The sequence below is a fragment of the Patella vulgata genome, chromosome 5, assembly GCF_932274485.2.
Source record: "Patella vulgata chromosome 5, xgPatVulg1.2, whole genome shotgun sequence".
NCBI lineage: Eukaryota > Metazoa > Mollusca > Gastropoda > Patellidae > Patella > Patella vulgata.
In genome coordinates, this window is record NC_065883.2 from 76,076,841 (window position 1) to 76,211,820 (window position 134,980).

A 134,980-nucleotide genomic window follows, 5' to 3' on the forward strand; every position below is an offset into this window, starting at 1 on the left:
TTTGCCTGGGCAGGGGCACTATATTACGTGCTCTCCAATGTATACACGGGACCTTGGTTTTTCGTCTCACCAGAATGACTAGACAGCTGTCCTTGTCAGGCCCTCCGTCCTGCACCACGGAAAAGGAGAAACCATGTCGGAAAATCCAGATGAACTTTCTCGACCAATAACAATATAAGTCCATTTATATAGCGCCAAATCCACAAATCGTGCTCATAGCACATACAACTATACAAAAGTCTTTTGGCTCTAAGTTTTGTTGGGTTTTTTTTTTCAATTTCTGTAGTGAATTTTGAAAAGATGAGTTTTTAATCGAGATTTGAAGCGTTCAACTGGGAGTGCATTCCATCTTTCAGCGGCAGCAACAGCAAATGCAGATCATATAGAAGGGATGGATGGGCCGTGTGGTGTAACACATGTGTTTCAGATCATGAAGTATACGTGTTACACCACTTGCCCCATCAAGGGGATTCCATGGCCGAATGGTTAGCATGTGCGTGTTGTATCACAAGGCCTGTCATTGAGTCAACTAGCGTGGTTTCGAATCCCCGGTTGAACGTGACAAGGAATAGGGTCGCCTGTCCAACCGCGTGGGTCATCCGGTTTTCTCCCTCTGCTAAAGATCCCTACGCACAAGCGAATTATTGAAATAAAATTGAAACATGTGTTAGTCCCGAAATGACCTAGTTTGTGTTGAGTGGACGTTACACTCTATCTCCCCCGCCCCCATCCATCCATTCTATATGTAATAAGTAAAACTTACTTCTAATGGTATATCAACAAACTGTGGTTCAACTCCCTGATAAATTCGTGAATTCTCTAAATTATGATAAACATGGACTTGATCTTCCTCTAAAACCAACCTACAATTAATTTAAATCATGATGTGTGTATAAATCTGTCTTTAATAAATCGGGAGTAATTTCATGTCAAAGAAAACAATAAAATGAAATGGGATTTAACGTCCGACTGTTCTGTTCTGCTCCAACCAGGTTATTGAAGAAGGGCATACGCCATCAGTGTGCTATGAGGGAAATTTTGCCCAAGCAGTGGCACTATGGCCTACTCTTTTAAATTGAATTCTTACTGCCAAGGGATCTTTTACATGCTCGCCAATGTATACACGGGACTTCAGTTTTTGTCCCATCCGAACGACTAGACAGCTGTCCTTGTCATTCCTCCGTACTGCACCACTGACAAGGTGAGACAAGGTCCAAATATCCTGATGAACTTTCTTGGCCAATGCAGTGATCGAACACCCGACCTCCAGGCTAGCGAGCCAGCTTCTTGCTCACTTAGCCATCGTAGATAAAGTACAATAAATAAATAAAAAATATATGTATGTACGAACCTAAGAGCACCTTGTCGTATTATTTTGACCATCGAATCTGGTTCAATCTCCACCATACTGGTAACTTGATTACGTTTGCTATCCCATCTCTCACCGGTGCCATGGATACTACATGATTTCTCAGCTGTTACACAAATAATATGTTTTAGCTATTTACATTCAGATAAAATTGTTTTAACTATCTATATTAAGATAAAATTGTTTTAACTAACTACATTTAGACAGAACTGTTTTAACTAATTACAATCAGGTAGAACTGCTTTAACTAATTACATTCAGGTAGAAATGAAATGAAATGGGGTTTAACGTCCTACTGTTCTGCTCTGAAGTGGGCTTACGAAGACGGGTTTACGCCATACAGTGTGCTATGAAGGAAATTTTGCCCGGACAGTGGAATTATGGCCTACTCTTATATCGAATTCCAACTGCCAAGGGATCTTTAACTTGCACGCTAATGTGTACATGGGACCTTGGTTTTCCGTTCCATCCGAACAACTAGACAGCTGTCCTTGTCAGGCCCTCCGTCCTGCATCACTGGCAAGGGAGAACCACGCCGGAAAATTTGGATGAACTTTCTCAGCCAATGCAGGGATCGAACACCCGACCTCCAGACTAGCGAGCCAGCATCTTACCCACTTAGCCACCGTGATTCCCACATTCAGGTAGAACTGTTTTAGCTATTTACATTCAGATAGAACTGTTTTAACTAATTGTTCTAAATACTTATATTCATACTGACATTCAGATAAAAAAAATTTGATGCATGCATTCAGATAACTAATTGAACTACTTATATTCAGATAAAACTGTTTTAGCTACTAACATTCAGATAAAACTGCTTTAACTACCAACATTCAGATAAAACTGCTTTAACTACTAACATTCAGATAAAACTGCTTTAACTACTAACATTCAGATAAAACCGCTTTAACTACTAACATTCAGATAAAACTGCTTTAACCACTTGTACTTACATTCAGCTAAAACTGTTCTAACTACATGTACTTACATTCAGCTAAAACTGCTTTAACTACTTACATTCACCTAAAACTGTTTTAACTACATGTACTTACACTCAGCTAAAACTGTTTTAACTACTTACATTCAGCTAAAACTGTTTTAGCTACTTACATTCAGATAAAACTGTTTTAACAACTTACATTCAGATAAAACTGGAGGTAAACTATCATGTATAAAACCTCGTCCCATCTGATCAAATGCTGCATCTATTGGTGCATTTTTAAATATACTAGTCATCAATTTCTCTACTTTACCCAATATCATCTTTCTTTCTGGAGTTTCCTGAAACGCCAAATATATTATATTAAGCAAAAACAAATTCAAATACATGTATTATAAATAAAACAAATTCAAATAATTAATTTTCAGAGAGAGAGAGAGAAATGGGGTTTAACGTCCACTCAACACAAACTAGGTCATTTCGGGACTAACATATGGTTTAATTTTATTTCAATAATTCGCTTGCACATAGGGGTGGAAACCGGAGGACCCGGAGAAAACCCACGAGGTTGGACAGGCGCCCCTACTCCTTGTTACGTACAACCAGGGAATCGAAACCACGCCAGTTGACTCAATGACAGGCCTTATGATACAGCGCGCACGTGCTAACCATTCAGTCATCCACCCCCCCCAATTTATTTTCATGTTCATATGTTAATTTCTTGACCATGTACAGACCAAAGAAACTGGCCACAAGTGTATTCCAAAAATTAGAACAGGAGCACCTGGTACCATCTGGTAAAAAAATCAGTTCCAGTCAGTTGTAAGAGCGCATAGACATATTTCATGCAACTACTTGTTGGTACCAGTCGCTGACCAATTACTTACAGCTAGCTTGGATTAGGTTTTGGTGAGAGAGAGAGAGAGAGAGAGAGAGAGAGAGAGAGAGAGAGAGAGTTGGGGTTTTACCTCCGCTTGACACACACTAGGTTATTTCGTGACCACCACATGGTTCAATTTTATTACAATAATACACTCGCACAGTGGGAGTTAACTGGAGGACCCGGCGAACACCCACAATTTTTGTCACATACAACCAACAGTTGAGTCAGTGACAGACCTAATGATACAACCTGTAAGCACTAATCATTCGGTTACCACCCCCCCCCCCCCCTTGTTTTGGTGAACCACCAGACTTTTATAATGCAGTGATGATCAGACTCTGGCACAGTTTTCACTAAGACAACATTAGAGTATGTGAGTTATTCAGATTTTATCCAACAGAAACCACTGAAGAGAGAATTAAGAGTTATTAACTGTTAGATATAGATTACCTTATCTGAATTGACCACTCCCATATTTTGTAAATAATTTAGTGGAACTCCCTTACGTAATTCTACATCTTCTTCATAAGCGATCTGTAGAGCTCTTGGTAATAACTAAAACAAAAGGTTCATTCTGTAGGGCATTTGGTAATAACTAAAACAATATAATATAAAATAAAGGTTCATTCTGTAGGGCTCTTGGTAATAACTAAAACAATATAATATAATTTTAAGGTTCATTCTGTAGGGCTCTCTGTAATAACTAAAACAATATAATATAAAATAAAGGTTCATTCTGTAGGGCTCTTGGTAATAACTAAAACAATATAATATAATTTTAAGGTTCATTCTGTAGGGCTCTCTGTAATAACTAAAACAATATATACTATTCAAAAAAAGTAGGGGATATTTGATTTTGGGGGCATAATACTAAAATATGCAAATGACTACGAAAAAAGTCACTATAGAACCTAACAGAAGAAACATTTCCAGTTACATGTGACGCCCAAACGCACCAATAGCTACCGCATAGAATGCAGGTGATGCTTGGGATCATCATGGGGGTCCAACCCAAGATTTGCACGACTCTGACTTTGAATGTTACAGTCATTGTGGCATTGAATTCCAGGGTGGAAACATCAGTTTAATTGTTTTAGTGACCAGAAAACAAATTTTGATATGCGTCGGCTTACCCAAAATGAAAGGTTACGTGCCCTTGGCATGCTACAGATCGGCACAACACAGGCGGTTGTGGCGCGGACGATGAATGTTTCTCAGTTTGTCATAAGCAGGCTATGGTCCAGATACCGTGATACACAATCTGTACAGGACAGACCACGCTCAGGTCGACCAAGGGCGACAACTCAAGCCCAGGATCGATTTATCCGTACCTTGGCCTTGAGAAATCGTGTCATCACAGCAAATCAGATCAGCGCTCGTCTTCAAACAGACACTGGTGTGAGAGTGAGTGGCCAGACGATTCGGAATCGACTGCATAGGAGTCACCTTCGCGCCCGACGTCCTCGCGTGATCCCTTGTTTGAGAGATCATCACATTCAGGCAAGACGTCGTTGGTGTAGGGATCGTCAACACTGGGATAATCGACGCTGGAGCAATGTGATGTTTTCAGATGAGTCAAGGTTCACTGTTGATTTTTTGGACAGACGTAGGAGGGTGTGGCGTCGTCGAAACGAGCGCTTCCAAGACGTTAACGTCATCAGACATGATCGATTTGGGGGTGGTTCTGTTATGGTGTGGGGAGGCATCACTGTTGCTGGAAGAACGGCTTTACATGTTGTTGCAGGGCGTGTTACAGGCCAGTACTACCGGGACAACATCTTGGCAGTCCATGTTGTGCCGTTCGCACGACGTCATGGCCGCCGTTTCATTTTCCAGGATGACAACGCAAGATGTCACAGGGCCAGGATCGTTACAGGTTACCTCCAACAACAGAACATCACCACATTACCTTGGCCAGCACTGAGTCCCGACCTCTCCCCCATCGAGCATGTCTGGGACATGCTTGGACAGAGGTTACGTCAACGTCAACAACGTCCTGCCAATGTCCAAGAACTTGCTGCTGCGTTGCAACAGGAATGGGACAATCTGGACCAAAATGACCTTAGACGTCTCATTAGGAATATGCCACGTCGGAACAATGCTTGTTTGGCAAACAGAGGAGGATTTACCCGTTACTGACTTGGTTGTGGTGCTGTGGTAACTTTGCTGTTTGACCCCGGGTATCATTTTACCCTTATAATGGTCAGTCTGTGCCTTACTTAGTCTAACGATCATTTGGAATAAATCGATGAATGTGAACTTCATTTCATTTTGTCATTTGTTTCTTCGTCAGTTTCATTAGGTGACTTTAATAACACTTAAAAATCAAATATCCCCTACTTTTTTTGAATAGTATAATATAATTTTATTTTTCATTCTGTAGGGCTCTCTGTAATAACTAAAACAATATAATATAATATAAAGGTTCATTCTGTAGGGCTCTTGGTAATAACTAAAACAATATAATATAATTTTAAGGTTCATTCTGTAGGGCTCTAAAATAAAACTGAAATAAAGCCTCATCCTATCTTTTATATGAATAAAAAATAATAACATTCCTTTTGATTATTATTGAAATTAGTTAATCATATCATTTTTTGTTTTGTTACATTTTACTGATGTAAGATATACATATAATTTCATGGACTATTGAAAGATTAAAGAGAGAGAGAATGAATGAATGAATGAATGAATGAAATGGTGTTTAACGTCCTACTGTTCTGCTCCTATGCTGGGCTAATGAAGACGGGCATACGCCATACAGTGTGCTATGAGGGAAATTTTGCCTGGGCAGCGGCACTATCGCCTACTCTTATATCGAATTCCAACTGCCAAGGGATCTTTTACGTGCATTCCAATGTATACACGGGACCTCGGTTTTTCGTATCATCTGAAGGACTAGATAGCTGTCCTTGTCAGGCCCTTCATCCTGCATCACTGACAAGGGGCAACCACGCCGGAAAATCTGGATGAACTTTCTCGGCCAATGCAGGGATCAAAGAGAGAGAGAGATAAGACATACGCTCGTATTTGTATAATCTTTGAATGGCATTTAGAATTGAACATAATTCAACACCTTGATAGTTCAATGGGAAACAATCAATATAATACGACGATTCAACTCACCTTTTCAAAGAAGTCAAACCAGCTGTTTTTCTGGTAGCATGAAACAGTTATATGTAGGGAATGTGAATCTTCGAGTGCCGAAGCTTGATGGATCGTCCCTCTTGGAAAATACAACAAATCCCCCGCTTCTAAAACTCTGTTCAATATCGGCTCTCCAAGATCGGCTTCGTTAAGATTTTCTACACAACAAACAGAAATAAAATGAAATGGGGTTTAACATCCTACTGTTCTGCTCCAAACTGGGCTAATGAAGACGGGCATACGCCATACAGTGTGCTATAAGGAAAATTTTGCCCACAGCGCAACACTACGGCCTACTCTTATATCAAATTCCAACTGCCTGGGCATCTTTTACTTGCACGCCAACGTGTACATGAGACCTTGTTTTTTTTCATCCCATCCGAACAACTAGACAGCTGACCTTATCAGGTCTTCCATCCTGCATCACTGACAAGGGGGAACCATGCTGGGAAATCTTGATGGCCTCTTTCGGCCCATGCTGGGATCGAACACCCAACTGCCAGGCTAGCGACCCAGCGTCTTACCTACTTAGCCACTGTCATCCCCCAAACCAGGTTCGAACTCTCTCGACCAGCATCATGTTGGAACCTGGTTTGTGAGCCAGTAGAATACTCACTGAGTCACCATGGCTACAGCCTATCAAGTCAGTATTTTTTTTTTACGTAACACAGTCTTTCAAATTTACAATCTAATTAAAATATAGATCTATATTTCGTTTCGTTTTTTTATACTTCCGATGGCCTACACTACATGTAGATCTAACAAGTTATAGTGGGAGTTCACATTCTATGACGTCAGGTACCAAGCAAGCGACATTTGACCCGATTACATCAGTCATTCGATTAACCAATTGGCGACCGCCATGTATTTTTCATCTACTTTTGCTTTGTTTTGATTTCTATTGCCGCTAATGTCTACCGACAGTTCCGCGCAAAAAAAGGTCAAACGCTCGATTCGACAGGCTGACCCCTCATTTCAAGCAGAACACGAGTTAAATAACAACGCTTCCAGATCCAAGTCTAGTAAAGACAAGTAAAATCGAAATTTTGAACTATAAAAACGAAACGAAATTGGATCTGTGTTTTAATCAGATTGTCAAATTCATAAAAAACAAATAGTCACAAATTTGTATAACCAGCATTTACTTTTTTCAGTCAGATTTTCTATAAGATGCGTTAGAACTATGGGCATGTGCCATCAACTTCCTTTCACATTAATTTTTCATCAACCCTAAACGGAATGTCTTAATATAAACATCAATACATAGCAAGATGATTGCCAATTTTTATTAGTGTCCAAATACCCACAATTTAATACTGAATTATATTTGGCTATCCTCTTTTCACGGACTAGCCTTTTCCATGTGGATCCCCCCCTAAATTGGGAAACACTGTAGGAGAAACACTGATCATTTTGTATTATATAAAATAAATAATAATAATAATTATCTTACCACTAGAAAATCTTGGTAACTTTTCAGATCCAGTTCTGTAAAATAAAAAAAATACTAAAACAGGATGAAAATTTTGTAAATTAATGCCGACCATAGTTGTGGTCGTCTTTTATTTTCTTATAAAATATCTACGTTACTTCATAATGCTGAAATTTTTAGTTTGTCTATAGAGAGAGAGAAATGGGGTTTAATCTCCACTCGTCACAAACTAGGGTATTTCGGGACTAACACATGGTTCAATTTCAATAATTTGCTTGCACGTAGGGGTCTTTAACAGTGGGAGGAAACTGGAGAACCAAGAGAAACCCTACAAGGTTTGTCTAAAGGAGCAACTCATTCCCCATAAACCAACATAAATTTGAAAAAGAGAGACTTACATATAGTTCAATGAGACAAAACTAAAGTATATAAATACAATTTGGCTCTCTTGGAATATAATTAAGAAGATTTGGGGAATTAGATTTTTGAATTTTATCCAACAACATGGTCAGTTTGTGGTCCATACTACGACTGTACTTGTTAAATCACACAAATCTTACCTTGTGGCGTACAATTTCCAGTTTTTTCTTCCTTCTAGTTGTAGAATAAAGGCTTCTATATCATCGTAATGTGGTGCGAAACCTTGTGTACCGGGTGGCGTTAAATATCTACAATATAATAATGTATCTATATTATACATATACTCTACAATATAATAATATATCTATATTATACTCATACTCTACAATATAATAACAAATCTATATTATTCGTGGGTATGAGAACTTTACACACAACTAGCTTCAAACTGTTCTCTCACAAATCCTACTCTAGAACCTTGCAACAAATCGCTCCCTATAACTTGACGCACAACCGATATCTATAACTGTAAGAAACTTACATGTTGGCACCAACACAACAACCAAAATATTCTTGTAATACTGATAATAATTTCCATACTCTTCTACTGTACGTCTGTGGATTAAGTAATCGCAGAGAACAGCCACTCTGTAAATATAGCATCAGTCATAGCATCAGTCATAACAGCAGTCATAGCATCAGTCAAGGCATCAGTCATAACATCAGTCATGGCATTAGTCATAACATCAGATATAGCATCAGTCTTAAATAGTGATGGAATTTCGAAGGTATATTCCGGAAATGTGCGACATTATTTTCTAAACATCCTAAATTGTCGAACCAGACAAGACATGGTGAATAATATTCAAAATTCCACAACATCAGTCATAACATCAGTCATAGCATCAATCATAACAGCAGTCATAGCATCAGTCATGACATCAATCATAACATCAGTATCAGTCATAATAGTGGTCATGGCATCAGTCATAGCAGAACAATGCCTTCAAGCTGTTGCCATGCAAGATACATCTACATTTTGCAAGAGATGGACAGAGAACAAGCTAAAAAACACAAATCGATTTTCGTATAATGGGTGGGGGGAGACATAATCCAGGATGTTAAAGGTCCGACATGCGTCAATATCAAAACGAAACAAGATTTGTGGAGCATCGACAAATAAAATGTGGACGGACTGGTTATTTCATCAACCACAAAATGTATTTAAATCCACTAAATATCACAGACATCTGATGGCATTGAGAGTTAATTATGGTCTTGGTAAGTTCATTAATGTCTAATTAATAATTTATATAACATTTAAGGTCTAAAGAAAGACCTGCAATAGAAAGATTTAGCTCTTGCATAATGTATGTTTAATGTAGTTTTTGAAAGATTTTCCCTGTTACAGACTATCAACAGAGCTGGATCTCAGATAAATGCTCTTTAAAGAAATGTCTTTAATTCAACTAACATTTACAAGCCTGTTGGTCGACACAGGTGCTTAAAAGTACTAAATATATTGTAAAAAGAAAGTTACCTGATAGTAGTCCCAAACAACAGGTGCGTAGGCTCGACCTATAGGGTTATGTGTTTCACGTTTACCGTTCTCGTATGATGTAACATCTAGATTGACACTGTACTGTATATTCTCCTGTATAGTAAAACAAATAATTCATATCAAAGTCAAACATGTATTAAAAGAGAGAGAGAGAGAGTTTAACCTCCACTTGACACAAACTAGGTTAATTCGAGACTAACATATGGTTTAATCTTATTTCATTAATTCGCTTGCGCGTAGGGGTCTTTAGCAGTGGGCGGAAACCGGAGGACCCGGAGAAAACCCACGAGGTTGGACAGACGACCCTACTCCTTGTCACACACAACTGGGGAATCGAAACCATGACAGTTGAGTCAATGACAGACCTTATGATGCAATGCAAACGCGCTAACCATTCGACCATCCAACCCCCCAAAAGATGTATTCAAGTGAAATCACATTACCTCTACGTTATTTCAACAATAATATTAATTAAATTTCATCTTTTTTCATTTGTTTTATTTTCAGGTAAAGTGGTCTATTTCATATTGGATGTTATTATTAGCATTACCCTTATCAACCTTGATCACTTTCATAATTACATTACCTTAATTAATTAACTATAACACATATAAATAAGTAGCTGTTTTTCCATAAGTATGTGTTATAGTTAATATGTCTAAAGTCTATGTCTAAATAGTTACTAAATGCCTCTAAAAGATTACTATAAACTATAACACATACTTATGGAAGAACAATTACTGATTTATTTGGGCGACGTTTCGAAGAGTATTCTCTCAAAGATTACCTTAATTAAGTTAGGTTTCAAGGTAATTAGGAGGGTATCTCTGGTTGGTCAGCATTAATCAAGTATTGTTGAGTACATGTATATATTGTCTTGTTATATTTACATATTACGGATCATAGATTTATGGCAAAGCGGGCCAGACTGTGCATGCTCGCTATTTTTATTTCTAACACCCAGAGCTTTCTTCTTTGAAATTCACCTTGGGTGCTTCCCTGCAAAGACACTGTGTCTTACCCAAAAAAGCTGCACCAAACCTATTTTTGTGGCTTCTTCTGACAAGTGTCTTAAGAAACACTGGTCTACGATATCGCCCTTGGTGGAAGTAGATGTAAAACTCCAGAAACAAACGAACTTTCATAGAGAGAGAGAAATGGGGTTTAAAGTCCACTTGACACAAACTAGGTCATTTCGGGACTAACATATGGTTTAATTTTATTTCAATAATTCGCTTGCGCGTAGGGGCCTTTAGCAGTGGGAGGAAACCGGAGGACCCGGAGAAAACCCACAAGGTTGGACTGGCGACCCTACTCCTTGTCACATACAACCGGGGATTCGAAACCACACCAGTTGACTCAATGACAGGCCTTATGATACAGAGCGCACATGCTAACCATTCGGCCATCCAACCTCCCACAAACTTTCATATTACATTATTCTTGATAAAGACTTAGAGAATAATCAGTAATTGTGACCTGTATATTCATGAGTTAATACCAACCTGTCGGAGGATATGATCGAGTTCCGCTGTACTAAACCAACCATCATTATAATATGGCGTCAGCTTATATCGTTGTATAAGTAGAGGTTTCCTTTCCCAAAATTCTCTAAAATAAGAAATGAAATAGGGTTTAACATCCTACTTTTCTGCTCAGACAAGGGATAATGGAGACGGGAAATTTTGCCAGGGCAGCGACCCTATGGCCTACTCTCATATCGGATTCCAACTGCCAAGGGATCTTTTACGTGCACGCCAATATGTACACGGGACCTCGTTTTTTTGTCTCATCCGAACGACTAGACAGCTGTCCTTGTCAGGCCCTCCGACCGTCCTGCACCACTGACAAGGGGAAACCACGCCGGAATATCCAAACCAGGTTCGAACTCCCTTGACCAGAATCAGGATGGAACCTTGCTTAGTGAGCCAGTAGAATACTCACTGACTCACTATGGCTACAGTCCACTACATCAGTTCTTCCTTCCCTGGCAAGTGGAAATCAAGCTAGAAAAATCTGCTTAGGTCTCCACACCAAATTATGTAATCGGACAGTTCAATTAATACAAAAAACGCTGGAAAAAGCAAATCTAAATCAACTCACGAGAAAAATCTGTCCAGTTTAACAGGATTTATAATACATTCAAATAATTTCTTGGCTTCTTTAGAACTGTCAAACATATAGGGTAATCGAGAAGCTAATTCGGGTTTTGTTGATGGACCTTCTGCTGGTTCCTTTTGAACAAACAAAAAAATATAATACAAAATTATTGGGCATTCATGTTTGATGTGACTCCCATTTTTGTGTTATAGGTTTTAATCTTAAATACCTGACCCTAACCCTAACATAGAAAGTAGGAAGTTCCATGTGGACACAGTATGGACGGCTAACTGCTAGTTTTTCGGAGTAAAAGTTATGGAAATAGAAAAGGGAGTCGGATCAAACATGATCGCCAATTATTGCATGATATGATATAAATCGAAAGAAGTAAGAGATAAATAGGGTTTAACTTCCACTCAATATAAACTAGGTGATTTCGGGACTAACATATGGTTTAATTTTATTTCAATAATTTGCTTGCGCATATGGGTCTTTAGCAGTGGAAGGAAACCGGTGAACCTTGAGAAAACCCACGAGGTTGGACAGGCGACCCTACTCCTTGTCAAGTACAACCAGGGAATCGAAACCACGCCAGTTGACTCAATAACAGACCTTATGATACAGCGTGCACATGCTAACCATTTGGCTATCCCCCCGCCCCCCCAAGAAGTCTGAATAAACTACATGTGAAATATTACCTCGATTTGTTCTTCAGGTACGTCTTTTTTCTTTTTCTTTGATGGTACATCTGGTGATTCAAGGTGACGTTTAGTTGGTGATGTACGAGTAACTCGTGGAGTTACCTGTGTTTTACCTTTCTGATTACGTGGAGATGCTGGACTTTTACCTTTTATTTTATCATCATCTTTTGATCTGTCTATAAAATAAAATAGAAATCACTTACACACTTGGATATCATTATTAAAGTAGCAATCTAGAAAAAACAACCATGTCCAGTCTTTGCATGTGGGGGAGGAGGGGGGTGCAGGTGAAAGATAGAGAGAGAGAACGAGTTCAATAGTTGCTTGCGCGTAGGGTTTTTTAGCAGTGGTAGGAAACTGGAGAACCCAGAGAAACCCATGAAATTGGACAGGCCACCCTACTCCTTGTCACGTACAAGTGGGGAATCAAAAACACGTCATTTGAATCAATGACAGACCTTTTGATTTTATGCGTTAATCAACAAGACCACCCAACCCCTCTGTCTTTGCATGGAATTAAAACATACTGTATTATGATCAACTACTAACTTACTGAAACTAACATAACTTTAACATTTCTCAAATACAATTCGTGAAAACTCTCATATTTAAATTGACTGGAGAGAGAGAGAGAGAGAGAGAGAAATGGGGTTTAACGGGACTAACATATGGTTTAATTTTATTTCAATAATTAGCTTGTGCATAGGGGTGTTTAGCAGTGGGAGGAAACCGGAGGACCCGGAGAAAACCCACGAGGTTGGACAGGCGACCCTACTCCTTGTCACGTACAACCAGGGATTCGAAACCACGCCAGTTGACTCAATGACAGACCTCATGATACAGCGTGCTCGTGCTAACCATTCGGCCATCCAACCCCCCTTAAATTGACTGACTATCAACATAAAGTTTATTTATAATTAGCGATGTTATAGACATTAAACTGATAGGACTTTTAAATTTTAATTGATGAATAGTCAACTATGATTTTAGTGTTGATTAATGATGGCAAATTATTCGACTTGCATCTAGATTTATTGCTGCTTTAACACTGTTTGTGGGACCCTTATAAGTCGACATAAAAAAAAGCGACACCTCTCTACATACAAGTGCTTCAGTGTAATTACAAAACTCCTCTGCAATGTAAAGGGAATGTGGGTGTAATTTCAGATCATAAGGGTTGACTATGCCATTGAGTTACAGGACAATATTGGTGCCAGTCATTATCACATATGTGATAGAACTGGTTAAACACGTGCCAAATATTATTCTATCACAGATCATTTCTACAATAGATGCGCAATCAATGTTTCAACAATCGGAAGTGACGAACGCAAAAGGAAAACATGAGTTATCCCTCTACATGTATATAACTGACTGAAGTGACGGGTGATAACAGATACATGGGCGAATTTCTGCTCACTAATAATTCCTTCGAAGACCGAAAGTTGTTGTGTGAGACTGTGAGAGGATATCTGACAATTCATCAAAAAAATTGACTGTCACTAGATAAGAGAACATGAAAGAAAAATAGAAAAAGTCGGTGCATTAATATGTTTTTATAAGTATAGAATGAATAAACACATGTGAATGTACGGACTGTTTCTATTTATCTTGTGTTCTCTTTTGTCAGATATACTCTTACAGTCCCATATAACAACTTTGGGATAATCAGATTGAATGACCAACAAACAACCATGTGTTGCTGAGCCACTCTCGTGCATCCACTGGTGTCTTGTCTACACCTATCTACAATCCAGATTAACCAGACACTAGAGTCACATGATGTGTAAACTTAATCAATATGAACAAAGTAGTCTTGATCATCTGGACACTATATTACAATAAACAACAGCAGTTTTAAGGATAAAAAAAATAAATATCTTACTTGGTGAATTTTTAGTCTTTTTATCAACTGATATCATACTGGTTATACTTCCAAAGTCGCCATTTTTCTTTAGTGCTGTCAACTCAATACCGTTACTTACTGCATCATTCGCGATATACGGACTCGGAACATGGCCTTCTGGTAAAATAGATGGACGACCTTTCCCTCGGAATGTACTACGTAAACTTCCTCCTTTTAACACTTTCTATAAAAATAAAGTTATCATTTCACAGCACAACATACACTGTAACCTGGGTATCATTTAATCTTCACATTCTTTCAATATGAAATCTTTGTTTAAAACTTTGTAAAAAATCACCCAAATCATCTCATTTGTACTTGTGTCCGGTTTAAAGCTGACCATTCAATTTTGATAATGAATGTGAAAGAAACTAGTGCTAAATACACAAGATTAAATGATACTCGGTTTACAGTGATACTAGACTAGTTTATGAGTTTAAGCCTTTATTTCTTCCAGGATTCGTAGTGGCTCAGTGAACAAGAAGTTTTCTCGCTAACCTGGAGGTCCCGTGTTTGGTCCTGGTGTGGTCGAGAAAGTTCATCACGATTTTCAGAATGGTTACCCCTTGTCAGTGATGCAGGATGTAACGCCTGCCAAGGGACAACCAGGGCTTGCCACGAGCAAATTGGAGGCGAGTAGATGACTACTCACGCAAATATAGACTTGCGCGAGTGAGGCGAGTACATGTATTTACTCACACAGAATGATGTGCGTGAGTAGCCATTTAAATTTCATGTGCCTAATGGCAATGTTATTGTCACTTCGGTGGAAGCAGACGTTGAATAAAGCTATTTCACACACAATGACAATGCATACTCTTTTATTTCCTTGGCAGTAATATTATCTGTAAATCGTCTTCCCATGACAAGAACGTTGCAAGAGAAACTGGGCTTCCCTTTGCCATCGTTGGCGTGCTGAGGGGATTCGGGTAAAGCTTAGAAAGGTAAAAGAACAGGCAAAACAATTTCAATCCCATCAATTTGCAGAAAAGATGCGGGATCGAAAGAATTGCTATTAATAGAATCGACAACATCCGCTCAATGTTTGATTATCCAGACACGGCAAAGGACATCCGCTTAAAAACCGCCTGGCAGTACGCGTCTCAAAGTATTTTTAGTAACAACAGTTGGCACTGGAAAGACACGCCGCGTGCGCAATAGTGCATCGATATGAAGGCATACAAATTGTTTACGGCTTTTTATATTACGATATTCAATTATTTCTGATTAAATTATTTTTTATATTTGCGCGAGTACTTAATCACTCACGTAAATTTGGTTTTACGCGAGCGTAGCATGCGCGCGAGTAATTACTCGCGTCTCGTGGCAAGCCCTAGACAACGCAGTCCTACGGATGGATACGACCAAAACTGAGGTTCTGTTTTTTCATTGGCGTGCACTTAAAAGAATCCTTGACCATTAGAATTCAATATAAGAATAGACCGTAGCACTGCCGACCAGACACAGCAGGACGTTAAACCCCATTTCATTTCATTCCTTCCAAAGCTCATCCTTTCAAACTAAGAAAGTATCGTAAATAAATATCATGAAAACTATGATTAAAAAAATGACAAACAACAGAGGGATTGTGGCTGAATTAGTACGGTACCTGACAATGTCTGATATATGCTTTATTTCCAGGCTCGGTCAACAAGTGAATGAATATAGTTGCTGAATATAGCTTTGATTGTCCAGACTCAGTCAACAGGTGGAAGGAATATAGTTGCTGAGTATAGCCTTGATTATCTCGGCAATATTTATTATTAAACATGAACGGCATAATTTATTCAAACTACATGTACCTTATACATCTGTTAATAATCTTTGCAACAATTTAGAAATGAAATGTTCTATTGTTCTGCTCCGACTGGGATAATGAAGACGGGCATACACCATACAGAGTGCTTTGAGGAAAATTTTGCCCGGACAGCGGCACTATGGCCAACTCTTATACCGAATTCCAACTGCCAAGTGATCTTTTACGTGCACGTCAATGTATACAAGGGATCTTGGTTTTTTGTCCCATCTGAACAACTAGACAGCTGCCCTTGTAATGTCCTCCGTCTTGCACCACTGACAAGGGGACAACAATTTAGAATGTGGTAATAAGGAATATTTACGTGTTATTTCAGTTTTACTATACTGTCTAAAATCATTAAATATCCCTTTTACTGCCACATTAAGATATTTTAAAATAGAAACTTAAGTACCAAAATCTTTTTTCCTTTTGTTCCAGATTCTTTTTTTAAATCCCCAGGAACTGTTGGTGTACTGTCTGCTCTACGTAAATTAGATTTCCCACGACTTTTGTTCTCGTCAATATCCGGTGTTTCTTTACCTTGGTCCAGTTCTGTCATAGCTTTGGTCTGAAACAGTCAAATCAATTATAAAAATAAACGAGAAGTAGGTAGGGACTAACATATGGTTCAAGTTTATTTCAATAATTCGCTTGCACATAGGGTTTTTTTAGTAGGGGAAAAAACCAGAGGATCCGGAGAAAACCCACGAGGTTGGACATGCGACCCTACTTCTTGTCACGTACAACCGGGGAATCGAAACCACAACAATTGAGTCAATGACAGATAAGGCTGGGAATCGATATGAAATTTCACTATCGATTATCGGCAAGAATTTGTCAGCGATTATCGATAATAATCCATTATCATTCTTCCGGAAAAAACGAACTTTACCGACCTGTTATTTGTGTTGATCGAGTTACAGTAGTGTTATTATCCTAGTCTAATACTGTGCCGATGTACGAAAAAAAATCAATTAATGTAAAATAATTAGTTGCTAAATGTAGGATTAACTTGAGTATTATTCTAAGTTTTGTTCTTGATTCATTTGAACCTTTTTTTTATTCCAATATCTCCGATAAATACAAAGACAATACATGGTTTCTCTTTGCAAGTTACTGGCGATCACACAGTGTTACTAATAATATAATAAAATATAATAGAAGGCGTCTATTGATTGGACAATAAAAAAATAATTACCGGCTTTCAAAGTAGAATTTTTATGATTGGTTAATTTTGACGAAAACCAAAGTAGAATTCTTCCAAGAAATTACGAGAGATATAGATATTTTCCCGGGAAGTCAAAAACGTGTTTTGTATGGGCTGTATCTGACATGATTTAGTAATAAAAGCTGAGTTGATCATTAATAATACAATTAGTTTTATCGTGAAAGCAGACAATTTCTCTACAAATCAATCAAGAGCAAAGAAGGGAGATAATTCTAATTTTACTATATCACGTGCGATCGTCATTGTTCACAAAGTGCGTGACCTATTTTAGTTTCAACTAGTAATAACAACAAAAACAACGAAAATATTAAAATAATGTATTTAATCTTAAAGTTTAGTTTTTTTACAATAATATATATTTAAAATGTGCCAGTTTGTAAGCAGAGGGGGAAGATAGTTGTTGTGTTGACGTTTTGTATTCGTTCATTCGTCTGCATGCCAGACTACGGCAAGTTCAGTCATGTGAAAGTGACCGTAACTTGCCGTCAGAAGGTAAATATACCGATAATCGATATTTGAATTTCAATATCGATTATCATATCGCTAAATAACTTCTACCGATTATCGATTATATCGATATTTTTGCACAGCCTTAATGACAGACATTATGATACAATGCGCACATGCTAACCATTCGGCAATTCAACCCCCGCTGACTGAACTGGGTTATTGTACCAATCAAGACAGGTATACGCTAAGGTTGCAGTGATACCCCGGGGGTGCCGCATAATCGTGATTATTTTTTAAATTATAATATAGTATCGGTCCAAAATCAGATAATCGCCATCCCTGGTATATCGGGAGATTTGTTCAGTTATCGCGATAAATCTAATAATCGCCAGACCACTGATTAACGAGAGAATAGACGTTATTTTAAATCAATAACATTCATCGATAGTAACTCTGACAAGTTCATTTCCAGTGTGGCAGAAGATGCTAGGCAACTGTTATAACTGATCATCCAGTCTCTTTTCTCATAATATATTATAACGAATCGTACTCGGGTTCAGCAACTGGAATAATAAAATATTTTGATATCGTTGCAACCTTAGTATACGCCATGCAGTGAGCTATCAAAGACATTTTGACCAAACAGCAGCTGTATAGTTTTATCTTATTCACAAATTCTGACTGTCAACAGGTTCGTTTATGTACACGCCAACATGTGTAAAGAACCTCAGTTTTATACCATCAAGCCAACTAGACAATTTCTTCCTGCAACACTGACAATTCTGAGGAGCTTTCTCTGCCTCAAACTTCAGTCAAAAATTAAGAAAGATGTATTTGACTTCTCATATGGTTGGGTGGTCGAATGGTTTAATATATGCACTTTGGATCATATTGTCTGTCACTGAGTCAAGTGGCATGGTTTTTATTCCTCACTTTTAAACAACAAAATTCCCAATTTAATTTTCTTGTTTTTGGGACAGGATCAACATGAAAATTGACATACTTATTCTTTTGAAATTAGATGGGGGTTGTCTTACTGTTCTTTGGACAATTGTGCATCGGTTGACAGACTCTCACGATTTTTGGTGTGTCACAATTCCAAGAGAGTTTGTTTCTATAGTGCAGTCGTACACATTGAGTAAGGCATTTCTTAAGATTATATAGGCTCTTTTATAGGTGTAAATACATGTAGTGTTGACAACATCACTACACACATGTCACATTGGCTAGAAGATATGAAAACAAATGGACTGAAGCAGTAAAGACCGCAGATTCTTTCATATCATAAGATATGACTTTTCTCAATAATATAAAAAAGTCAACCATACTACATCTGTAAATAAAATAGAAAAGATTAATTTAGTACCCTTTTCGACTTTCCGGAAAAAACTGAAAAGGCTGACATTTTCTTCATTCTGATATAATTATATTAAAAAAAATTTAAAAACAAAACTCGTTTCCGTTCCGTTTGTTTTTGCTATGAAATCTGCAGCAACTTCGAACTTGCCAATGCAAATTAAACGTATTATAAACCTGGATCGACAATCAAATGTATTCAAATGTTGTCGATACGTATTTTCCACTTCAGAATTTCCTTTTAAACAATTACTCTACACAGGCCAAAGAAATATTTTAGGTCATGATTGGAAATTTGAACAAACAGTCGCCGGGTTGTTCAAATCAAATTCTGACCACATGGATGCTTACGACCTACGACCCGGAAGTGAACTTACCGGAAGTTTACATTGGAATTCTAAAATGGCCACCAAGTAAACGACTTTACGGAAAAGTACTTTTATATTTAATTATTTTCTTGACAAATTATATCAAAATATGAAAAAGGAAAGACCTCTTTATGTAAGTAAACTATGTAGGATTTTTTGTATATCCTCAACCCCGCATGTGGTCGAGTAAAAAGTGTAAAATTTAATTTCAAGTCTTGATTGCCATGGAAATTATGTAAACAAATCGCTCATCATCCATCCAGTTACAGTTGTACAATCAGTTATACTAGACCCGGCTACTTTGGAAATGTTTAAATTTGTTTCAACTTTCAAATCATGCATGTAACTGTAAGCGACTTCAGACGAAATTAACAAAATTCAGAAATTTAATAGTAGATTAGCCTTATTAGTATTATTATTATTATTAATTAATTTCATTATTGAAAACTGCTCATACAACTCACATGGAATCCTAAAATGGCTATGAATCTGCCTCAAATTTTGCATACAATTAATCTAATAACAATGATCCAATCTTCAATCTTGTGGGTTTTCTCCAGGTCCTCCTGCATCCTCCCAATAAAGACCCATATTTGTGATAATTTAAGAATAAACAGTCCATGCTGTGTTGTAACATCCCGGGGGGTTGGATGGTCGATTGGTTAGCACGTGCACGCTGTATCATAAGGTCTGTCATTGAGTCAACTGGCGGGGTTTCGATTCCAAAGCTGTACGTGACAAGGAGTAGGGTCACCTGTCCAGCCTCGTGGGTTTTCTCCAGGTCTTCTGGTTTACTCCCATAGCTAAAGACCACACAAGCAAATTACTGAAATAAAACTGAACCATATGTTAGTCCCGAAATGACTATTTTGTGTTGAGTGGACGTTAAGGTAAACCACATTTCTCTCATTTTCCTAATCTAATGGAATGCATCTGGAGATATCGTGTTTATAAATCTCCCAAATCGATTTATCAATAATTTTAATAAATCAATTTTATATTTTAATCAAATCATTGATAATTTTAGCTTTAACTGAAGAGAATTAAGTGAAGGTCATTTGTGTAAAATAAAAGAGGTTGAAGAGATTACCGGTACACAGACAGCAAATTATGACAAAAAATATAAACAAACCTAACAAACCTACATCAGTACAGGAGAATATATCATCCACCACAGACAACCAGGATATACCAGAACTTGATACTTATATCATGGAGGATAATAATAATATACCTACTACATTTCAGGTTAGTAAAATCTGATTATAGAGCTGCAGTACTGGTACATGTATATATTATGGGAATTTTATTACCCATTCGCATATCAGTAAGAATTAATCTTAATATATACAACTGTAACTGGCAAAAGACATGTGAGATAGAAAATCAGTGAGATTAAGAAGGTATCGGTACTGTTCAAATCTGAAAAATAAATGACACAAAATTACAATCTGATCTGCATCTTATTAAAAAGTTAGAAATTGAAATAAGACCATGCCGTAGTGCCACTGCCCAGACAAAATTCCCTCCTTGTTGAATGTGTGGCATATGTCCACCTTTATAAGCCTGGTTGGTACAGAATAGGAAGAGATATATGTAAATTCCCTTACATTTCATTTGTTAGAAAATCAATGACAGCCTTCAACTATATTAATAATCAATAATTAATTTTTATATCTTTAGAGTGAAGATCTTGGCCTAGATTTAGATTTTGGAAACTCAGATGATTTTTATGTGTCATCCGAAGGAGAGTATGAATGGGAGAGTGAAGATGAGGACACATCCCTCCCCGTGTCCCTCCCTGTTATTCACGGTGGATTAAAACATAAAGAAATAAAAACGCTGAATGGTGATAATAATATCAGTTTAACAGCTAGTAAAGGAGCACTTGTTCCATTAGGTAAGAAGATACATACAAAATGGTTAATGTCATTCAACTGAAATGCCATAGAATTAGAATTTCAAAGTAGTTAACCTGAAAACACAAAAAAATATTGATTAGATTTATGGTTTTTATGAGGAAAAATGTCACATGATCTTGTATTACTGTCTGGGGGTTGGATGGCTGATTGGTTAGCGCATAAGGTCTGTCATTGAGTCAACTGGCGTGGTTTCAATTCCCTGATTGTATGAGTAGGATCACCTGTCCAACCTCGTGGTTTTTCTCCGGGTCATCCGGTTTCCTTCCACTACTATAGACCCCTACGCGCAAACGAATTATTGAAATAGAATTGAATCATGTGTTAGTATATATATATCTATTGTTAAGTCACTTAAATCACTAACATGTAGCACTTGTTGAGTATATTAGTACCACTTCCTTCAGACTATCAACTTCACTGTTTCATTCTGATTGTCAGATTAGAGTTGTTTGAAATCACGAATACTATTATATTTGTTTAAAGATATAGAAGATGATGATGATATTGGTAGTGATGAAGAGAGAGATTTATTAAGAGGAATAAAAGATGAAATAGAACTAAAAGTACGAGAGGAAATGAAGAGTGAACTGGAGGTGAGTTCTCACATTCTGATGTGGTCGTATTCAACCATTTTATATATATGCACTCCCATAATAAAACAATTATCCATTATTCATTAAAAAAAATTAATTCCACTATTGACAAATACATCAAAAATCATGTCCCAGGTATGAATTAACATAGTCTTCCACTTGTAACGTCACCAGAAGTCAACCTTACAATGTAATGTGGCAAGGCGACGTTTTTTCGCGCCAGTGCAGACGTCTCACGGGATTATTGCCCTGCCACATTACATTGCGAGGTTGACTTCTGGTGACAAGTGAAAGACTATTTTAATTAATACCTGGGATGTGATTTAACGATTTCCAATTGCATAATTCCCTGGGACGTGATTTTTGATGTATTTGTCAATGGTGGAAATACTATTTTTAATGGATAATGGATAATAATACTTAAGAGCATGGTAAGGGGAGCATCTACATGTATATGGGTGTGCATTTTTTATATATTCACCTTTTTTATTCGTACTTCATATGTAAATAATCGTAATCAAAATGAACCAATCAAATAAATGGCTCGCGAGAAATTAAAGGGTTTATCTAGTAGTTAAACACAGTAGATTAATTAACTGGGTGTTGATTTATACACTCATTTCTGGAAATTGAACTGCTTGTCTAAGAAGTAAACACTGTAGATAAGTGAACGGATCGTCCATTTCTAAACCCCTCTCAGAGGAATTAGGCAGTTTACCATTAAATTAAACCATATTACTAACTAAACCATTTTTGTAATTTTCAAATGATTTTTATCCATTATTTTCAAACGATGAAAGTAAACTATATGCATACTTTCTAGCGGTAAAAAACCTGTTTTAAACGATACCAGTCTTAAAGTGATTTCTTTTAAACATACATTATGCAAGAGCTAAATCTGCCTATTGCAGGTCTTTCTTTAGTCCTGAAATGTTATCTAAACTATTAATTGGACTATAATTAACTCTAGATGCCATCTTATGTGTCCGATTTTCATTGGATTTAAATTCAATCTGCTGTTCAACGCCTATTAATGGATAATCAAGACTTTGTTAATTATCGTGACAGTGACAGCAGTATTAATGACAATCGAGGCTACAGTGATTTTAAAATAAGGTTTTCTCAGCTTAGATGAAGCAATTTGACTGAAATTTTCAGCTTATTCCCTTTACATTATCTAGTTTTTAACTATTTTAGTGAGAACTTCCAGCACATTATCTAATTTTCCATAATGTATCTTTAATCTTTTAAACACTTTTTTATTCTTTATTCAGATGTATAAGGAGAAATTAAAAGCAATTGAAAATGGTAGAATTGATGATGGCAATGATGAAAAGAAAATTAATGGAGACGAAGACTTAGAGAACATGGATCCAAAAATAAAAGAAGCATTGATTAAAATGAGAAAACTTGACCGAATTTTAAATAAAAAGTTGAAACGTGAGAAAGAAGTGAAGAAAGATCGAATCTTGTTGGAGCGAAGAATGAGAGAAGAGATCGCTGGATTAAAGACTGTTGGTAAAGAACATCGTGAATCTAAAACTAACACCGATAAATATCTGGCATTGGCGTTACCACCAAGTCACAATGAAGGTAAAAACAATAAATTCCATATTAATTGTCATTTCTGAAGGTGTATTTCAAGACTCTTCTTTTCAGGGGGAGGGGGGGTTGGATGGCCGAATGGTTAGCATGTGCATGCTGTATCATAAGGCCTGTGCCTGTCATTGAGTCAAATGGCTAGGTTACGAATCCCCAGGTTGTACGTGACAAGGAGTAGGGTCGCCTGTCCAACTTCCTCGGTTTTCTCCAGGTCCTCCAGTTTCCTCCCACTACTAAAGACCCCTACGCGCAAGCGATTTATTGAAATAAAATTAAAGCATATGTTAGTCTCGAAATCACCTAGTTTGTGGAATGAATGTTAAACCCACCCTTCTCTAACTGAGCGACATTTCGGCTAAGCTTCTCTAACTGAGCGACGTTTCGGCTAGGCTTCTCTAACTGAGCGACGTTTCGGCTAGGCTTCTCTAACTGTGCGAAATTTTGGCTAGGCTTTTTCTAACTGAGCGATGTTTCAGCTAGGATTCTTTTGTCATTCTCAAGGAATGATAAAATATACATGTACATTGTACACAACAGTACTTGGTTAACGCTGACCAACCAGAGATACCCTTCTAATTACCTTGAAACCTAACTTAATTAAGGTAATGTACCTGTAATTATAAAAGTTTAATCTTAATAACAACATCCAATATGGCATGTAGACCACTAATTAACACAAATTGATTAATAAAACATAATGTATCTTTAATGGCCATATTTTCCTATTGTTTTATTTCAGGTGTTTTGTTAGACTCTCCGTCGGTTACCCCAGTTTTTCAAACACAAGTGGATGAAACAGATTTTAACGGGGGAGGCGGAAAAAAAAAAAAAGGAACTAAATCAACAGATGACCAAGGAAACGTCACGACGGATGAAAATGGCCGTCCACTCAATTCAGCAACAGAAGGCAAAAAGAAGAGGAAAAATAAGAAGGATTTTATTAAGAGAAATAAAGAGGTATGGAGAAAAAGGAAGGAGAACAATTTTGATTTTACACTCATTGATAATGAATTTCTAAGTAATTTTCATTTGTCAACGTGTCTAGTCCTTCAGATGAGACCACAATCTTGGGTACAGTGTACAAGTTGTGATATTTCTCGTGGCATTAGCAGTGACCTATGTACTATATCTCTTGGCAGTGGACGGTGTACTATTTCTCTCCACAGTGAATAGTGCACAATCCCTCACGGTGGCTCAGTGAGTATATCGCTGCCGTACTAACCAAGAGGTCTAGGGGTTGATCCCGGTGGGACCTAGAAAAAGGTACAGGACCAAGGGCAAGGAAAATCATCTAGTTGTTCAGATGGGACAAAAAAACAAAGTACTCATTGGCATACATGTAAAAGAACTCATGACAGTTGAAATTTGATAGTGGTTGGGTGGAAACGCAACTGTCCGATCAAAGTTTTCCTCATAGTACACAGCATGGCTCTTGTCTGTCTTCATTAGCCCAGTAGGTGCAGAAAACTAGGAAGTTAAACCCTGTTTCATTTATTTTGTGGGAACCACGGTAGCCCAGTGAGTAGGAGAGAGAGAGAGGGTTTAAGGTCAACTCGACACAAACTAGGTCATTTTGGGACTAACATATGGTTTAATTTTATTTCAATAATTTGCTTGCGCGTAGGGGTCTTTAGCAGTGGGAGGAAACTGGAGGACCCGGAAAAAACCCACGAGGTTGGACAGGCGCCCCTACTCCTTGTCACGTACAACCGGGGATTCGAAACCACGCCAGTTGACTCAATGACAGGCCTTATGATACAGCACACGTGCTAACCATTCGGCCATCCAACCTCCCCAGTGAGTAGGACGTTGACTCGCAAACCCTAACCTAGAAGTCCTATGTTCGATCCCTGTGTTGACCGAGAAATTTCATCAGGATTTTCTAGTGTTGCTCCCCCTTGTCAGTGTTGCAGACGGAGGGGCAACTTTATCGTTGTTCAGATGTGACGAATAAACTGAGTTCATGTGTACATATTGGCGTGCACGTAAACGAACCCATGGCAGTTGGAATTCGATATAAGAGTAGGCCGTACCGGCGCTGTCCGGGCAAAATTTCCCTCATAGCACACTGTATGGCATATGTCGTACTCATTAGCCCAGTTAGAACAGAACAATAGGATGTTAAAACCCTTTTTATTTATTTTGTAGTTGGCATCACAAGCTGAAGAGAGTATAGCTATGACAGATGAAGAAAAGAAACGTGTCAGTGGTTTATTAGATGATCTAGAATCGTTACCAGATGTTCCAGATGATATTTCTATGTTTATGGTTTGTAAACTTCTTAGTAACACAGCAGAATCTTTTTTTTTTAGTTGTCCAGTTTTGTCATTTTGGAGGATACTTTTAATTTGTCCAGTTATGTAATTTTAGAATGAAACTTAAAACGCTTTTGCCTGCATATACTGCAAACACCTTTTTTACTTTTCTAATACTTCAAAAAAAAGGTTCTAGAATTTAATTTGCAGAAAGAAAAAAGTGAATATTGCGAGCTCATTAAGCCGCATCGATGTCATACCTCTCAGTGATTGTAGCCACCTAGCGAATATTCACTGCTGATCAGTGTGACTTTAATCCCCTTTTGTTCAGTATTTAAGAATTACTATTTAATTTTGATATATGCCTATAGAAACATTGCATCTACAGCAGGGTAGAGTAGACCTATGAAAGCCAGTAATTAATGATATTCATCTGTATTTTTAGGCTGAGGAGAATCCGTTTCAGATAGCTGTTCGACCTGGTGAAGGTTTTTTACCTGATAATATAGAATTACGTTCGTTAGCTAATATTGACAGTCAATTAAAACATATCATGCCTTCTGACGACTATGAATCTTTGATGAGTTTTCCTAACAATAATTCACCACAGGTAAATAAATGAACACTAAATTCTATTTTATTTTTTGTTAATTAGAGAATCCTTAATTATTTCACGTTTAATAATAGGAACTAGAATCTATTTTCAATTACAATCGTGATAAATTAATATAATGTAGTTGGGTTTTTTTGTTTTATTTGTATTTTGGTTTTTGTTTCATGAAAGCCCCCTTGTCAGTGGTGCAGGACAGAGGGCCTGACAAGGACAGCTGTCTAGTCGTTCAGATGGGACGAAAAACCGAGGTCCCATGTATACATTGGCATGCACGTAAAAGATACATTGGCAGTTGGAATTCGATTTAAGAGTATGCCATAGTGCCGCTGCCCGAGCAATATTTTCTTCATAGCACACTGTATGGCGTATGCCCGTCTTCATTATCCATTTTATAAAAGCTTCACCATTATGCATTTTAATTTGAGATTATCGTCATTATCTCCCTTTTGAATAAGTGGCTTAACGACATTAAACCATTTACTGGGTTGGATGGAATAAAATATTTGGGCGACATTTCGAAGAGCATTCTCTCAACTTTTTTCTAACAAATACATTATATATATTATTGTTGTTGATTACAATTTTAACGTCTGATACATTGGTAATGGGGGTGGATGGCCGAATTGTTAGCATGTGTGCGCAGTATCATACAGAAATCTATATTTACTATAACTCTGCATGCTATTGAGGGAGGAGGGTTGGATGGCCGAATGGTTAACACGTGTGTGCTGTACTATACGGTCTGTCATTGAGTCAACTGACGTGGTTTCAATTCCCCGGTAGTATGTGACAAGGAGTAGGGTTGCCTGTCCAACCTCGTGGGTTTTCTCCGGGTCCTCCGGTTTCCTCCCACTGCTAAAGATGCCTACGCACTAGCGAATTATTGAAATAAAATTGAACCATGTGTTAGTCACGAAATGACCCAGTTTGTGTCAAGTGGGTGTTAAACTCTCTCTCTCTCTCTCTCTCTCTCTCTCTCTCTCTCTCTCTCTCTCTCTCACTCACTCTCATCGTTAATGATAATATGGCCATGTTGATTTTGATTATGATTATTTACATATGAAGCAGACGGTAATATATGTTTCGGGCGATAGACAAGAAATGACATCAATTCAGGAATTGTGCATGACAATATCAACAGAGTTCAAAACTTACACTATTAGGCTCACTTTCACTAAGTTGTGTATGAAACTTTTGGGGGTCACTGTGTAGATTTTTGGGGGTCACTATTTAGAATTTTTGGGGGTCACTCTGTAGATTTTTGAGGATCACTATTTAGATTTTGGGGGTCACTGTGTAGATATTTGGGGGTCACTATGTGGATATTTGTATGTCATATTTATTTGCATATTTGATAGCACATTGAATGTTTTCTACAGCACAAACTTTTCACAAGAGTGGGCGTGAAATCCGTTTTAGATTTCGAGAAATATGGTGAGCGGGCATTAGTTGAAACTAAAGAACAACGAGAAATGAAGGAAAAATTAAAGAAAATTGAAGAAGAATTGGCGTTGTTTAGTAACCCTCGAGAAATGCAGGTAAATAGTGACAGGTATAAAACAGGTGCTCTGATGGAAGGGGTATCATGGTGGGTAAGACGCTGGCTTGCTAGCCTGGAGGTCAGGTGTTCGATCCCTGCATCAGCCGAGAAGGTTCATCCAGATTTTCCGGCTCTGGTGGAAGGGGGATCACGGTGGGTAAGACACTGGCTCGCTAGCCTGGAGGTCGGGTGTTCGATCCCTGCATTGGCCGAGAAAGTTCATCCAGATTTTCTGGCGTGGTTTCCCCTTGTCATTGATGCAGGAAGGAGGGTCTGACAAGGACAGCTGTCTAGTCGTTCGGATGGGAAGAAAAACCGAGGTCCAGTGTACACATTGGCATGCACGTAAAAGATCCCTTGACACTTGGAATTCGATATAAGATTAGGCCGTAGTGCCGCTGTCAGGGCAAAATTTCCCTTATAGCACACTGTATGGCGTATGCCCGTCTTCATTAGCCCAGTTCGGAGCAGAACAGTAGGACGTTAAACCCCATTTCATTTCACGCTCTGCTGGAAACAAGTGGACGAAGTTGTGGACATACCATTACTTAGAGCCACGGTGACTCAGCACATAAGAGGCTCGCTCATTAGATGGGTTGTCTGTGGTTCGGTCCCGGTTTTAATCAAGAAGGGATTATCAAGCGTGGTTTTCCCTTGTCCGTAGCGCAGGACAGAAGGCCTGATAAGGAACAGTTTCTAGTCATGGTGGCGTGCACGTAAAAGAGCCCTCAACAATTTTTCATTATTAATGAACGTATGATTTTTCAAATGCAAATCTTCACTTAATGCAACCCGTTCCTTTCACACTATTTGCTGTTATAACTTTTGAAAGCATGGCATGGTCATCTTTGTAAGCTCACATCAAGGTCACCAAGTCGGTTTATTGCATATTAAATCTGTGTATATGATTTTTCATTGTTTACTCCCAAAATGTTGTTATCGAAAAATGGATGGTAATGGGAGCAGAACAGGTCAGGTTTTCCACTGTCCAGCTCTTTACATCGGGTCAAGTGACGTGGTTTAGATTCCCCGCTTGTACGTGACAAGAAGGAGGATCGCCTGTCCAACCTCGTGGGTTTTTTACGGGTTTCCAACCACTGCAAAAATTGAATCCTGTGTTAGTCCCGAAATGACCTAGTACGTGTCGAGTTGAGGTTAAATCCTATTTCTCTCTCTCTTTCTTTTCAAAATCAAATGACCTTGTATCCAGGCATGTTTGGTGGCCGTGAAATGTTGTTTTTTTTATCAATGTATATGCCCGGCAAGCATGGGCTTTGTCTACTACAATCGATGTAGTACCTGTCATTTCGCCCTGGCACAGATTAGTCGGTTTATGTTTTTATTGATATGAATATTTTGTTTCTTGTATATAGTTTGAAACACCGAGTTTATCTGGGGATCAGTTAAATGATTTATTAGAAGATTGTGCTAGATCAATGTCAAGGACATCATGTATGACAGAAAATGACTCGTTACCCGAGACTACTCCCAGGTTAGTACCAAAACAAATAGTCATTTCTATATCTAATAGTTCTTGCACGATATATCGTTGAATCGATGTATCACAATTCACCTTCTCACGATTCGTGTATTGCAATGCAAAATGCTAAATAGATTTTTCACGATTCTTTTTTTTTTTTTTTTTTGCTTCATTAAGTAACCTGTCACTCTTTTAGTCAAAATAAGAGAAACAATTTTGAGTAAAATCTTAACTTAAGTCTTATTTCATCGAGATCGACAAGACTAAAAATACCAATTATTCATTGTTTCTGTTGTTTGCTTGGTATATATTGACCTATCGTGACTGCAGTGGCAAAAACCAGCACATATATCCAAGTTTTCTGAATTTGTCAGGATATATTTAATCTATCTGGGTTTTTTTTCTTAAAGATACATTATGTTAAAGATACATTATGTTAAAGATACATTATGTTAAAGATACATTATGTTAAAGATACATTATGGGAGATTAGATAAAGAGCTGGCAATTCTTGCTACAATAGTTAAAAACTAGATATTGTAAAGGCAATTTGCTGAAAATTTCAGTCAAATTGATCCACTATGAACCAAGATTTTAGCGAATGAATAGTGGGGCTAGCCTCAATCATCATTACTAGGATAAAAAACATAGTCTCGATTACTCGATTTAATTATGAATGGAAGTCGAACAGTAAATCGGAACGTAATCCAATAAACATCGCAGCGATGCCATTGAGAGTTGATTATGGTCTAGATAAGTTAATTAATGTCTAATTAATAATGTAGATAACATGTCAGGCCTAAAGAAAGACCTGCAATAGGCAGATTTAGCTCTTGCATAATGTATGTTTAATGAATGATATTATTGTGTTTCCACAGATCAGTCCAATCATCATCTAGATCTAGTCTCTATGACAACCCACCTGTTCTTCCTCATGATGTCTTACAAAAATTACTAGCTGAAGCTTATTGTCCAATCAGTAGCAAGCTTTCATCTGTCGAAGAAGAAACTGATGAAGGTTAGTTCATTTATTTCTCTCTCTTTCGATATGTAGGTTCGGGGTATTTATAGAGCTGATTTTAAAAGGAAGTACTGTGTTGAGTTTCAGTCCATGAACTTAAAGAAAAGGTGTTCACAAAATTTTGAAAACATCATGCATTTATATTTTTTCGAAATTCCTGGGGGGCCGAGGTTATATAGAATCTCGCAGGTTTGAATCACGAAATGGAAAACCTTTGGGAATTTTAAAGACCAGTTTTCACGCATTATAAAAATGAAATGAAATGAAATGGGGTTTAACGTCCTACTGTTTTGCTCCAAACTGGGCTAATGAAGAAGGGCATACGCTATACAGTGTGCTATGAGGGGAATTTTGCCCGGACAGCGGCACTACAGCCTACTCTTATATCGAATTCCAACTGCCAAGGGATCTTTTATGTGCACGCCAATGTGTACACGGGACCTTGTTTTTTTCTCTCATCCAAATGACTAGACAGTTGTCCTTGTCAGGCCCTCTGTCCTGCATCACTGACAAGGGGGAACCACGCCGGAACATCTGGGTGAACGTTCTCGGTCAATGCAGGGATCAAACACCCGACCTCCAGGTTAGCGAGCCAGCGTCTTGCCCACTTAGCCACCGTGATCCCCCTCACTCATTATAGGCGGTGGCTATGGGGCTGAGACATTGACATACACATAAACAGTGTTTGGTCAATTGCAATTTAAAGATACTTTCCCAGAAAAGTATTTATTGGGTGTTTATTTTCAATAAAAGTATGGCAATTTTGGTATATATGGAAAGGAGAAACATCCATTATCAACAAATGTTATCAAACGAATCATTCTTAAAAAATGGATAATAAACATAAATTGATAATAATTGAGTTTTCATCTTTTTTATTTTCAGAAGAAGAAATGGGTCCAATATCTGCTGAAACGTGGAGAGTGGTTGCCGAGCAGAAAGTCGATGATGAAGCAATCAAAAACATAAACATCACACACAAGCATTCAACAAGCGACAGCCATCTCAGAAATTCACGATCTCGACAATCTAGTTTTGAAGAATATAATCAGAATATTTTCTCCTCTCAAAGTGAAACTTATAAACCAGAATACGAAAAGCGGCCATTTTTACCTGAAATCAGTAAAAGTCCATTTTTAATTTCACAAGGACTGAATAATGAAATTGTCCGTCCAACAAGCAGTGGTCGACATGGTTCTTCTGGTGATCCGGGCTCCATTCAAATTATACGGAACAGTTTACAAGACAATAATAATAGCAGTAGTATGACTATCGAGTCGTTCTCTGATTGTAACAGTGATGTAGGGGAGATAACTCCTGTACCACGACCACCATCTTGCGATAAGAGACCTTCATCCAATCAAAGCAGTCGTTCTGTTCGTACTTTAACTCCGAGTTCTTCAGAATCTTAAGTCGTTGAAATTCACGGTGTAATTTATATATATACCGGTATTTGGCTTTTAACGGTGATCTGTCGTCAACAGATACGAAATTATTGTATAGTAATGAGATTCCATATTTGGTGTTGACAGACTAGATCAGGCCCCAAGTTCACAAAGCATTCTCAGACTTAAATTAAGAATTTACTCAACTTTCAATCACTGTTCATGAGAAATATCTTTGATCCAGGAACATAAAACTTTGCACATATAGTTTCTTATTGATGTATTTGATACATTAAAACAATAAAAGTTTTATAAAGGGCTATATTTTAGTTAAAATAAGGCAAACAATTTTGAGTAAAATGTTAACTTAATTCTGAGAACGTTTTGTAAACTCGGGGCCAGGCCGTTTGGGGAGAAGATAAATCAGGCTCCTTGGAGGAGGTCATTTCATCTATCCGGAATTCGAGAGTTAGGGTTAACGTACTAAGCTATGTAATTGTTTTTTTTTGCAATCTGTTTAATGCCTACCATGTTTTTGCCAGTTAATTAAAATGCTATAGATACAGTAAACCTCACATAAGTCAGATTCATATAAGTTGGATCTTTGCTCAACTCGGATGAAGTCAATTGGCCCCTTAATCCTGCACGTTTTTTGTTATTAAATTTCTGTGCGTAAGTCGGATCTTCGCTCAACTCGGATCAGAATGTTTGGTCCATTTGATCTAATTCCGGCTTTTTTCCTTCGCCTAAGTCGGATCGGCAGTATGTTCAGAATGTCACTGTCAGTTTTGTCCCGATGGTATAAAACACGGTTAGGTATTCCATGCACAGAGCCCCAAAATACTTTCCTCTATCATTTTGACCCAAATCACCCTATTTGACGCGACGCAATAATATAATTTTCCTGGAAAATTCGAAACTCGCTGTCTGCTGTTCGAGACACTTTCCGGGAAAATTTTTAGGACATTTTTCAAAGATGGCGACAAAATGGAAGTTATCTACTCACACATACAAACAAAAGCTTGAAATGTGTCTTTGAATCAATTATTATCTGGCTCTTGCAGTTTATTTCTAATCGAGCTAAGATTGAATTTCGGTCTTCGGCTCACTCAGATCTTCACTTAACTCGGATAAAATTGGTCAGTCCACTTAGATCCAACTTATGCGAAGTTTACTGTATTGTCATCAATTGTTTGTGTACCCCTGTATAAACAAGATATGAAATAAATGTTTCATATTGTGCTTTAAAGTTTATTGTCGAGAAGATCTACACTTACACGTATTAATGTGAATATTCTATATGAGACCGACAGTTACAGTTTTCTAATGGTAAAGGGAAACATATTAGAGTTAACTCCATTGATGGGCATGTTTGCTTGGAATAGATGGAAGTCAATTCGTATGATTTCATGCAGTACCTAAAATAATAGATAACCAATAAAATGTTCGATTTACAAATAATCTCTATTTTACAGTCCCTAATTGTTGGGTTGCCGATTCGGGAAATCCTTACATATTTGTATGAGCTCCATTGGTGTTTCTACTTGCCACATACCAAAATTGCCATAATTTTATTGGAAATAATCACCTGATAAATACTTCTCTGGGATAGTATCTTTAAGTCTAATCACTAATTTCCAGAGATTCCACAGCATTACATATTTTTGTGTTTTCACTGAAGTAAAGTAAATGTGTATCTATAATTTATTGTAGTTTTATTGTGTAAATATCTGTGTATTTAAAGAAGAAAAAAAACCCAATGTGTTTATTTTAATCAAATTGAAATAAACAATATATAATTTAAAATTGTTTCACGTTTTAAATTTCTTGACGAAAATCATTCATGTTAAATCTGCTTCTTAGATGTAAACGATTTTTCTAACATTTTAGTGCAACTGAAAGATTTTCTGCTGATATTAGCCCCATTAGTCCCGGCAATGGTCTCTTGATCGCAATGCCCCAGTTTCAGATGTTCGTGTGGGCCGAGAAGGAACTTCTGGTCTTACTTGTCGGGGGTGTTGCCTGTGGGGACAACAAGGAAGAAGGTGTGCCTAGTTGTTTGGAAGGGATGAAAAACCCAAGATCGCCCTATGTACAGGTTTTCGTGCATGTAAAGGAATATTTAGAAGTTTGAATTCGACAAAGAGTACCCCAAACCTCTACTGTTGCAGAATGGACCTTATAAAACACTAGTAACTACCGGTATTGAAATGAAAAATACCCTGTGTTAGTCTCAAAATTATCAAAGCATTGAGTCAAGTAGACGTCTTCTATTTCTCCCTTTTTCTTTGCTTACTATGGTGATTTTCTTGCTTGGACCGTAGTTGGATTGCATTTAAAATCGAAGTTAACTTTAATGAATTGTGGTCTGAATCCTGAGTCACTAAACAGAGTTATTTCCCCTCAACTGTTTGCCTCCCAGAAGTCCAATCCAATATGTCAGCCCCCATGAACAACACGCAATAAGAGTTTTCAACTATTTCAAGAACAGCATGGCCAATATTTTGAATCAAGAAGTGGCAGTTATCAGCCACATTAAGACATTTATTAAAGAAGGTTCGTATCTATAATTTATTTTCACTCTTAATGCTAATGTTGTGGCTCACGAAAAACAAATTGTACAAATCGGTGGCACGACTCCTCCATGATAGTCCATGACTATACATTTTATTATATTAATTAAGCCCCAATCCCATTCAAAGATTCAAGTCAAGAGTTTTTTTCCAGCCCTAGTACCCATAGTGACCTGCTCAAACTGTCTATACCCACAGCCATCTAAAAGCCTCAAAGGATTTCCGCGTTGTGAATAGAGGACAAGGCAAGGCCTTCTACTTCTACGCCTACGGCAGGTAGTGTCCACAATCATGGTTGATCGTTTTGACACGGCGGGGGTTGCGCATGGCCGGCATGACGATGAAAAATTAAGAACAGGATGAAAAGTTAAAAACAGGATAAAAATGACGTGGTGTTGAAGCTCACAGAGCCCCAGACACCCTGGACTTGAAGATCTCGAGAGTGTCGGAGGATGGAATGTCTGGTGGTAAAGCATTCCAGTCTCTTATTGTTCTTAGGAAGAAGGAGAATTTCTTGGTGTCATTCCAGGCAGATGGAATTTGAAAAGTTTGAGGGTGCATATGTGTCTAGTTGTCCTATTTAGTGGGATTAGCTTGTCTGTTGTGATGTTAATGAGGTTGTTGTGGATCTTATAAAGCATAATCAGCCTTGCTTGTTTTCGTCTGATGTCCAGCGGAGTCCTTGCTAAATGACTTATTATGTCTGTTACACTAGCTGTTTGTGTGTAGTTGTTGACGACATATCTTGCGGCTCGACGTTGGACCATATCGATTCTTTTCATATCATTCTGTAGGTGGGGATCTCAAGCTGCGCTGGCATACTCAACTGAGTACAGTGATGGAGTAGAGTGGTTTAAAAATAGCGATATTTTCATATGGCAGCTTAATAAGGACAGACACGGAGGCTCACTCGTCGAGAGACTGTTCCAAAAAAAACTAGGTTGGGAATATCCTTGGATCACAATTGAGTAGGTGGAAATGTTGCTGTCTAGCTAGGACACTGCATGGACGTATGTCAGTATTCATTAGTCCAGATGTTATAGAAAAGTAGGATGTTAAACCATCATCGCATCTCCCCCTTGTATTGCAATTTTTACATTGGCTCGGAATTCACCAAAGAATTAAGTTCGAGTTACTCCTCTTCATCTTCAAAGCGTTAAACGGCCAAGCTCCATCTTATATAAAAAGTTTTGTAGTAGTACCCTTTACTACCAGCTGAAATCTCCATTCTCAGAAAAAACATCTTCTAAAATCTCCAGCTATTAACTTACAACTTGGAAAATGTGCCTTTTATCACTAGGGACCGGGTATCATTCAGATTTGATGAAAAAAGGAAAGAAACTGAGCTTACCATCTATAATCTAATACACATATTCAGTTAATAGATTGCCATGCTGAAAGTGTTAAATACCATCAAGATTCATCAAAAACCATCCAGTTTGTCCCTAGTGTATTTTGCTGGTCTTTTTCTATAAAATAGACTACCACAGTCAATGAAATAACTACCGTCTGTGGGCCATTTTAAATCTCAACTCAAAACATTCTTATTTCAAAACCCTGATTTGTAAATAATCAGTGAATATAAAAACCAACAGCGCCTTAGAAACTGTTTTCTTCAGTATTAACACGCTTTATAAATGACGATATTATTATTATTTCATTATTCTTTACTTGTTACAATTTTTCATCTTGTGCATTTGTATGTTGTTCATCTGTATTTTTATGTTGTTCTTGTTGTATTTGTATCTTGTTCATCTTGTATTTATGTATATTGTAGAAAGCAGCAATATTAATCTCTTGGTAGTGGAATATCTAAATGGAGAATATGAAAATATTTTAAAAAGTGAGACAGCTGAAAAATTATTACGAGAAAATCCCAAAGATACGGAAGATTTGGTTTTATTGATAAAGAATAATGTTGAAAACTTGTTACACAGTGAAAATACAGATCTTCACACAGCGTAAGTATTGCATGCTGCCCTTTCATTTGTTGTTTCTATATGGGGTTTGGATGGCCGAATGGTCAGCACGTGAGTGCTGTATCATACGGTCTGTCATTGTGTCAACTTTTGGGGTTTCGATTCCCCGGTTGTACGTGACAAGTAGTAGGGCTGCCTGTCCAACCTCGTGGGTTTTCTCCGGGTCCTCCGGTTTCCTCCCACTGCTAAAGACCCCTACGCGCAAACGAATTATTGAAATAAAATTGAACCATGTGTTAGTCCCTATATGACCTAGTTTGTGTTGAGTGCTCTCTCTCTCTCTCTCTCTCTCTCTCTCTCTTAAAATGGAAGGAATCGACCAATACAAAACTGGCTGAAAATCCAAGAGGTCCCTGGTTTGATCTCAGAAAGTTTCTAAGGATTTTGCAGTAAGGGTTCCCTAGTCAATGCTGCAGGATCAAGGGCCTGGCAAGGAAGAACCTTGTTTGGATGGAATCAAAACCAAAGTCCCATGTGTACCACTTTCTAGCCGTAGCATACTTTGTCACTCACATACTTATCAATAAGGAGAATGTCAGTAAAGAGAACTAGAACATTTTTATGGAGACAAAAATTTAGTAAGCCGTCAATAAATTTTTCCATAACAAAACAACTTTATTTTAATGTAGTTTGAATCTGACAAGGAAATGTGTCTGTTCATTCTGATGGGACGTAAAACTGATGCTTTGTGCACACATTGACATGCAAATAAAAAAACCCTTAGCATTGGCTGGAACAACGCCTGTTTCAGCAAAATGTCTCTCTCATGAAGCACACTGTGTGGTTTATATCAGTCGCCAATAGTCTGCTTGGTTGAGAACACTAGGAAGTAGAACCCTATTTCATTTTATTTGATATGTTTCAGGGAACTGGAGATTTTATTAGTGGGCGTGGCATCTCTACAGCTCTTTGTACAGAATAATTGGTTAGGACCTTTAACTTCATCATTACCTACAGAATTTATACACCAGCGCTGTCGTGATACGGTAAATATGATTTATATACCAACGCTGTCGTGATACGGTAATTATGATTTATACACCATCATTGTCATGGTAAATATAATTTATACACCAACATTGTCACGGTAAATGTAATTTATACACCAATGTGATACGGTAAATATAATTTATACACCAACATTGTCATGGTAATACAGTAAATATAATTTATACACCAACGCTGTCGTGATACGGTAAATATAATTTATACACCAACGCTGTCGTGATACGGTAAATATAATTTATACACCAACTTTGTCCTGATACGGTAAATATAATGTATACACCAACATTGTCATGGTAAATATAATTTATACACCAACATTGTCATGGTAAATATAATTTATACACCACTGTTGTCCTGATACGGTAAATATAATTTATACACCAATATTGCCATGATACGGTAAATATAATTTATACACCAACGTTGTTGTGATAGGGTAAAAATAATTAAACACCACCGTTGTCATGGTAATACAGTAAATATTATTTACATTGCACACATCAACCTGTAGTACTTGTACCTTTGCTAAATTAAAACATTTTCGAATTGAATTGTCTTTGTGTTTCCACGGAAACAAATTTGACATAGTTTTATATATCCAATTTATATTTCGAAGCATATCTCATAAACTATTCAAGATTTCTTTATGAAAGTTTGTACACACAGCAACTCAATATAGTATTTGACATTTGTGCCTTTTGCTGACTGAAAATTTCTCAGAATTGCTATTTTCTGTATTTCTATGACCAGATAGAATTAGAGCATCATTAATTTGAGGTCCCAGCCATTACAGAAGATATTTCCCTGTTAAAAGCTTTGATTTTGTTGTTGATGTACATACCTGTACAGGTGTTGTTGTATGTTTCAGGTAAATAAACGTGGTTTAAGTGATTTAAGTGTTGACGGTGAAGCTGTGTATAATTTAACTAGATATCTCCCGTATTTATATATAGCTAATATTATACTATTAGAATCTAGAGATTTCCTCTCTCATTTACATGTAAGTTATATTATCAAAATTTATTTAATCTTTTAGTAGCTGAATCCACCCAAAACAGTGGCTCAGTGAATAGGATGTTGGCTCACTAATCTGTTCAATCATGGCATTGGCTGAGAAAGGTCATCGGGTTTTCCAGCATGGTTCCCCCTTGTCAGTGGTGTAGGACAGAGGGCCTTATAGTTGTTCGGATTGGACGAAAAACCGAGGTCATGTGTACACATTAGCGTGCACGGAAAAAGAACCCGTGACAGTTGGAATTTGAAATAAGAGTAGGCACACTGTACTTTATGCTTCATTAGTTCAATAAGAGCAGGGAATTGTGTGGGGAGTATTAATTTCAGACGTTTTTCAAGAGTAAGCCAAAAAACCCACTTTCCTCTGATTCTTTTTCATGGAACCAGATTATTTGGATCATTACATAACAAAATCAGACGTCCGGTTTGATGGAACTGAACTAAAATGGAAAATAGCTAGGGCTAATTATTGTATATCGCTTGTGGGTATAGTATTAAGGGGATGAACAAATCTCTATTTATTCATTGAGAGAGAGAGAGAGAGAGAGAGGAAGAGAGAGAGGAGAGAGAGAGAGAGATGAGAGGAGAGAGAGAGGAGAGGAGAGAGAGAGAGATGAGAGGAGAGAGAGAGAGAGATGAGAAAGAGAGAGAGAGTCTTTAGCAGTGTGAGGAAGCTGGAGTACCCGGAGAAAACCCATGAGGTTGGACAGGCGACCCTTCTCCTTGTCATGTACAACCGGAGAATCGATATCATGCCAGTTCACTCAATGACAGACCTTATGATACATCTCACATGGGCTAACCATTTGGCCATCGAATCCCCCTCAAAAAGAAAGAGCACTTTTGAATTCATGGAGGTATTAAGAGGACTGACAAGCTTCCAGGTATGGTCTATTACATATTTTTGTCTCTTACATTCCAGACATCTAAATGGTGGTTATTGAGATGTTTATATATACAACAAGAAGTACTGGATGATCGTGCCCCAACATTAAGATCAACTGTATTAGAATTAATAGAGTCTATCGTGAAACAAGAACCATTATTTACACATGATCAATATACGTGAGTAATCATGCAAAAAAATATTTAACCCCTTAACTGCGTAGTTTTTAAAACGTTAACTACCCCCTATTGTGTAATTAATTTGACGAAAAACGTCATTTTTGGACCTTTTTATTCCTGAATACAAATTTTAATAGTCTCAAACCATATTAAAACTAACGGTAAATAGAGTTGTCTCCCTTCAATTAGATTTCCTCGACCAGGCGTAATATAACGTCCTACACATGCTGCGATCGTGTTCGAAGAATAGGTTGGGGAAAATACCTCGAGGGCGTTATATTACGTCCTACACACGGTGAGTGGCAGTTGTCCAGGACGTTATATAACGCCCTACGCAGTTAACAGGTTAAAGGGGAATACCAACGATTTATGGAAACCTTGGTGAAAGTCGTTGGTCTTCCCCTGAATATTCATGGCTTAATCACTGCTGGAGGTTGCGGGTTCGCTCCCGGTGTTGGCCGAGAAAGTTCATCAGGATTTTCCGACGTGGTTTCCTCTTGTCAGTGGTGCAGAACGGAGGGCCTGACAAGGACAGCCGTTTAGTCGTTGGGATGGGACGAGAAACTGAGGTCCTGTGTACACATTGGCGTGCACGTAAAAGATCCCTTGGCAGTTGGAATTCAGTATAAGGGTAGGCTATAGCACCGCTGCCCAGGCAAAATTTCCTTCATAGCACATTGTATGGCGTATGCTAGTCTTCATTAGCCCAATCGGAGCAGAACAGTAGAGCGTTAAACCCCATTTCATTTCATCTGTGGAACAAAACAAAAAACAAGGTCCTGTGCACAAATTGGTAGTGCACTTAAAGATTCCTTGGCAGTTGGAATTTGTAATAAAAGTAAAATGCAATGCCGCTTTGGTCGGTCAAATTCCCCTCATAGCACAATATAATAGATGGTGTAAGCCCATCTTCCTTTCATTTCTCATTTGTATAATTTCTACTTTTATTTTATTATCAGGAACCAAGTTATAGAATTCCATCTAGAGGCTGGTCATCTCTGTCATATTTATTATGAATATAAACAAGGTCAAGATCATTTTAACCAGGCAAAAAAACTCTCAGGTCTTGAAATGCATTTAACAGGTTTGTAACATATAGCACAGTAATTTCTTTTCTTTCTCACAGTAATTTCTTTCTCACTTTAATTTTATTTCTTTCACACGTGAATTTAATTTCTTTCACACGTGAATTTAATTTCTTTCACAAACAAATTTAATTTCTTTCACACATGAATTTTATTTCTTTTCTTACTTACTTCGTTCTCACTTTAATTTATTTCTCACATGAATTTAATTTCTTTCTCACATGGTACTTGCGAATGTCTACAGTACTTTATAACTTTATGAGGTTCTTTAATGATGTATTACAAAGAATGCTATCGAACGTGATAGCCTATAATAAAAATGAGCACAGGAAGCTGGTGACCGTAGTGACTAGTATTAAAATATGCTCTGTAAAGAAACTCAAATATTTTTTTCTTTTCCATGATAAATTGTATTTTAGTTTGGTTATGTCCATAGTGTTATTAGAAAAATGAACATTAGATCATACTGTACACTATATTGTTGTCATTTGTAAAAAGGTTGATTAACATGACAATCTGCAAGTATAATTAACTTGACGATATCAGTGAGTATAATTAACATGACAATCAGTGAGTATAAATAACATGACAATCTGTGAGTATAAATAACATGACAATCTGTGATTATAATTAACATGACAGTCAGCGAGTATAATTAACATGACAGTCAGTGAGTATAATTAACATGACAGTCAGCGAGTATAATTAACATGACAATCAGTGAGTATAATTAACATGACAGTCAGTGAGTATAATTAGCATGACAGTCAGTGAGTATAATTAACATGACAATCAGTGAGTATAATTAACACAACAATCTGTGAGTATAATTAACATGACAGTCAGTGAGTATAATTAACATGACAGTCAGCGAGTATAATTAACATGACAGTCAGCGAGTATAATTAACATGACAGTCAGTGAGTATAATTAACATGACAGTCAGTGAGTATAATTAACATGACAATCAGCGAGTATAATTAACATGCCAATCAGCGAGTATAATTAACATGACAATCAGCGAGTATAATTAATGTTTATTTTGTAGGAGCCATGGGTAAGAGAACCCGTTATCAACAAGATGAGAAAGCTCAACTTGCACTCGAGATTAAAAGGTCAAAAGAAAAGGTTGGACTTGAACCTGACGAAAATGTTTCATTACCTAAGGTATTACTTCACTTATAGCCCTGTAGGTGCAGAAAAATACATTAAACCCCATTGCCTTACAAATATACCAATGATTTGTTGTTATTGCTTGCCTATATTTGTTGCTATTCTGGTTGAAAACTTGGAGAGGGTACTCATTGTAACGTGTCATAAATATATTAATATCTGTTCTCACATACGTATGTGGGAGCCATGGTGGCTTAGTAAGTGAGATACTGGCTCCCTAGCCTGGAGGTCATGGGTTCACTTCCGCTGTTGGCTGTAGTGTCGCTTCTGAGCAATAGCACACTGAATGGCATCTGGCTATCTTCATTAAATCAGTCAATGCAGAACAGAATGAGGTTACATTGAAACCTGGGTATCATTTAATCTTGTGTATTTAGCACTAATTTCTCTCACGTTCGTTTAATATCAAATCTTTGTTTTAAAATCACCCCAAATCATCTAATTTGTACTTGTGTCCAGTTTAAAGCTGACTGATAAATTTTGATAATTAGTGTTCAATTTACAAGCATTGAATTTCCTGACCACTGTTCAAAACATCCGATCCATTTACTTTGTGGTAATAAAATATGTTTAAACCAAACTTAATCATTATACATCAATAATCAATTAGGTTGTTTATTTTTAACAGTGATTGAGAAATGAAAATTGAGAAATGTAAATTGGACACTCATTATAAAAACTGAATGGTCAGCTTTAAACTCGACACAAGTAGAAATTAAATGAATTTTGGTCATTTTAACGATTTTTTGCGAGTTTTTAAGCAAAGATTTGATATTGAATGAATGAGAAATAAATTAATGCTACATACACAAGATTAAATGATACTCAGGTTACATTGTTAACCCCCATTTTCATTTCTCCCATATTTCAGGTTATGCAACTGGATGATGATACAGTTTTAAATCAGATTAATTTCACAGATAAAGATCATCTGTTCGCTCCACAGTTAACTCCCTTAGAACAAAGTATCGTCATTGGTTGCATGTGAGTAGAAAATATTTAAATGTTCAGGAGCCTTATTCATAAATACTTAAAATACTGGATAATAATTCAAATCTGTACTAGCCAATCTAAACTCTGAATCCTTAGGAGGATTTTAAGGATTTGAGAAGAAACGATTTTTTAAGCCTGGTTCAAGGAAAATGTAGGATGAAAAACAAATGTTCATAGTATACATATAAAATTCTCAAATAGCTGCAATATGGTTGAATATTCATTTAGAGGAGCTGTTGGGTTGATTTTCTAGTTGCACAGTATAAACGAATAAATTATTTTTAAAGATGCATTATGTAAGAGCTAAATGGACGAAAACAAGATCACCATTTAAAATGATTGAGACTTTTTTTTTATTATCGAAGCAACGGTACTTGGCAATCGGAATAAAGTAATTTGACTGAAATTTTCAATATATTAAATTTTTGATGATCTATTTTGTTAACAATTATAGCAAGAACGACCAGCTCTTTATCTAAATCTTACAAGATTAATCATTAAATGTGCAATCTTTTATATTATCACACAATGGATATATATTATAATTTCTAGGGAAGCGTATAGAAGCTTTTATGTTATTATATAATGGTTATATATTATAATTTCTAGGGAAGCTTTTATATTATTATACAATGGTTATATATTATAATTTCTAGGGAAGGATATAGAAGCTTTTATATTGTTATACAATGGTTATATATTATAATTTCTAGGGAAGGATATAGAAGCTTTTATATTGTTATACAATGGTTATATATTATAATTTCTAGGGAAGGATATAGAAGCTTTTATATTGTTATACAATGGTTATATATTATAATTTCTAGGGAAGGATATAGAAGCTTTTATATTATTATATAATGGTTATATATTATAATTTCTAGGGAAGCTTTTATATTATTATACAATGGTTATATATTATAATTTCTAGGGAAGGATATAGAAGCTTTTATATTGTTATACAATGGTTATATATTATAATTTCTAGGGAAGGATATAGAAGCTTTTATATAATTATATAATGGGTATATTTTATAATTTCTAGGGAAGCTTATAGAAGCTTTTATGTTATTATATAATGGTTATATATTATAATTTCTAGGGAAGCGTATAGAAGCTTTTATATTGTTATACAATGGTTATATATAATAATTTCTAGGGAAGGATATAGAAGCTTTTATATTGTTATACAATGGTTATATATTATAATTTCTAGGGAAGGATATAGAAGCTTTTATATTATTATATAATGGTTATATATAATAATTTCTAGGGAAGCTTTTATATTATTATACAATGGTTATATATTATAATTTCTAGGGAAGGATATAGAAGCTTTTATATTGTTATACAATGGTTATATATTATAATTTCTAGGGAAGGATATAGAAGCTTTTATATAATTATATAATGGGTATATTTTATAATTTCTAGGGAAGCTTATAGAAGCTTTTATGTTATTATATAATGGTTATATATTATAATTTCTAGGGAAGCGTATAGAAGCTTTTATATTGTTATACAATGGTTATATATAATAATTTCTAGGGAAGGATATAGAAGCTTTTATATTGTTATACAATGGTTATATATTATAATTTCTAGGGAAGGATATAGAAGCTTTTATATAATTATATAATGGGTATATATTATAATTTCTAGGGAAGCTTATAGAAGCTTTTATATTATTATATGATGGTTATATATTATAATTTCTAGGGAAGCGTATAGAAGCTTTTATATTGTAATACAATGGTTATATACTATTCAAAAAAAGTAGGGGATATTTGATTTTTAAGTGTTATTAAAGTCACCTAATGAAACTGACGAAGAAACAAATGACAAAATGAAATGAAGTTCACATTCATCGATTTATTCCAAATGATCGTAAGACTAAGTAAGGCACAGACTGACCATTATAAGGGTAAAATGATACCCGGGGTCAAACAGCAAAGTTACCACAGCATCACAACCAAGTCAGTAACGGGTAAATCCTCCTCTGTTTGCCAAACAAGCATTGATCCGACGTGGCATACTCCTAATGAGACGTCTAAGGTCATTTTGGTCCAGATTGTCCCATTCCTGTTGCAACGCAGCAGCAAGTTCTTGGACATTGGCAGGACGTTGTTGACGTTGACGTAACCTCTGTCCAAGCATGTCCCAGACATGCTCGATGGGGGAGAGGTCGGGACTCAGTGCTGGCCAAGGTAATGTGGTGATGTTCTGTTGTTGGAGGTAACCTGTAACGATCCTGGCCCTGTGACATCTTGCGTTGTCATCCTGGAAGATGACGTCGTGCGAACGGCACAACATGGACTGCCAAGATGTTGTCCCGGTAGTACTGGCCTGTAACACGCCCTGCAACAACATGTAAAGCCGTTCTTCCAGCAACAGTGATGTCTCCCCACACCATAACAGAACCACCCCCAAATCGATCATGTCTGATGACGTTAACGTCTTGGAAGCGCTCGTTTCGACAACGCCACACCCTCCTACGTCTGTCCAAAAAATCAACAGTCAACCTTGACTCATCTGAAAACATCACATTGCTCCAGCGTCGATTATCCCAGTGTTGACGATCCCTACACCAACGACGTCTTGCTTGAATGTGATGATCTCTCAAACAAGGGATCACGCGAGGACGTCGGGCGCGAAGGTGACCCCTATGCAGTCGATTCCGAATCGTCTGGCCACTCACTCTCACACCAGTGTCTGTTTGAAGACGAGCGCTGATCTGATTTGCTGTGATGACACGATTTCTCAAGGCCAAGGTACGGATAAATCGATCCTGGGCTTGAGTTGTCGCCCTTGGTCGACCTGGGCGTGGTCTGTCCTGTACAGATTGTGTATCACGGTATCTGGACCATAGCCTGCTTATGACAGACTGAGAAACATTCATCGTCCGCGCCACAACCGCCTGTGTTGTGCCGATCTGTAGCATGCCAAGGGCACGTAACCTTTCATTTTGGGTAAGCCGACGCATATCAAAATTTGTTTTCTGGTCACTAAAACAATTAAACTGATGTTTCCACCCTGGAATTCAATGCCACAATGACTGTAACATTCAAAGTCAGAGTCGTGCAAATCTTGGGTCGGACCCCCATGATGATCCCAAGCATCACCTGCATTCCATGCGGTATCTATTGGTGCGTTTGGGCGTCACATGTAACTGGAAATGTTTCTTCTGTTAGGTTCTATAGTGACTTTTTTCGTAGTCATTTGCATATTTTAGTATTATGCCCCCAAAATCAAATATCCCCTACTTTTTTTGAATAGTATATATTGTAATTTCTAGGGAAGCTTATAGAAGCTTTTATGTTATTATATAATGGTTATATATTATAATTGCTAGTTAAGCTGTTATATCATGGTTATATATTATAATTTCTAGGGAAGCGTATAGAAGAAGTTTGGCCAGTGAACGATTAACTGATGAAGAAATTTTAACATATTTAAGTGTAAGTCATCTTATTATTTATAAGGGGTTGATCGTCGAATCATCTAAAACATTTGCTTAAGGCGAGAATTTCATATTTTCTAAGAAAGTCAAAACATAATTATTTCTATATCTTTTGCTCAATAGGTTATCAAATCACTATTATACGATCATGGGCATTATTTCCCACCCTTAATAATCATTGACACAGGAAATAATAACACAATTACCTCCCTTGTTTTCCTATTACCTCCATGGAATAGCTATGTTCAAACATTTGAATTTGAAGTTGAAAATGATATTTTTGCCAATTTCTCAACTGGCAATAGTGAATTATAGGATTAATAGGATTATTCTTTAACAAGGTAGGACTGTTTATGGATACCATCTATTTTAAGGCTTTATTTTAATAAATTTTAAAAATATAACTTAAAAATATGAAATTGTAGCTTTAAGATAGGCCTCTCATTGAGTCCTGGTATAGTTTTTGTAATCCCACACACTTACATGACAAGCAATAGAGTTGCCTTGCTATCCTCATGGGTTTTCTCTGGGGTTTTTCAGTTCCTCCCAGTGCGGAAGACCCCTAGAACGATACGTTAGTCCCAAAATGATCTATTATTAATATGAAATTCCACACACATTAAAGCATAAGGAGCCAGACCATTCACATACTATCTTAATGTAATGTAACTAAGCATGTCCAAAATACAAATACCTTCTTAAAGAATGGACAGAATTGTATTAAATATACGGCACAGTTTTTATTACATACAATATTTGTTTATATGTCAAAATAAACATTGTAATATAGGTAATAATAACTTGACAAACAAAAATAACCCAAAAAGACTTTATAATATTATTACAGTGTATATATTATTGTAGTGTATAATTATGAGTGTATTTTGATATTGTATTACACTAAATGTATAATAATGAATGTATTTTGATATTGTATTACACTAAGTGTATAATAATGAATGTATTTTGATATTGTATTACACTAAGTGTATAATTATGAGTGTATATTGTCATCATTGTATTACACTAAGTGTATAATAATCATGAGTCGTGTACGGATCCAGGATTTTCAGAAGGGGGGGGGGGAATGCTGCCCCCACTTGGGAGTGCGAAGCCCGGCCCTTGGCAGGCAGACTGAAAATCAACCAATTCACCAACTGGCTCGTTTCGGAGTAAATATTTTTGTTCCCCTTTCCCGCAAATTGTTCGCCACCGCAAAAAAATAGGGAGGCGTGCACCGTGTGTGCCCTCCCTTGGATCTGCGTCTGTGAGTGTATATTGACATCATTGTATTATTTTAAGTGTATAATTATGTAAATTTATTACATGGAGTGTATATTTGTGTCATGTTATTACAGTGTATATTAAGTCAGCTATGTAATTGGAATGTTGGAGTGGTTGGTTTAAAGTTAAGATCTAAGTTAGAGAGGGATAGTAGACGACGTGTTGAAAGATCTATGATGCAATTGGAGGTGAGATAGTACATCTATTGTATCATGAGACAGGCATATGCCATACAGTGTGCTATGAGGGAAATTTTGCCCGGACAGCAGCACTACAGCCTACTTTTATGTCGAATTCCAACTGTCAAGGGATCTTTTACGTGCATGCCAATGTGTTCACGGGACCTTGGTTTTTCGTACCATCCGAATGACTAGACAGCTGTCCTTGTCAGGCCCCCCGTCCTGCATCACTGACAAGGGGGAACCACGCTGGAAAATCTGGATGAACTTTCTCGGCCAATGCAGGGATCAAACACCCGACCTCCAGGCTAGCGAGCCAGTGTCTTACCCACTTAGCCACCGTGACCCCCTATCAAAATTGAAAATCTGTAGAGTGACGACCAGCCTTCATAGATTTCTCTCTGCAAGCGACTAATTCAAACTCCTCAGGCTTAATTGAGAATGTGCAGCTGTCCCCTTTATATAGTCGATGGTATTAACGATAAAATATACTCCCTAAGGGTCCCCACTCTATTTGTTTACTACTTTATCAATGTTAAAGGCGCTGATCGTCTGTTGCATCTTTTCAAACAACCTCTAATTTTTACTGAAGCTTAAAGACTTGATGCGTCATTTTAGTACTAAAGGAATCCTGTGCACACTACAATATTGTGAAAGTTGAATCTCCATTAGGAATATCAGTTGAAATATCAGTATTTACAAAGTTATGATAACCTGAAATTTCATTGATCCATGCTGCACGAGCGTAACAAGACGCTGCCATCTTTTATTGGTAACCAAGAAACCTGATGGGCCTTGTTTAAATCAGATTCAATCCAGCCGAGACCGATTAAAATACAGATCTATATTTCGTTTCTTTTTTTTATACTTTCGATGGCCAACATTACATGAAGATCTGACAAGTTATAACGATAGGTCACGTCAGGGGTCAAAAGACCGACTTATGACCCTATGACGTCAGACATTTGATTAACCAATCAGCATTGATGTTACTAGTGGATTACGCACAGTTCCGTTAAAGACACGCCTAAAGCTCGCTGTAACAGACCGTTTCATTGGCTTATCCCTGACACCATCCAGAACACAAGTTAAATAACAATTCTTCCAGATCCAAGTGTAGTAAAGACAAGTAAAACGAAATTTTGAACTATAAAAACGAAACGAAATAGGATCTGTGTTTTAACCAGATTGAGCCGAGACATAAATTGCTTTCACGTAGGGGTCTTTAACAGTGGGAGGAAACCGGAGGACCTGGAGAAAACCCTCGAGGTTGGACAATCGACCCTACTCCTTGTCACGTACAACCGGGTAATCGAAACCACGCCAGTTGACTCAATAATAGACCTTATGATACAGCGCGCACGTGCTAACCATCTGGCCATCCACCCCCCATGACATTTACTAAGAATAATGTAATTGATTTATAAAATATTTTTTTTCATCCGTCTTCAATAGCCTGGTCAGTGTCGCAAGGTGGAGGTTAAACCACATTTAATTGGCTAGATCTATTTGTTAAGGCCAACTCTATTTTCGTCAAGGTTGCTGAGGTGTAAATAAGGTTAGGGTATGTGAATGTTGGTAAAATTATGTATATGAAAGTAATATTGACTATTTGTATATTTACAGGAACTTGTTAATCAAATTAGTAGAAGTGAAAGTAGTAATATAGACAGAATACAACTTTTCTACGCTAATCGCGTTCCAAGTATCTGGAATTTAAAGGTAAATAAATAATAGATCTGTGATTAGTTATTTCATGATACTGTACTTGTCGTGGTTGTATGTTGTCGTTGCCCCCGTCCATCCATCCGGACGACCGACCCGCGTCCACATGGACACTCTAGAGGTTAAGTTAATATCCGATTGACTTTAAATTTATACAGAGTGTTTAAGGTCATGCGACGAGGAAGCCTATTGATTTTCACCGATTTCCCATAATTACTGCCAGAGTTTATTACCCTTGATCACTTTGAAAAATCTTTTGGATGCTTTAGAGACCATACATGTAGTTATTATCTGATTGATTTTATATTTATGCACCGTGTTTACGCCTATATATAATCATTTCGATTGACTTTAGATTGATACACAGTGTTTAAGGTCTTGAGACAAACAAGTATATTGATTTTCAATGATTTTTGAACAGCTAAATCCATGATGTTAAATGTTTTGTATACTAATCGTTAGCATGGACAAAACAAATTCTAATGATTTTCTGATAATTACTGAATGAGTTGTTACTCTTAATCACATTTTAGTGTATTATAAATGTTTCATTACTGAAAAAAGTAAAAATGTTGACAACTCTTGTTGACTGCCTGGACGATTTAGCTGCTGTGGGCGTATGTTTCGTTGCGTGGCAACCTATCTTTTGAAGCTGAAACCAAATCTTCAGTGAATTCTCCATAATTTACAAATTTTTCATTAATTGGTATGTCATATACCTCTGTTTAATTGGAACCATTTGTCATACGTACACGTAATTATTTGACGTGACTCAGATAGGCCGTCAATATTTGTTTGTTTTTTACATTTTCTTTTCTAAGCCTGTAAGTCTGTACAATTCAAGCTAAATATTTACATGTATGTCTTTATACCTGACCGTCTTCATTAGCCCAGTCAGAGGAGAACAGTAGGACGTTAAACCCCCATTTCATTTCATTTGTTTGTTTATAGAAAGAATTAGGATATCTACAGTAGATCGTTAGGTTGTACATGTCAAGCTAAATGTTTTTGTGTTTGTTTGTTCGTTTGTAGAAAGAGTTAGGATATCTACTACTGTCATTAGGTTGTACAAGTCAAGCTAAAGGTTTTTGTGTTTGTTTTATAGAAAGAGTTAGGGTATCTACTACCGTCGTTAGGATGTACAAGTCAAGCTAATGGTTTTTGTATTTGTTTTATAGAAAGAGTTAGGGTATCTACTACTGTCATTAGGTTGTACAAGTCAAGCTAAAGATTTATATGAATCTCTTGAGATGTGGGATGAAGCTATACCGTGTTATCAGAGAATGGGCAAACTTGATCAGGTAATATTCTAATTTTAATGTTTCAATTAATTTACTCCACATATTTTGTTAAATTCTTAGCACTTGGGCCTGTCCAACCTCGTGGGTTTTCTCCGGGTCCTCCGGTTTCCTCCCACTGCTAAAGACCCCTATGCGCAAGCGAATTATTGAAATAAAATTAAACCAGATGTTAGTCCAGAAATGACCTAGTTTGTGTCGAGTGGACGTTAAACCCCATTTCTATCTCTCTCTCTTAGCACTTGGTACATGTCAATATTAACTACCCTGGATCAATGGAATCCCTGTAAAAACGTTCAAAGAAAGTCTTGGGGGGTTGGATGGCTGAATAGTTAGTGCAAGCACTGTATCATAAGGCCTGTCATTGAGTCAACTGCCGTGGTTTCGATTCCCCGGTTGTACGTGACAAGGTGTAGGGTCGGCTATCCAACCTCATGGGTTTTCTCTGGGTCCTCAGGTTTCCTCCCACTGCTAAAGACCCCTATGCCCAAGCGAATTATTGAAATAAAATTGAACCATATGTCAGTCCCGAAATGACCTAGTTTGTGTCAAGCGGACTCCAAACCTCAGTGCCAAACAAAATGCCAGATGCCAGAAGAATTGTGCCTGACAAAACCGAAATTCTTGCCAGAACAATGTCTGTGATAGGTGCCTTATTTCCAGGCATGTGTGGACGATTAATTAAATGTAAACATAACTTGTTATTTTATCAACAGGTAGAAGTAATAATACGAGAACAGTTAGCCAAACAGGAAACGCCTAATTTATACTGTTTCCTTGGTGACGTAACTAATGATGTACAATGGTATCAGAAAGCCTGGGAATTATCCAATCACAGAAGTGCTAGATCTATGAGGTGTATGGGATTTCTGTATTTTACGAAGCAAGATTACGAAACAGCTTTAGATTGTTTTGAGAAATCTCTTGAAATTAACCCTCTACAGGTAGGTAAATTAACTCTCTACGGGTAGGTAAATTAACTCTCTACAGGTAGGTAAATTAACTCACTACATGTAGGTAAATTAACTCTCTACAGGTAGGTAGGTAAATTAACTCTCTACAGGTAGGTAGGTAAATTAACTCATTACAGGTAGGTAAATTAACTCTCTACAGGTAGATAAATTAACTCTCTACAGGTAGGTAAAAGGACGTTAAGCTCTAACTCTTCGACATTACCATCTGCGCGTTGAATCATTAGGTCTGTCATTGAGTAGAACACGTGTTATATAACAACTCTTCCAGATGCTAGTATAGTGAAGACAAGTAAAACAAAATTTTGAACTATAAAAAACGAAACGAAATAGGATCTGCATTTTAAATATTTGTCCATTTCAATCAATATTGATTTTGTTATCTTACCTTGAAAATATGGACTCCTGATATCTATCAATCTGGTTAAAACACAGATCCTATTTTGTTTAGTTTTTTATAGTTCAAAATTTTGTTTTACTTGTCTTTACTACACTAGGATCGGGAAAGTTGTTATCATTGACGTATTCTAAATGATGTAATGGTCTGTTAGGGCTTAGCTTTTGGCGTGAGGTGCACTGAACTGTGGGTAATCCACTAGAAACATCAATGCTGATCGATTAATCAAATGTGTGATGTCATAGGGTCAAAAGCCGCTCGTATGACCTCAGATGCGACCTCCCAAAGAGGCCATCGAAAGTATAAAAAAAACGAAACGCACTAAAGATCTGTATTTTAATCTGATTGGATATCAAATGATCTAGTGCTAGTTGTATATGCTCCGTCTTGATGTAAAAGGCAAATATTCAGCGTCATAAGTGAAATGTCAAAAGGTACTTCTGATATAGACTGGACTAACCAGATGCGAGCAACTGCCATTCAATTTGGACTACACATATATTTCACAGAACATAATTAATTAGAAATTACAATCAGGTCTTAAAAAACATTAAAGATACATTATGTAAGATTTAGATAAAGAGCTAGCCTTTCTTGTTTTAATAGTTCAAACATAGATAATGTAAAATGAATATATTGAAAATTTTATCAAATTACTTTATTCTGAGTGACGTTATCACTGTTTGTAGTTTTGACAAGATGTGTGCATTGATTGTTTATTGTCGTAACCATGGTGCTGGAATATTCGAGACTTAGCCTCGCTTCTCCATCAAGCCTCTAAAGGATTAAAATGGTTTAGAAGATCAAGTTATTTTTTTTTAGTTTCTTCTTTCTTTTTATTTACCTAGATACCTGTCTGGTTTACATATGGTTGTATCGCCTTGACAACACATAAATATGAAAAGGCTGTTAAAGGTTTTAAGAGATGTGTTATGATAGATTCTGATGTAAGTTAATAATACCTCCTCATACCACTTCTTTAGAACTGCACACAGCTAACACTTTTTCTGAATGTTTGAATTTGAAATGTCAAGTTCCCAGTCTTCACTTGTGTCAAGGGAGATAATCATTTATGGTGTGATTTAGTCTTTCTCTCCCTTTCCCTTTTTCCCCTTTTGCATGGCGGTTTTTTGTTGACTTTTTGGTGTAGAATCGAAGAAAAGGGTTTGAAAATACATTTTCTACCAGGTTTTGGTGAATATTCATGATTTTGAGGCGGAAGGATACAAGAGTTGAGAGGTTGGTTAGGTTGAAATGTAGGGTCCAAAATTGCATGTTTTCTTGTCTCTACTTCCAGCTTGTGTATCTCAAGTTTTCCATGGTGAACCTCATACGTGCTTTTGGGCAAGAGGTTGCCACATGTTGCTCCATCTGTGGTAGAAAGCGTTCTACCCAACGAAAATTTGGGAAAAAGTTAGAGCCGGTCTAAGAGACGAGAATTAACATTAAAATCAATGGGCAAATGTTTAGTGATCTGTGGCCTTAGTGAGTTGGCCTTAACAAATAGATCTAGCCAATTAAATGTGGTTTAACCTCCACCTTGCGACACTGACCTACCAGGCTATTGAAGACGGATGAAAAAAAATATTTTATAAACCAATTACATTATTCTTAGTAAATGTCATGGGGGGTGGATGGCCAGATGGTTAGCACGTGCGCGCTGTATCATAAGGTCTGTTATTGAGTCAACTGCCGTGGTTTCGATTCCCCAGTTGTACGTGACTAGGAGTTGGGTTGCCTTTCCAACCTCATGGGTTTTTCTCTGGTTCATCCGGTTTCCTCCCACATGCAAGCGAATCTATGAAATAAAATTGAACCATATATTAGTCCTGAAATGACCTAGTTTTTATTGAGTGGACGTTAAACCCTATTTCTCTCTCTCTCTCTAAATGTCATTCAAGGATAACCAATTACATGTTTTTTTTGTTTTTTTCTTCCAGAATTTTGAAGCTTGGAATAACTTGGGTACAGCTTATATAAAACTAAAACAGAAGTAAGATCATATATTTATACATCACTTTATAATATAGACTGGGGGAATCACGGTCAATAAGGAAATAAAATGGGGTTTAACGTCCTACTGTTCTGCTCCTAAACTGAGCTAATGAGGATGGGCTACGCCATACAGTGTGCTTTGAGGGAAATTTTGCCCGGACAGCGTCGCTACAGCCTACTCTTATATCGACTTCCAACTGCCAAAGGATCTTTTACGTGCACGCCAATGGTTTTACAGGACCTCGGTTTTCCATCCCATCCGAAAGACTAGACAGCTGTCCTTGTCAGGCCCTCTGTCCTGCATCACTGACAAGTAGGAACTACGGCGGAAAACAGTCAGTAAGGGGCTGTCTCGTTAACCCGGAGGTCTCGGGTTTGCTTCTGGTATTGACCGCAAAAGTACTTCAGGATTTATCAGCATGGTTCTCCCTTGCCAGTGATGCTGTACGGGAGGGCCTGACAAGGACAAGGCTGAATTGTTTGGATGGGATGAACCCTTTAGACCATAGTGTCGTTGTCAAGGCAGAATTTCTCTCATAGCACACTGTATGGCAGATGCCCGTCTTCATTAGCCCAGTCGGAGTAGGGCAGTAGGATATAAAAACCCAATTTAATTATAATATAAATTGGAAAACATTTTGGGGTGACTTATGAAATGAAAAGGGGGTTTAACATCCTACTCTAATATGAAGATGGCGTACATCATTTCTTTCTCAAGGATCAAAAAAAAAGTCATATTTTTATGGAAGCAAATATAACCGTACGTTTTGTAAGGACGAAACATTTAAGCCTCATTACATTCCAATCGACAATTTGAATTATTGAAATAAAATTGAACCAGGTGTTAGTCCCAAAATGGCCTAGTTTTTGTCGAGTGGACGTTAAACCCTCTCTCTCTCTCTCTCTCTCTCTCTCTCGGTAAGCCCCCAGTTCACACTGAAGTGTACACTAAATTCTCTATCTAATTTGTCAATTTATCTCTTTCAGATCTAAAGCGTTTTTAACAATGAAAGAAGCTATAAAATATAATTATGAATCATGGCAGCTGTGGGATAATATGATGGTGGTAAGTTATCAATTATATCTCATATAAAGAGGGCGGGGATCTCTCAAGGGCCCGGAGTCCTTATATAATATATATATGATTTGGACATTTTACTAGTATTTTGCCATTCGAAAATAATGGAATTAATAACTCCATATTGACAACAACCCGGTCAATAATCAATATGTTTGAAATTATTACGTGCATTAAGAATCTATAATATGAAAATTAAGGTCTTATTTCTTTGCTTCCGGACCCATTCCTTGAATATATTTTCCTGTTTCTGTCAGAAACCTATCTATGAGCGAATCAATATAGTTTTACCATTTATTTTAGTTCGGGGAGATGGGGGGTGGGGGTGTGTGTGGGGGGGAATGGTTTAATGCTGGAGCAAGGGATCATAAGATCTGTCATTGAGTCAAGTAGCATGATTTTTGCTTACCTGCTGGTACCTGACACCTGCTGGTACCTGACAAGTTTTATCCACGTGCCCTAGTTTCCTCCACAGCTAATTGGTAGGGGGTGGGGACGGTAGTCAATTGGTAAGGGGTGTGCGTGGTACGGGGTGTTGGTTATATGGGGTGGGGGTGGTAGTCAAGTGGGTGGGAGTGGTAGTCAAGTGGGTGGGAGTGGTAGTCAAGTGGTAGGGATGGTAGTCAAGTGGGTGGGGGTGGTAGTCAAGTGGGTGGGAGTGGTAGTCAAGTGGTAGGGATGGTAGTCAAGTGGGTCGGGGTGGTAGTCAAGATGTAGGGGTGGTAGTCAAGTGGGTAGGGATGGAAGTCAAGTGGTAGGGGTGTTAGTCAAGTGGGTAAGGGTGGTAGTCAAGTGGGTAAGGCACTGGACTGGAATGTGTCAGGTTTTAATCGTGGCTCAGATCAAGATGAACCTCCACGACTTTTTGTCCGGGCCTCTTCCTTAGGTTCACATTTGCATGAAAATTTAAAAAAAACTTCACATTTGGGATAGTAGATTAGTTAGAAACCCTGCTGTCAGGGAAAAATTCCCCAACTTCTGTTCAGCCACATAATCATATAAATAATATTACCATTTGTTGGTCTCATTGTGCTTATAAGATAAGATTGTTTTATTGTATTGAAACATCCACTGAGGACAGCCTAGAATATAAACACACTAGCAGAATGCCCGGCTTCGCTTGGGGGTCATAACTCCGAAACCGGAAGTGGTAGACTTACGCCACCTGGCTTATGTTACTCCCCGGTCCGAGCTTCCCCTATACCCCAAATTTCAGACTCGGGGCAGACCTAGTTTAGCCGCCAACCCCGAACAGACAGACAAACAGACAGACAAACGACAGTCACAAATGTTAGTATAGATGTACATGTCATAAATAACAATATGTGATATTTGGTAAAAAAAACAACAACAAAAAAAAACAAACGCAGGTGCATTTTTAAGAATGAAACAAAAGTAAGATCTGACAAGATGATGAATTATTGTTAAAAAAGTTGATTGTATTTTTAGATAGGAACTGATTGTGGAGAGTTTCAAGATGTGATATTAGCGTATAACAGATTAATGGATATCAAAGATAAATGGGTGGATGTAGAAGTAAGTAGAATTTCTTTAGAGTGGTCTCCCCTTGTCCATTAAACGAACAGGATCTGGGGCCTGTTTCACGAAATTTTAACTAAGATAAAATCCAAATTTTAGTAATTTGATTAGATGTTATTAGATTGATTTTAGTGCTTAGCCAATCAAAATTAAAGTATCTACTAAAATTGGATTTTATCTTTTGTTAAGATTTCGAGAAACAGTGCCCAGTTCATAGTATGAAGACGGATGTTGCCAGTTTTTCACAAGATCGTCTAGAAAATTGTGAAGAGACTTAAAATATCTAGAAAATTGTAGTTTTGGTTTAACATTTGTCAATTTGGCAATCTATTCTATAATTGCATGTAATATATTGTAGGTATTGAAAGTGTTGGTAAGATGTATCGAAGACGATTTAGATGATAAGAAAGGTCAACCATGTAAACGACTGCAACCTAAAGTTCAAGAACTTTTTGGTCGGATTACAGCCAAGGTAAATTCTATATCAGTTTTCCTGAAATAAAATAGGAAGTGATTCTGTAATCTTCAGTGAATATGGAGCTGCTGTCAGTTTTGCAGAACTAAGGGTCTCGGGCAATGCAATGGGTCTATTCGTTCGTACTGAAGTCTCTTTATAAGCAGACAATAAATACAAATGACATATATTCTTTATCTATACAAATACTCACTACAGGACCTGTTGCTTTAAATCATAATGTCTGTCATTGAGTGAAAGGACATGGTTTCAATCTCAAGCTTGTACATGACAAGGAGTAGAGTCACCTGCCTAACCTTGTGGGTTTTCTCCGGGTTCATCTGTTTCCTCTCCACTGCTCAAGACACCTAAAGGGGGATTTGATGGCTAAATGGTTAGTGTGTGCACGCTGTATCATAAAGTCTCTCATTAAGTCAACTGGCGTGGTTTCGATTCCCCAGTTGTACGTGACAAGGAGTAGGGTCGCCTGTCCAACCTCGTGGGTTTTCTCCGGGTCCTCTGGTTTCCTCCCACTGCTAAAGACCCCTACGCGCATGCGAATTATGTAAATAAAATCAAACCACATGTTAGTCCCGAAATGACCTAGTTTGTGTCGAGTGGACGTTAAACCCCATTTCTCTCTCTCTATCCAGACACCTAAATACAAGCAAATAGAAATCTAAGGTAAGTTTGTCCAGAAATGACCTAATTTGTGTGCAGTGGACCTGAAACCACTTTCGAGTCTCCACCCTCACTCTCCCTCACCCCTCCTATGATCCCCTCTCTGCCTTCTCTCTCCCTCACCCCTCCTATGATCCCCTCTCTGCCTTCTCTCTCCCTCACCCCTCCTCTCTCCCGCACCCTCTCCTCTCCTCTCCCTCATCCCTCCTATGATCCCCTCTCTGCCTCCTCTCTCCCGCACCCCTCCTCTCTCCCGCACCCTCTCCTCTCCTCTCCCTCACCCCTCCTATGATCCCCTTCTCTGCCTTCTCTCTCCCGCACCCTCTCCTCTCCTCTCCCTCACCCCTCCTATGATCCCCTCTCTGCCTTCTCTCTCCCTCACCCCTCCTATGATCCCCTCTCTGCCTTCTCTCTCCCGCACCTCTCCTCTCCTCTCCCTCACCCCTCCTATGATCCCCTCTCCACCCTCTCTCTCCCTCATCTCTCCTCTCCTCTCCACTAGATCAACTCTATAATTAATTGTTTTACATTTTCTATAGACTACTGGTAATGGTGATATTTGGAGATTGTATGCCAGATTAATTTTATTAAACAATAAACCAGAAAATATAGAAAAGGTAAAGTAACAGGCTTTTTATTTTCTCTAATTATTATTTGTTTAACAAATATTTGACTGAAAGAAAGGATCGGCAACACTCTGTTTATAAAGAGCTAAAAATGTTGGACTGACCAATCTGACCAAACTGCTGGATCCATGGATTCCAACTCAGGCTTGACTATATGTCTTAAAAATTGACCGACATTTCTCTGGACCTGTTGGACCTATTCGCCAAGTTTAACACTAATTCTTTAAGTGGCAAGTTTAACACTGTAAAAATCTTTTTTAAAACCCCATTTTTTAAACATAGCTACCATCGACCTCTGACATGTAACTATCAATTATGACGTCCTGTACAGAAATGAAATGAAATGAAATGGGGTTTAACGTCCTACTGTTCTGCTCACAGGCATACGCCATACAGTGTGCTATGAGGGAAATTTTGCCCGGGCAGCGGCACTATCGCCTACTCTTATATCGAATTCCAACTACCAATTGATCTTTTACGTGCATTCCAATGTATACACGGGACCTCGGTTTTTCATATTATCCAAAGGACTAGACAGCTGTTCTTGTCAGGCCCTCCGACCTGCATCACTGACAAGGGGGAACCACGCCGGAAAATCTGGATGAACTTTCTCGGCCAATGCAGGGATTGAACACTCGACCTCCAGGCTAGCGAGCCAGCGTCTTACCCACTTAGCCACGTGATCCCCGTCCTGTACAGAGTACAGATTAGTACACAGGCGTAGATCAGACGGAGAGTATAGACGTAAATTGAAAAAAAAAATATAATCTTCTCTGAAGAGAAGTACACCAGATTTTGGTTGGGTTATGATATGAAATATTCTAAATACATGTATTGAATGTTGGGGGCGGGGGGGGAATTGGATGGCCCAATGGTTATCATAAGGTCTATCATTGAGTCATATGGCGTGGTTTTGATTCCCCGGTTGTATGTGACAAGGAGGAGGGTCGCCTGTCCAACCCCGTGGGTTTCTCCGGGTCCTCTGGTTTGCTCCCATTGCTAAAGCCCCTTACACGCTAGCGAATTATTGGAATAAAATTGCACCATGTGTTAGTCCCAAAATGACCTAATTTGTGTCGACTGAACGTTAAACCCCATTTCTCTCCCTCTCTCTATTGAATGTTGGCCAAAGTGTCGGATGATACAGCAAAAACGATTAGTCGAAATCCAGGAAAATCCTGGATGAAAATAGAAAAGCAAGGTGTGTATAATAGAACTATATTTTGTGTATTTATAGGGTTTGCAGTATTTACAGAAATCTCATCGTTGTGTTGTACAGACGTCAAACTGGGAGAAAGATGAGAAAACTTGTACAGAAACTACGGAACAATCAACGGAACTGGCTAAATGTAGGAAATATTTTCACTTATCCTATCATTTTTCAGCTTTGGTATTTCTGGGTTGTTTACACAGTACAATTTAAAGGTATAAAGACAACTTTATTAGAGCCACTCCAAATACCCGTGTTTAAATTTACTCAGACCGACCCTACTGTATGGAGTCAAAATCAGAGAGAGAGAGAGAGTTTAACGTCCACTCAACACAAACTAGGTCATTTCGGGACTAACATATGGTTTAATTTTATTTCAATAATTCGGTTGTGCGTAGGGGTTTTTAGCAGTGGGAGGAAACCGGAGGACCCTGAGAAAACCCACAAGGTTGGACAGGCAACCCTACTCCTTGTCACATACAACCGGGGATTCGAAACCACGCCAGTTGTCTCAATGACAGCACGCACATGCTAACCATTCGGCCATCCAACCCCCCTCAAAATCACAGACCCTTTACATTTTTCTTCTTCCCACACACACACACACACACACACACCCACCTACACACATACACACACACACCACAAAAGAATATTTAATTTTGACCTACCATTTAACCATAATTTGTTGGGGTTTTTTTTTTTAAATTGAGGTTGGGGGGGGGGGGGTCTTATCTTGATTACTGTATTGAAAATTGAGACATACTATTTTGGGGGACTAGGGTGTGGTGGGGGGTTGGGAGGTGGTCTTACCTTGATTATTGTTGGAAGATTGTGACGTACTATTTTGTTCATGTATTTTTTTTGTATTTATATTTATATTTTACTGGCGGGGTTGGATGGCTGAATAGTTAGCACATGCTCACTGTATCATAAAGTCTGTCATTGAGTCAACTGGCATGGTTTCGATTCCCTGGTTGTATGTGACAAGGAGTAGGGTCGCCTGTCCAACCTCGTGGGTTTTCTCCGGGCCCTCCGGTTTCCTCCCATTGCTAAAGACCCTATGCACAGGCGAATTATTGAAATAAAATTGAACCATATGTTAGTCCCGAAATGACCTAGTTTGTGTCGAGTGGACATTAAACCCCATTTCTCTCTCCTCTCTCTCTCTCTCTCTCTCTTTCTCTCTCTCTCTGTCTCTCTCTTACTTATTTTATATTTATTTCTTTATTTTTCACTGATTTTATACATATTTATATATTTTCAATATTTATTGGAAAGGTCACCTGAATACACATGTATAATAATAATAATAATGTTAGTTATTTGTAATGAATTCTTCTCTTGTATTTTCAGTGTATATAACATGTTCGGAGAATATTACAGATAAAACATTAAAATTACAGAATTTATCATCAGCTAAATTAATGATAAAGGGCGTTGTTACTAAAATGCGGGTAAGAAAATTAGTAAGATATTAGCTCAGCTAACCCTGGATGCGGTAATCAATCTTACAGATGACCCAGAAAGTACATTGAGATTTTTCGTTTTTGTTCCAACTTGTCAGTTGTGTAGGACAAAGGGCCTGGCAATGGACAACGTATAGTCATAGAATTGACCATAAAAGGGCCTTTGACATTTGGAAATCAAAAGAGTAGGCCACATCGCTGCAGGCAAAATTTCCCAGTGGGTTCAGAACAGTAGGATGTTAAACCCCATTTTATTTCATTTTCATATTTTATTGATAATGATAGAAAATTAAATTTTGTTTCAGCAACATCATACAGACCCAGTCAACCAGACGCTACCATCATCAATAGAAGAATTATGTAAAGGACTGGATAATCTCTTACAAGATATTATCAATAAAATAGATGTTTTACGAAATGGATAATAAAATAATTTGATATTAACAGTTGTGTTGATTGTATTTATTAAGATTACCTGTAAAACTGCGTGGGTTTTCTCTGGTTCCTCCAGTTTCCTCCCACTGCTTAAAGGGACTATCCCTTATTTGAACAGAGTCTCAAAAATAAAAGTCTGAGTATGTATGAAATTTAAACGCCAAACTATAGAGGAATGGTGTATGGACCGTATCTCAAAATTCCAGCTCAAAATATTGAGTCGTTTGGACGTGACCATCAAAACTGCTTATCCGGACACGTAACCCTTTTAAGATTTGGGGTCAATTTTTTCGTTGGGAGACCTGATAATCGATTCCCGTTCCTTGAGAGGTCTATACAGTGAATGACCCAAATGCTGTACTTGATAATGAAAGGTAAATTTCACCTACACATTATTTTTATACAGAAAATGTCTGGTTTTATCTAGACACCGCATAATACAGCTTGGGATACTGGTCTCCATTTCCAGATGAAGACTGACGGATTTCAGTTATTTGAAAACTTGTCACAAATATTGAGTTAGTTGCTCGGCCCTTAGGTAGAGGATTTTCAGGGATTTTAAAACAAAATTAAACAGTTTTATTCTCCAAAAAATTATCGGGATTAGCCCTTTAAGACCCCTACGTGCAAGCGAATTATTGAAAAAAAATGAAACCATATGTTAGTCCCGAAATGACCTAGTTTGTGTCGAGTGGACCTTAAACTAACTCTCTCTCTCTCTCTCTCCCTCCCTCCCTCTCTCTCTCTCCCTCTCTCTCTCTCTTTTTAGCGCTTGGGTCCCTCAAAACATTCAGGGACTACTACTCACCAGGGTGACACAATAATTGTCCATGCCTTATAATTGAACAGGATAGGTTAAACAGTATTTATTTTGAAAATATTTTACAATTTAAAACATAAAGAATAGGGTACAAAAACAAGCCAAGTAGACTAGGTTTGTGGTATGATACAGACAAAAACTAATTACACTATTTTAGTTATGGTACAAATAAGTAGATAATTTTAAAAAATAAATTCCTCACCACACGGTTTTATGGTTGTATTTTACGGAGTGAAACGATTGAAAAATATCGATGTTGATGTCTGGAGATAGTGTCGTCATTACCGTAGAATAGACAAGTAATATTTCTATAATACATTGGTAATAAATGAATGGTATTATTTCGCTGGTTAAATTCTTATTTGGTATAATTGGCTCTTCGATGGCCTAGATCTTATTTGTCGATCATTTGATTTGATACACCATGTCTTCAATACGTGGAGCGCCACAGGGATCTGTTCTTGGAGCGTTTTACTGAACTTTTATATCTGCTTTCTGTTCATCGATTTTAGCCGATTTTAATTATGTCAAGATTTAAAATTAACTCGTATGTTGAATTGGCTAAAATTAAAGAGGAATTATGCTAGAGTTAAATTAGCCTATTTCCAGCGAGTTAATGGCTTGAAATGTTATAAAAATTATTTAGACATTTTTCACATGACAAGTCCATAATGAACTCTCTAGGCTATCGGATGTCTTAGATGTTGAGTGGAGTAGACAATGGCCACCATATCTGCGTTAAACACTAATATGACCGATTTCCATCTACCAATTATTGTTTATTTCTTGTCCAAACTTAAAATTTTCATAACTTTACTCCGTAATTTGATTGAAATGTTAGATATTGTTCATGTTTCATTATCTCTTTTTGAGATATTATAGCAAGAACCACCAGCATGCAACTTGGGATGGGATGGTACACTTTGGCGTTGAATTCGATATAACAGTAGGCTATAGCGCGACTGTCCGGACAAAATTTCCCTCCTGGCGCACTGTTTGACGTAAGCCCGTCTTCAATAGCCCAGTCGGAGCAGAACAGTAGGACGTTGAACCCCATTTCATTTCATTTCCTCGTTTTTTTGATAGATGCTCAAATCTGTTCCTTAACCAGAATGTGAGCGACGCCTAACTTTCTGTTTGATCGTAAGACCACACAAACATTTTCACATTTATTTATTCATTACATATTTGAAATATTTTACCGAATTTTTCAGGTGGCCAGTGTTTATTTTCTGTGTGTTTACAGTAAGTTATGACGTAAAGAGTTGAATGATTCATGGTCTATTCAATAAACGTGGGAATATTTACAAGTATATTGATATAGATATAAAACAGCTGTTTAAATTTACTATGCACCATCTGCATTTGTCACGGTTATTCCACGCTAATATTTATTAATTCAAAGATGCGTCATGTAAGACTAGTAGAATACCCGGCTTCGCCCAGGTCCCAAATTCGCTCGGGGCCCAAATTCGCCCAGGTCGGGTGCCGATTCGCCCGTGACCCAAATTCGCCCAGGGCCCAAACTGTTATTCAAGACTGAGCCTCGCTTCTCCATTTTTAAATTAAATCATAAAATGGCGACCGTATTTTCAATCTCTTTAAATCTCAGCCATCCGATGGTCTAGAGAGTTGATTATTGGCTTGTCATGTGAATAATTTTCTAAATAATAATTTATATAACATTTAAAGCCAAAACAGAAACCCAGCAATAGGCAGATTTAACTCTTGACTAATGCATCCAAAGTTACCTGTTCCTGAAGCAACGACTGCGAGTTTCACAACATTTGGCCGTTGTTTGTTTACTTCACAATTCCCTAACTTAATAGCTACGTTATCTACAGACAAGTGAGCCGTGGCGTCCAATAAGAGGTTGTGACATCGCAGCCTCCACGGAAACCTTGACATTGAATGAACCTTGAACTTTGCAACTCGATTATCACAGGTAGACATTTTAGCTTGAAAGCGCGAGACTTGGTATTCGCGACGATCGCGGAATCTGATAGGCTCACAAGTTGGGCTTGTACCCAATCGAAATTAGTGCCGAAATATGCAGGGTATTACGTGAAGGCCTTGATAAGATGTACGTAGTTAAAGCGAGATCAAGCCTTCTATTGAAGATGCCAAAGTTAGCGAGCCGACGTATTACACACTGGGCCACCGCGGATCCCTGTTACAATACATGTATAAAACCTAAGGCATAATCTCGATAAGAACTAGACGGTAAACCCCACTGCCCTAGCCCACTAAATTAAATAGAGGCCACTGTCCAGCCCTCTCCCCAAAAATATGTTACGTTTATAATATTGCAATTGAATTATATGAACAAATTCTATTGATTTGAAAACACAATATTGATTATACTGAAAAGTACAATTTCAAATCACTGAATACTCAAATCACAGAATACTCAAATTACTGAATACTCAAATCATGGTGTATACTTAAATCACCGAATACTCAAATCACTGAATACTCAAATCATGGTGAATACTCAAATCACTGAATACTCAAATCATTGAATACCTAAATCGCTGAATTCTCAAATCACTGAATACCCAAATCACAGAATACTCAAATGCTTTAATGAAGGAATATGTGAGGAAAATCACCTCCAGTACTCCTACGTAATAGTGTGACGCAAGGTTGATTTAATTCGTTTCTTGCAACTGAAGGAACATTTTCATCCGCGCAATTAGTGATTGAAATGGTAAACATCTTCACGGAATAATAAATACCTTTTGGAGTGAAGTAAAAAAACAATTCTGTATTCTGTTTAAGGGGCACCCAAACCTCGGGTGTTCTACGTGCACCGTGGGTAATTCGCCACTGTTTTGGGTGGCCGAATGGTTAGCGTGTGCGCCTTGCATCATGAGGTATGTCATTGAGTCAACTGGCTTGGTTTCGATCCCCCGGCTGTACATAACAAGGATTATGGTCGACTGTCCAACCTCGTGGGTTTTCTCCGGGTCCTCCGGTTTATTGAAATAAAATTAAACCATATGTTAGTCCAAAAATGACCTAGTTTGTGTCGATTGGAGGTCAAACTCTCTCTCTCTCTCTCTCTCTCTCTCTCTCTCTCTTGCCTCAATGAATGCATGGAGATTTGTCCGTCCCCTTAATACTATACCCACAAGCGATATACAATAATTTGCTGGCATGGTGGTGTCTTTTCCAGTGGGAGGAAATAGGTGGACTCAAAGAAAAACAAAATCCTTATGATCTAAAGTTCATATGTTCAATCACTATAACCCTATGTTAGTCCCGAAATGACCTAGTTTGTGTCGAGTGGACGTTAAACCCCATTTCTCCCTCTCTCTCGCCACTGTCTTACCGTGGTACGAGAGAACTTTGAAGCGGGTGACCTCGTTCTATCAAAACAAGTACTAAAGTACTATGTGGACAGGGAGCCATCTTGAAATTTTGACGTCATATGAAAAATCGAAGGCCGTCAATTGATTCGCTTCATTTCACGTCGATCGTACTTGAATAGGTTGAGCCATGGGCTTTTGTCGAAGAGAGCAAGATAAGTGGCGCTTGGGGGCTAGTTCCGACATGTTCCTGATGAAATCAGAGTCCCAAATTGTTGAGTAATCTTCTCCTTTACGTTCGAACTCACGACACTATCAAATTGTTGACCCCCCTTTTCAGATGTTTGGTAAAAATTTCGTTATTTTTTCGTTTAAATACTTTTGAAGTTGCTATCACGAACGTTTGCTCCCGGTGACAAACGAACTTTCCGCAAGAAGAGAAGATGAAAAGAACGCTAGTGGCAATTGGAACCCGCATGGTACAAAGCCCGTTCCACGCTTCAGTCGGCGATATTAACTGATCAGGTAAAAGCTGAAATGATGCATCCCACCATCAGCAGTCTGAGATACTATGAGGGTGCTCGATTGTCAGTCCGGAACGTCCCGAATTGACAGAATTACAATCAAGTGATACAGAATTCAGTCTTGTCACAGTTCTGCTAGTCCTATCTGCTGAGGTGGTGTAAGAAGAATCGTGACGTTTTTTTAAGTAACAAATATGTTTCAGCTGTCATGATTGGTTGAGATATTTTTTATGCAGTCGGCACATGCGTTGTACTCTGAAATTTTCCTTTTCACTCAATTGAGAGAATTTAATTCCAGAACGTTCAATCGAGTATCACCTATAATAACTATTTTGTTCCTAATGAGTAAAGGGAGTTGGGTGGTCAAATATTTTAACGCGTGCGCGTGAAATCGTAAGATTTGTCATTGTGTAAAGTGACGTGGTTTCGATTCCCCGCTTGTACGTGGCAAGGAGTTGGGTCGTCTGTCCCACCTCGTGGGTCTACTCCAAGCGCTCCAGTTTCCAGTTTCCTCCGACTGTTCAAGCGAATTATTGAAATAAAATTGTGTTAGTTACGAAATGCTCTAGGTTGTGTCGGGTGGCGAATGGACGTTAAACATCTCTCTCTCTCTCTCTCTCTCTCTCTCTCTCTCTATCCCTCTCCCCTCTCTCTCTCAGACGATTTAACTCAACTGATTAGGCAAATCGACCTAATCGTCCCAGGAGGTGTTTAGGCGATTAGATTTGACTTTTTCAAAATGGCGGAATGTTCGACGTCGTAAGTAATTTTTAATGCTTACTGTTGTTTTTCTCCATAAAAAATGTTTTTTTAAAACGCATTTGACGTGTTAATGTTAACTTTATAGTCCACAAGAATGTTAGATCACCTCTAAGCAATTTTATTCATTTACAGTTTTTTCAATATATTCCTCGATCCTAGGTTTTCTCAGTAAACTTTTTACATGTTTTGTCACTTCAGTTTTCAAAAAAATACTTGAACTTGTTGGACATAGGAGATTGTTTCTAACGGCAACCATTTTTCCTTTTTTGCGTAGATAACCTTTATTTGTCTTTAACAAGTCATCAATAATTAGCAGAGACATTTTTTTTTCTGATCGGTGTCCGTGATGGCAGCCATCTTACCAAATCGTAATTATCAAATTTCACATTTGTGGACCATAGCTAATCAAATCGAAATCATACCAAATCGTACTAGCAAATCAAAACCTAATCTAATCGACTCACAAAAACGCCATCTGATTGAGCGCGGCATACTGTTGTGAATTGAAATGAAAATGCAGTTTAACGACCTACTGTTCTGCTCCTATACTGGGCTAATGAAGACGGGCATCCACCATACAGAGTGCTATGAGGGAAATTTTGCCCGGGCAGCGGCACTACGACCTACTCATATATCAAATTCAAACTGCCAAAGGATCTTTTACGTGCACGCCAATGTTTACACGGGACCTCGGTTTTTCGTCCCATCCGAACGACTAGACAGCTGTCCTTGTCAGGCCCTCCGTCCTGAATCACTGACAAGGGGAAACCACGTCGGAAAATAGATGAACTTTCTCGGCCTCCAGACTACCGAGCCAGCGTCTTACCCACTTAGTCACCGTGGCTCCATGATCTTGTTAGAAGCATAGAAGCCGAAACAGTTCAGAACTAAGAAATATGCAGGCGCCAGGCGCCAGGTGCGGATCCGGGGGGGAGGGGGGCGCACCCGGTGCACGCCCCCCCCCCTCCCCTATTTTTGGCAGTGGCGAACATTTTTTTACCCCATATATTCTCGCGGGAAAGGAATTAACAGTCAGTTTAGGTTGGAAATCGTAATTTACTCCGAAACGAGTCGGTTGCTGGCTTGGTTGATTGCCCGTCAGTCCGCCCACCGAGGGCCAGGCTACACACGCCCTCCTCCCCCCTGGGCGCGGATACAGTTGTTTTTGTTTCTGTCTGGCCTTTCCGGCGAACTATCTAGGCCAGAACAGAACCGAGGACCGAATCTTGTTCAAACTATTGCATCATATCTGTTAAAATGTTCAAATAGGTTGAACAAGTGCTATGTGTTTTGATTAGTATAATATGTATGTATCGTTTAATCAGCATGTGTGTATATATATATAGAAATGGAGTCAGTTACATATATATATAAAGCTGATATAGATAATATAAATACATACATACATATATATATATATATACATATATTGATTTTACTTGAAATTCTTTTATTCAACAGCTGGTTTTACTCTAAATACTTTATTGACGTCACAACTATACGTCACGAATCGATAATGCATTTCAGCGACCATACAACTTAAATAAACTTTACATATGCATTGCTAGAGTATTGACAATAGTAGGCCTACCATGCATGTGAGGTTTAGTACTTACCGCAACAACGGCAAGCTCTGTAAGTTACTAAATTTGAACATCTTGAAAACAACGTAATTCTTTTATATTGTTTTCTGTTGTGTGTTGCTCATAACGCCACGAGTGCCAGTCGATTTGACGAATAGGAAGGCAACAGAATTTCGAATCGAGATCGCTCAAACTCACGACTTCGGGTTATCGAGCTACACTATGATTCGTTTGACTCAGTATTACGTGGGCGATTTGTGAATGGAGTGGGCTGCTGGATGAAGAGGGAATTTCTACGCTAAGTGTAGTAAATAGATGACTAATCATCGTATTAGAACCAAACCGCAGACGAGCTAATACAATCAACAACAAATACCAGAGAGACGTCGTCCGGCCACACGGCCTAAAAATGGCCGTTAACACAAGAGGAAAGAAGGCGTTGTCCTTATCAGATAGTGGCATGTCATCAATGGACGAGAGCATATACTACACTTCGCCATTACGTCACATTCTTGATCTGCCAGATGAACTTTTGGTGCGGATTTTCGGTTACTTCCAACCAGTTGAGGACCAGCTCCCGCGATTGGCTTTGGTTTGTAAGAAATGGCATCATGTATTGCAGTATTCCGGTTCTTTATGGCGCGTGCTGAACGTGAGCCCCGGGCCGAATGCACACATCCACTATAGTCTGATCACCACGATACTGAAACTGTATGGACACCATCTATACAAGCTAGTCTGGAGGGAGAACTCCCCGGTTTATGAAAATATCTTTGCACTGGTCAAGCATTTGACCAGTCTGAAGCTCCTACGTCTTCCCATTTTATGGAATAGTGTCGTTGTGGACAGTCTGCAGAATTTGGGGAACTTGGAATCCGTTCACATAAATGGAGGATACTCGCTAATGGATGCTGACTTAGAAAATATAGCAAGATATTTCCCCAAATTAAAAGAAGTTTCATTGAACGCTTGTTGGTGCATTACGTCATCAGGTTTGGTGACGTTTTGTAGAGCGCTGGAGAACCTGAAGAACGTGACGTTAAAGATTAACTCGGGGTTGCCTCTAGAAGATGCTCGCAGTGAGGAATCGATGAGAGAAGGAGCTAGGATTGTCTTGGCCGTCAGATACACTGTTTTTGCTTCCATGGTTGGTGTTCTCTGTTTACATTTTGTTCCTATAGAAATGGATGAGTTATGGGATATTGTCAACAAAATGACGAACCTAAAAAAGCTTAGTATCAGCAATTGTGAGGTAAGATTTTATTGAAATCATACTGAGGATTCGATTGAGATCCGTTTGTTAAAACAACCGGTCTTTATTCTGTCATTAAGGGTATCCACATTTTGTTTTTTTTTAAATTTGCAGAAAAGTAGGACGTTAAACTCCCATTTCATTCAATTTGCAGAAGGCTGGCCCAATTAATGCTTCTAAAGGGTCCGAAATGTCTGAATCTTGTAGCTTTTTGATGGCTACTTTGATGATTACCAATCTCTTCTGACCAGTTGACAACCATCAAAATATCTACCATAGGTGCATGGGCAGAATCAGCTTAGCCTAGTTGATGCAATTGAATGTCGTCCATGAATACTGCTCATATCTTCAAGGTCTGGCGTTACAATAATTCATCTTAATCAATTTCCGAAGTATAGAACATTCAATTTTTCGGAGCACTTTTTACTACAAAGTTGTTTCTGAACTATATCAGTGCTCATCGGACATTTGATTGTTGATTCAAGTTTACATAACCGGGTGATATTACAATAAAATGTTCAACAAACGTCATGGTGTGCTTATAGTGGATTATATTTATATTTATGTATATCTGTTTTACGATAGTTTATTGGTTTTTTATGACGTATATAACGAACAGCTGTTAATTCATAACCTCACATGACCTCACGCCGCCATTTTAGATTTAGAATATTGATTGGAACAATTGTGTGGGTTTATCTGATAGCTTGAGAACTATTATATATTTCTGGCGATCGTCATTGCTTTTATTTAACCATATTTTAATATATATATATTAGTATTGGACAGAAATTAATGTCTTACTTTTCTGCACCAAACGGGGAAATGAAATGAAATAGGGTTCTTGCACCAACCGATCTTATGAGGACGGGCATGAAGTGTGCTATGAGGCAAATGTTGTAGGGACAATGTTGTGTCCACTCGACACACATTTTGAAACTAACATATGGTTCAATTTTATTTCAATAATTCGCTTGCGCGTATGGGTCTTTAGTAGTGGGGGGAAACCGGAGAAATGTTGTAGGGACAGCGGTGCCATAGCCTCGGAAATTGAGAGAGAGAGAGAGGGGGGGGTAAAGTCCACTTGACACAACCCAGGTCATTTCGGGACTAACATGGTTCAATCTTGTTCGAATAATTCGCTTGCGCGTAGGGGTCTTTAGCAGTGGAAGGAAACCGGAGAACCCAGAGACAACCCAAGAGGTTGGAATAAGATAAAAGAATGGAGGTTCAGGTGAATACATCAATGAGAATGGATATAAACATAAATGTTCTTTTTTTCTATCAGACCAAATGAGCTTTAAAGGCTGACTTTCTATATGCTTCCAGCTTCTTCCAGCTCAGTACTATCTTCCTTTAAATGATCCACACTTTGCTAACACTCAAATAACGACTTTAAGATAATTTATTCTGGAATCTCATGACCTAGTGGCGCTGAAGGTTGTACATAACCCTATCAGGTTGTTTTCTAGACCTCGGGTGATCTGAGTTCCTTAATTTTAATTTCAAAATCCGGGATCTTGCTTCTAAACTGTGCATTGTGAGGGAGCTTTTTCACTGCCGATAATGACTGTTTCTACAAGTTATAGATTGAACCCGAGGTCCCTAATATTGTGGGGACTAAGGAGGGTGCCCAAGTCCCTCATCACCAAGCTCGTAATTTACTTGGAAGCCGCGGTGGATACGTGAGTAAGACACTGACTCGCTAACCGATGTTAGCCGGGTGCACGTAAAAGAACCCTTGACAGCTGGAATTGGAAATGAGAGTAGTCTGAAGCGACGCTGTCTGGGCACAATTCCTCTTGGGGTGTATGTCCGTCTTCATTGGCCTAGTCGGTGTAGCAAAATAGGTAGTTAAACCCTATTTCATTTCATTTCATTTCTAACATTACTCGAAAGCCTCCGAGGCCCAGCAAGTAAATCGCTGACTCACTGACCAGGATTTCCCGGGTACGATGCTGGACGAACCAAGGTCAAGTGTGCACGTAAAACAATCCATCCATGACAGTTTCAAACGCTGCTATCCAGGCCTGAATGGCGTATGTTCGTCTTCATTTGTCCAGATTAATGCAGAAAAGTCAGAAGTTAAACCTCATTTCATTTCTGAATCAATCTGATTAAAACACAGATCTATTTTGTTTCGTTTTTTATACTTCAAAATTTCGTTATACTTGTCTTCACAACACTGGGATCTCGAAGAGTTGTTATATAACAGGTGTTCTAGTTGTTGTGTAGAATTAGCCAAAGAAACGGTCTGTTACGGCGAGTCCTTGGAGTGCTCTGCACGGAACTGTGGGTAAACCCCTAGAAACGTCAACGCTGATTGATTAGTCAATCTCTGATGTCATAGGGTCAAAAGCCGCTCGTGTTACCCCTGACGCGACCTTCCACTACAACTATAAAAAACGAAACGAAATATAGATCTGTATTTAAATCAGATTATTTCGCTGGCCATGCTGGAATTCCCCTGCCAAGTCAAAACCAGATTTTAAAATTCTTGTGCAAGTCACAAAATACTGTGACATAGAGTGATCAGGTTTCCAACAGCAACAAAGCTACCTGGGCTAGTTCGAAAATCATTGTCAACAAATTCGCAGAGCAAATTGTAAAATAAAAAACAAGTTCACTATGAACTTTGTTCCAATGTTGAGAAAGTGACAAAGTGTTCTATATGGACCCAGGTCTGGACATGACGTTATCGCCGACATCTTGGAATTGTGGCGTCATTTTATCAAAATCGAAGTCCGTCCAAGTAACAAGCATGCCACGTTTCGTGTCGATCGTACATGATTTGGCGTAGGCTTTTTTCTTCGAAGAGCGTTGCCCCGAAGAATAGCAAGATCATTACAACAAGATGGGTAGCGCTTTGGCAACAGTTCCTGGTACAAAAATGTCTACAGAACGATAACCCTGCAAAACTCATTCGAAAGTTGAGTTTCAAAAAATGTTAAATTCTACAGTGTTCTTCGCTATACCCCAGTGAGAGAGAGAGAGAGAGAGAGAGAGAGAGAGAGAGAGAGAGAAACAAAATGAGGTTTAACGTCCACTGGACACAAACTATGACATTTCGGGACTAAAATGGTTCAATTTTATTTCAATAATTGGCTTGCGCGTAGTGGTCTTTAGCATTGGGAGGAAACCCGAGGACCCGGAGTAAACACACGAGGTTGGACAGGCGACCCTACTCCTTGTCACGTACATCCAGGGAATAAAAACAACGCCATTTGACTCAATGACAGACCTTATGGTGCAGCGCGCACGCGCTAACCAATCGGCCTTTCAAAAACCCCATACCCCCAATGAACAATTATTGTTCAAGTAAAATTTCATGGTTCGTTCGTTTCTGGAGTTTTACTTCCACTTCCACCAAGGGTGATATCGTATAAAGAGCTGAAAAATACCCGTACTATTTCCATGGCAACATCGTAAACCGTTACATATCCCGGGGATCACGTGGCTAAGTGGGTAAGACGCTGGCGCGCTAGCTTGTTGGTCGGGTGTTCGATTCCTGCATTGGCCGAGAAAGTTCATCCCGATTTTCCGTCGTGGTTTCCCCTTGTCAGTGATGCAGGACGGGGGGCCTGACAAGGACAGCTGTCTAGTCGTTCGAGGGGACGAAAAACTGAGGTCCCGTGTACACATTCGCGTGCACTTAAAAGATCCCTTGACAGTTGGAATTAGATATAAGAGTAGACCGTAGTGCCGCTGTTCAGGCAAACTTTCCCTCATAGCACACTGTATGGCGTATGCCCGTCTTCATTAGCCCAGTTCGGAGCAGAACAGTAGGACGTTAAACCCCAATTCATTTCATTACATATCCCTCCTACGACATTCTTTATTGATATTATGTCAATAATACATGTATATTGTAAACACGGATAACTGTAAACCATATTAGGTATTATTATCAATGCTAAATATGGTATTGATATTTTAAGTATGCTGACATAAGGCGTTAAAATATCTGTACATCTGTCCCATCTTTATGACGTCAATGAACACGTGTAGAAAGAATTCCGTCAATGAAAGTCAATACGCATGTCATATAAACTATACACAGCGCATGTAAACATGTCGAATGTAATAAATTAAACATCTTTCTGGCGGATTGGGTGACATCTGGTGGGATTTTCTATTATATATATTTTTAATTCTATTGAAGATAGTGTTGTTTTTTTTTCCATTATGAAATGTTATCCGCAATTTAATGTAAGAATGTAAGTAATAAATAAAATGAAATAGAGTTTAACATCCTACTGTTCTGCTCCAAACTGGGCTAATGAAGACGGGCATACGCCATACAGTATGCTATGAGGAAAATTTTGTCCGGACAGCTAATATAGGTTAGATGCTAATTATAGACCGACATCGGAGGCTCGGAAATTTCCGGAGTCCACAATGACCGCTTTATATAAATTAGTATTATGGGGAATACTAACCATAACAATTTTAAGATGATTAAAGGGTAAATTTAATCCAAGTTCAGTCTTCTAAACGGATTAGGGTTAGTTTTCCCAAAACACTCATTTATCCAAAGCAAGCAATTAGCATTTCCGGATCCAGGTTTTGGCCGAGAAAGTTCCTCGGGATTATTCAGGCCCGGACAGGGAACAGCGTCTGGTCGTTCGAACTAAAACCCAAGGTCCAGTGTTCACGTTGGTGTGCAAGTATAACAACCCCTGGCAGACGTTGATGAAGAGTACGCCAAAATGCCACTGTCCGGCCAAAATATCTCTTACATTACGCAGCTTAAACATGCATTATGCAAGAGCTACATCTGCCTATTGCAGGTCTTTCTTTAGGCCTGAAATGTTTTCTAACGTATTAATTAGACATCAATTAACTGATCCAGGCCTTAACCAACTCTCGATGGCATCAGATTTCTCCGATATTAAATAGATTAGAATGGTTCAGCGATACTTTGATTTAATCAAATATGGAAGATCGAGACATAGCTTCGATCAACCAGTACGGTGGTTGAAATTATTGCACACGTCTGTCAAACCTTCAAAGGCTAATATCTTCGCTTGCAATTATGAATAGAGAAATTTGAATGCAATTTTCAAATTATTCATTTTACATCATCTACTTTCGAACTATTATAGCAATAATGGCTAGTTCTTTATCTAAATCTTACAAAATGTATCTTTAACGTATGCCCGTCGTCATTATCCCAGTCGGTGCCGAAATGTAGGACGTTCAACCCCATTTCATTTCCATTATTTAATGAAAATCCTTTTTCTTTTCAGCATCTTCATGGGATTCGTCTGGTATCCAACTCCCTTCAGAAACTGTGTTTGTTTAACCTATGGAATGTTTTGTTTGTCAGTATCGATGGTACTGACTTGCGAAGCGTGACCATTGACGCCGGCCTAGAGTCCATGGAGCATGTGGAAATATACGCACCAAAACTCCGTCGTGCAGTCGTCAATGGCAGCAACATCTTGAGGACATTAGGGATCCGCAGCAAGAAACTTTCGTTATTGGACCTGTGTAACTGCGAGGAACTGGAAATGTCCTCGTTAAGAGACATGCTCAAATCCAACCCTTCCTTAGTGTGTATGAAGTTGGGCAGCTTGTCCCAAGACAGTCTTCTTCTGGATGAACTAATAATACCCAATCTACAAGAACTGTGTCTGTTGGGAGATTTCGCCTGTGAGGCTCTTCATGTTCGGAGTCCCACATTACGTTTATTTCACACTGAATCTGAGACGGACATCATCACGCTTAATCACGTGTACATAACAGCCAATCATCTGTGTAAGGTAGCCCTGGTGGGGATGCCGGCTTTAAAAACGATGACTATTCAGTGTGTGAGCGTGGATTCCATAGAACTGAATCTATGCAGTGATGACCAATTATTACTGGACTCGTGCGTTATACAGGCGTTAGGGTCTATAGGATTTTTACGTTTATTCGACTGTAAGTTAAATCTTCTCTCGGTGAGCACACCCCTAGCACGCACTGTCGTTCTCTACAGATGTCACGTGTCTGATTACGTTTTACAAATGGCGCTCAATGGATGTCCAAATATATCAAACCTAAACTTGGAGAAATGCAGAAACATTAAGCAGATTTCGATCGAGGCGCCACCTCTGAAGTTTCTGAATATGTTTGACTGCAGGGACATCCACAAATTGGATCTCGATTGTCCAGAACTCATTGCTCTAAATATCGGACAGTGTCCGAATGTTCGCTTATATATACGAGGAATCGAACAGGAGTTGTCTTCCTTGACGGGAGTTGTCCTTCCTTCCGAATCTGTTCGTTGGAGTCACGATTTCCCGCCACAAGTTTATATGTGTAGTTGATGATATTTGTGGGTTTATTCATAGTGGTTATTGTGATTGGAATGTTTTCTACAAATTTTACATTTTAGGTAATTTAGATATGATTATGTATTTGTTTAAAATCTTTATTATTATTTATTCCGTAAACAGTCCCGACCTAACAACATGGCTTTTCTACGAAGGGGTGGAAATGGGGTGAATGAAATGTGGTTGTATGGCTCGTCAGACCAAAATGGTGCAAATGATTACAACCGAAGGTGACATTAAGGCGACGGGGGGGGGGGGGGGGGGTCGTCAATGCCCGTCCCCACCCCTGGCCAACACTAAGGGATATTTGACCTCGTTATTGGTTTATGAAATATCAATCTGATTAAAACACAGATCCTATTTCGTTTATTTTTATAGTTCAAAATATCGTTTTACTTGATATATAATGATGTTAGGGATTAGCCAATGAAACGGTCTGTTACGGCGAGTTCTTGGCGTAAACCACTAGAAACGTCAACGCTGATTGATTAATCAATGTCTGACGTCATAGGGTCAAAAGCCGCTCATTCGACCCCTGACGCGACCTTCCACTACAACCAGTCTGATCTTCATATAGTGTAGGCTATCGAAAGTATACAAAAAGCGAAACAAATATAAAATCAAACAATAACTGTTTCTGCATATAACCCGCGTTCTGGTGGAAGTGATGGATTAGCCAATGAGTTCTTGGTGTTTGATGCACGGAACTGTGGGTAAACCACTAGAAACGTCAACGTTGATTGATTAATCAATGTCTGACGTCATAGGGTCAAAACAATAACTGTTTCTGCATATAACCCGCGTTCTGGTGGAAGTGATGGATTAGCCAATGAGTTCTTGGTGTTTGATGCACGGAACTGTGGGTAAACCACTAGAAACGTCAACGCTTAATGATTAATCAATGTCTGACGTCATAGAGTCAAAAGCCGTTCGTAGAACGTCACGTGACCTTTACTACAACCGGTCAGATCTTCATGTAGTGTAGGCCATCGAAAGTATAAAAAAACGAAACGAAATATAGATCTGTATTTTAATCAGAACTTGATATTTTTTAGTGGGGGGACCTGACCACCGTTTCTCCCACCAGACCACAGTAGCTATCTAACATTGGTCAATCATCTGTAGAATTTCATCTTTATAATTATTCCATGGTACTGTGTTACAAAATCGTACCCAAAATTCTGTGGATAGAATTATTATAATCTGCTGTATCAGCTTGTTATTCTTTACATTTTGCCTAAATTACTTCCGGTGAAGGTTTTTGACACTGTGATATTGTTTATAATTTGACGTCATCAACCATACGTCACCAAACGTCATACGGCGTTATGGATCATAGAAATAGTGTGTTTATCGTTAGCGTGATTAGTAGAAGAGCGTGTGCGATTTTAAGATATGTCATGATATAGGGCCTATGAAGACGCATTATGTAAGAAATGAAATGGGGTTTGACGTCCTACTGTTCTGCTCCGACTGGGCTAATGAAGACGGGCATACGCCATACAGTGTACTATGAGGGAAATTTTGCCCGGAAACGGCGCTACGGCTTTCACACTTATTCCAACTGCCAAGGGATCTCTTACGTGTACGTCAGTGTGTACACGGGGCCTATCGGAACGCATTATGTAAGAGCTAAATATATCTATTGCATGTTTTTATAATCGTATTTAATAATATTTCTTTAGAACAGTTTCAAGCGGGTGCCCCATTTAGCAGTCCGTAATAAATTCCTCCCATAAAGAAAGTGTGACATAGTTTGTATGACGTCACTTGTTGTTTCTATGGTTACAGCAAGATGGTTCTTGTCTTTTGTTTGATTAATGTTTTATTTATTCTAATCTATGGAATTCATCGTCTCTAGTCAGCACCATATATAGAGAGAACCTGGCCAGCTATAGTCTCAGTTGTCATGGACAATCTCAATGCTGTTCAATTACAGATTCGTCCTCAGTTCCTGCAGGGGGCGGATCCAGGATTTTCAGAAAGGGGGGGGGGATGTCCCTACTTGGGAGTGCGAAGTCCGACCCTCGGTGGGTGGACTGACTGGATCCGCGCCTGTCCCGCCTCTGACCCACTATTTATTATGCATAACTTTCATTTCGTTCATTTTTACTGACAGCCATTTTGTTCTGATGTTGATATGTGAAGCTTTCGGGGTTAGCTTAGATCTATTTCAGAAGGCAGATTTCCTCAAGGTCACGTGATGTAACCCTAACCCTTGTCCTCGCCCTAACCCACAATCCTCGGCAACAGTCACGTGCCCTGACCCTGTTTACATCTCGTGACCTTGGGGAAATCCACAGGTGGCTTCTGAAATAGGTCTGACCAGCTTTCAGATTGGCTAACAAAATGGCGACTATGGCCGCAGTTAGCCAGGCTCGCTTTACATGTATATAGTTTTTAGCAGTGGGAGGAAACCGGAGGACCCAGAAAAAAACCCACGAGGTTGGACAGGCGACCCTACTCCTTGTCACGTACAACGGGGGAGACCATAAAGTGTTGGTGGGATGGGGGAGGAGGAGGGGTATGGAATCACAAGGTCTGTCATTAAGTCAAGTGGCTTGGTTTCGATTTCCAGCTAGAACGTGACGAGGAGTAGGGTCGCCTGTCATATCTCGTGGGTCCTCAATTTTCCCCTACTGCTAAAAAGCCAGACGCGCAAGCGAATTATTGAAATAAAATTGAACCATATGTTAGTCCGGAAATGACCTAGTTTGTGTCTAGTGGACGTTAAACCCCACTTCTCTCTCTATCTTATATATGGTACTTTCACCAGCTAATACGTCGACCCTGGATCAAGCACGAATAACTTTGTGCAAAATAGAAATGATTTTAAGAAAAACGAATCTAGACGTTTTCGGTATCGGGGACCCTGGATGGACGTACCGACGTATTATCGATCGTTTAGCGGGAATGCTCCAATTGGGCTTTGTGGTAGATTTTATATGGGCAAGAAAAATAAACCATGATAGTTATAAATTTTTATTTGACTACTGTTTGATTGCAATCTGATTAAAATACAGATCTATATTTCGTTTCGTTTTTTTATACTTTGGATGGCCTACACGACACGAAGATCGGTCATATCTATTTGATAAGGTCAAATTAAAGTTAGGTCAAAGGTCACGAGATGTAAACAGGGCTAGCGCTAACCCCAACCCTAACCCTGGATCTAGCCCTTGCGAACAATCACGCATCCTAACCTTATTTACATCTCAGCGACCTTGACCGGTTGTAGTGGAAAGTCGCGTTAGAGGTCATACGAGCGCCTCTTGACCTATGACGTCAGACATTTGATTAACCAATCAGCGTTAATATTTCTAGTGGGTTACCCACAGTTGCGTGCACCTCACGCCTAAAACTCGCCGTAACAGACCGTTTCATTGGCTAATCCCTGACATCATCCAGAACGCGAGCTATACAACAACTCTTCTAGATCCTAGTGTAGTAAAAACAAGTAAAACGAAATTTTGAAATATAAAAAACGAAACGAAATAGGATATGTGTTTTAATCAGATTGTTTTGGTTGTTTTTTTTTATTGTTTGTTATGTTGTAATTATTAAATATATATTTTTAAAAAGAGACATTTTACGATAAACAGTCAGATACGCACAAGTTCTATATTAATATGTTGCATGTATAGAGCGCAATAAAACATATTCATTAAATAGTCTTCAGTATATTTGTATTTCATCCAGGGCTGGAATAAGCTTGTATGGGGGCTAAAATTGTCACTGGCGGTGTGTGTGGGGGGGGGGGGGGGCTTGTATCAACAGTTAAAAGGGGGACATATTCTGGTCATTGTCCGTCACCTACACAAATGATGCAATTAGTAGGTTAATATAGTAGGTGCATAGAATCATATATTGTATTTTAGAACTAAATTGGGGGCCACTTTAAAATGGAAGCCCTTGGGACAACAACCTGTTTAGCCCCCCCCCCCCCCTTTATTCCGGGTCTGATTTAATCTGTGTGTTGTGTTATTTTTCTACTCCAATCCGACTCTCATTTTTATTCTCAGCCTACATGGTATAGATCCTGCAATCTCTCCTAGTCAGTGTCAGTGACCCCCCACCCCACCCATATTTACTGATTCATCTTGACCACCATGTTCCTGAAGCAACCACAGCAATTTTTACAGCATCTGGACGTTGCGATATCGCGACCTCCACGGAAACCTTGAACGAACCTTGAACTTTGCAACTCGATTATCACAGGTAGACATTTTAGCTAGAAAGCGCGAGACTTGGTATTCGCGATGATCGAGAAATATGATAGGATCCCAAGTGCCGAACTATGCAGGGTATTACGCGAGGGTTTTGAGGATGCTTGACCCCAGTCTTTATCTTGCAAACGTCTTACAAATCCGGACGAGTTGTCAACATATGAGAATATCGAGGTCATTGGCTAGATTACCCGATTGTACAACTCTGTCAATTTCTGATGTTCTGGACTAACAACCCATCATTTAGAGAGAGGTGGGGTGTGTCGGGGTCTAGGCATTTAACCCCGGAAATTAACTGAAGCCATCTAATTTGTTGATAAAATGTATTGGAATTCAAATTGTCTCCCCTTTCACCTGTTTTATTACCCAGTTACTTTAACCAAAACCAAAATATATAATCTAATACATCTGAAACTTTCACGATGATGCATTATTATAACTCTAGCGGAATACAAAATATTAACTCAAACAGTAACTGGTAGGGAACGTGATTGTTGGCGAGATAGTAGATTAGGGTTAGGGTAAACATTGGGGCTAGGTCCAGTGTAAGGGTTGGGGTTGGGATTAGCGCTAGCTCTGTTTATATCCCATGACCTATGACGGAAAATTGAGCTGGCCTTATCATTTGTTTCCGTTAAAGGGGGGGGGCCTTATCATTAAAGGGGAATAACTGTGTTTATCCCGTGGATGCATACTACCAAATATTCTCCAGAGGCAAACAACCACATTCTCTGGAGACAAAACAAACATTTTCTTTTGTGTCTCGATTTCTTGTCTCCGTTTATCATTACAGAGGAGAATATGACATTCACGACACTGCGGAGAGAATTGCAAATCTGATTCCAGTAGGGGGGTTGGATGGCTGAATGGTTAGCACGTGCGTGCTGTACCATAAAGTCTGGCATTGAGTCAACTGGCGTGGTTTCGAATCCCCGGTTGTACGTGACAAGGAGTAGGGTCGCCTGTCCTCGTTTCTCCGGGTCCTCCGGTTTCCTCCCACTGCTAAAGACCCCTACGCGCATGCGAATTATTGAAATAAAATTAAACCATATATTAGTCCCGAAATGACCTAGTTTGTGTCGAGTGGACGTTAAACCCCATTTCTCTCTCTCTCTCTCTCTCTCTCTCTCTCTCTCTCTCTTATTTAAGCCCCACCCCCTCCCTTCCTCCCTGTCCTCCACTGGTTATTTATGTGGTGGCTGTACGACACCTGGTTGGTTCATATTCATCACTGATCCTTGACCTTGACCTTCACCAATGATCCTTAACCTTGACCTTGTTACTATTGTTGTTCTTGTTCTTGCTGCTGCTGCATCTTCATCATTTGTTGCTGATCCCTGATCTTGACCTTGACCTTGTTGCTGCATCACCATCATTTGTTCCTGTTGTTGTTTTATCATCTGTTGTTGTTGCTGCATTTGTCGCTGCAACATTTTCTGTTGTTGCATAATCTGTTCTGGTGTCATGTGCTTTTGTGCCTCTCTCATTCTCTGTTCATCTCGTCTTCTGGCTAGTTGATATTCGGCGTAGCCATTTTGATCTCTGTCGTCCTCCATTAAAACTTTATCAATGATTTCTGGAAGAAAAGTGAATCAACTGTCTTGATATTTGCAATTTTGGCAATAAGAAATTGTCATTAAAGATACTTTTTTTTCTAAGAGCTAAATCTGCCGAATGCAAGTATTTCTTTAGGCTTCAGATTTTATAGAAGTTCGTTCGTTCGTTTCTGGGGTTTAACGTCCACTTCCACCTAAGGTGATATTTTATAGAAGTTATTAATTAGACCTGTATTTACATGACAAACTCAAAATCAACTTTGTAGACCCTCGGGTGGCTTGTATACAGCTTGGATTTAAACAGTAGTCCATTTAATAATTAAATCAATAAATGACTGCCCAAGCTAACATTCACTGTTAATCACTGACGTTAATCACTGCCGATGAAAGCACTGATTTACATGACAAGCTCAAAATCAACTTTGCAGATCCTCAGACGGCTTGTATTTAATTTTTTTTTTTTTTTTTTTTTTTTTTTTGGGGAACAGTAATAAACGGATGCCCATTTAGCAGTCCGTAATTAATTTCTCCCATAAAGAAAGTGTGGCATAGTTTGTCTGACGTCACTTGTTGTTTCTATGGTTACAGCAAGATGGTTCTTGTCGTTGATTTGATTAATTTTTTATTTATTCTACGGAATTCATCGTCAGCACCGTATATAGAGAGAACCTGGCCAGCTATAGTCTCAGTTGTCAGTGGGTAACACATGTATAATCTTAATGCTGTGCACATGGGCGTCACCCCCCCCCCCCCCTCCAATTGTTTTTCTAGTGGGGGGGGGGGGTCTGAATATACTTGGACACCCCCCCCCCCAAAAAAAATAAAAAATATTACATAGTAGGCCCTAACTCCTATTTATTTACAACCATTATTAGGATTAGTTAAGATTCTATCTGTATAAAACATTTATATATCCCAATATGACCCTTCCACACTCTCCCTATCGCGCTACATCGGCTGCTGCGCAGCCTCGTGACTCCGCCGTCACAGATTGACAACATTTTATAGAATTTCATTTGCGCCCCCCCCCCCCCAATATACATTTCACGGCTACGCCTCTGGCTGCGAATTTACAGATTCTTCCACGATTGCCGCCGGGACCCGCCTCTGACCCACTACATGTATTTCTTAAGCATATGTTACCCACAGCTCCTTCACCTGTCTCTCTTTGAGAGGTCAAGTGATGATTCGGTAAACCTGTGAAGAAATGAATGACAATTTAGTGAATTGGAAAAATGGTGTTTATTACGGAAGGGAAAGATGGCGACAACACAAATTCGCCTCCAACCCCCGAGAGATTTAGTCGGGAGAGTTGTTCCCAGCAAAACTACAACGAAAAAAATAAAGTACCCTATTTCTTATCACCAATCCGTCACACATAAATTGTATTTCGTTCGTTTTTACTGACGGCCATTTTGTTCTGATGTTGATATGTCAAGCTTTCTGGGTTAGCGTAGATCTATTTCAGAAAGCCACTTGAAGATTTCCTCAAGGTCACGAGATGTAAACAGGGCTAGTGCTAACCCTAACTCAAGTTCTAGCCCTAAGCCTTACCCTAACCCTAAACCACAATCCTCGGCAACAATCACTTGCCCTAACCCTGTTTACATCTCGTGACCTTTTGGGAGATCCGCAGGTGGCTTCTGATATAGGTCTGACCAGCTTTCAGATTGGCTAACAAAATGGCGACTATGGCCGCAGTTAGCCAGACTCGCTTTACATTTATATATGGCACAAACTAGGTCAATTTGGGACTAACATAATAAGGTTCAATTTAGTTTCAATAATTCGCTGGCGCGTCTGCTTTTTTAGCAGTTGGGGGAAACCGAGAGGACCCGGAGAAAACGCACGAGATTGGACAGGTGACCCTACTCGTTGTCAAGTGTAAGCTGGGAATCCAAACAACGCCACTTGTCGTAATGACAGACCTTGTGATTCCACGCGCATGCTTTGAACCATAGAAATATATACTGACGTTCAAGCTGTGAATCCAAACAAAAAGTAGGGTTGCCTGTCCAATCTTCGCGTGGACATTCCGTCTGTATATATTTCTATGGTTGAACCACTAGACAAGACACCCCCCCACACACACACACACACACACACACACACTCACCCAGACCATACACCCCCCCCCCACACACACACACACACACACGCGCACACTCTTTTTATATGGAACTTTCTCCAGCTAATACGTCGACTCTGGATTCGGATACTGGTCATTCAAACACGAATAATAATAACCTTGTGTTTAAGACAAACGAATCTAGACGTTTTTGGTATCGGGGACCCATGGACGTACCGACGTATTATCGATCGCTTGAAGATGGTTTAGCGGAAATGCTCCATTTGGGCTTTGTGGTAGATTTTATTTGGGTAAGAGAAATAAACCATGATAGTTATAAATTTCGTTTCGGTTATTTTTTATACTTTCGATGGCCGACACTACATGAAGATCGGTTATACGTGTATCTATTTGATAAGGCCAACTTCAAGTTTGGTCAAAGGTCACGAGATGTAAACAGGGCTAGTGCTAATCCCAACCCCAACCCTGGACCTAGCCCCAACCTACAAGCTTGCCAACAATCACGTGCCCTAACCTTATTTACATCTCAGCGACCTGACAAAAATTGAGCTGGCCTTAATAAATAGATTTAGCCATGAAGATCTGACCAGTTGTAGTGGAAGTTCGCGTCAGAGGTTATACGATCGGCTTTTGACCCTATGACGTCAGACATTTGATTAACTAGCGTTAATATTTCTAGTTGGTTACCCACAGTTCGCCGCACCTCACGTCAAAAACTCGCCGTAACAGACCGTTTCATTGGCTAATCCCTAACATCATCCAGAACGCGGGTTATATAACAACTCTTCTAGATCCTAGTGTAGTAAAAACAAGTAAAACGAAATTTTGAACTATAAAAAACGAAACGAAATAGGATATGTGTTTTAATCAGATTGTTTTTTATTTGTTTGTTATGTTGTAATTATTAAATATATATTTTTGAAAAGAGATATTTTAACATAAACAGTCGGATACGCACAAGTTCTATATTAATATGTTACATGTATAGAGCGCAATAAAACATATTCATTAAATAGTCTTCAGTATTTGTATTTCATCCCGGGCTGGAATAACCTTGCATGAGGCACCTGACTGAAGATGTCAATTGAGCTCTTGCATCAACAGTTAAAAGGGGTGAGGCGGTTGGTGGAGGGGGGGGGGGGGGGTATTCTGGTTATTGTCCGTCCCTACACAAATGATGCAATTTGTAGTTTAAAATATTAGATGAATAGAATCATTTAGCACAAACATAATAAATAGAATCATAAATCATATTTTACAACTAATTTGGGGGCCCCTGGCCAACGGCACACCTTGGAGCACATGAAAAAATATCGGCACACCTGGCTAAATATATGAAAAATATTTGAATTTTTTCAAATAAAAAGTCAGACGGAACACGACCGTAGACAGAGACTAGTCATAGACACATAAATAAAGAAAAACACAGCTATGAACTTATCAGTAGATACCAGTGAATACTAAATTTGAATCACGTGGTTTTTCACATTTTCTTAGTGTGCCTTTCAAAATTTCGCGGCACAGTTAGTAAGATCTCGCGGCAGACTAGTTGAGAATCACTGGTATCTATTATACGATTGTACAACTCGGTCAATTCCAGACTGACAAAATATCATTTAGAGAAGGGCGCGGGGGGGGGGGGCTGGGCATTTAACTCAGGAAATAGATCTGAAACTTTCGCAATCTGATTAAAACACAGATCCTATTTCGTTTCGTTTTTTATAGTTCAAAATTTAGTTTTACTTGTCTTTACTTCACTAGGATCTGGAAGAGTTGTTATATAGCACGCGTTTCGGTTGAAGTGAGGGATTAGCCAATGAAACGGTCTGTTACAGCGAGTCTTTGGCGTTTTGTGCACGGAACTGTGGTAAACCACTAGAAACGTCAACGCTGATTGATTAATCAATGTCTGACGTCATAGGGTCAAAAGCCGCTCGTTCAACCTCTAACGCGACCTTCCACTACAACCAGTCTTATCTTCATATAGTGTAGGCTATCGAAAGTATAAAAAAAAGGAAACAAATATAAAATCAAACAATAACAGTTTCTCCATTCGTTGATCCGGTTTATCATTAAAGGGGAATAACTGCGTTTATTCCGTGGATGCGTACCACCAAATATTCTCCAGAGGCAAACCACCAAATTCTCTGGCGTTAAAACATTTTTCTTCCGTGTCTCGATTTATTGTCTCCGTTTATCATTAAAGGGGGATAACTGTGTTTATCTAGAGGCAAACCAAAAATATCCTTCCGTTCATTTAGAGAGACTATAAATAGAAGAAGAAGAGTCCGGCACCACTGACAAGGAGGAACCACATCGGAAAATTCTGTTAAACTTTCTCAGAATCGAAGACGGGACCTCCAGGTTAGCGAGCCGCGGTGGCTCAGTGACTCCAGTAGTGGTCTTTATTGTATGACAAATCATAGAAACAGAATCAAATTCAGACACAAGATATTTACATATCCACTATCTTAAAATATAAAAAAATAAATATCTATTGTTCTAGTAATAAAAAATGGAATTGGATTTTTACAATTTTTATTATTAAATAAAACTTATGCCAATGAATTTAATTACAAATGACGTTTAATATAGACAGAACATAATATGATAACAATAAACATTAATTTCTCAAGGTTTTATCCACGCTAATCTGTACTCCTATTGATTAGTTGACATTCAATTAAAGATACATTATAGATGAAGAGCTGGCAGTTCTCACTTTAATAGTTCTATTATACATACATTATGGGAGATTCGATAAAGAGCTGGTAGTTCTCACTATAATAGTTAAACACTAGATAATGTAAAGGGTATTTGCTGAAAAGTTCAGTCAAATTGATCCACTCTGAACCGAGAATTTAGCGATTGAATTTTCGACCTAGCCTCGAACATCATTACTAAAGTCCCTACGATTAAAGATACAGTCCCGATTATCCATTTCTTGGTTTAATCATGAATGAGCGTTGAGCAGCAGATCGGATCCTAGTCCAGTAAATATCGCAGGCTAGCGATGCCATCGAGAGTTGATTATGGTTTGGATATGTTAATCAATGTCCAATTAATAATTTAGATAACATTCAAGGCATAAGGAAAGACTTTCAATAGGCAAATTTAGCTCTTGCATAATGTATGTTTAAAGCTGAACTCCGATTACAAAACTACAGAAATAATTAAATAAAAAAAAAGGTAACGCCTAAAACAACCGCCATACTTGTTTGTAGAACAACAAATTAAAAACAGACCAATCTATTAGAATTCGCGAATTATAAGCATGTCGGTGGTCTTGTTCACATAGGGAGTAGTAAAGATGGATGAAATATCAATTCGCCACATCATTGTAAATCCTGGGGCCTGTTTCACGAAATTTTAACTAAGATAAAAATCCAAATTTTAGTCATTTGATTGGATAATAATAGATTGATTTTATTGCTTAACCAATCAAAATTGAAGTATCTACTAAAATTTGAATTTTATCTTTAGTTAAGATTTCGAGGAACAGGGTCCTGAACGGAATGAAACCATATTAGAGATTCGACATTTAAACATAGTAGTTGGCAAGGCCTGGTATTCCTATATCGCTCAATTCACCCTCGGGGAACTTTAATAGCCTCTATAATCATTAATAATTCTAAGTATAATAAGATTATGGAATTTACTTGTCAGGGCAATGTTTTTAATTTTAACCACATCTTGACTGGACATCTAGTGATCCCTTTATGAATTCCATAGCAACCTTTAAACTTTACCTTCTACATCGTCAAAACACAATCCATGATCGTTGTTGTTTCTCTATTTTGTAAAATTCATAAAATTGGATTGGTTTTTCACCCCCCCCCCCACCTTTTAAACCCGTATCTACATTTCTATTTCACCGTATGTGTAAGGTTTATTCAAGCCCCACCCCTCCCCTCATCCCTGTCCTTTATTGTTTAGTTTTGTGGTGGCTGTACGACACCTGGTTGGTTCATATTCACCACTGACCCTTGACCTTGACCTTGTTGCTGTTGCTGTTGTTGTTGTTCTTGCTGCTGCTGCATCATCATCATTTGTTGCTGTTGTTGTTGTATCATCTGTTGTTGTTGCTGCATTTGTTGCTGCATCATTTGCTGTTGTTGCATAACCTGTTCTGGCGTCATGTTCTTTTGTGCTTCTCTCATTCTCTGTTCATCTCGTCTTCTGGCTAGTTGATATTCGGCGTAACTAAGGTAGCCATTTTGATCTTTGTCGTCCTCCATTAAAACTTTATCAATGATTTCTGGAAGAAAAGTGAATCAACCTCTATTACTGTCTTGATATTTGAAATTGCAATAATAAGAAAAGAACTTGTCAAGGGAGATAACACACGAAAACTAAAATTACAGTCTTACAGCCCCCCCCCCCCACCCTCACCTCCACGCCACTGAGATCAATGTTAGGACAGGGCAATATTAGCCTATGAATGGCATTTTGGGGGATTTGAGTATATTCTTAAACAATTCTACGGAGATCAATATGGACATATGGCTAAATTTTATGCAATATTTATCGGATTTGAGGGTGTTTTAAGAAAGATCCACGGATTTAGCCAATCAAATACTTACGAACATAATTATTAAACATGGCTTCCTGTCTAGCTTGCATAATGGCGTCTATTTCTTCCTTTTTTTTACCGCTAGCTTCTTGAGGTGTTAATTCTGGTGGTGGCAACATGTGGGAAAGTGCAGCGAGGATTTCTAGACCATCTAAATGACTATCTTGATTTGTGTCGTGTAATCTGGAATACAAAATCTCTATAAATCAGCTGTTGATCATGTGACGGGGGCCACGGTGACCCAGCAAATATGACGACACTGGCCGCGAATATTCCTAGAGAGGGAGGTGTTTGGGTAGGTGCTGAGCGGAATACCCGGAGAAAACCCAGAGAAAGTTGTTGTTGCTCTTAGTGTTTAACGTCCGCTTCCACCAATGGTGATATCGCAGACATGTTGTCTTTTTTTTCATTTTGGATTATCTTAGCGCAATAGCAGGGGTCTTTCGTGTGGTGGGAAACCGGAGTACTCGGAGGAAACCCACGAGGTTGAGAAGGCACCCCTATCTCCAAGCCACATATGATTACACCAGGCATCAAAACCATGACTGCAAGCCAGAGGTGACCAGCCAACTAGAGGTCGAACCGCGACACTCTAGACCACTAGGCCATCCCAAGCCCCGCTCCCCACCCCACCCGGAGAAAGGCCAGACAGGAAACTTTAATCCATGTGTCACGTGCAGGTACTAGCCAGGTGTCGACCCAACGAAGCTTGACCCATTGCCGGACCTTATAATCTAAACCACATGCGGTACATTTCTCGGCCACCCCCACCCCACCCCACCCCATCCTTATTGGGATATACATCTGATGTTTACTAGATTTACACACATCAGTCGTGTCCCAAAGATCGACAATGATAATACGGGTAAAGCTAAAGATTATGGTACGGTACCTCTGATTGCAGGTTCGGGTCAGTTACAGGACTATTTTACTTACCGGAAGTAGTTAAACTCCATTTCTTCCGGTGTCATTTGTTTATCTGTATTTACTTCATTCTGCATGTGTTCTTTTAAATGTCTAAAATAAAATCACAATAATATATCTTTACATAGAAAAGTTAAACCTCTCTGATTTATCTCCAAATGAATATTTATCTGGGTTGATCCGATGTCTTTGGTAAAAGCACTATACGATTTCGTAAATTTCCAACAGATCAAGCGAAAATCGGCTTGTGCTACTTTCAGTTTCATTTGTGGATTACTGTGTCGATAGTGGAACCCAAAATCGGTTTTATAATTTATGGACGTAAAATTTACAACAAAGTTCGATTGTCATCCAATTTGATTAAAACACAGATCCTATTTTGTTTCGTTTTTTATAGTTCAAAATTTCGTGAGGTGCACGGAACTGTGGGTAACCCACTATAAACATCAACGCCGATTGGTTAATCAATTGTCTGACGTCATAGGTCAAAACCCGATCGTATGACATCTGATGCTACCTTTCACTACAACCGGTCAGACCTCCATGTAGTAGAGACCACCAAAAGTATTTTTTAAAAAAAACGAAATATATAAACAAAATGAAGCATAATATATAATATAGCATTGACATCATAACAAAAGAAGTTAAACTTTAATTTGAATATACTCACTGTTCATTGTGCACCATGTTTTTATCGTGAAAACTGTTTGGTGTTGGTGTACCGGCAGGGGGCGGTGTATGGGCATGGTTGGAGTGGGCGTGACAGTAACCAAATATTGCGACGACCAGGATGAAATATCTAAAGGTGACCATGACTCTTTATCTGGAAAATAAAATAAATATATATACATCGGTTTAGTTATACCGCCATACAAAGTAGCTATTGATTTATCTAGTCCTCCAACTGGTTCAGCCAAATGGTCGGAATGACATTTTGCACGGGCAGTGCCGTTAGTATATACACAGGAACTCGGTTTTCCGTCCCATCTGAACCGAGAATTAAGAGATTTAATTTTGGGCCTAGCCTCGATCATCATTACTAAAGTCAGTACGATAGAAAAAAAACATAGTCTCGATTATCCATTTTTTCATTTAATCACGAATGAGCGTTGGGCACCAGATCGGATGCTAATCCAGTAAATATCACAGGCTAGCGATGACATCGAGAGTTGATTATGGTCTGGATAAGTTAATTAATGTCTAATTAATAATTTTGATAACATTTCGGGCCTAAAGAAAGACCTGCAATAGGCAGATTTAGCTCTTGCATAATGTATATTTAAAAAAATAAAAAGATTTACCGACTGACTCTATTTTTGTGGGACAAGTAATCCTAAACACAGTTATTTCTTTCCTTGGCCTCAATATTATTTTAATAACATTAGAATAGAATAAGTGTTATTGTTGGATATGTTTATTACTGAATTTAATAACATATTAGAATAGAATTAATGTTATCGTTGGATATGTGTATATATTATATTTTATGGATTGTAGTAGAGATAACAAGCTGTTCATTGCTTATTGAGAATTTTTCCGGTCCAATGTAACATAGTTTTAATTATGGGCTTAATTGCTTTTAACAATATTTTATTTCGTTCCACGCGGTGTCTTTCGTGATATATACGTTAACATGTCCATAATCTTGTTGTTTATTTATGATTATATTGTCACTTTGTAAAATGTCCCTGAACATGTTATATGAAAGGGCGCACTATAAATATGTTGTAATAATTGTAATAAATGAAATGAAATGGGGTTTAACGTCCTACTGTTCTGCTCCTAAACCGGGCTAATGAAGACAGGCATACGCCATACAGTGTGCTATGAGGGAAATTTTGCCGGCGCTACGGCCTACTCTTATATCGAATTCCAACTGCCAAGGGATCTTTTACGTGCACGCCAATATGTACACGGTACCTCGGTTTTTCGTCCCATCCGAACGACTAGACAGCTGTCCTTGCCAGGCCCTCCGTCAATAATTGTAATAATATACATACTACTAGTAGAATATTTATTAAATTAAATTCGGTGAAATAATAACATTTACTTAAATGGAACTATTTAGACAAAAGGCAAATATTACCAGTAAGTTTATACAATATAGTAAATTTAAAACATAACTGTTATATAACAAACTATATAAAGTTTTGAATCTTGTAAAAAAAACGGATACATTGGCGTGCACGTCAAAGATCCCTTGGCAGTTGGAAATTGAAATCAGAATAGGCCGTAGTGCCGCTGTTCGGGCAAAATTTCTCTCATAGCACACTGTATGGCGTATGCCTGTCTTCATTAGCCCAGTCGGAACAGAACAATAGGACGTTAAACCCCATTTCATTTCATTGGATTAAATGGTGTAGACAAGTTGGACGTTAAAAACCATTTTATTCGTTCCCACGTTCTTAAAAAAAAACCCTTTATATACGAAGAAAGCCATAAAGCCATGTATTAATCATATACTTGTAAATAAACATGGGTTAACTGTAACACCTGGTTACAAAGGTAAATAATGATGTATTTTAATGATAAATAAACAGTCCCTTATTATTAAATATCTCCTATATTTCTACTCCGTCACGAATTTCATCTATATAGTATTCATATTTTATAATAAACAATTTAAAAAGAAAAAAACACTTCTGTGGGCCCATATCCTGTTTTATTTCGAATCGTTGACTATGAAAAATATAAATTAATGCCATATAGAGTCTAATTATATTCAACGTTTCGAGCAAATGTCATTCTTTAGGTAAAATAACAAAAAATAACGAAGTTAAAGATACATTATGTAAGATTTAGATAAAGAGCTGACCATTCTTGCTATAATAGTTGAAAAATAGATAATGTAAAATGAATATATTGAAAATTTTATTCAAATTACTTTTGTCTAAGCATCTTAGTTATCACTGTTTGTAGTTTTGATAAGATGTGTGTATTGATTTTCTATTATCGTAACCACGGCACTGGTATATTCAAGGCTTAACCTCGCTTCTCCATTTATAAATTTAATCATTAAATGGCCGAACCGTTTTAATCTAGTTAAAATCTCAATGAACTTTTCCAGTCAACACCGGGATCGAACACGCGACCTCCAGGCTAGCGAAATGAAATGAAATGTGGTTTTATGGAAGGGCAGCTCCAACCGGGCTATATTGCGCCAGACCAGGCTAGCGAACCAGCGTCTTACTCACTTAGCCGCTGTGGCTCCCCAAAATCTTTTGATGGGCCTCATTTTAATCCGATAGAATCCAAGGTGACAGATTATTAACCGTTGATATTTTAATATTTTTTTCTTAATTGAATGCTGATCAATTTTAGCGTGGAGTAAGCCGTAGAAACGTTAATATTATCCGAAAAATACGAATGGCGGACAGAGACTTTAAAAGTATTTCATTGTCAACGAAATCCTAATAGATTTAAAAGTTATAGGAAATGGCGAACATGGATTAGTTTAAACTTCCGTCAATAAAAAAACAGTTTGTTATTCATTTGAACTTTATGTGACTATCTTTATCTTCTAATGAGTTTTTGTGTGTTGTTTTTTTTTTTTTTTTTTCATTTCATTTAAACTTTATATGACTACTATAACAAAGTCCTGAGGGTTTTTGGAGTTTCTTTTTGTTCATTTGAACTTTCTACGATAACGTCAACACAAAGATATCTAGACAAACGGTTATACAAATCATTGAGATGAAATGGGGTTTAACGTCCTACTGTTCTGCACCGACTGGGATAATGAAGACACCTCGTGGGTTTTCTCCGAGTCCTCCGGTTTCCTCCCACTGCTAAAGACCCCTACGTGCTAGCGAATTATAGAAATAAAATTGAACCATGTGTTAGTCCCGAAATGACCTAGTTTGTGTCGAGTGGACGTTAAACCCATCTCTCTCTCTCGCTCTCTCTCTCTCTCTCTCTCTCTCGCTCGCTCGCTGATGAAGACGGGCGAACGCCAAAACGCCATACAGTGTGCTATGAGGGACATTTTGCCCGGACAGCGGCGCTACGACCTAGTCTTTTACATTTATATAATCAGAGTGTTTAATGGGGTTTTTGGTTTTTTTTAAAAAATGGAATAGCTTACTCTTCCCCGGAAACCAAATCGGATATCTTCTCCAAATTGAACTTTCTCGCCCCGAGATATCAAGATGACCATGTTATATGCTCATGGCTTGTTAAATTATGATTGTTAATGATTCGTTAACACGGCAGAATGGTGTCATTGATCTTTCCTTATTGTTGACAGAATTTTGTCCGATTATCCACACGTTTTATATCTAACTTGCCAGACGAATATCTCGCAAATAATTTGCAGAGGATGGTAATATTTTAATGGCCATTTTGAGGGAATACTACGATATTTAATCTTAAATTATTACAAATATGTGTCTGAGAAAATTCTTGCCGATCTGATAAATTTATAAATTTCAGTCAATATTTCAAAATAATCTCTTAACAAATGCGAATCTCTCCGTTCGGCTGCTATAAATTATCAGTCTCAACTAAAACCTGAGATAGTATTATCGTAGCCAAAATAGAACAGGAAGGGGGTTTATATTTTGTCACTACAATACTATGGTAGTTTTGAGACTAACATGTGGTTATTTGTGCCTGTTCCGACGTGGTTTCCCCTTGTCAGTGGTGCAGAACGGAGGGCCTGACAAGGACAGCTGTCCAGTCCTTCGGATGAGACGAAAAACCGAGGTCCCGTGTATACATTGGAATGCACGTAAAAGATCCCTTGACAGAATTAGAATTCGATATAAGAGTAGGCGATAGTGCCGCTGCCCGGGCAAAATTTCCCTCATAGCACACTGTATGGCGTTTTCCCGTCTTCATTAGCCCAGTATAGGAGCAGAATAGTAGGACGTTAAACCCCATTTCATTTCATTTCTTTTATTTGTGCCTGTGGTCATCATGTGTGCAACTGCCATGTGTACACGGTAGGACCTCGGCTTTTTATCCCATCCGAACGACCAGATAACGCTTTCATTGTCAGCACCGAACGCAAACCGGGATTGACAATCCCAAATTTCTTCTCGGGTTAGGTCTAAATATTAAGGCCAACTGCATATTCGGTCAAATGTCACGAGATGTAAACGGCTAGCGCTAACCCTAAGGCTAGCCCTAACCCACAATCTTGACAAAATCTGCACTTGGCCTTAATATTTAGGCCTGACCATACCTCTCGACATACGCCTTGATTCCAGCCTGGGAATTCTAACCGAGATCTCATTGCCCCGTCTGCTGACTACCGCGGCTCCCGTAACAAAGGTATGAATTACAGGAGAGTCGCAGTGGCTCAGTAAGGAAGACATTGGCTCGCTAACCTGGAAGGTCCGTGTTTGATCCAGGTGTTGGCCGCCGAAAAAGTTCATCGGGATTCTTCGATGTGGGCCCCCCCCCCCCACACACACACACCCCTTTGTCGGAAGTGCAGGATGGAGGGCCTGGCAAGGGACAACATATAGTCGTTCGGGTGGGACGAAAAACAGAGGACTTGTGTACGCATTGGCGTGCACGCAAAATAACCCTTGAGAGTTGTAATTCGAGATTCCCCCCGTAGCACACTGAATGGCGTACGCCCGCCTTCATTGGCTGCGAGCAAAGCATGTACTAATATTTCAGCCGAATCCGTTTTAGGTTTCCTAAATACAGATAATAAATTATATCTTGTTTTTAATGATATAATACGTGAGTGTCTGTTACATGTGACACTCAGACCCTAGAGCGTTAGTAATCTGTCATATAAATTATATAGATTATGTTGTTGATATATTTATAGTCATCGACTCGTATTACATAATATTAACAATTAAACTTCCTGTTCAAATAAAACATTAGCTTCCGCTTATAAAATAAAAACAACATGAAATTCGAAATAAAAAAAGAGAAAGTGTTTTTTAGTTTTCTTTTATACGGTAAATAATAACATTTTATTAATAATTATTAAACATACATTATGCAAGAGCTAAATCTGCCTATTTCAGGTCTTTCTTTAGGCCTGAAATGTTATCTAAATTATTAATTAGATATTGATTAGCTTATCCAGACCATAGTTAACTCTCGATGTCATTCATGATTTAATCATGGAATGGGTAATCGAGACTATGTTTTTATCGTACCGACTTTAGTAATGATGGCCGAGACTAGGCCGAAAATTCAATCGCTAAATTCTCGGTTCAGAGTGGATCAATTTGACTGAAATTTTCAGCAAATTCCTTTTACATTATCTAGTTTTTTAACTATTGTAGTGAGAACTGCCAGCTCTTTATCTAATCTCCCATAATGCATCTTTAACTAATATTAGTTTATGAACTCTGGTTGCCAGGCAACGAAACACACGCTTCCCAGCATCTAAGTCGTCCAGACAGTTGCGAGCGAAACGACACATAAAATATCAAAAGTGAGTACAAATGAATTTAATAGGCCCTACTGGGTAAATCTTTGTTTGTAAAAACAGGTCGGTGAAAAAAAAAAATAGATTTCAGGTGTATCTAGTTAATATCAAAAACAACACGTGTAGTAGCTTTGATTATCCACGTGTTTATAAATAAACTGATGTGATAACCGAGTCTAGAGAGGACGTAAGAGAGATTATAAGCTATGATAATCTAGTCTAATCAGCTTATCGTTAGTGTCATATGAAATGAAATGAAATGGGTTTAACGTTTTCCGGCTGGGCTAATGAAGACGGGTATACGCCGTGCAGTGTGTTATAAGGGACATTTTGCCTCAAATGAGAATACGCGATGTTGGTTTTTTGGCCCATCCGAACGACTAGACAGCTGTTCTTGCCAGGCCCTCCGTCCCGCACCACTGACAAGGGAAACCCATCAGCAAAGTCTCGATGAACTTTCTCGGTCAACACAATGAGTGAACCCGCGAACTTCAGGCCATGGTGTCACGTGGTTTATTATATTCCCTATGGTATATAGATTAACATCTATACATGTTTTTGTTCGATGATTAATACAGTGAATATTGTGAATATTAATTCTTTTGTTTGTACATCAAGGAAATATTTAAATTGCTCAATAGAGAGTGAGAAATGGGGTTTAACGTCCGCTCGACACAAACTAGGTCATTTCGGGACTAACATGGTTCAGTTTTATTTCAGTAATTCGCATGCACGTAGGGGTCTTTACCTGTGGGAGGGAACCGAAAAACCCGGAGAAAAACCTAAAAGTTGGACAGGCGATCATACTCATTGTCACACACACGACGGGGAATCTTAAAACGTCACTTGACTCAATGACATACCTTGTGGCTTCACGCGCACGCGTTAAACTACTAGACCTCGCAACCCAAAAATTACTCAATAACTGAAAAAATAAACTGTTCAAAGAACTTTAACAGCTCTATGCAGGGAAATTTAAAATTCGTTTGTAAACAATATGGTTTAACGTCATACTTTTATTTACCAACCGGGATAATTGTGTTTTTCATCCCACCCGTACAACTAGACGCTGTTCCAATTAAAGGGGTATCACGGTGGCTAAGTGGGTAAGACGCTGGCTCGCTAGCCTGGAGGTCGCGTGTTCCATCCCTGCATTGACTGAGAAAGTTCATCCAGATTTTCCGGCGTGGCACCCCCCCCCCCGCGTGTTAGTGATGCAGGACGGGTGGCCTGAGAAGGGCAGCTGTCTAGTCGTTCGGATGGGACGAAAACCGAGGGCCCGTGTACACATTGACGTGCACGTAAAAGATCCCTTGACAATTGGAATTCGATATAAGAGTAGGCCGTAGTGCCGCTGTCTGGGCAAAATTTCCCTCATAGCACACTTTATTGCGTATGCCCGTCTTGATTAGCCCAGTTCGGAGCAAAACAGTAGGACGTTAAACCCCATTTCATTTCAGTTCCAATTAAATTAACCACTGTCGATAAATAAAGTATATACGCTGTGTGTATTGTTGTATCAACGAGTGCAATCCCATTTTTATTTTTTATTTTTATTTTTTTTTGCTATTAATGTCAGTAAATTAAAGAAATTGTTTAAATCCCAACTGCACCCGGATGTTGTATGTACTTTCATTTTAAGATTTTTTGTGATAACCGTCTTTATTTCTACATTAACTTGGCTTAATATTCCTCTTTTTTTCAAAAACAAAAGAGGTTTTAATGTCTTTACAATCATAAAGCCATCGTAATGCCAGGTATAATTGTCCCGCTTACACGTTTTAAAAGTCAAGATATATACGTTTTTATGACATAAATAAGACAGACACTTATATAAGTAAAATTATTTCAAAATTCGTCTAGTCGACTAGTTGGACCGGTATATTTACAACTTATATATACATTAAAATACAATTAGGGTATTTCCAAATTATTTAACATTTAAAAGAGAATGGAGGACAACTGTGAACGTGAACATAGACATAACACACTGCGCCCCAATGGTATGGATAGTGCAGGACAAGTGTGCAGATGAAAACAAATAAAATCCTCAGCACACGAAGAGTATACCCAAATATCAAAGTGTATCAAAAGGTGTATTCTAATATGAATTTATCGTTTGAAAATATCTTAAAAATATCCTAAAGCGTTTCCGTTTTAAATCTTACGTTATGGATATGTCTAGTATTTCCTTTTACACACGTTAAGGTATACATTTTGAAATAACAAAGCATATACTAAATTAATGTGGATAACTATTAATAACTCACAGGTATTTAAGTACCTCACCTGTAATATACCTTTTTAAGTCTCAGGTAATATATGTAAATGGGCTTAGCATTGTCTCTCGGATATATATTATTAAATAAGAAAGTATATATCAATGTAGATAAGTAAAATAACTCACCTGTGTTTTAATATCCCACCTCTAATATACCACACTACCGTATGGTCTCACTGTGATATATTGATAGTATTTCCCTATGGTATATACACTCAAATACACCAGGTATAACGTATACTATATATCTACCGGGATTTACCTGTACACGTATAGATGTCACGTTCTCTCTTGACAACCAGGTAACTTGATTGATGGTACATTTACATCATTTGCCTCGGTTTCATTAGTATTTAAATTTATGATGCCCCCTGGGTTGATTACGAACCTACTAAGACTACTTCACTGTTCTGCTTCATTCATTAAAACAAAACAAAAAATTAGAAAGGTTAATTAAAAAGAAAATTAATTCAATTAACTTGCTGTTATTCAAATTAATGTCACTTCTTGCCAGAATACAAAAATGAAATAGGGTTTAACGTCCTATGAGCTAATGAAGACGGGCATACACCATACAGTGTGCTATGAGGGAAATTTTGCCCGGGCACCGGCGCTACGGCCTACTCATATATCGAATTCCAAATGCCAAGGGATCTTTTACGTGCACACCAATGTGTACACGGGACCTCGCTTTTTCATCCTATCCGAACGACTAGACAGCTGCCCTTGTCAAGCCCTCCGTCCTGCATCACTGACAAGGGGAACCACGCCGGAAAATCTGGATGAACTTGCTCGGCCAATGCAGGGATCGAACACGCGACTTGCAGGCTAGCGAGCTTACCCACTTAGCCATTGTAATCCCTCATAGTAAAACACGGCCCCTCTTTATAATGTGTCTATTTAAATTTCAACATATACAGGCGCGGATCCGGGGGGGGGGGACGCCGGGCTTCGTACTCCCAAGTGGGGGCACCCCCCCCCCCTTTCTGAAAATCCTGGATCCGCCCCTGATATAGGTAAAGTTTGTTTCATTTGGAAAGATAAAAATTAATTTACTGTTTAGTATCGGGGGTTGGGGCAGAATCATTTCAGTGCTTAGGGTCTCTAATGATTTTAATCCAGCCCTGGGTGATGTCTCCCCATGGCTTCCCTTTTCAATTATAATATTATTTAACCCAAATCATAGAACTTGAGCTATGGAAGAAGAAAAACAATTTCACACAAAAAAATAAAAAATATTAAAGTTGAGACGAAATTGAACATTTTTCATGAAGCTGAGATTGCCTATTTTCGTCGGTGATGTTGAAATGGTTTTGTTTCGTTTCGTTTAATCTGACATGGGTTCAGATGATGATATTTTAGATTGACCTGTCACAATGAAAGGAACTTTAACACGTGCTGAACGACGCCACTTAACAACCAAATATCATTATTCATACGTCATTTAACATTCTAATTTACAAGTTCTCAATCAGGCAACAATTTTCTGCTGTTCGACTTGAAGATTCGGCCAAATTGACAGAATATTTGCCCATGATTACTGGTATTCAATGGTTTAAATGGTTTCAGAGCTGGATAATTCTTAGACCTTCTTCATGGTGATAGTTTCAATTTCTAGTTAAGCTGTTTAGAGAGATTTTCTGCTGCTTTGGCCCGTGAATTACTCGGGTTAGCTACAGGCAATTCTACCGTTAATCGTCTCATCAGTAAACGTGAAGGCCGTAATAGAACCAATTTACACCTTGATCAACCCGAGTAATTGTTTTACACATTAAGGGACGTCATTAACTCGCATTTATGTAGAACCTTTTTTTTTCACCAGGACGAGAAAATCGGCCAACATTTTACATTTATAGTTTTAAATTCCAGATAACGCCATTTTTAAAATTATTCTCATTACGATAGGTTATTTATTGTAAGCTAAAACGTCGAAATAAGGAAGTTTTGTTGGACGGAAGGGAGATAACTGCTGTAAGTCTCTAATCGCCAACAACCCTAGGCGTAGTTAGGCTAGCATATTAACCCCGGTCTAAGTCAAGTATTTAAATATTTTCTCGTTATTAAACTACAAGTATCATTCATATCAATAATCATAATAACCACATTTTTCACTTTATAACTTCCTCCAGGTATTCCTACTTTATGCTTTGGTATCCCACTCTAATGTTTTTATAAATAAAAATTCCCAAGGGCTATAATCACAACCTAGTCGGGCTTCAAAAATAAAATGAAATTCTCTAATTTCGATATTTATGCAAAGTGATCCCAACTTTCTAGTGCGGAAAACAGAATTCCGCAACTGAATTAGAACGAAAATTGTCAGTCAGCGTCTCAAATAAATAACAAGCGATATCCTGTCCCGTGGACGAGAGAGAGAGAGAAATGGGGTTTAACGTCCACTCGACACAAACTAGGTCATTTCGGGACTAACATATGGTTTAATTTTATTTCAATAATTAGCATGCGCGTAGGGGTCTTTAGCAGTGGGAGGAAACTGGAGGACCCGGAGAAAACCCACGAGGTTGGACAGGCGACCCTACTCCTTGTCATCTACAACTGGGGAATCGAAACCCAGCCAGTTGACTCAATGACAGACTTTATGATACAGCGCGTACACGCTAACCATTCAGCCATCCAACCCCCCCGTCCCGTGGACGACACCAGCAAGTATTTATAGCTAATTTCAACATTTATCACCGCAACGAATGCAGCACCCGACAAAAATACCGTCATGAAAAAAAAAAAAAAAAAAAATCGGATCTGATCATCATATTGTCGTGAAAAAAAAATCAACAAATAAATATTTCAGGTCAAAAATCAAACAAGAAAACTCTACACATAAGAATATATGCCTTCTTAAGGCCCGAAATCAAAACAGACATGCCCACTTTTGAAGCGCCCCCCCCCCCACACACACACACACACTTCACAGAATCCCTATAATTTTATTGCACCACCCGTCCCCCAAATGAATCTCTCTGACTACGGGCCTGAATCACAACGGACACAGTACAATATGTTGACTATAACAGGAATTGTTGATAACAACTGAGACTATTAACATAATAATATTTATTGAGCATATCAAGCCTGAGTAATAAAATCATGGTTAGACTCATATTTGATGAATTGAATAAAATAACAGATGAATATATTTAAGAGAGAACAATAGGGAATTATTTACCATGGCAACATGTAGTTAGATGGAATATTAGAATGTTCTGTAGCTAGGACATGAAACAGAATGGTGATTAACGTCTCTTTGACGCTTATCTAAATCGTTTTGAGACCATCACGTGACTATGTCGAATACTATAGTAACATATATGAATACAAGGAAACTTTAGCTCTGAAAGTCTTGTTTTTTATTCCTGTTTATCCAATATTTTTTTACGTGCCTCTCAATGCGAATCTTGACGCATACCCCCCCCCCCCCCGGCCATACCCAAGCCCTCCCCCAGCCCCCCCCTTCCCTTCTGCGACTCATCCACAATTGATTCTTACAGTCTAGTAAAAGCACATCTTTAAATTTTCATATTCATATCCCTAGCTATGTTAATTGAAAACAATTTTTAGTTTTACTTTAGCCTTAAAGATGTTATCGATCATTCTACCACTATTTAATTGTTAAATATATATTCAAAATACAGATGTGACGTCATCCTTTGATGTTGGCCTACCATTATTTCAAATAATGGAACGGGCAATGTGCCAAGCGTACATTATTTATACTACTTGAAATATTGAACCCGCGTGACGTTTATCATTGAAATGCACGTGCTGGATAGTGTCTGTATTTTAAGTTGTTTAATGGTCTCGTCTAAGACATTTTAGTAATATACAGATATAGCCCTCGTGCTAAACGCACTCGTGCAATATCAATATATTACTTAATGTCTCGCACTCGACCATTAAACAACACATAATTTTAAAATCCTAAAAGCCAAAGGTCCATTACGTATAACCCGTTAGACCACAAGCCCGTTCTTTATCTCTTAAAAACACCGTTTACTATATTAAAAAATCACAAAAAAAACCCATTTTGATCGCTAACTAATTTTAAGAAATTTGAGGACATCATCAATTGATATTATGCACAATGTATATATATTATACACATGTGTAGATATTATATTTTACTAGATATCATATTTTACTAATGATATTATTGTAGAAATTATATTTTACTAACGGTATTATTGTAGATATTATATTTTACTATTAATATTATAGTAGATATTATATATTACTAATGATATTATTGTAGAAATTATATTTTACTAATGATATTATTGTAGATATTTTATTTTACTAATGATAGATATTATATTTTACTAATGATATTATATTTTACTAATGATATTATTGTAGATATTATAATATACTATTTATTTTATTGTTGATATTATCGTTTACTAATGATATTATAGTAGATATTATATTTTACTAATGATATTACTGTAGATATTATATTTTACTAATGATATTATTGTAGATATTATATTTTACTAATGATATTATATTTTACTATTGATTTTATTGTAGATATTATAGTTTACTAATGATATTATTGTAGATATTATATTTTACTAATGATATTACTGTAGATATTATATTTTACTAATGATATTACTGTAGATATTATATTTTACTAATGATATTATATTTTACTAATGATATTTTATTTTACTAATGATATTATAGTAGATATTATATTTTACTATTAATATTATTGTAGATATTATATTTTAGTATCTTACACATGTGTAGATATTATATTCGAGTATTATACACAAGAGTATAGATATATAGTATTATACACACGTGTAGTTATTAGTATTATACGCACATGTTTAGGTATTATATTCTTGTATTATACGATCGTGTGTGTATTATATTTTAATATTATACACATGTGTGTGTGTTATATTCTACTATTATGCACATGTGTAGATAATATCTTCTAGTTTTATACATGTATGTGTAGATATTATATTTTAGTACTATATACACGTGTATGTATTTTATTCTAGTATTCTACACATGTGTAGATATTACATTCTAGTATTCTACACATGTATAGATATTATAGTCGATAAATATTTGGGACCTAGAAATTGACACAAATGGGTCGCAACGTATATAATAATGTTATATATATATGAATGTATATTAGCATTCCGTTTTTACTGTAATTTCTATTCAGTCATGTTCGGCGATATACGCCAGAAGTCTCAATGGAATGGCAATCTCTAGCGACTGGTTATTCCAGTCTACACCGATAGTATTTATTGCGCATGCTCTCCAGATAAGAATATGGCGTCAGTGTTTGACATGACGTGTGGAATATATCTAGCCGAATCCCCTGTTACAAAAGGCCCTGAAAAGCATTATGGTATACGATTCGTGTACCAATGGTAAAATGTTTATTTTGTCTTAAATATTGGATATCAGAAGCCAATCTTTTCCCCGTAAGATCACAACATCAATGTTGATTTAAATTGACAAATAATTCGTGTTTTCAATGTGGAAGACTTTGGATGATATTGAGTTAGAGACTTAGCTACTTTAATTATTGTAGAAAAGATACATAACGTACTCGCAAGACCTCTTGGCCAGAACCAGCCCCATCCCGGTTACTCAAAACAAGGCTTTTTATTTAATAAAGTGACCAGTTTGTTAAAGGGGAATCAAAGGCGGGCAGGAATTAATAAGAACTCATTTCTAGAAAAGGAACACGAAACACTACATTAATTTTTTCTGATTGAAAAAAAAATCACTTCAAAATTTATGCATGCAATATTTGTCGTGTTTGAGCACGTACATTGTTCTTGTAATGGACGTGTTTATTAAAGTAGCAGGGACACAGATGCAAGAAAACCAACACACGAAATATGTATTCAAACTTTTAATTGGTCAATTTAGTGTTGAAAGACAAGTGATCGACGCCTTGGACTTGTTAAAGAAAGCCGTCATTGTGCGCAAACCCGTACCCCCTGCAGAGCGGTAATACTTCCCGACATTCAGCCCTGACCTTTTAACCAATCAATGCCATCGTTTTGAAGCGGTCAATTAGTTTGACCTTTGATTTCCTGTTTGATATGACGTGTGTTTATGAATAGAGAGTAATAAGGGGAGGTAATTATGACGTAATGATTAGTTTATTGAATATAATAAGGAGATATTCTAGAGATTATTGTAGGATATTAGATATATCAGGCAATTTATAATAAACTCATTATATGAAAGATAATTAGTCGTTCGTCTAAGATGAAGTTAGGCTTGATTTTATTACTTGTACGTTATGGATTGGTATAGTTTATACACAACACTAGCAAATAATTATATAATACCCAACTAGAATTAAAAAATATGGAAATATCCTATATGATTCGGTGGTTTTTCGAAAATAAAATACTAAGGGCATGCGGTTGTTGGGGGTTAATCCGGTTTACCCCTACAGGAAAGACTCCTGCGCGTGCGCTTAGCTTAATAAAATAATAAAATAAGACAATTAATTTTTCTGCGATAAACACTAATAAAAGGAGAAGCAGTTAATCGTCACTTCTAACTACAATATTGTATAAGTCGAATCTCTAAAATAAATACACGTCTAAAAATGAGAGAGAGAGAGAGAGAAGAGAGAGAGAGAGAGAGAGAGAGAGTGGTCTTTAGCAGTGGGAGGAAACCGGAGAACCCGGAGAAAACCCAGAAAGTTGGACAGGCGACCCTACTCCTTGTTACCTACAAGCGGGGAATCGAAACCACGCCACTTGCCTCAATAAAAAAAACCCTTATGATGCAACGCGCACGCGCTAACCATTCGCCCACCAAACCCCTTATCATGAATTGCAGACGATATAAACACGCCAGCGCCACCTATGTTGTGTAAACACTTTGATGGTCATGTTTTAGTCCGACCGAGTTCAATTCAGTAGATTATCTACCAGTCATATTTTGATTGTGTATTCTTAATTAAATGTTGAATAATCAACTTAAGTAGCGTGGATTTCGACATGAAAAACTAATATTTTTTAAAAAATATAATATGAAGTACTTAATTCAATTGGCTGTATCATCTATATTTACGTACTTATATATTAAATAGGTGTAAAACTTAGCATACACGGGACCATCGTGAGCCTATTTTCCATGTACCCGTTTTCGCGGCGTTTCACCGAAACGGTCCCATTGCATTTGCATTTTTGGCGCGAAAACGCGCGCGGAACAAACGCGCACATGGAAAACGAGCCATAGTCTGTGATTAAACCATATTGTATTCAATAAAATGAATCGGATTGAACAACAAGTAAAAGCTGGTATAAGTTTTTTCTAAAAATGTATTAAATTCTAAAGATTGTATCTTTTGATTAAAATCTGCATTTTGTTAATTGATTATAATTAGCATCTTATAACAGGAGAATATTAAACCTAGCATCATGTATCTTTTAATTAATTAAACAGTATTAAACCTAGCATTATGTACATTTACTAAATAAATTTAAAAATATTAAAACTAGCATTTTGTACATTTACTAAATATATTAAATAATATTTAACCGAGCATTTTGTATCTTTACTAAACAAAAGTAAATAATATTAAACCTAGCATTATGTATCTTTGCTAAATTAATTAAACCTGTGTATCGTTTCGAAATTAATGAAATAATATTAAACCCAGTGCTTTGTATCTTTTCTAAATGAATTCAATAGTATTAAATCTAGCATTATGAATGAAATGAAATGAAATGAAATGGGGTTCAACGTCCTACTGTTCTGCTCCGACTTGGCTAATAAAGACAGGCTAGCATTTAGAAATTAATCAAATAATATTTAATCTAGCATTCATTTTTACTATATAAAGTAAATAATATTAAATTTAGCATTTGGTATCTTTTATAAATCAAATATAGTATTTAACATCTTGTATTTTTACTAAATAAAGTACATAATATCAAATTTAGCATTGTGCATATTTTCTAAATGAATTAAATAATATTAAGGACAATATTGGTGTCCGACATTATTACATAATGTGATAGAACTGGTTAAACACATTCCAAATATAATTTTAATACAGAGATCATTACTACGATAGATGCGTAACGAAGATTTGAAGAAACATGGTAATGCACGGACTTTTTCTATTTTTTTCGTTTTCTCTTATCTAGTGACAGTCAGTTCTTTTTATAAATTGTTAGATATCCTCTCCCTACTGTTTTAACGTCCTACTGTTCTGTACCGACTGGGCTAATGAAGACGGGTATACGCGCTACGACCTACACTTATATCGAATTCCAGCTGCCAAGGGATCACGGGACCTCGGTTTTTGTCCTATCCGAACGACTCGGGCCACAGCTATCTTCTCGGGCCCCCCGTCCTGCACCACTGACAAGGGGAAACCACCCACGGAAAATCCCTATCAACCTTCTCGGCCAACACCGGGATCGAACCCGCGATGCCCAGACTAATGAACATTCGTCCTACTCACTAAGCCACCGTGGCTCCCATTTTAAGTAAGCTAAAGACGACGTAGTGAAATCAATAGAAACCTATAAAATAAAACGTTGGTTTGTTTTTAAAATAAAAATCCGTTTCATTGTGTATGGGCCTAAACTCTTTATGTATTCCTTTATTCTGCCATGGTGGGGGGGGGGTGCACGTGTGCGCTGTATCATAAAGTCTGTCACTGAGTCAACTGGCGTGGTTTTGATTCCCCGGTTGTACGTGACAAGGAGTAGGTTCGCTTGTCCCACCTCGTGGGTTTTCTCCGGATCCTCCGGTTTCCTCCCACTGCTAAAGACCCCTACGCGCAAGCGAATTATTAAGGTAAAAATGAACCATATGTTAGTCCCGAAATGACCTAGTTTGTGTCGAGTGGACGTTAAACCCCTCTCTCTCTCTCTCTCTCTCTCTCTCTCTCTCTCTTATTCTGTCATATTTGTGATTTAAATGAAGGGTTATTTCTGTAAAATATACCTTAAGCTGTGTCACTGCAGTGACATGCCGTATGTCAGCTAATTTGATCGGGTGACATTAGTATGATATCTAACACCATTCTTATTGTAAACAACAATATAATCACCGAATGTTTGTTTACAATCGTTTTCTATAACAAGTACGTATCAGTATTACCCTCCTCACGTGAGCTCGTGGGGAGACGGCGTGTGGCGTATGACGTCATAAGATTTAAAGGGAAGGCAAGGGTTTTTAAAGAGGCTATTGTTATCAAATCGTGTCCATTAACCGAACCCCAATAGAAAAACCATGTAACGACTTTGTTATTCTAACCATCAACTGTTTGCATTGTTGGTCAATATTAGATCAGTCATCATTGATTGTTCCGCGAGTTTACTTCACGGCTTTTCCCGCCAATTACCTCACAGGTAAAATGGTGGACAGCCACTACGACCAACTGTCGTGTGCTTGATCCTGAAGTCGTCTGCTGGCCTCCCATCTGCTACGTCTGCTATATCCGTGTGTAATAATGAATGAGTTCAAGACGTAACTTAATTAGCAATGATGACAGGCGAAAGCTTTCTTATTGTTCGAACTGATTAAACTTTAATCGGGTCGCGGCCGTGTAGTAGCGGAATGCCCAGATGGAAACGTCTATATTTTCTTTGATGTCGGCGAAAGAGACTGGACTTCTGTCATATTTCTGTTGTTTTTATGTAATCATTGATTGGAAATCGTCTTAGAGAACTATAGATATTTAACTCTTCGTTTCGTACAAAACTCCTTGGTCCATAATTTTAACAGACAAATTATAGAAATTACAAGTTTTAGTCTCCGCCTTGTATTCAATGGCGAGTTATGGGGATTGCCGACTGGGCGGAGGAAGACAGATACCTTCAAATATTTAGGTCCCCAAAAATTAATTAACAAAGCAATAAAAAAAACTTTTTGAGTTAAATAAAGTTCAAACCCAAACAGACTATATGGGTAGAGGGTAATGGAAGGGTATATGAATCTGAGGTTCCTGCGAATTAAAAGAATAAAAGGAAAAAATTAATATCTGTAATTTCATACATTAGCTAATTTTAATCAAATTTCTTAACACAAACAAAAGTCAATTTCCAGAAATAATTTTAATTTTACACTGGTGTCTATGAGTGTATAATAATTTGCTGTGTTGCAATTAGAGTAGGCCATTTTCTATCATTGATTTTTCAATCGGTGTATATCAATCACTTTATATACATTTGTATTACATTAATATGTGCTTTTAGACATATTTTCAACTGTTTTAAGGTTCCAAACAATAGGTTCATCTGGATTTTCCGACGTGGTTTCCCCTTGTCAGTGGTGCAGAACGGAGGACCTGACAAGGACAGCTGTCTAGTCCTTCGGATGACACGAAAAACCGAGGTCCCGTGTATACATTAGAATGCACGTAAAAGATCCCTTGGCAGTTGGAATTCGATATAAGAGTAGGCGATAGTGCTGCTGCCCGGGCAAAATTTCCCTCATAGCACACTGTATGGCGTATGCCCGTCTTCATTAGCCCAGTATAGGAGCAAAACAGTAGGACGTTAAACCCAATTTCATTTCATTTCATTTCCAAACAATAGGGCTAAATACCCTTATAACGAAAAGGAGGAAGAATCGCAGAGACATCTGTAGAATTCGGCCATTGCATGCGCATACCTGTTGATCAGGAAATACGTCACTTGCGATAATTTTGGTAAGAAACGTTTTTAAACGTCAGTAATAATATTGTGTAATATTATGTCACCGAAACTGTGAATCTTTTCTATCTATGAATACTTTTAGTTTTCTTGGTCTCCTAAATTCAGTAAAGACGAAACAACATACGTCATCTATCTAAACAATATTTTAACCGTAAATATTCAATGTAATATTTCTATGCGTTGTCTAGAATTATTAGTTAGTATTGTTAATCAAACCATTGAAACCCCCCTCGACAAATTTGAAGATATTTGTTTTAAAGAATGACTCACTCCCAACAGAATGTGTTGACTTTTTGTACATAGTTTGACTCAGCTCAAAATCAGAATTAAAGTTACAATTTCATATTTTCTAAGAAAGTCAAAACATAATTATTTCTATGTCTTTTGCTCAATAGGTTGTCAACTCACTATTATACGATCATAGGTGTCATTCTCACACTTAAAACTCATTTACACCGGAAATAATAACACAATTACCTCCCAATTACCTCCCTTGTTTTCTATTCTCCACCATGGAGTAGTTAACTTCAAACGTTTGAATTTGAAGATGAAAATGATATTTTTGCCAATTTCTCAACTGGCAATAGTGAATTATAGGATTAATAGTATTATTCTTTAACATGGTTTGACTGTTTATAAATACCATCTATTTTAAGGCTTTATTTTAATAAATTTTAAAAAATATAACTTAAAAATATGAAATTGCAACTTTAACGTCTCCCCCAAAAATACCAGCTACCACCACCACCATTGAAATACGACATTTTCTTTGGTTATTATATAAAATCAGAATTAACGTCCCGTCAAAAAAAAGGCGCATTCCCGTAGCACTAAAATACCACATTTCTTTAGTTATTATATAAATGCATGTAAACATAGATTAACGCGTTTTGCTATAATTTTTTTCATAGAAAAAAACATTATTACATATTTTGATAAGCGGACCATAGAAATAAAAAAAAATTGGAATTTTAAAAGAAAATAATTGTAATTATATTTTTTGTGAGATGACAGTCTCCATCTTTGTTCAACTAATCACAGACAAGAATCAACAGCGGTGTGTTTCTGTCAATATCGTCGAAAATGACCGCCAAGGAGAGAGAAAGACAGAGAAACAGAGAGAGAGAGAGGGGAGGGTGAAATGGGGCTTAACGTTCACTTGACACAAACTATGTCATTTCGGGACTAACATATGATTCAATTTTATTTCGACAATTCGCTTGTGCGTAGGGGTCTTTAGCAGTGGGAGGAAACCCGGAGGACCCGGAGAAAACACACGAGGTTGGACAGGCGACCCTGTCCCTTGTCGCGTACAACCGGGGAATCGAAACCACACCAGTTGACTCAATGACAGACCCTATGATACAACACGCACGTGCTAACCATTCGGCCATCCAACCCATCTTACACAGAAGAAGGAGTTATTAAAGTGTCACACGATGTTACATATCATTATTCAGTTAAAAACTTAATTTAAAAGAATATCTCTCGACCATGGTACTAGGTATATCTCGCCCGACCATAATGGTCTATGGGACACTAGTTATATCTATATATTTCTAATATATAAGATAATATCGTGTATCTTTTAAAAACCGGGATCTCCTATGAAACATGTCAAATATAAAATTGATATCACTAGAAAAAATACTAATAACTTTCTCTTTTGTAAACATATTATAGAAATGTACATCTGTCTTATGCATTTCTTTAAAAGGTCTATAAGGACGGAGGACCTGACAAGGACAGCTGTCTAGTCATTCGGATGAGACAAAAAACCGAGGTCCCGTGTATACATTGGCGTGCACGTAAAAGATCCATTGACAGTTGGAATTCGATATAAGAGTAGGACGTAGTGCCGCTGTCAGGGCACAATTTCCCTCATAACACACTGTATGGCGTATGCCCGTCTTCATTAGCCCAGTTCGGAGCAAAACAGTAGGACGTTAAACCCCATTTCATTTCATTTAAAAGGTCTATAACGGAGGTCGGAATACATTTTGAATTCTATTAAAAAATGGAATCTTGTCTCAATTTCTGAGCAGAAGGGACATAATCGATAAATAAATGGGGTTGGGGGATAGATCAATGAGATTTATCTAATGAGGCGTAACATTATAACAATAGATGTATGATACCTATATATGACTGATATGAGGCATCGCGGTGGGTCTGGATGATCGTTTAAACGAAGGTTTCGATCTTCCAGGAGCGATTTGGGTCCCCCGCAAAACTTCAACTCTATCCTCATTAAATTTAATAACTTAAATATAGTCAAACTGTATAACCCATTTACACTCTATCAATATATTTATTATTCTAAAAAACGGATACATTTATGACAATGAAAAGAAATATGGAAACAAACGAACACAAAAAACACAATAACTACTACTGCAATTGTATAATCCTTCAGTGACATTTAGCGATTGAACACATTAAAAAACACAACACAATTTATATGGAATACAATCACTGGTTTATACACATAAAGGACGACGTTTCGACAATTATTCTCTTATCCTTATCAAGTACTGTAATTGTAAATATACTTATAATACATACAACCCAACAATCATTTTTTCCTGATAACGATAAGAGAACACGTGTCGAAGCGTTGTGTTATTATAAGAGAATACTAACTGTAGAAACGTCGTGCTTTATGTGTATAAACCAGTGATTGTTTTCCTTATAAATTATGTTGTGTTTTTTTTTTATTGTGCCATACAAGCCTGATATACAACCCATTTAAAATTTAGTAATAATTACTGCTTTATACACAGCGAAACTGTTTCAAGATTTAAATATCCATTACAATAGATACACCACGGACGGTGAAGAAACCGTATCGCGTAAGAACGCGAATCGCATATGTCAAATTACTAGTTATAAAAAATTATAATTATTTATTAGACTTTTATATTGTCACATATTAGAATAAAGATGTATCATTATCACCCCGTTATCTCTTAAAAAATATCTCAATGTCGTCAATATTATCTCCCTTGATATGTACTTCCCTATGATTATTATTGACATTAACAGAGAAAAACACGGGGATTTAAGACCAGGGATTTATAGCGTCTAGAAAGAGAGAGCCGTTTTACCGCCCCGAGGACAACACAGAAGCGAGAAGAAAGAGCGGAGGAAATACAGCGACATTTGGCACCCGAGTTCCACTAATTACTGTCTTAATTATACTCCATTTACATCGCTACGGTTCCTCTTTTCAAGCCATTTCTTTCAAGACTTTTCTCCCAGCATCAAGGGAATTCTTCCACTAAAGGCAACAGAAAGGCACCGCCTCTCTTCTTAATGGCATCGAAGGTACATAACACAGCCAATCAAATTACGTTTTAAGACCCCTGTCGCGTGCCGGGCTCACGAGAGCATATCGACGACTGTGATTGGTTGATAGTAAATGCCATGTTAGATTACTCTAACGGTAGTATAAATGTACAAGAAGGTAAATTTCATTAGACAGTGAAAATTTTTTGGGCAATCGTTCGTTCGGTCGCTATTACCTGTAAATTGCCATTAGAATGACAGACGAACACAGAATCGGGGCTGAAGATCTGGACACCAAGAGAAAGTGTGGAGATTTTTCCAGTTTATACGGAATGGAGGTAGCGAGTTCCACTACCCGTTCTTTAGGCGATTCCACAGGTAGGCGATTCCGTTACTAATTAATTAAACAACTTAATTTCAGGACTCGTTTATTGGATATGGCGTACCAAACAAACAAAAAATTTGGTTACGGGCGAGCAAATTTCATTTGGATAATTAACTTTAGCATTGTAGAGTCGCTTCACAAGTGAAAGTTAGTTTAGGCTGAGAAAAATTAACTTGCCGGCAAATTAGTTTAATTTATATGATTTTGTCTGGAGTAATTTTATTTTCTTTCCTACATTGAAGGGGTTGGTCGAGGATTTAATTAATAAATAAACCCAAACGCAATTTTCTACTATAATATAAAACCGTCTAGTCTCTTACATAAACAGTTCTCAACAATTCTCCTCTCGTAACAAGTCTCTCAAAAACTTCAAATAGTTTTGGACAGAATTATTTTATCTTTTACGGAATTATTTTATAATTTAAAAAACAGAAACTCGTATTTTGTTGCATTACGAAAACAAAAACATGAAAAGGTAAGTTTATTTTTCTTTCGATGTATTTCATCAAATATTCCCACTACTTTTATTCTCCAATTTTAAATTAACTTGAACAAGAAAAACATTTTTTAAAAATTTATTTAAAGCATTCCAATTCCATATTGGCTTGTTAAGGACATTTTTTTATTTGGTTTTGAAAATAACGGAATGATTGTCGGGAAATCGTCGCCGCTTATCAAAAACCGTAGATATCCACCAATAAAACTTTCCATTAATTTTCTTAATTAATAATTTTAACCGATACATGTTAAGACATGGGGAAGTGTAAAAATATTTGTATCAGTTGTATACAATTATAGTTTATTACTACGCGATGTTCTCGGTCTTTATTTTTCTTTTTTTTTTTTTAAATAATTATATCCTCGCTAGTGGAAACGGCCCCCAGTAATAAGGAGTAACTGTTCTTTGAATGGCATTGAAATTGAAACATAATCAAATAAAACATTTTATCTATTTATGTTGAACTTGTGATATATATATCTGTATTATAATCAGATTGGTTGATATACGCTTCATAACGACTTGTGAAATCTTGTTGAAACGTCGCAGTGAAATAACTGTTATCCGTGATATAGTGTGTTATTTGAAATAGTAATGGTATTCCTTAGAATTATTGTCCTGTATATTTTCAGTTCAATTATTAAATGCCATGAAAACAATGTATTAGAAAATATAAATTCTGTAATACAGTATTTTCACCTGTTCTGGATTTGTTTTGGAATATTTGATTATCATGAAAGATATAAAAGAACCATGCTAATTATTCATTCACAATACTTGGATTTTTATTTTCGTTCATGGAATCTTTCTGTTTTTAATAATTAATATTTAATCTTTAATTTAAAAACCCGCGTGTGCGTACGTTTTGTTAATTTTTATTAACTGATATTTTTAAAATTAAAATAAGAAGTGGTGTGTCCCTAGTCTTGTTCATTTCTGAAAACGTATCTTAAATATAACGCAATGAAAATAAAAACAGTATTTAAGAATTTATATAACCTAACCGTAAACTGAAAGAAAAGGCATGTGTCGGTTCAGTTTAGGAAAAAAATGATTTAATGCGTTTATCCTTTATTCAAATTTAACGCAAGATCTAAAACAGTTTTTATTGTTAATAATAACTCATAGTTTTGGATTCAAATTCCTATATATTTATCATTTGGTTGGTTTCTTGCGCCTGTAACAAGATACATTATTATGTTTAACCAGAATTATTTTTCCATCCTGGTGACGACGTAAGAACTCCACCTAAACGTTCAAGTTATATATACAACCGTAAAGCTGCACTACGTTGTTTCGCGGTAAACGATGAAAAGATACAAGATATGCCGACACAAACTGATTTCAACACTGGTTTAATAACATTTTAACATTTTAAAGTACCTTTCGTCCGTCTTGGGACTATTCATAAATAATGTCATAATCCATATTCTAGATTTCTCATTTTCAATATTTTTTTCTTCTGATTTTTTTGCCATGAGAACAAATATCAAGAATTGTTTTAAGTAGGCCTATATTGTTTTTTATCGAAGACGTTTCATATGTCTATATTTGAGACATCGCTCAGTAATAAGTAGTAATTTTATTCCATAGAATTGTGACCTGTATATTTAATGTTCAGTTACTAAAGATAATTAAAACAATTTATCACAAGAATAAATATTTAATTATGGGAAATCTGTGAAAGTCAGTTGGTTAAAATATATTTTGTCATATTTTTGTCTAGGTTTTGTTGAATTTGTTTGTAAACACCACGGCCCACCTTCATATTTAATACTATAATAATAGTAACAGCAGCAGAACCGCACTATAAGAATTCGTTTTGAATTTTCGTAAAATCGAAAACCTCTTAGGTTATTTAAATCTAATATTATTTACCATATACACGTGCACACAAACATCGACTCGTGACTGACACGCGCTCATGCACGCGCTTACGATTAATATAATTACAGCTTCATTCCATATTTTGTCAATTATTTAATTTACCGTAAACTTTAAGTGAATAGAAATTATCATCCAATTATTTGGAAAGAAATTATATAAAGATGGTATATAAATGAAATAGGGTTTAACGTCCTACAGATCTGCTCCGACTCGGCTAATGAAGACGGGTGGTATATAAAAGTTATTATTGTTAAATACATTTTCCGCACCACAATGCATTAAAGATACATTAGTTAAGAGTTTAATAAAGAGTTGGTCATTCTTGCTATAATAATTCAAAATTAAATGATAAAATAAAAGAAAATATTGAAAATTTCATTCAAATTACTTCATTCTCAGCCAAGTTATCATTGTTTGTAGTTTTGACAAGATGTGTGCACAGTGGTAACCAGGGCACTGGTATAATCGTGACTTAGCCTCGCTTTCCCATTTTTAAATTAAATTTTTAAATGGCGAACCCTTTTAATCTAGTTAAAATCTGGAGTATCCGATGCCATCGAGAGTCGATTTTGGTCTTGTTTTGTTAATAAATGTCTAATTAATAGTTTATATAACATTTCAGGCCTAAAGCAAGACCTGCAATAGGCAGATTTAGCTCTTGCATATAGTGTATGTTTAATAGATAAAAAATATAAATATTATTTAGGGATAGGGGTTTTACATAGGCTAAGCCTGTTCCCCACTCCAATTCAGACAACCTGAATAAAATATTGTTTATATAAAAAAAAAATCCTTTCGACCAAATTTTACAGAACTTCGAATATTTTACGAGAGAAAATAAAGAAAACAAAACACAAGCCTTTGTGAGATTTATTTTAATTTTAACCATTTTTGAACCGATTTTATTTGTATTGTCTAACTTATTTAGTAGACGGTCCGACAGAGGGCGGATGAAGCTTTTCCTACAAAGTTTACATATATGCATGCTCTGCGCCACTATCCCTTGGACCAAATTTCTCCAGAAGGTCACACGTTTCGACCAAATTTTACAGAACATCACACGTTTCTACTAAATTACAGAACCTCACACGTAGCAGTCACATCACAATCGTGTTTAAATCAATGAGTCGCGCGGTAGATATGGCACTGGCATTTCGACAGACGGTTGAGATTTATCAAGCCAAATTCTCGGGCTGGAGGGTGTGAGACTGATAATAAAGTGTACCTTATTTGGAATAATGTCCGTCATTTGCTTTTTTTTGGGGGGGGGGGGATATCAAATTTTCCATGGTTTAATCCAAGTTTTTCATACCCAAAATGATTATTATTTAAAATTTAATATAGAAAACAAAGTCAAAATATGAATGATAATTTCCCGGCTTTGATTCAATCGAATTAAACAGAGGCCTATGAGAAGATTTCGGCGACATCTGTAGGTGGCACTAGCTTTTGTCGACTATAAAATATACACCGACTGCAGTTGATGCCGAATGTTAACAAATTTTTAATTCATCATATCTTTGTAAATACGGAACGAAATTGTTTCATTTTTGGACAGATATTTTGTTTAGAGATTCAACAATCCATCAACGGACGCACAGAGATATAATATAAATGAAATGAAATGGGGTTTAACGTCCTACTGTTCTGCTCCAAACTGGGATAATGAAGACAGGCATACACCATACAGTGTGCTATGAGTGAAATTTTGCCCGGACAGCGGCGCTACGGTCTACTTTTATATCGAATTCCAACTGTCATGGATCTTTTACGTGCACGCTAATGTGTACACGGGACCTAGGTTTTTCATTTTCGTCCCATCCGAACGACTATATGTTTTCCTTTGCCAGGCCATCTGGCCAGCACCACTGATAAAGGGAACCACGCCGGAAAAATCCAATGAACTTCCTCCGCCAAAGCAGGGATCTAACACGCTACCCCCAAGTTCGCAAACCAACGTCTTACCCACTGAATCACCGCGGTAATAAAATAAATAACATTAGGAATCAATTAACTATAATTTAATTTGGTTGGATTAAATTAAATGATATTTTCGTACGTTAGAAGGTCCAGTCTGTGGATAATTGCGTGTGTGAAATAGCTTTATTTATCGTCCGCTTCCACCGAAGTGATATCGCAGATAATTGCACGTCCAGATAATTGCACGTCCATGTTTATTTTAAGGGCTTCGAGATAATATTTTTACTAAAAGATAATTTATTACCGCAAACCGAATGGGATGAGGGTCTATTTTCAAACTTATTGGGGAGAGTTGGGGTAAAGGATTTGGATTGGAGATATAGGAATTGTCCATATAGCATCCGGATCCGGGCTGATTACTCCCCCAACCCCAACTTCCCGGGACCTCCACCAACTGGTCTGGATATAGACAACCCAACTTCTGTTTATGTATAAAGTTTAGACATATAAATAAAGTCATCATTAGAACTTGTGTATATGTGGTTGCCATATTGAAATATGGCTATCAGTTTCATCAGGCTTCAAACCCTTCTTTCATATTTTTATTAATATACTTCAGCGGAAAATCCTTGACTACAAAAAACATATAACCGAATAAATAATGCCGAACGATTTTCTAATACTTATTATGATTGGTTGTTATTGAAGTTATTCGAGTAATTAAAACCCTTGTTATAAAAATCACGGGAACGTGTTTGTAATGATCTTTCTGATTGGTCATTAAATATTGAATGTGTGTAATAATAGAATAGCCCATATGTTTAGTTTAGATGACTGAACTGATCGACACCTTGTAGATTACACAACGTCATCAATATAATAAACATTCGAGTATCGTTCTCCCGCAGTGTGACGTCACCTCCCACTACATCTGTCATGGCGTCTTCGTGATTTTAAAACACGATCACGAATATCGCCCGTGGCTGACGACATATCAAAAGAGGGCAAAAAAGCTAATTTTCCCCATAATTGTTTTTTTCAAACCTCAAGTAGCAATCCTATATTGTTATAATATTATGTATTGAATTTAAACATATATTATGCAAGAGCTAAATGTCTTTCTTTAGGTCTGAAATGTTATCTAAATTCTTAATTAGACATTAATTAACTTATGCAGACCATAATCAATTCTCGATGCCATCGCTAGCCTGCGTTATTTAGCAGATTGGAATACGTTTTATTAAAAATAATTAAACGTAAAAATGGATAATCGAGACTTTGTTTTTTTTATCATGCCGACTTTGGTTATGATGACCGAGGCTAGCCTAAAATACAAAAGCTAATATCTCCGTTCAGAGTGGATCAATTTGACTGAAATTTCCAGCATTGTTCTATTTACGTTATTTTTTTTTAAATTTGTATAGCGAGAACTGTCAACTCTTTATCTAATCTCCCATAATGCTGTTTAATATATTGAAATATTACGCATGTCGCGATTTTGTGAAAATAAAGCTTTTTCATTTATGGAATAGAAACTAAATTTCGAAATTTATTTTATAATCTAAAACCGCAAACATCAACCCTACATTGTGAATAAATATTATGTCGAATATTAAAATTTATGCATTTTGATAGTTTGTTATAATTAAGTTGTTTCATATATAGAATAAAAATATAATTTTGCCATGTATTTTATGGTCTAGCACTGGAAAGAATATCAAGTAACACACTTTTATGGAATAACAATAACTAAAGTTTATTTCACTGCGACGTTTCAACAAGATTGCATACCATTGGATAGTTCGCACTGATGTTTGTATATATATATATTCATATCTTTCTCATTTTTTATCTATTTGTGTATATGCTTGATAACGACTTGTGAAACATTGTTGAAACGTCGCAGTGAAATAAACTATAGTAATTGTTATCCATAATTAGTGTGTTATTTGATTATGTTGCAATTACTAAATGCCATTCAAAGAATATGGAAAGAATATATATAATTCCCGTCGTTAAGTTAAATCCTTATACTCTACTATCACGATTCGTGCTACGATTGAAATCGTGGTTTTAATCGTGGGGTAATCGTGGCGATCCTATCAGGTCTTATTATATATTGAGGTCAGTCGTAGCAATCGTGTTGATCCTATCAAAACGGGGGATCCCGTAGCTAAGTGGGTAAGACGCTGGCTCGCTAGCCTGGAGGTCGGGTGTTCGATCCCTGCATTGGCCGAGATAGTTCATCCTGATTTTCCGGCGTGGTTCCCCCTTGTCAGTGATGCAGGACGGAGGGCCTGACAAGTACAGCTGTCTAGTCCTTCGGATGAGACGAAAAACCGAGGTCCCGTGTATACATTGGAATGCACGTAAAAGATCCCTTGGCAGTTGGAATTCGATATAAGAGTAGGCGATAGTGCCGCTGCCCGGGCAAAATTTCCCTCATAGCACACTGTATGGCGTATGCCCGTCTTCATTAGCCCAGTTTAGGAGCAGAACAGTAGGACGTTAAACCCCATTTCATTTCATTTCCTATCAAAACGTATCCGAACGTGTCGTGCACTCACTAGCGATCATCTCGCACGACAATGGGAACCTATAATGTAAAACATTAATTCATTCTCTTTTGAAATAAGTGAAAGAGGCGTTTTTATTTTAAGGTCATTTTATTTATATTGTTCGTGTAATGGGTAAGAATGCGACTTGACAATCACAATTATAGACAAGGAACATTTGACCCCATCCTGGTGTGTTTAAGTGTTCACAGGACACAATATTTCTTACACAATAAAACTAATAAATCATTCCGTTTTTTTAGAATAAGAGTCAGTCGATTTTATTGTAAGGGGAGGGGGGTTGATGGCCCAATGGTTAGCGCGTGCTCGTCGTATCACAAGGTCTGACATTGAGTCAACTGGCGTGGTTTCGATTACCCGGTTGTACGTGACAAGGAGTAGGGTCGCCTGTCCAACCTCCAATGTCCTCCGGTTTCCCCCCACTGCTTAAGACCCCTATATACGCGCAAGCGAATTATTGAAATAAAATTGAACTATATGTTAAACTCTCTCTCTCTCTCTCTCTCTCTCTCTCTCTCTCTCTCTCATTTTAAGGGTCGGTTTAAGATTTGCATGCAAGAGGTAAGAATACGGGCTCGACATTTACATTTACAGACGGAATTAATTCTACGACCTGCTCTCGTGTCTTTAAAAACAATATCCCAGGACATATAATATTCCTTCTACAATCAAAATTCAACAAAGAAAATATCAATCCAGACGGTTATATAGATGCTCCTCATTAACCTTTACTATGAAAACTCGACAAAAGAAAACCATGTGAAACCGGTATTCAGGAAACAGCGAGATGTGGCGATGGTATATTTTATAGTGAAGACATGCAAATCAATGTTGGTGTGTTTTAGACGGATTGTTTAATAAACTCATCACGTACAAAGCAATCCAATCAACCTAAATACAGAAATTCAATAAATACACAATCTCTACAACTGGCCCTTTATCCTAAATACATTTACACACATTATCATCTATACGTCTACACATAGTGTATACCGGTATATAGACAGTCATACTACCTTCTATACGTCTGCACATAGTGTATACCGGTATATAGACAGTCATACTATCTTATATACCTCCCCCTCTCTCTCGCTCTCTCACTCTCTCTCTCTCTCTTTGACTGGAGGAGAATTGTTTTTATGATATAGGACGGTAACATATTTGCGTATTGTAATCCACATGGCGGAGATAAAAATGTTTTTTGAAATATTCATTAAAGCCACCGTTCGTCCATATACTCAACTAGATTGTTTAATTTAAGAAAATACCAACGACTTGTTTCAATCAGTTTAAAACGAGGCCTATCAAAATATTTTACCCACCACATACACCCGATGTCGCCTTGTTTTATATCGTCTGCTGTGGATACTGAACGGAATTGAATCATATTCCTTTTAGCGATTCATCTTGTACAATTATTTAGTCAATATGTTTCACAGGACATTACAATAGTCTTCTAATATCTCTGTAAAAGATGACTGCCTTCAACATATGACGTCATATCACGAGGCGTCAATCATTGGCTCAATGACGCGTGCATTGTTTACATAAGACGTTACAGATTCGATCAGAAAGGCGCCTTTTACTCATTTTAATACCCATTTACACTAAAACAGGAAATAATTTCAACCTACAAATAGGAATTAATTTTTACCTACAAATACTTCAAACGGCTTTATTTATTTTTCTAATACATAAAAAAAAAATGTTTTAGAATTTAATTTGTCGAAGGAAAAAAGTTAATATTTGTGGCTCTTTGAGTCGCATCCATGTCATCCTTATCAGTGATTGTCGCGGCCTAGCGAATATTCACTGCTGATCAGTGTGTTATTTAGTGTGTAAGAGATGGAAGATCCACCCAATAACAAGCGGTATCAAGAATTAAATGTCGGGGGTTTAAAAAAAAAATCTGGCTCACGAATTAAAAAAGAAAATATTTCACAGAGCATTCAAAAGTCCAGAAAGAAGTAATTATAGAATAAACTGCAGAATTTAAAATCTCATTTATGGTATAAATACTCATAATATATAGCAGTGATTCTCATCCAGTGTGCCGTGGCACACAGGTGTGCCGTGAGATCTTCATAAGTGTGCCGCGAAATTTTGAACGGTTGTATGCCGTTTGACTTAACATGTTTTTACTTTGCAAAATTCAAATATTTTTTCTTTATATTTAGCTATGTGTGCCACTATTTTTTCATATGTCCCAAGGTGTGCCGGTGCCAAAAAAGGCTGAGAACCACTGATATATAGTCTTACCCCATACATTGCATAAATTCATTATGTCATTGACGAAACATTTATTATATTTGCTTAAGAGCGTAAAATCACATACAATATTTTTTGGGTAAGATTTTAAAAATCAAAAGAAAATTGAATTTGTGCTTTTTATACCGAATTTTCTATTATCTGGAATTTATGAATTGGATTATATTACATTAAAATATTGCAATGAATGAATGAAATGGGGTTTTCCGTCCGATTGTGGTACACCAACCTTAGAATTTTGCGTTCTACTAATTATTTGTTTTTCAAGAATTTTTTATTCCAGTTTTATCCATTAAAATGTGTCTATTTCATTTTTATTATTGTATTTCAGGTCAAGAAGGCGCCTTCAAGAAAATCAAATCCGATGGAAACAGCTTATCTTTATCCTCGACATCTTCTCTTGGAAGCAGCTCGTCTACCCCGACACCCTCGGGTCACAACCCCTCGGCTTCGTCATGCCCCACCCCTGCACGTCGTCGTCACAGAACGACCTTTACGCAAGAACAGCTACGAGAACTAGAAACAGCGTTCTCTAAAAGCCATTATCCCGATATTTATTGTCGAGAAGAACTGGCCAGAATCACAAAACTAAACGAAGCAAGAATACAGGTGAGTTTATAATTATTTTAAATTTCTCATATTGTGTCATAATGTGCCTCAATCCGATTAAAATACGGATCCATATTTCGTTTCGATTCTTTTTTCGGGATCACGGTGGCTAAGTGTGTAAAACGCTGGCTCGCTAGCCTGGGGGTCGGGTGTTCGACCCTTGCATTGGAATTCGATATAAGAGTAGGCCATAGTGCCGCTGTCCGGGCAAAATTTCCCACATAGCACACTGTATGGCGCATGCCCGTCTTTATTAGCCAAGTTTGGAGCAAAACAGTAAGACGTTAAACCCCATTTCATTTTATTCAATCCTTTATACTTTCGATGACCTACACTATACACTGTTAGAAAAAATCTGGTAAATTTACATGAAAATTACTGGCAGCAAAAGTTGCCAGTAAATTTACTGTAAATAAACATTCAGCTGTAATATTACAGAGTTTCTGTAATTTGACTTTGTGAGTAAATTTACCTTAAAACAGTAAATGTTTTTTAACTTTGGACTGTAAATTCACCGCAACACAGTAAATGAACGGTTACAGTAAGTTTGTTTTTAAACTTCCCAATGTAAATTTACCTAAAAGCCGTAAATGAAAAATTACAGACAAATGTTAAAAAAACCCACAATGATTTTAACTTCCGTTCCAGGATTTTAGATGTAAGCTTGTGGTACTGTCTACTGCAGGCATTGTAACTCTGCTCTAGAGACAGTCAAGCTAACACTGGCCAATCGGTTTAATTAACCGTCTTCAATTGACCTTGGTTACGAGATAATACAATCAATGACAAGAAAGTCAAAACATTTTTTTTTATACGTTAATGAACATACTTACAATCTGATCAACGTACGATGAATAATAATACACGTTTTAGATCGTATAAATAAAGAAAATTAAATATATATAACATGCAATATACCAAATTTCACAAAATGTGATTGTCCATATTATGGTCAATAAATTAGAATGAATACTATAAGAAAATAATTATTAGGAATGGTTCGTTGCTATGGAATACTAAAATAAAATAAGAGACAGTAAATTTACATAAGAGACAGTAAATTTACCAATAAGTAAATTTACAAAATAATGTGAATAAACGTAAATCTGTAAAATTACCTACTGGCTTTGCTATTTTCATTTCAATATTGAAATATTACGCATGTATTTTTACCAGGGTTTAATGTGCCTTTGGTTTCATCAAAGTTTATTGTAAAAAAGAATGAAACTTGGTAAATATACATCATTTTGGTAAACATTCCGAACATTTTTGGTAAAAATTTAATTGCTGTAAATTTACTTATATTTCTAACCTGAAAGTTTACAAAATAATGTGAGTAAACGTAAAATCTCTAAAATTGCTTGCTAAGAGACAATAAATTTACCGAATACGATAACTACCAATAAGTTAAACATACAGTATGCAAGAGCTAAATCTGCCTATTGCAGGTCTTTCTTTAGGCCTGATATGTTCTATAAACTATGAATTAGACATTTATTAACATGAAAAGACCATAATCAACTCATGGATGCCATCTTATGCGTTGGATTTTCACTGGATTTGAGTCCGATCTGGGGCTCAACGCTCATTAATGATTAAATTCAAAAATAGATAATCAAGACTATGTTTTTTTTATCGTACTGACTTAATAAGTAATAATGATCGAGGCTAGGCCTAACATTCAGTCTCTAATATCTCGGTTCCGAGTGGATCAATTTGACAGAAATTTTGAGCATATTGCCTTTACTATATCTAGTTTTTAACTATTATAGTGAGAACTGCTGTAATTTTATTTATATTTCTAACCTAAAAGTAAATTTACAAAATAATGTGAATAAACGTAAGATCTGTAAAATTACATGCATGCTTGTTTATTTTGAGTTCAGTTTGGAAATATTACATATGTAAGAATGTATTTTTACTGATTTTGAATGTGTCTTTGATTTCATCACCGTCTATTGTAAAAAAAGACACGAAACTCTGTAAACATACACGAAACTCCGTTAAAATACGCCAGACTTGGTAAAACTACTACATTGTGGTGAACATACCGATAATTAAGGTACAAAAACTACTTGTACTACTGTAATTTTACAAAAATTTCTAACAGTGTATTACTGTTGTGACGACAAGTAAAACGAAATTTTGAACTATAAAAAACGAAACGAAATAGGATCTGTGTTTTAATCAGATTGTGTTTATTTGTCAATTTATTTATTTAAAATTTAGAATTTTTGGTCAAACCTCTGTTATTTTATTTTTAGAATTTGTATCATTTTTTTCACGAAAACCATAATGAATTTGAGTTGATCCCAAAAAAGCTTAAGTTAGTTGGGGGGGGGGTGTTTTTTGGGGTTTTTTTTTTTCTCGTTTTGAAAGATAATTTCCGACATTATCACCAAAAGAACCCATTTTACACAGAAGACTAATCTGTGGAATGCAAATATCGTTTATTATTGAGTACCGTTTTAATCAGGATCCGCTATAGTCTTTATAAAGCAAATGAAAATATAAAAAAAAAGTTACATACTAGACAATCCGTATGGAAACGTCGCCGGATAAGAAACTTTGGTTAAATTTGTGGAGGGTATTTATTGTAAAAGGTATTTTTTAAAAAAAAAAAAAATATCAACTACCATACATAAATTACCCGGCTAATAATCGAATTGTATTTATATAATAATTACGGTTATTTAAAGACATCAGGAATTCAAATCAAACGGCAATTAGTATTTGAACATATAATATAAAAACACAAATTTATATGGAAAACAATCATTTCTATTTCACACTACGTTTCAACAAGTTTCTCTTGTCGTTCTCAAGTAAGTAATAGAATTTGTATAATACTATGACATCTACATATTATTCTAATCAAATAGTTCTTAGAAATATCCGTATGTTTTGCTACCTTGCTAGCATTTGTGTTAAGAAAATACAGCAATAGAAGAATACACTGTCCAATATTCGAAATAAGTTACACCAAATATTTCCAGTAGAATGTTAAGCTTATCATTATCTAAATCAGAATATGGTAGAACACGTATCTTTAAATTGCCACAATGGTATTAATTAATTGAAATAAGCGTGCACAGGAGACAAATTTAGGAAATATGATTATTGTTTATTCCCTGCTAGAACTTTCTTGTCTTTATCAAATTATTTTATCAATTTATCTATGATGTAAATATTATAATTATGTATCATAGAATATTCACTACATTTAGGAGATAAACTCTTTATTCCTTTTATTTCATGATAAACGTTTTTATTCTTTTATTCCATGATAAACATTTTTATCTTTCCATTCCATGATAAACGTGTTATGCCTTTTATATCATGATGAACACTTTTATTCCATGATAAACACTTTTATTTCATGATAAACACTTTTATATTTTATCTTTTCGTTCCATGATAAACGTATTATGTCTTTTATTTCATGATAAACGTGTTATGCCTTTTATTTCATGATAAACCCTTTTATTCCATATGTTATGCCTTTTATTTCATGATAAACATGTTACATGTATATCTTTTATTCCATGATAAACATGTTATATCTTTTATTTCATGATAAACCTTTATTTCGTGTTATTTGCCATAATGGCTTAGAATTATAAGTGGTTTGTGGTTATTGAATAAATCGGTAGAAATCTCTTCAACTGCTCGGACGCTGTCTGGGTAAAATAAAACTTCCCTCGTTATACGAATCGGTGTAGAAAACCCCATTTCATTTTATTTCATCTGCTCGGTAAAGTCCCATAGGTGTATTGGGAAATTTTATAAATATGTGTATGTTCATTGTTTAACAGACGTAATATTATGGCGTTGCGTTATTTAGTCGCCCAAGAATTAAAAAAAATAATGTAAAACAAATCACTTGATATATCTTTAGATTATTTTTCTTTAAATCAACATAGATAAGTTTTAAAATGGAATTTATAGAAGAACATTTGATAAAGACGATCCAATTTTGAGCTACTAAGTTGTGTGTAAAATATTTGCTTATACTATTCTATAAAATAACTTGAAACAGGAATTAAACACGCCAGGGCTTGACACAGACAATCTAATTTCAGGCTACTATACTAAGCTTTTTTTTATAAACAATATTTTTATTCAGATTTTTATCTGAACAGGGATTTGGGAAAGGGCATATCCTATATCAAACCCCTCTCCCTAACTTGTGAATAAAATATTCGCTTATAATATTTTATAAAAATAATGCACGAATATATATTCCTATCAATTTTTACCGGTGACGTCATATATTTATTAAATGTGATGTTTGCAGTAAATCATTTAATTACATAATTTGCCATAGAAAATCATGGGTGACAAATTAGTATTCAAAACAGATTGTCAACTGGTCCAGAAATATATACACGTAGTATATAAGTTAAAATTAGTGCAGAATCTGAGAAGTAAGCGGATAAATATATAGGCCAGTGTCGTACACGAAATAGGGAATGCGTCCACTCGACACAAACTAGGTCATTTCGGGACTAACATATGGTTCAACTTTATTTCAATAATTCGCTTGCGACCCAACTCTTTGTCACGTACAACCGGGGAATCGAAACCACGCCTGTTGACTCAATTCTTAGAATTTGTAGCACCCTACTCTGTTTCATTATTATCAATGAAGTTGATCTTACAAAATTAGACAACCGAAGTCGTCTTGTTTTACTAAACACTTCTGTCATCATGGGTCACGTGAAGAACCAAAAGTCAACCCTTAAACCTCGACAGACGTCACAATATTAACGGTATCTTTAATACACCGCGCGTGCATCCACTTTACGCATCAAGTTAAACACGCGCATTGCACGCGCCTAATTAACACTAATATTGTAGGTTGTCCACCGCGGCGCGTGATAAAAACACCAAACAAGCCGACAGATGGAATATTGTGTTATGAACAGACCCGAGCTGTCAACATACGCCCGTTTACTTCTACCCCAGTTCTCGCCCCCCAGGGGGCACCACACGTACTAATTGTTAAGCGAGCTACTTTCTTTACGGTGTAGTAATATAGCCGAAGATCGCCCCAAGCCTCGCAACCTAACGGTACAAGACGCTTTGCTTGACCCTAAAATTAATTGAGGTCAACACAATTCAAATTGATGATTTTTCTTATTTAGGCTATTTGTCATAGAAATTAGATTTCTTTCAAGTTGGTTATAATTGGCGATCTGCGGTAGAAAAAACTATTGGACAATATTTTTCTTCCAAATTCATTTTCTCAAGCCTAGCGGTGTCTGAAAGCCAATAAAATGTTTGATATTTAAACAAGGGCTACGATTATGTGTAGTTTGTTAGATTGTAGTTAAACATATTATAACGTGCTTTAGATATTCTCTTGGCATCGATGTAAATGGTTACACAGCCAAAATATTCCAGATCCTGGTTACATAACTTTCAGATGCAACGCGATTCTACGGTACTTGATAACCCAGCATCAAACTACCGTAGCTCTGTCTTGGCCGTACCCGGGTTCAAACCACATTCCCGCCGATGATTTGAAATATCTTTGACACTGTTGTATTTTAGAATATTGTCCTTTGGTTAGATGTAGCTATGAAGTATAATAGTCCGTCTTATTTCTTTGTGCTATCACCACTATGATTATAGGCTATTTTTCTCAAATTTAAATTAAAGTCCTAATGCGTCATATAGAATCCCTTGTAAACTATCATATATTGTGAAAGTTGAATCTCTCATACAAATATCAGTCTAAAAATGGTGGAATTAAAATTTCATCGACTTGACGCTGCTCGCTACCCAATATTCCCACTGACATTTTACTGTCTGCAAGAATTAATTGACAGGCCTTTTTTTTTTTTAAAAAAGTCGGATTGCATCCAAGTCGGGACATTATTTATAGTGTTGATATTTTTATTTTGTTTTCTTAATTAAATGTTAAATAATGGTTCATATTTATTGTATTAAGCTGTGATACATTTTATATTTTAGCGCAAAATGACAGTGACGCATCGGGACTTTAAAAACAAAATATGATCAAAACGTTTAGTGTGTATTATATTAATCCTTGAGCGGCATTTAGCTATTTAGCTCATTAAAAAACACAACACAATTTATATTGAAAATAATCACTGGTTTGTACATATACAGAGGATACTTGTCGAAACGTCGTGCTGTATGTGTATAAACTAGTGATTTCGTTTCCATATAAATTGTGTTGTTTTGTTTTATTGTATTATATTAGACAGTATCACTCGGATATATAGAAATATAGCAAGTGAGAATATCCTGGAATACAACACCAATCAAGAAAAAACGAAGATGATATAATCAAAGCGATTTAATACGCCCCCAGAATTTATACAAATTTTGCAAGATTTTCAATGAGGTATTCTAAAAATAAATATATTATAAAATGAAAAATATTGTAAACATCACAAATTTGCTAATATTTCTCTGTTTTTACTACAACAAGAATCCTGACCAAATCTGAAATTTTGAGGTGGATGCTTGATATTATCTCTTCAAAGTTAAAACTATCAAATTGATGAATATACCTAGATACGGTTTAATAAATATTACTTTTCGATTTTTTACGGGGAAAATTAGTTCAATATGCAGGCTATTTATAAATCAAAATTAAGAATATGAAAATAAAAAACCCTTTTTATAAAAATCAACATTAAACAAAAAAGCGACGGAAGCGAAAAATAGAGCGACGGAAGCGAATAATTAAGCGACGGAAGCGAAAAAAGAGCGAAGAAAGCGAAACCTCAGGTTTCCAATTTCTGTTCCGAGTCTCGGAGCCGTAAAAGTAAAATTCACCAAATTTCCTCTATTCTCATTCAATCTGGATTAAATCGGGGTGAAATTAAAAAGATAATAAGACACTATTTCTATACCAAAATAATGCATTTTTAGCAGAAATTGTGCTATGACCGTTTCACCGCACAGTATAAAGAAAGACCGCCTCATTTGAATTCAAGGGATGTCAACACATTTGTTTTTATAAATATTATATTTCCGTAATTACCATGACAACGATGGTTCCTGTATTTGTATCACGGAACATAACATCATAACTTTGCCAAGTTACAAATCGAAAATGATAAAAATTTATATTTACCAAACAAAAATAGTATTTCTAGAGATCTGATATACGTATATATTTATTAAAAATTATTTACAAAATTTATGTGCAAAAGCACGATCGGGTGGCCGAATAAATTTTAAAATTCTATAATTAATTAATGACAATATAAAAGTTCTGAGAATAACCTGAAAATAATCACATGTATAATATTATAATTCTTAGGATAAAATATAATATTTAAATACAAAGCTATGTAATTTATCCAAAATTAAAATATAATACGACTTAGTATATGCAACTTCATATCAATAATCATATATTTTCAAATGTATGAAATAAAATATTTTCAATTACACGAAATGACGAATATTATATTTTAATATGAAATATAAATTTATTAAAAGAAAAATTAATTATTTCATTCGAAATAAATTAAAATATTCACAACAGTTCAAACTATTCACAAATATTCACAACGCGGTCTGCCATTGAGTCAACTGGCGGGGTTTCGATTCCCCGGTTATACGTGACAAGGAGTAGGGTGGCCAGTCCAACCTCGTGGGTTTTCTCCGGCTCCTCCGGTTTCCTTGCACTGCTAAAGAACCCTACGCGCAAGCAAATTATTGAAATTAAAATTTGAACCATGTGTTAGTCCCGAAATGAATTAGTTTGTGTCGAGTGGACGTTAACCCCCCGAACGAATAGACAGCTGTCCTTGTCAGGCCCTCCATCCTGCATCACAGACAATGTTAATTTAATGCGTGCAGCTAGTAAATACCACTTCAACAGTACGAAAAATATTACCTTCGCACTGTGAAAATGGGTATTGTAATTTCAAACGCTTATATCTAAAATCGCATCGTTATTTTTACAGTTAGACACCCCCATCCCCACCCCCCTTCCCAAAACAACCTACTTAAACGCCATTTTTATTTAATTTCATTTTGAATGTAAATAAATTGGACTAGATATAAAGTATGTCAGGTCCACGTATCTCTTGCTAATTTTATTCTTATTTTATTTCATTCTCTCTTCTGATCCTAAAACAATTTATAACTTGACTAAGGCCTAACAATCAACAAGAATTAATTCTATAACATTCCCCTGTACAAACCTACAATATGCGATAACTAAACTAGTTTATTTAGCTTTATAAACTAACTGAATTTTCTGCCCATTTTCACTTGCTTGTAGTTTAGACATGGCGGTGCTTAAGGGAAAACCATTGATTAGATTTGTTCTAAGAAGTATTTGGGGAGACGTTAAGACGAGCGCTCGATCTTCCCAGCATTTTTTTTTCTTTTGCTTCTGGCTTCGATTCTAACGATTCTTCAAAGACATCGACATTAGCAACTTTGTCAATTTTCATTACTGTCTTACAACCCCAGGAGACGTGCTCGTAACTGACTGGAATTCTTGATCAGAACCAAGACCGCCAACCGACTTGCGGCCATTTTAAAATTCACTTTTAATTCGCCCGGAGTCATTTTTCTCCACAAATTTCCAATGTTTTAATCTTGGAGCTATATTGATAAATTCTCTACTGACTGAATATGAGAAATCTTGGGAGAATTTTATTATTGAACTGAGATCGACACACGTCCATCAGTGTCATCTTCTCATTCGGTTTTCTGCGTGCTTCCCAGGTCATGAATTCTGGAATTATGTTCTCGCGAGAGATTTGGCGGTAAAAAGTCGATGACGATTGAAATTCTAGAAAGGTCTGCGTTTTTGTTGAGCAATGGGTTGTATCGGAATGCTAATACAAGACGATCAAAACGCGTTCAAATTAATAAGAGACACAAAAACCATAATTGTAAATTGAAAGAGTACAACAAGCGGGTAGTAATTGGGTGTCACGTGATGGCGCGTGGCTCGTGTCACGAGGCGTATCGATCATGGCGAGCATCAGGTGAAGAAAGGGTTGTTAATAGAAAGAGATACAATAACGCTAATAGAAAAACTGAATAGAGAGTAAAATGATAGGGAACTACCAATTTACAGACATAATTTCATTATTTAGCCATTTCCCTATTTATAAAGAAGGAGCGGGGCTTGTATAATGGCCTAGATGGAATAGAAAGGAAAATGGCGAGCTCCTCATGCAAGACGCCATTAACTCACCCTACTGTGATTCACGTCTCAAATTATAGAAAACCTTTTCACCAATCACGATAAATTTTACTCATTGTTGAATACGTAATAGAAACACGGACCGATCCTACATCTTGGAATAATTTGCCCAACTCTTTTCTTCAAGGCTAACATGAAAACAAAAAGGCAACGTTGCGCCCATTTTAATCAAATAGACAGGATTAGTAATCGAAATGAAATGAAATGGATTTTAACGTCCTATTTTTTTTGTTGCACCCACCGGGATATTGAAGACGGACATACGGGATGCTGTATGCTACTGGATTTGCACGGACAGTAGCGTTTTCACCCAATCTGATTAAAACACAGAACCTTTTTCGTTTCGTTTTTATAGTTCAAAATTTCGTTTTACTTGTCTTTACCACACTAGTGTAGGCCAACGAAAGTATAAAAAAAAACGAAACGAAATGTAGATCTGTATTTTAATCAGATTGGTTTCTACCCATGGAACTATAGCTGTTTAATGTTCTTCTACGCGCCCGTCTCTGTAAGCGCCTGGACCTAGCCCCAATGCTTACCCTAACCCACAATCTCGCAAACAATCACGTGCCCTAACCTTCTACAGGTGACGTCACATCGAAGCGTCCATCATTGGCTCTATGGCGCCTGCTTTGTTTACATAAGACTTTGTTGTGTTAACTAGTCCGGAGAGAATGGCGCCTTTTACTCATTGTATATTAAGTACGAAATATTTTTCTTATCTAGATATACTTCACACACCATTATTTATTTTTCTAATAGTTCAAAATAAAGTTTTATAATTTAATTTGCAGAAGGAAAAAAGTTAATATTGGGAGCTAATTAAGTCGCATCGATGTCATCCCTCTGTGATTGTAGCGACCTCGCGAATATTCACTGCTGATCAGTGTGAGTTTGTAGGGGATCCAAAATGCCACAAATAACAATCAACAGCTTTAATAGTTTACACTTTCGGCTTTTTTAAAGTTAAATCTGCCTTAGGCCTTAAATGTTATCTAACTTATTGATTAGACATTGATTAACATGACAAGACCATAATCAACTCTCGATGTTCCATCGTTAGCCTGTGATATTTACTGGATTTGAATACGTTTTGTGATGGAAGATTTAACGTAAAACTGGGTAATCGAGACTTTGTTTATTATCGTGTCAACGGTAGTAATGATGGTCGAGGCTAGCCTAAAATCGAATGGCTAATATCTCGGTTGAGAGTGAAATAATATGACTGAAACTTTCAGCATATTTTGCTTTCATTATCTATCGTTTAACTATTATAGCGAGAACTGCCAGCTCTTTATCCGATGTCACCCACTACCCCTTTAAGTACCCAACCCGAAATGTTGTAAATAGATACAAGTTTAACCCACCAGTCTTTAATAAAGCTATTCAAAAAAATGGTCATCATGAATTAAAAATAACTATTTTCTTTTTATAGGTGTGGTTTCAGAATCGTCGAGCTAAATACAGAAAGCAGGAGAAACAATTGGCTAAGTCGCTTTCCCCTGTCATACCCACGTGTAACGGTATGATGAGAAATATCTACCCAACAAACACTCGACCATACGGCTATCCAACACCATCTAATATGAACATGAATATGAACTCGATGTCGATGTCCAGATACCCACAGATGAATACGTCATATCCGCCAACTGTCGCTCAGTTCTCGGCAATGTCCGGAATTCAGCCATCTTCCAATATGGCGTCTATGTCGGTACCAAGACAAGTTCAGCAGTTTCCAATGGCGTCTGACTATAGTCTGGTAAGTTTAACAGAAATAAAGCAAACAAGCCTATACATAAGGAAACGTCGACCCCAGGCCATTTTGTAAACTTCTCCGTAGTGCAAAAATCTTCTGACACAAAATTAACTCGGCGATTTTCTGCCCGTTCTCCGGTGACTTTCCTCGGCTGGCTAAAGAATTATGTGTTTTATGTTACTAGGCTACTTCGGAAACAGCCTACATAGGTGTGTGTGTTGGGATGGTGGTAAACCCCATGTTCATTATTTCACGAGAGTATTTATTTTTTATGGTAGTTTGGGAAGTTGGGAATTCATACACGCCAAGTTAGACATCACAAGGCTTAGATGTGAGGTTAGAGGTAACTAACCCTAACTCTAACCCGGATTACCCCCCACCCCCTCCACCCGTCTCCCCAACTGGCCTAAAATTAGCAGCACAATAATTGATAGGTATGCATGCAACCTCATGGGGCGACAGGGTATCAAATTGGGATATGAAATACATGTACTTATGCCTTTCTTTACAAAGCGCGTTACCATGACGACCAAAATACGTAATATTTGTATATGAGATAGAGACTGTATATATTATTGAGATATTTAATTTCATGATTTTTTAAAATTTGTTTAATTCAGGAATCACCGGAAGAAGATTGGTACAGTAAAAGTTTATCAGCGTTACGTATGAACAATTCACATCCGGGTGGTTTTGGAAATGTTTTATCCTATCAGGCACAAGTATAGCCTGTTGCCATAGTTAAGCGTGCAACGTTATGTGTTGTCATGGAGACATATAACAGCTTTGGACCTCAGTGTTTATATTCCAGTAATTGGTTCGAACATTTCAAACTTTTTATCTGCCACGTGGTATAATTAATGAACCAATCAAAATAAACATCGGGAATGCAACTCTTTTAACATGTGCAAGCAAGAACATTTTGTCTTTCTTACGAAATTGCTTGGACATTTTTTTTTAACTAATTGGAAAATATTTTCATTTGTAAAATTATATTTCATAGTTAGATACTAATGTGTAAACGGCAGTGTGCTAAATTATTTATATTGAATTTAAATCTAAATACAATCTGAGTAAAAATACAGATCAATATTTCGTTTCGCTTTTTATACATTCGATGGCCTCTACTACATAATTAACCAATCAGCGTTGATGTTTCAAGTGAGTTACCCATAGTTCCGTGCACCTCACGCCAAAACTCGCCGTAACAGACCGTTTCATTGGCTAATCCCTCACATCATCCAGAACGCAGGTTATATAACAACTCTTCCAGATCCTAGTGTATTAAAGACAAGTAAAACGAAATTTTGAACTATAAAAAACGAAACGAAATAGGATCTGTGTTTTAATCAGATTGGTGTAAATAATGAACTATATTAGAGAATTGAAACATTTCAGTTATATGCTCGTTTTTTTTTTAAATTTATGTAAATATAATGTAATTTTTTTTACACTTTTGCACAGGAAATATTCAGGAAAATTAAATAAAAATCATATTAATATCTGTGTTGTCGTTTCACACACCACATTCGACAAAATAATGTAAATATATATATATT

The 134,980-nt window shown here is 37.2% G+C and overlaps 6 protein-coding genes across 9 annotated transcripts; 4 read left to right on the forward strand and 2 right to left on the reverse strand.

Moving 5' to 3' along the window:
* Positions 1-5,593: 5,593 nt before the first annotated feature.
* LOC126821324 (ribosomal oxygenase 1) lies at positions 5,594-19,585 on the reverse strand. The gene is made up of 12 exons (XM_050549730.1): positions 19,245-19,585; positions 16,613-16,768; positions 14,382-14,586; positions 12,494-12,672; positions 11,799-11,929; positions 11,201-11,306; positions 9,675-9,788; positions 8,676-8,782; positions 8,335-8,442; positions 7,796-7,830; positions 6,322-6,500; positions 5,594-5,647 (listed from the first exon to the last, which is right to left on the reverse strand). Exons 1-12 carry the CDS (start codon positions 19,290-19,292, stop codon positions 5,594-5,596), a joined length of 1,422 nt encoding a protein of 473 aa, XP_050405687.1. The 5' UTR covers positions 19,293-19,585.
* A 9-nt stretch (positions 19,586-19,594) lies between these two features.
* LOC126820384 (fibrous sheath-interacting protein 1) lies at positions 19,595-33,766 on the forward strand. Of its 2 annotated transcripts, none has more exons than XM_050548294.2 (12): positions 19,595-19,735; positions 20,630-20,850; positions 21,286-21,502; positions 22,008-22,117; positions 23,392-23,710; positions 24,459-24,676; positions 25,868-25,987; positions 26,420-26,584; positions 27,967-28,125; positions 29,501-29,619; positions 30,486-30,625; positions 31,514-33,766. In XM_050548294.2, exons 2-12 carry the CDS (start codon positions 20,713-20,715, stop codon positions 32,038-32,040), a joined length of 2,232 nt encoding a protein of 743 aa, XP_050404251.1. In that variant the 5' UTR covers positions 19,595-19,735; positions 20,630-20,712; the 3' UTR covers positions 32,041-33,766. The 2 variants fall into 2 exon arrangements, with proteins under 2 accessions (XP_050404251.1, XP_050404252.1); XM_050548295.2 differs by having other exon boundaries at positions 19,650-19,667.
* A 667-nt stretch (positions 33,767-34,433) lies between these two features.
* On the forward strand, positions 34,434-61,713 carry LOC126820382 (tetratricopeptide repeat protein 27). Of its 2 annotated transcripts, XM_050548288.2 has the most exons (22): positions 34,434-34,569; positions 36,364-36,547; positions 37,431-37,551; positions 38,442-38,573; positions 39,510-39,652; positions 40,612-40,736; positions 41,786-41,904; positions 42,782-42,894; positions 46,295-46,361; positions 47,722-47,835; positions 49,453-49,548; positions 50,730-50,852; positions 51,566-51,793; positions 53,066-53,164; positions 54,158-54,210; positions 55,200-55,278; positions 56,740-56,826; positions 57,188-57,301; positions 58,504-58,581; positions 59,828-59,939; positions 61,157-61,257; positions 61,575-61,713. In XM_050548288.2, exons 1-22 carry the CDS (start codon positions 34,506-34,508, stop codon positions 61,692-61,694), a joined length of 2,472 nt encoding a protein of 823 aa, XP_050404245.1. In that variant the 5' UTR covers positions 34,434-34,505; the 3' UTR covers positions 61,695-61,713. The 2 variants fall into 2 exon arrangements, with proteins under 2 accessions (XP_050404245.1, XP_050404247.1); XM_050548290.2 differs by lacking the exons at positions 34,434-34,569; positions 36,364-36,547; positions 37,431-37,551 and adding an exon at positions 37,779-37,797.
* Positions 61,714-68,960: 7,247 nt separating this feature from the next.
* LOC126820387 (uncharacterized) lies at positions 68,961-78,728 on the forward strand. Of its 2 annotated transcripts, none has more exons than XM_050548300.2 (2): positions 68,961-69,956; positions 75,206-78,728. In XM_050548300.2, the coding sequence occupies exons 1-2, from the start codon at positions 69,114-69,116 to the stop codon at positions 76,265-76,267; spliced, it is 1,905 nt and encodes a 634-aa protein (XP_050404257.1). In that variant the 5' UTR covers positions 68,961-69,113; the 3' UTR covers positions 76,268-78,728. The 2 variants fall into 2 exon arrangements, with proteins under 2 accessions (XP_050404257.1, XP_050404258.1); XM_050548301.1 differs by lacking the exon at positions 75,206-78,728 and adding an exon at positions 70,111-70,404.
* Positions 78,729-86,665: 7,937 nt separating this feature from the next.
* On the reverse strand, positions 86,666-98,638 carry LOC126820400 (putative uncharacterized protein DDB_G0271606). The gene is made up of 5 exons (XM_050548317.2): positions 98,449-98,638; positions 90,312-90,464; positions 89,654-89,734; positions 88,728-88,900; positions 86,666-88,402 (listed from the first exon to the last, which is right to left on the reverse strand). The coding sequence occupies exons 2-5, from the start codon at positions 90,452-90,454 to the stop codon at positions 88,077-88,079; spliced, it is 723 nt and encodes a 240-aa protein (XP_050404274.1). The 5' UTR covers positions 90,455-90,464; positions 98,449-98,638; the 3' UTR covers positions 86,666-88,076.
* Positions 98,639-112,558: 13,920 nt separating this feature from the next.
* On the forward strand, positions 112,559-134,149 carry LOC126821323 (homeobox protein unc-42-like). The gene is made up of 4 exons (XM_050549729.1): positions 112,559-112,682; positions 122,171-122,448; positions 133,098-133,424; positions 134,042-134,149. Exons 1-4 carry the CDS (start codon positions 112,559-112,561, stop codon positions 134,147-134,149), a joined length of 837 nt encoding a protein of 278 aa, XP_050405686.1.
* Positions 134,150-134,980: the final 831 nt, after the last annotated feature.

Bases quoted from the DNA above. Each gene is read 5' to 3' on its own strand.
- LOC126821323 (XM_050549729.1), top strand. From the start codon at position 112,559: ATGACAGACGAACACAGAATCGGGGCTGAAGATCTGGACACCAAGAGA. The intron at 112,683-122,170 runs GTAGGCGATTCC...ATTGTATTTCAG, and splicing joins TTCTTTAGGCGATTCCACAG to GTCAAGAAGGCGCCTTCAAG. The intron at 122,449-133,097 runs GTGAGTTTATAA...TTCTTTTTATAG, and splicing joins TAAACGAAGCAAGAATACAG to GTGTGGTTTCAGAATCGTCG.
- LOC126821324 (XM_050549730.1), bottom strand. From the start codon at position 19,292: ATGAAGAAAATGTCAGCCTTTTCAGTTTTTTCCGGAAAGTCGAAAAGG. The intron at 16,769-19,244 runs GTACTAAATTAA...TGACTGTTTCAG, and splicing joins TTTCCGGAAAGTCGAAAAGG to ACCAAAGCTATGACAGAACT. The intron at 9,789-11,200 runs GTTGGTATTAAC...TTTACTATACAG, and splicing joins TCGATCATATCCTCCGACAG to GAGAATATACAGTACAGTGT.
- LOC126820384 (XM_050548294.2), top strand. From the start codon at position 20,713: ATGACAAAAAATATAAACAAACCTAACAAACCTACATCAGTACAGGAG. The intron at 21,503-22,007 runs GTAAGAAGATAC...ATTTGTTTAAAG, and splicing joins AGGAGCACTTGTTCCATTAG to ATATAGAAGATGATGATGAT. The intron at 30,626-31,513 runs GTTAGTTCATTT...TTTTATTTTCAG, and splicing joins CGAAGAAGAAACTGATGAAG to AAGAAGAAATGGGTCCAATA.
- LOC126820387 (XM_050548300.2), top strand. From the start codon at position 69,114: ATGGCCGTTAACACAAGAGGAAAGAAGGCGTTGTCCTTATCAGATAGT. The intron at 69,957-75,205 runs GTAAGATTTTAT...TTTTCTTTTCAG, and splicing joins TTAGTATCAGCAATTGTGAG to CATCTTCATGGGATTCGTCT.
- LOC126820382 (XM_050548288.2), top strand. From the start codon at position 34,506: ATGGCCAATATTTTGAATCAAGAAGTGGCAGTTATCAGCCACATTAAG. The intron at 37,552-38,441 runs GTAAATATGATT...TGTATGTTTCAG, and splicing joins ACCAGCGCTGTCGTGATACG to GTAAATAAACGTGGTTTAAG. The intron at 46,362-47,721 runs GTAAGTCATCTT...ATGTTATTACAG, and splicing joins AAATTTTAACATATTTAAGT to TGTATATTAAGTCAGCTATG.
- LOC126820400 (XM_050548317.2), bottom strand. From the start codon at position 90,454: ATGGTCACCTTTAGATATTTCATCCTGGTCGTCGCAATATTTGGTTAC. The intron at 88,901-89,653 runs GTAAGTAAAATA...TTTGTATTCCAG, and splicing joins ATGGAGTTTAACTACTTCCG to ATTACACGACACAAATCAAG. The intron at 88,403-88,727 runs GTAAGTATTTGA...CTTTTCTTCCAG, and splicing joins CATGTTTAATAATTATGTTC to AAATCATTGATAAAGTTTTA.